The 121896-nt window shown below is 43.7% G+C and overlaps 1 protein-coding gene across 1 annotated transcript; it reads left to right on the top strand.

Moving 5' to 3' along the window:
* The first annotated feature begins 373 nt into the window (after positions 1–373).
* NDFIP1 (Nedd4 family interacting protein 1) lies at positions 374–37380 on the top strand. Its single transcript, XM_075856548.1, has 8 exons — positions 374–536; positions 15404–15491; positions 16883–17013; positions 22345–22432; positions 24467–24591; positions 26693–26759; positions 27095–27200; positions 34713–37380. The coding sequence occupies exons 1-7, from the start codon at positions 504–506 to the stop codon at positions 27196–27198; spliced, it is 636 nt and encodes a 211-aa protein (XP_075712663.1). The 5' UTR covers positions 374–503; the 3' UTR covers positions 27199–27200; positions 34713–37380.
* The last annotated feature ends 84516 nt before the right edge of the window (positions 37381–121896 follow it).

Genomic DNA, 121896 nt, shown 5'->3' with positions numbered 1-121896 from the left:
AGTGGTGTATATAGTGCAGTGTGTATACAGTGCAATGAGCTGTCTAGTGGTGTATACAGTGCCGTGTGTAGTGGTGTATACAGTGCAGTGTGTAGTGGTGTATATAGTGCAGTGTGTATACAGTGCAATGAGCTGTCTAGTGGTGTATACAGTGCCGTATGTAGTGGTGTATACAGTGCAGTGTGTAGTGGTGTATATAGTGCAGTGTGTATACAGTGCAATGAGCTGTCTAGTGGTGTATACAGTGCCGTGTGTAGTGGTGTATACAGTGCCGTGTGTAGTGGTGTATACAGTGCAGTGTGTAGTGCTGTATACAGGCCAGTCAGCTATACCGTTTCCTCTGAGTCTGTCTCCTCCTTGCTTTGCTCCCTCCTCCCCCCTCCATAGGGCAGTATTATCATCTCTGTATCATTCCCACCATCTGCTCCACTCAGCCACCGCCGCCTTGCTCTCTCCGTTCTTGGGTCTCCATCTGGCCTCTGTCCGGGTCTTCTCCAGCAGACATGTCCGAGCAGAGCAGCAGTAGATACCAGCAGGTATGGATGCGGAGGGGCGGGAGGTCGCAGGGCGAGCCCCGGGGATAAGCCGCCACGTACTAGGCCCCAGCGCTTATACTGCAGCCTGTCACCCGGAAACCAGTGAGACGTGTTATACAAGTGCTAGCCGTGTTCTGCCGGCCCGGGTGTGCTGACAGGACCGGCCGTACACGGTATATGTGTGTGATATACGGAGGCCTCACTGCGGGCACATGTACGTGCTGCGCACTCCGCGGGTCGCCTATAGTGACATGTTCTATATATAAACCCCTGCTGCTGATCATACATGTTTCCATGACCTGCACGGGGATGTCCATATACCACAAGGTGTATCATTGTGATCTGCGTGGTGGGTGAAATGTAACCCTTCTGATCCCTGTATATAATAAAGCACATAGCAATGTAACTATCATGTACTGCCTGCATCAACAGGAAAAGGTGCTGGTCTGTAGGGAAATCATTCTAGTCCTGACATCAAGGTCGTCATTCACATATAACATAGTACATGACCTGTGTGGATGTATGTGCCAGGCAGGGCTGCATACATGACGTATATCTGTAATTGATCCAATGCCTATAATTATATGGACAATGTTATTGTCTGGTCTCACATGACTGTATATAGTGTCACGTGACCGTGTGCAGCAGGCCTCAGCCGGGTTTTGGCCGGTGACCGACCTGTCCCTGTCAGATGTGGATTTTCTAGAAAACATACTGCAGTGTTAATATATAATATAAATCTAATAGTGCGTGTACATAGATCTACTTTCATGCCTTTATCCCCTGGGGTAATTCTAATTTACACCCTGGGGTGGGGGATGGGGTTTGTTTACATATGCTTGTCCATATGTGTAGGACAAATTTATTTGGGTATATGCCAAGCCTGTGATGTCTGTGGACCCGGGGGGGGGGGGGGGGGGGGGAATCCTTCAAAAATGTTGTAGAAGGGGGTTTCTTGAATTACAATTTTTTTTTTTAAATGGCAGATGATAAATATCTCTAAATCTACATACAACCCAATATTATACTATAATGTTCCCATAGGTATCTATGTAGCGAATATATGCGAAGAGGCCATCGATAATAGATTTACCACTAGAGGGACTGAATGGTGTTGCTTGCTACGCTATTCGGCACTGCAAAAAACGCATATGCCACAGAAGTCAATGGGCATACAGATGCAAACCTATGGCGTATCTTTCTTTGTACGGTATAATGGGCATACAGATGCAAACCTATGGCGTATCTTTCTTTGTACGGTATAATGGGCATACAGATGCAAACCTATGGCATATCTTTCTTTGTACGGTATACGTTTCGATTTGTCTGCAAACATTTTTTAAAGAAACAAATTACTTTTGAAGCGCAAAGCGATCAGCAGATATCAGGAACTCCAGGATAGGACATGTTAAAATAAACTGTCCTACTAAATACGGGGCATTATGGCGCATTGTGTGAATAGCCCCGCACAACAAAATACTGCAGAGGACAAGGAATTAGGGAAAGGAGGTGCTGGACCTGCAGCGGAGGATGTGATTCTCTAACTAGTAGGCCTCAGTATGGCCCCATTCAGACAGGCGTATTGTACCCGTGTTTAACTGTCCATATTCCATAGGAATCAATGCAGCAATAATGATATATATGCATTTATTTTTTTTACAGTGAAAGTCAATGGCAGACTTGTACTTGTGTGACCTAATTGTATGCGTAAAAAGGGTTGTCCTATGAAGGACATTTATCACCTATCCACAGGTTCCATCCTCACTGCGGTCATTGACCCCCTTTCTAGTGATCGTGGGACCCCCAGCCATCTGACATTTCTCACTTATCCTGTGGTAGTCCTTCGTGGGACAACAATTTGAATAGAGCCTTAGGCTGGTTCCATACAAGCGAATTCCTGTGCCCGTATAACGGCCGCATATCCCGCAGGTCTGATGACCCAAACTAACAACATCGTAGGGACCAATGATGCTATTCGAATGATCAGATCCTCAGTCCGGCTGGGATTTGTTGCTCTAATACGGGCACAGTATTGCGCCTATATTACGCTGGCCTTACTGATATAGTAGTGAGGTATTTCTAATGTTGAGACTGCAGTGTACTGGCTGCCAGTAGAGTTGTGTTCTGTGTACGGGTTATACGATACACTACAGGCACATATAGACCGGATCCACACGGACAGGAAGTTCAAATACTTTGGCGAGGTTCATAGTCACACCAAACTGCAGCGAAAAACTGATTAAGTTTTGTTGCGGTCGTCCTGTGAACGCGGTTGCAGGTTTGTTAAAGCAACCGTTCTAGGAAATTTTCCAAAAACCGCAGGTACGCATTAAACCAATATGTAACGAGTGAAAGTTTTTCTCGTCACTATCATTACAGCTTCACAATCATTGGCTGCACCCAGTCACGTGATACATATAAATGGGAGTGGCTTATCTCACTGGATTTTATCCGCTATGAATTGCAATGCGGGTTTTGCCGTTTTGGAAAATGTGTGGCAGACCATGCCCTCATATCGTATTTTTTCCTTTTAACCTTATTTATATGCATTACATTGTCCTTCAGTTTCGGACCTCCTTCTTAAGGCCCTTTTACATGGGCCAATGATCATACGAACGCTCGTTCCCAATCTGATCGCATCTTTTATGTGGCCAAACAAATGGTCGCTAGTCGGCAGCGCATCTCCCCATGTAAACATATATGGTCGTAGTAACAGTGGATCATTGAGCGCCGATCCTCAAGCTGTATTGTCGATCGGCGCTCGCTTAAATGTGGTAGACACTGTTTTAGAATAAGAGCTTAGGAATGATATCTGAGGTCGGCAGATAATCTATGGGTGCTTGCTGAAGATGAATTCTAGAACCTGCATGATTTTCTCCATCATGGAGCTTCTTTTCTAGCTCGTTCTCAGTAGACACCACTAGAAACCACTTCTGTTCTTCTCATGACTCCTGTTTTTTATGGCGATCACTCAGGATTTTTTTCCGGTAATCAATTACTAGCATTTTGCTTCTACTCATGGCCATTATTATGTCAGCAGTTCAGAAATGATCAGCCAAGTACCCTGAGTTTTAGCCGACATATCTCTTGCAAGACCATTATTTTCTCCGAACTGACGGACAGCAATTAGTACATTTTGTCTCTAAGAGCATTCTTATTACTGCCGACCATGATAACACAACGCTTTCAGGATAATCACATCATTTGTCCAATTGTTATAATGCTTGATTGCCGATGCCTTGACAAAATCTTTATTAACACTATCTGTTAGTTTCCAATATGCGTTGTGTTGTGTACAGTAGAGTATTGAAGGTGGAGAATGACATTATCCACATTCGCTGAATATTAACTGAAATTCTCTGCAATGGTGTCTATAGACTCTACTGTTCATAAAAATCGAGTCATTGGTCTTACGTGGTGTCTACGGTCTGTCAGTCATGGCCCTATGTTACTTACTTTCCTCCGCTACAGCGTGTGATTACGCTTGTAATCCAGCCGCGGTTTGCATTAAGTCTTCTTTGTGACCCGCCTACAATGATGACGTCACAAGTGTCTTCTTTTAAAAGAAAAATTCAACTGCTGGACCATTCCTATTGAGCTAATTTACGTGCGTTTTACCCTGACTTTGACCTTGATCTTGACCCTAGCCTTGTGCTTGTTGTTCAACCTCCTGATTCTGAATAAAACCCCAATAGATATGAATGAAAGCAGGATAATCTGCTCGCTAGATGGAGTTGTGCGATCAGGCATGAGACTGAGAAGCGTATAATTCAAGTATGCGTGACCGCTGCTCCCACCTGCCAACCTCTTTAAACGAGACCTCACATAAACAACCAACAGAAAAATGCAGGATCCAATGGGTGTTATCGCTGAACAGTTAGGGTATGTTCCGTCTGGAATTTTGAGGCAGATTTCGATCTGCCTGCACGCCGTTTGCGGCAAAAAACGCTTTCTCTGCCTCCCATTGATGTCAATGGGAGGTCAGAGACGTAAACGCCCGAAGATAGGGCATGAGGCTTCTTCCCGCGAGCTGGAAGTCTGAAATCAATCGGAGGCATTTTCGGTTGTTTTTTGGCGCGTTTTCCGACATGGTTTCCGCATCAAAAAAACTCAGTGTGGATAGGGCCTTATAGTTTAGTATTTGAGGTATGATTACATTATTTATTGACTGGTAAATAAAAATGTACAACACATTTCGAGGTCGATCCGACCTCTTCCTTAGGTACAAACACAATAAGAACAGGATCTAAATTTAAAGCACAGCTTCACCGTAAATTATAACATACCCAGGTAATACAACATGATGCGAACAAGTAAACCGAACATTATACACATAATATGATATCATGTAATAGTCAGTATAACATTATGCATATAAGAAAATGCATAGATACAACTATACCCTGTGTTCCTTAAAAGTGACACAAAGTCACCATCAACATGTGTCAAATGCAATATCTGTCTATATGGACATGATATATATTTAGAATTAACCTATAAATGAATAGGTAATCCAAACACCAGAAAATATCCCCAAAAATAATAATAAAAATCAAAACTCTGATTAACCTGTTGGCGACAAGTATTGTAACCGTACTTCACAGTCGCCAAGGGGGAGTATGGGCTTACAATCCCGGCTGTTTAACCACTTAGATGCAACGGTCAAAAGCCCCCGCGGCATCAGCCATTAGAAAGAGGGAACGATGTTTGTCATGGAAGCGTGGATTCCTAATAAAGGTACCCAAGTCTGCCATCTTTTTTCTTCTATTAAAGAGGCTCTGTCACCACATTATAAGTGCCCTGTCTCCTACATAAGGAGATCGGCGCTATAATGTAGAGGACAGCAGTACTTTTTATGAAAAAAAAACCGATCTATTTTCACCATGTTATTAGTGATTTTAGCTTTATGCTAATGAGTTTCTCAATGGACAACTGGGCGTGTTTTACTATTGACCAAGTGGGTGTTGTACAGAGAAGTGTATGAGGCTGACCAATCAGCGACCAATCAGCGTCATACACTTCCCATTGTTACAGCGTGATTGTGCAGTGAAAGAAGCTGGGCTGGAAGAATGAGAAGTGTAGGACACTGACCAATCAGTGACCAATCAGCGTCATACATTTCTCTTCATTCATTTAGTCAGCGCATAGGGATCCTTTTAGATCTCTATGTTCTGTCTTATACGAACACATAAACGATACTGAAGTGTTTAGACAGTGAATAGACATTTCACGGGATGTCTATTCACAATCTCTGCACTTCGTTAATGTTTCTGTGGTAGTTACAGCAGATCAAGCATCCCGTGAGATTACGCTGTAGATGACGGGTTTTAGCGAGATTACGCTTGCTCTGCTGTAACTACCACAGAAACATTAACAAAGTGACGGGATTGTGAATAGACATCCCGTGGAATGTCTATTCACTGTCTAAATACTTCAGTATCGTTAAGACCGCACATAATGATCCCTATGTGCTGAGGTAATGAATGGAGAGGAGTGCATGATGCTGATTGGTCAGCGTCATGCTCTCCTCTGTACAACGCCCACTTGGTCAATAGTAAAACACGCCCAGTTGTCCAATGAGAAACTCATTAGCATAAAGCTAAAATCACTAATAACATGGTGAAAATAGAACCTTTTTTTTCAATAAAAAGCACCGCTGTCACCTACATTATAGCGCCCATGTAGGAGATAGGGCACTTATAATGTGGTGACAGCCTGCCAGAGGCAGGGCTAATTAGGAGCCGGTTAAAAGTATTTTGCAGTGCAGGGCGGTATTGCAGTGTATAGCTCAAGCATCTGCTTGCTCATGTCCCCTAAGGGGACTAAAAAAAACATAGAGTTAAATAAAGTTTTTTGAACTTTTCTAATATAACCTTATTTAACCTGCATGCTGAAAAAAAATGCTGGCATTGCTGTTTTTTGGTCTCATTAGGTCCAATTTTTTTTTATAAAAAGTGATCAAAAACTCGCATGTATCCCAAAATGGTACCAATAAAAACTACAGCCCCCGCAAAAAAAAACAAGCCCTCACACAGCTCAATCAATGAAAAAGTAAAGTTATGGCTTTTTACAATATGGCGACACAATTTTTTTTAATTTAACAAATATTTTTTGTAAATGCGGTTAAAACTTTTTTTGTATTTACAATACCACCCCACAAAGATAGATATCTGTATGTATATATCATTTTTCAAATATTTTTTTTTTTTCATTTGCCCAGTACATAGGCAGCTATGTTGACCGAAAAATAAAAAAGTTATGTATTTTGGAATGCGGGGAGAAAAAAACTAAAATGAAGAAACAAAAAATTACTGCGACCCCAAGGGGTTAAGTGATCGAGTCTTTTTATTTGTCTCATTAAGACCCTCCGGGAATGAAGTGCAGAGTTTAAAAATGTAACATGATTCCATATTATATTATGTGCGGTATGTGTTCGATACATCATACATACATACATATTTGATTCATACCTCCGTTAGTAAGTTCTATCTGTCCAGTAATAGCGCCCATTGGATCATGTATTTTTCTGATTCCTGTTGGTTGATGCTTCGATCCCTGGGTATCTTTTTTTTTTGGAGAAAGGTAAATTGTACCCATTTTTTGAAAAAAAATTTAAGCAGTGCAGGAGCCTCTAGGACCATTGAAGCAAAACTTTTATAAAATGTATATTTGTGCCATCTTTGGTTCAGTGCGCCTCTGCTTCCCATTTTTCAGGCAGGGATAGACAACGATTCAGACAGAAGCGCTACCATTGAGGCAGTTATTTACCTCTATGGGGACCAGATGTCTGGCACTCAGCAAATACACGTGGTGGACATCCGGTGTCCATGTCAAGAAGTGATACGACACCGATTTCCACCCCATGTCTGGCACACAGTGAACACACGTTTGCTTTGCATAGAGATTAATAGGAAACACAATGAGGGTGTTACAAGACCCGACTGGAAACATGGTAGGAAGCAGAGATGACAACTCATACCATACATAGAAGTGCGTGCCTAGCTATATGGTGAAAGACATTTAGGGCATTATTGATGTGATATGCCATATATGACTGATCGGTGGGGAACAGTGTTTCTTGGTCCCGTTTGTGGCTCAGAAGTAGTTGCGCATACATGTCGCTCTTTATCATACTCTATGGGAGCTATGTTTTCATAGCTCTCATAGACTTTATTGTAGTGTGACTGTGAATGTACCTCTCTGCAGGGGGATCGGCACCCACGTTTTTGGGATCCATGAGGGTTCATTTGGCCCAAAAATTTTTGGAGAACCTGCTTATTCGTTCATCTCAAACACTATGGAATCTATTTTTATTAGATTTTTTTTATTGGTTATTTATTTTATAATGGGGACATTTATTTGCCTTTACTGGAAGACTAGGCACCTGATAAAATGAGTTTTGCTCACCCTGGGTTAAAATAATACTACTTTGAATAATCTTAATAATAATAATGCTTGGGGGAACGCTTTAGCATGACAGATCAGAATGAAACTGCTGGCATTGTGTTGGTGATCTTCCCACAAAAGCCACATTACACCATGACAAAGGGTAACTCGATAATATATGGAGCTAGGTAGAGATATGCTGAATCACAAGCCGTGCGTTTCTAAAGAAATCACGTGCGCCATCATTGCAAATCAAACCGCTGAATGTCTCACCACATGAAAATTCACTGTATTCATACTTCAAAATCTGTCTCTTTCGGTTGTTCGTATGAAATGTTACTAGTGCTTTGCTGTATTACTAAATGGAGCAGTGCACAAAAACACTGGGAAATATTAAAGCCTGGCTATAAATAGTTGGCCGTGCTAATCTCCGAGCAGTAAGATATCCCCTTTAAAGAACCCAGCAGGGTTTGGCAGCAATCCACTTAGAGCTGCAGAGTTACTTTGTCCTTTGGCAGGAGTCTATCTTGTTGTGCCACTCTGAAGCTACAAATCTGTTAAAGTGACCCTCATTAAATCCTCCTGAACAGGCCCTCTGTTCATAAACCTCCAGCATGTGGACGTGCTATACGTGGAGACTGCAGAAACGAAAGGATATAGCAGAAATTCTTCCAATGGTGGCTAATCTGTCACCACATTATAAGTGGCCTATATTGTACATGATGTGATTGGTGCTGTAATGTGATTCCGTCTAGAATTTTGAGGCAGATTTTGATCTGCCTTCACGCTGTTTGCCGTGTTTTTCGCCCGCGGTCATTGATCGCCGCGGGCAAAAGTGCTGTGAAAAATGTTTTCTCTGCCTCCCATTGATGTCAATGGGAGGTCAGAGACGTAAATGCCCGAAGATAGGGCATGGCGCTTCTTTAGGAGGTGTTTTTGGATGTTTTTTGGCGCAGTTTCCACGTCAAAAAACGTGTCAAAAACTCTGTGTGAACAGGGCCTAAAAGCTACGTGTGGCCAGAGCCTTACACATATACAGTGGGCAAGTATGTCATTGTTTGGGCCTCAAGGACAATCATGCAAAAAGACATTTAGGGTTTACAGTGCTCACCTGTGCCATGCTTATAGACACGTACGTTTGGCAGGGATGGACTTTTTGCAGGTATCAGGTAACCACAGCTCCTAGAAATTTGCTACTGGTGGTTATATTTTTAGATTGTTTCCGATTTGATATTTGTAAAAATTCTTATTTACTAGCCACAAGTAAAAAGTCAGATAGGCCAACAGACATTTGCTTCTAAAGTGCTTGGGGTAAGGGCTGTTCACACTTGCATCATGCTTCCATGAATGCTGTCAAAGATATGGTTTACTGACAAAACCCATTGACTTTAATAGGGGGTCTGTTGGGGTCCTGGTATTTTGGCCTGCAAGACTAGCACTGCAGACTGTGCTAGGGAAACTCCATAGAGCAAATGTGAACACAGCTTTATGTCCACAACATCTCATTGTCTGTATACATGAACCCACGGGTATATGCTCAAATGTGTATATACCCATACTCCTAAAAGGGTTTTTCCAATATAGTCAGTGATGGCATATCTAATGATCCCTACAATCCTCAATGTAAAGGGGCTGCAGGAAAAGTTAAAGGGGTTCTCCAATAATATTTATCACCTATCCACAGGATAGGTGATAAATATCTGATCGCTGGGGGTTCGAGCCCCATGAGTGGAGCGGTACTGTGCATGCTCGACCAACGCTCCATTAATTTCTATGTGGCGGCCGAGCGCTATCTTCAGCAGCCCCTTAGAAATGAATGGAGTGGTGGCTGAGCATTCGCAGTACCGCTCCGTTCCTATGGGCTCCCAGGGAGAGCAAGGTAAGCCAGTTCTCGTGATCGGTGTGGGTCTCAGCAATCGGACCCCCACCGATCAGATATTCATCACATATCCTGAGGATAGATGATAAATAATGATTACGGGAAAACCTCCTTTAAGTGCTTCGCTGATTCCTCCTGCACAGCAACACTGACCAGCCGCTGCGCATGGAACTACAACGCAGTCCTATTCACTTGAATAGTTCCCTGCCTAGAGTGGCTGGACCCCCACCGATTATAATGTTATAGCATGGCCTAGCGATGTGCCATAACATTCTGAGATTGGAATACCCCAGCCCCCTTCCCCCCAATCTCCAGAATTTCTCTTTTTTTATCCGGGATTAGAAAAAAAAGGGGCTGCCTTTTTCCCAGAGACAGACCCACTCTTGTTCATGGACTGCGTCTGGTTGCGGCTTTTCCCATTGAAGTAAATAAGACCAGAGCCACAATACCAGACATGGACAATGGTGGGACTGTTTCCTGGGGGGGAAAAAATCTGACCTTTTTTCTAATCTTGGACAACCCCTTTAAAGGACTTTCTATTTCCTCAGAAGCAGTTCACTGTATGTAAACACTCTGTTCTCCCCTGTATGAGTCCAACAGTTATGTATGTGCATCTTAGGAAATGTAGTACTTGCGGCTGCATGGTGGAAGCAGCCAAAATCGTATAAATGTACGTCACTTCCTCTTATTGTACTGAGCTGTCTATATTCAGCACTTCTGCAGGAGTCTCCCCACCACACTTTTTATTTTACTCTCCCGCATGGTACTGTTCTTTTTCTGGCGGATGGCCATTTAGTAGCTGCCACTGCACTCATAACAGACTCCGTTCGGTTGTCCGATTTCAGCAAATGTAAGCTTATTTTTTTAGGTAATTAAAAGTCATGCAATTTTCCAATATACTTTCTGTATTAATTCCTTATGGTTTTCAAGATCTCTGCTTGTTGTTAATCAGTAAGAACATTCATATTTTACTTCCAGTGGATAATAATCTGTCCATGGTCATGTGATGGACACACAGGTGAACAACTCATTAGAAGACACATGAGCCGTGCACCTGTGTGTTCATCACATGACCATGGACAGATTATTATCCACTGGAAGTAAACAATGAATGTTCATACTGATTAACAACAAGCAGAGATCTTGAAAATCATTTGGAATTATTACAGTAAAGTTGTATTAGAAAATTGTATAACTTTTAATTATGCAAAAAATAACATTTAAATTGCTGATATCCGACAACCCCCTTTTAAATATAAGGTGTTTGTTCTGGTGACCGGTAGGGTGTGTAGAACTTTGGTGGCACATGTTACATGTCTTGTGTCACTGTAGGAAGGAATAATACATCTAGTTATGGACTTGTATACAAGGAGAACACAGTTGCTTATATAAAGTATATACATGTGCAGTTGACACCTATTTCACTCTTCTACAAATATCCTATATAACACCTTTCCTGTGAGAGGATTAGCACCTTGGTTCTCAGGCCTGGCAGGCATGGGGACAGGGTTCTGTATAGTTTACAGTAAGTATGAGGATGGAGCTTCGTACAATTAATAAAGGGCTTCTAAGATATACATTTATATATATATATATATATATATATATATATATATACACACACATGTGTGTGTGTTGTGCAATGTTGCTATTGATGCAAAGGGGCATTGTCTTCGGATGAGTCTCAAAAGCCGTATCCCACCAATCAGACATTAGCTATATCCTATAAATATCTTACGAAGATTCCATAAATGTATGGGGTGAGAAAAGCCCTTTAAATTTACCATTTCAACTTTTTCTATTGTAAACAATGGATGTTTTATATCTAGTTGAGTTATGCCCCATGCCCACGAAAGTATTTGTGCGGCCGTAATTCACCCGCAAATCTGCGGCTGAATTGCGGCCCCATTCATTTCAATGGGCCCACGCACACAACGCACGTGCAGTTCCCGGGAGCCTGGACCGCAAAAAGATAGGACATGTCTTATTACAGGCCGTATTTTGCGGTCCAGGCTCGTTGAAATGAATTCTCACGGCCCGTGCGCACCACTACGGTTGTGTGCATGAGGCCTTGGTTATATCATGGGACATGTATACATCTTGATCGTGACTCTGGATGTTGCAATTCAAGAAGCTGCTGGCACGAGACGTGTTGGTCTAAAATAAATATGGCAAAATATATTCACATATACCATTTTTGCAATAGAATTTTTATATTTCTGAGATCTAGTTTCCAACATTGCTTCATGGTTTTCTAAGGCTTATATAACTCCATATTATGCTGCCTCATTTGTCTAACATTAAAGTATTCGGTGGAAATGGATCAGATAAGATGATGGAAGGGATGATGAAAACATGTCGTGATGTACAACATTTGTTCTGTTAACAGATAAGTGCTCTCAGATGAAATCCAAAGATACTGAATAATATATAAGATACCGCAGCTCTGCTGAGAAAGAAAAGGGTTAAAGTGCAATTTCTTTTAAAGGGAACCCGTCTGGTAAAAGCATCATGTTCCTAGCAAACAGAATAGAAGTAGAAGAAACTGATGCGATCTAAACTCAATTTAGGTATAAAATCCTTCTGACTTTACTTTTCTATTATATAGTCCCTTAGAATTTGGATTCTGAGATCGGATCTTGGGATCTGTGGCGTGAATAGAGGCTTTCTTTACTTTGCATACTCTTGCAGTCAGTCTGTATGGACTCAACACATCATAAGTACATCCAAATCTGCCTGCATCATATCATTGCTGGCAAATAACTAATCCAATGTCGGGAAAAGTCAAATATGTTCCTACAGAAAGCTGTGGGAGGATCTGGAGCAGTATCTCCAACATGATCGGTTTGTGTTAAATGTGAAATCAGAGCACTAACTTATAAATGAGACAACTTGGGGTGGTGTCCTCTAATTTGTCCCATAGAAAGGATATTTTATATTGCGCGAACAATGCATGCTTTCCGCTTTATAAGGCCTCCTGCACACGGCCGTAGGTGTGTGTACGGTCCTTGATTACGGCACGGACGGGCCACGGAGTGTCATCCGTGGGCCGTCCGCAATCACGAACCGTGCACACAGAAGGTGTGCATTCATTTCAATGAGCCCAGACCGCAAAAGCGGACCGTATAATGACATGTCCTATTTTTTTTGCGGTCCGGGCTTTGGGCAATGCACGGATCGGGGAAACCACGGTCGTGTGCATTGGCTCATAGGAAAGCATGTGTTTTATACTATCCACCATTGCGGATAGTGTACGGCTGCAAAACTACGGTCATAGGCATCGGCCTGCGCATGAGTGGGTTCATTAGAATCCGGATAAGATTAATTTATTTAAAATAACAGTTAAAGGGGATGTCCCAGAATTAATGTAAAAAAAAAGAAAATCAGCCATAATATAGTGCATTACAATCTCTTTCTAACAAAGCTAGAACCAGCCCTGTATATTACATAAATTTACCCATTCATTGCTCTGCTATATTTTCTTCTAACTGGTATCTTAGGGGGCTTGTCCTTTCTGCTGCAGCGCCTCCCAAACCCTGTCATAGCTTTCTAGGAGAAGCTTTTCAAATGCCCCCCATTACGTATCTTTTTAGAGGGAGAGCCCAGCCCTAGATAACTAAAGAAGAGGGAGAGCTTGCAGCTTACAGCATTGAGCTCTCCCCTCTCTGTATGTAAGCAGTGCTGCATGCAGGCTCTCTATATTTAAGCAAACGGCTGGCTCTCCTGTGTGTTTCTTACTGTGCGAGTCTCTATTCACACTACAAGCTATGATTCTGAATAAAAGCTCCTTCTCTACTGACAAATAGAGAAGGCATTTTCTATTGGCTGGTGTTAGTTGGAGAGTGGAATTGAGCATGTGCGTCCCTCCTCATTTAGCTCAGTAGGAGGACGTGCACATTACTATACAGATTGAACCCCAGGGGGGTCATTATAATAAAGTAAAGGGAATATCTCGCAACTTGAACATTTTTGTAACATAAGGTAAATCACAAAACATATATATTTTTAAAAGCTTAAAGGGAATGTTTCGCTAGAATTTTTTTTTTTCAGTTAAACAATTAGTATTTAAGTGATTACACATTGTTTCAATTTTTTCACAAGTCAGGAAATGTTATAAATTAGAATCTAATTTATAATATTTCTATGTGCTGTCCACTAGAGGGAGCAGTTCCCAAAATTGCAGCATGGTCACTGTGGTAAAGCAACCTCATTGATTTATGCTGCAAATTTGGGGTGGATACACTCTCCTCTAGTGTCCTCACACAATCCCCCCTCCCTTATTCTGGCTAGTGCCAGGAGAAGGAAGGGTTTGAATGTCTTCAAACCTCCTACACTGTGTGCTGCCATTTTCTGAGCGACTGCACAGTGTAGGAGGATTAGATACAGGGCTCAGCAGACAGTATCACACGAACATACGCGAACATAAATTACCTTCTCCTGCCGCCGCCACCTACACTCCTCTTCCCTGCGCCTTCGCTTCGTTGAACACATGGCCGGAAGCCGTCATCTTACTGTCCGGCAGCGGCTTCCGGTCCACATGAAAATGGCGCCGGATTTCGCTCTACGAATGAGCTTAGTTTTGGTCTGTGTGGGAGTGGCACATGCGCCGTTCCCACACAGACGGCGCACGCAACTGAGAATGGAACGGCTCCGGTTCGCATTCTCTATGGGGATGTATGTGCCGTATTCCATCTCTGTATGTGTCGTTAATCGACACATACGGAGATGAAAAAAAAAAATCGCAGCCCCCATAGAGAAGTAAAAGTCAGAAAACATTAAAAAGTAACACATGAGAACACAATTAAATAAAATTTTTGAAAATATTATATTAAAAGCAATATGATAAAAAAAAAAATTCATGACACCTTCCCTTTAAAACTGGAACCGCCCCTTTAAGAAAATGTAAACACTACCACGTGTTTACGTTTTTTAAGGTTCACAAGATATCTACTTGCTGTCAATCAATGGAAACATTAATGGATTACATCCAGAGGCTGATAAGGTCCTGACCTAGCTCTGCTCACAAAACTGGGAGTTAGGCCCCCTTCGTTAACTACGTTTATTGTCTGTGTCAGGAAAGCTCCTGTGTATGTTTTCAGCACTCCTATGAGCCAAACGGCAGAAAAAATGTCTAGGCCATTTTGGCTACTAGGAGTAGGGACCTGTAGCTGTAATACACTGCCCTTACGTATTCAACTGACAGATCGCTTTAAAGGTGTTGTCCAGGTTGACCAAAAAATGGGCTAAGGGGTTGAAATGCCATCAAATAATAAAAGAAGCTTAGCTTCAGCTCTTTTCAGTACTCGCCGCCAGACTTGGTTTATTGAGCTGCAGCGATGATGTCACAACATCCCAGATGACCACTGTAGCAAATTGCTTGCCTCAGTGCTGACTGCAGGGGTCACGTGTCGTCATGACGTCATCGCTGCAGCTCAGAAAACCGAGACCAGTGGGAAGAATCAGAGGGACAGCGCTGGAGTGCCGGGGGATTTAACAGCTAAGTTATGCTTCTTTTATTATTTTATAGCATTCCCGGACACCCTCCTTAATGTACAGTGGTATTTGTTATTTTTAATCCTAATATTGATGTTTTTAACCACAGTTGGAGAATGAAGAAGAACCTGTAGAGAATGCCCAGGCTTCGTCAGATGCTCCTCCTCCATACAGCAGCATTGCTGGAGAGAACGCAGGTAAATTCATTTTTTATTTAACTTCAATTGTACATTAAAATGTATTAAAAGCCTGGAAAAAAAAGAATATTACCAAAGGAACGCCAGTAAAACTTTTATTTTTTCTATTATGCAGCATTCAAACCAGTAGTATCAGTACAAGCACAGTTGTTCTTAATCTAGTCATATGTTAAGCTACACGTGCATTTACAATAGGCTCAGCCGAGCGTGCATGTGTTTTCAATTGGCAGAGGCGAACAAACTGCTGACAGCCACCTTTGGCAGTGGCTTGTCTCCCTCGGGTATTCAGGTTTGAGCATGTTGAAATCCAGCACCCTCAGGGGGAGACACCTCTATATGACATTGAATGGAATGGCAAGCGCATGCCCGATGGCCGCTCCATTCAAGCTCCTCCTTACTGCAATGGGTGCAGTGAGAATGAACTGGGGCTCGACACCCTATTCTAGTGATCATTGGGGCCCCCAGCGGTGGGGCCTCAGCATTCAGACATTTATCACCTATCCTATTCATAGGTGGTAAATGTCATCCAGCAAACCACATAGTAGGACAGCAACAGACCCAAGCAATAGAATGATGCAGGTGTGCAAAAAATGGGAAGGCCAATACTCCCAATACGATATCCAAAACAATAGTAGAAGCAACAGCATCCAATTCAGTATTCAAAAACGTATTGTGCCCAAGTAGTCATACAGAAGAAAAAACAGCCATATTTCGACCTGTAGTAGCAAGTAGCTTGAGAGAGACCCAATCGCTACTACGAGTCGAAATGTTGCTGTTTTTTTTCTTCTGTATGTGACAACTTGGGCTCAATACGTTTTGAAATGCCGAATTAGATGCTGTTGCTTCTAATATTGTTTTCGGTGATAAATGTCAGTCTTGAGAGAACCCCTTTAAATCAGACCAGATATAGATAGATATATATAGATATATCTATCTATCTCCCAGCTCCGCTATTCACTACATAAAGACAGCTGAGTGCGGTTTGGCGCAGACCAGCACATGATATCATCAACCCTGTCTACCCCGAGCCACACACAGAGCACAGCCGGAGGGGCAGAAGGATCTCCTCCAATAGTCGTGGGAACTGGGCTAGGTGAGTATTTTTTTTTATTAGGCACTCTAAAAAACTGGGTATGGGGGGCAGCTATGGGGCAGTATACTGTGTGGGGCAGCTAATGGGGCGGTATACTGTGTGGAGGCCACTATATTGGCATTATACTGTGTATTTTTCATATCACTTTCTATAGTAGGAAAAACCCTTTTTAGTTGATTATTTAAAGTTTCTTCAAGATTGAGCATCATATTAATTACACCCCTTATTTGACTAAATGATTTGAGTTGTTTAGAAATTATTCTCCTTACCAGAATTTGTTCTACTTCCTTTATGACAGCATTTTTTGACTACAAAGATGAGGCAGGATTTCCAAAACCACCATCATACAATGTGGCAACAACACTCCCTAGTTATGATGAAGCAGAAAGGACTAAGGCAGAAGCCACAATACCACTGGTTCCTGGAAGAGTAAGTCTTCTGTTCTAATCGGTTTGTTTTTTTTATTGACGTAAATTTCTGGAATTTTGAATACAACGTATGATTATTATGTAGATAACACTCATCAGAACACCAATATATGTGTGTGTGTATATATATATATATATATATATATATATATATTCTTATTGAATGTTCCACTCTGCCCAGTATGTAAGCCATGTAGAAGGTAGCGATCAGCCTGTGATCTCTTCCAATCTCCCTTTTGCCAGCATCAGGAGGAGCTCAATCCAAGAGGACTAAAGAGAGAGGGATTTTGCATCAGTGTATAGCAAAATGCTTTTACTTTTATGTGCTCCACATTTTGGGCAGAAGTTACCCAAAAAAACTGAAAATTCACTTAAGACATATCTGGGAAAACACCATGGGCCTCAAGATAAGCATAAATATTGCTAAAGAAGCAGCAGGGAGTTGAAGGAGGATGTACATGGCAGATCAGAATGTGGAGAGGCGGGAAAGCCTCTAAGTGTTCAGGCTGGCACTCTGGTACTGACAGTCTGTAAATAGTAGGAAGGAAAGCAAACAGCAGTCTGCAAAGTAGAGGGATCAGACAGGCTGTGTAGCACACATGGGAGACGCGGCAGGGGGAGGGAGGGGAAAATCACACAATTTTCAGTATCCAGTGTCTGTCAGCACAATGGAGAAGAAATCCCTCATGGTCTGTAGAAGGGAAATAGCAGTACAGGAATGAAGCTGTGCTGATACGTGAGAGCTAGTGAAGGCAGCAGCATCCTGGATCCACAGAGCTCACATCCAGCATGTATTACTGGGAGGGACATATACACATGAGAAGTCTGAAACTAGCATCAGTTTGCATATCAGTGGGTCTGAAAATTAATGAGGGCATGAAGATTGCAGCCTGATACTTAGTGCAACTTTCTCAACCCCAGGTAACCACTAACTTGTAATAATCATTTTTTCCATGTCAAAGGTGTCCATGTTTTTTTAATGGCTGGAAATGTCCTAATAAAAAAAAAAATGCAGTACTCGCTAATCCTTTCCCCTGACATTTCAGTGCTGGCCAGGTGAAAGCATATGTGAGTACTGTTTTTGTATTTTTTTTATTTCAGACATTTGCAGCCGTTACTAAAACATTTTAAGAACCCAGCCCCTTAAAGAGGCTCTGTCACCAGATTTTGCAACCCCTATCTGCTATTGCAGCAGATGGGCGCTGCAATGTAGATTACAGTAACGTTTTTATTTTTAAAAAACGAGCATTTTTGGCCAAGTTATGACCATTTTCGTATTTATGCAAATGAGGCTTGCAAAAGTACAACTGGGCGTGTTGAAAAGTAAAAGTACAACTGGGCGTGTATTATGTGCGTACATCGGGACGTGTTTACTACTTTTACTAGCTGGGCGTTGTGTATAGAAGTATCATCCACTTCTCTTCACAACGCCCAGCTTCTGGCAGTGCAGATCTGTGACGTCACTCACAGGTCCTGCATCGTGTCGGCACCAGAGGCTACAGTTGATTCTGCAGCAGCATCAGCATTTGCAGGTAAGTAGCTACATGGACTTACCTGCAAACGCCGATGCTGCTGCAGAATCATCTGTAGCCTCTGGTGCCGACACGATGCAGGACCTGTGAGTGACGTCACAGATCTGCACTGCCAGAAGCTGGGCGTTCTGAAGAGAAGTGGATGATACTTCTATACACAACGCCCAGCTAGTAAAAGTAGTAAACACGCCCCGATGTACGCACATAATACACGCCCAGTTGTACTTTTACTTTTCAACACGCCCAGTTGTACTTTTGCAAGCCTCATTTGCATAAATACGAAAATGGTCATAACTTGGCCAAAAATGCTCGTTTTTTAAAAATAAAAACGTTACTGTAATCTACATTGCAGCGCCGATCTGCTGCAATAGCAGATAGGGGTTGCAAAATCTGGTGACAGAGCCTCTTTAAACATCCCTGTTGCATCAGATTATGATGGAATATTTGTCCTCCGGTACTAGCGGAGTACATAAGTGAGTAGACCCCTACTGTGATATTCAAAATATTACCTTCTTCTGGTATATGTTCACACCATTCCACACCACCGTTTTGTTTTTTTAACTTGAGTTACCCCTTGAACTTTTTATAACGGAGCCCCATAGCATTGGTCCAGTAAATATAGGCTATTGCTCGAGGGATTATTAAAAGAAAAAATCTAACTGAGTCAGCTTCTGGCTGGTAAATAAAACTTGAAGGTGATGAAGGCTTTGGACAATCCTTGTTGTATGAAAACCCCCCAAAAATAAGTTAATCATAGGGTGTCCTGCTGCTAGGACCCCCAGTGGTCCTCCGTATTGATTTGAATGGCAGGTTGCTTAGGATTTTGCGTCAGATTTTCACAAATGGTGTGATCTGAGATCACAGATTGTCTCTATGGATTTCCCTATAAAAAGGAACCTACACAATAGTGCGCAGAAAGTCCGGCAGTAATAAACCTTTTGAAGCCTCCACTGCATGTTGAATATTTTTTTGCACTCTTTCTTTCTTGATCTCTTCTGCAATCACTCAGCTCAGAGAACGATTGGATACTCTTGATGATTTCTTCCCGGTATCACTGGAGGTATGGCAAGTTCTTATGTCTGTACCTAGAACCGGCCTTATTTATGGCTATATGCCTGCTAACTTCTGTAGTGCTTTAGTTGTAGAGTTTTCAGTGGCCTTTAGACTGCAGCAATGTTGGTTTAATAACTCTTTATATGAGCACAATATGGTTTCCATTGGTAATAGTTGTAAAAAATATCTGCTTACTTTTCTCACGGGAGTTAAATGACGCACATATGCGATCTCCAGAAAATAGCAAAACGAAACCCTCTATAATGTCATCATCAATATTATATACGGCCAGGCTAAACTGGTAGAACGAAGTTCTGCGCCAAGTATAGTGAACCGGCTGCGCTAATGAAGTTTAGCTGCCATGACCAGTCCAGGGCTTTTTCTGAAAATTTTAAAGTGGTTGCTTGTGATCCGGACATTATTAACTAGCTGTGAACCTATAAAAAAAAATTAGAAAATTCTAAACAAATTTGTAATACACTTACCCAGCCAATTGCTGTAGCCTGGTGTGATGTTTGTCCATAATGATCAGCAATTTTATTATAATGTTCTTATTGGAATTGACTCACCCCTGCTGCTAGGTGCTGTTTATGCCGGTATTTTATGATTGTAGTGAGCCGAGTGACTGTGTCGCAATGCACTGTTAGAATTCAATGCTCATAAATGTAATGATTTCTGCCTATGTTGTGGTAATTACATTGTCCGCAATATTTTACACTGCATACATAGAGAAAAACAGAGCTTAACTAAGACTTAAAGGGAACCTGTCCCCTACTCTCTCTGAGAGCAGCATGCATTAGGGACAGACATGCGGATTTTAATAACGCGTCTGTTACGTATGAAAATGCTGTAGTGTACACAAACTTACATTTTATTCATTAAGGAGTGAGGAATCGTGCACACGACCGTAATTTTTATCCGCACTAACAGATCCGTCATTTCAGATAAAAGACTGACCCATTCATTTCTGTCGGCCACGGACACCTACCCGTATATTTACGGGTATGTGTCCGGGCCAAAGAAATTACTAGCAAAAAATAGGACTTGTCCTATTTTTTGCATTTTCTGCTCCTATACTTTTTAATGTCAGCACGGCCCGCAAATGCAGGGGACACTCCACAGCCCGTCCGTGCAGTATTTACTGACCGTAAGTACTGCACGGTCGTGTGCATGAGGCCTGAGCCAGGAGTCTGTTGTATTCTTGACAGATTTCTCAATGCTTAGTAATAGGGAGAAAAATGTCTATCGGGTGGGTGGGCAATTTTTTTGTGGTTGTATAATTACAATGCCATTACCTATTATCTCATGTCAAGTGTACTTTTATGGTCCCTGTAGGATAAATTGCAACTATTTTGTATAGAGGCAGTTTTTTTCAGTCCTTTAATTTTTATATATGTGTGTGTGTGTGTGTGTGTGTGTATATGTATATGTGTATATATATATAATGTGTATATATCGCAGTTGTTAGCTGCTATGCAGGCCTTAATACGTGCAGTATGAGACACTTTGCATGTAAGGCATGGGCGTAGCCATCATTATCTTGACTCTGATAACTTGCTGCAGCAAATGCCATTGAAAAGTCAAGATAAAGGATCTTGCCACTGCCTATAAGTCAAGATAAAGATGGCTACATCTGTATGATCCCATTTCCCCCTAGCTATGAATACCAAACCATAGCAAGTTTGAAGAAGCAGAGGAAGCATCCGGGCAGACATCTTGTTTCTAAGCGTGCAGCTGGGCTCCTTGTGGTCTTTCTCCTTCTGTGGATCTGCCTATTGCTGGAGGTATCCAGGGACTCTACTATTCCTCTAGCTGAGGCGGCTTCTCTGAGTGAGCCCCTGGACAAGAGGTTGGATTTTCAGTCTAAATCTGGTTTTGAGGCTGCAGGTTTCACGCTTTGTCTGGCTTTTGCATCTGCTTGGGTGAGCAAGGCCTGCACAGTGTGGGCGAAGCAGCTGCATCGTGGCATCCTATTGGGAGCAACACATCAGGAGTTAACTGAACTCGCTCCTGAGGTTATCCGTGCTTTTGTTAATATTATTGCCATCCAGCACTCGGTTTGGCTGAGATCTTGGGCAGCGGATCAAGCATCCAAGAAGGTCCTGATTGGCCTTCCCTCCATGGGTGGAAGACTTTTTGGTAAACAGAGTGTCTCCGGACTGGCCTCTCCAGTACTGGTACGCAAATCTAACCTACGTGCTCACGGTTGCGCCATTGCGTCTTCTGCTTTTTCCCGACCTCCTTTCCCAGGGTCCACCCCACGTTACCTCAGATGCATTTAACGGGGTGGCTGTTAAAGTTGAGGTTCTGAGGGCTCCCGTTCCCTCTTAAGTCAATCATTTTAGATGATGTTGAGGACTAGAAAACCTCTACATACATGCATGGAAGGCTTATTTCCGCTGTTGTGAACGCAATAATTTACATCCTATAAAAAAGTACCTCACGTAGAGTCCTGTTCTTCCGGCAATCAGGCCTTGAACAGGGACTTGTCTTATCTTCTATGAGGAGTTCTTATCTTCCCTTAGGAAACTATATTACTGCTTCCATTTTCAAAATTAAAGCTGGTGTTTAATGAACAAAAATGTATGTATCCATTTTCTATTGTGTGTAAAAACGCTAGTAATGCCCATGATCGTTACTGGCAGTTTTCTAGATTCTGATAATAAAAATACCAATTTTTTTCTGACCGTCCAAAAAACTTTTGGATTACAGTTTTGTTCTAATAAGTGACTTTTTATATGTGGTAGGATGACGATTTTGTGGCGAGGGATGATTTTGACGATGCAGACCAGCTCAGGATAGGAAACGATGGAATTTTCATGCTCACATTTTTTAGTAAGTATATTAGTTTATTGATCACAAACAACTTTCTTGCATCTGTCTTTGCTATTAAAAAAAATTCCTCTATGGGCTGTGTTCACATTATGTTACAGCCCTATATTAGGGGTATACCTCTGAAGGATCTCCTGATGTATACATCCGACAAAAGGCTGCGTTGTACCCAACTATACAGTAGGCGACTCCTCTAATAGGCTCCTATTGTAAAAACAAAAAGTATATTGCGCAGTATAATTGCTGTATAGCATAGCATAGTCTACTAGGCTATTCTATACAGCAAAACAAAAAGGTATACTGGCCCAGCATATGCCAACTCTTTTGGCATACGACGGGTGAATCGGGGCCATAGAGATAAGTTTTGCGTATACACTGGTAGCTTTCGCGGTGCATACACCAAACGTAGGCTGTGATGTGAACAGGCCTTTAGATTGTGTTCAAATCAGGCTTCAAGGACCTACCACAGAGTAGAGCGCAGAGGCTAGGCATTTTTATGGAGTCTAAGTGATTCTGTGACAAAAATGATGGCTTCATACCAACTAGAAAGAGCAGCTGGTACTCCGCTACTTTCTAGACTCCGCTATGGGATGGTCTGGGGCATGAATGGTCGACATTTAGAAATAAAAACCCAACACACATTTGTGTTAATAATATGTGTGCTTTAAAGGGTACAAGACGACAACCCTCTTTCATACTTTTTAGAAGAAGATGACCGCAGAAGGGAAAATACATGCCAACATAGTTTTCTAAAGTTTTCCAATTTAGTAAGCAGACATAGAAAAGGACTTAGGAATTTTATTTGACCGTAAACTTAAAGGGGTTTTCCCATCACGGACATTTATGACATATCCACAGGATATGTCATAAATGTCAGATAGATGCGGGTCCCACCTCTGGGAACAACACCTATCTCTAGAACGCGGCCCTTAAACCCTGTTCTACTGCTCTGTGTTGCGGCTGAAGCGTGTGATTTCCGACCATGAAGAAGGAAACAGCATAGTTCGCTGAGCTATGCTATTTCCGTAAGTCCCATAGAACTGAATCGTAGGTACGGAAACCGCGTAGCTCGCATGCTACACTTTTTCCGTAATTGCCATTTACTACAATGGGAGTTACGGAAACAGTGTATTTCAGTGAGCTACGCTGTTTCCTTCTTAATGGTTGGAAATCACATGCTGCATCCGCAACACGGTACGGGGTTTAGGGGGCCCCATTCTTGAGATCGGTGCGGGTCCCAGAGGTGGGACCCGCGTCTATCTGACATTTATGACATATCCTGTGGATATGTTATAAATGTCCCTTCTAGGAAAACCCCTTTAAGTTTACTGTCAAATAAAATTCCTAAGTCCTTTTCTATGTCTGCTTACTAAATTGGAAACCTTTAGAAAACTATGTTGGCATGTATTTTCCCTTCTAAAGTGCATAACTTTGCATTTATCAGTGTTAGGCCCTGTTCACATCACGTTTGTTATGTCCGTTTAACGTGTACGTCGGGAGAGCCAACTACGTACACGCTAATCGTGTCCATAAGGCTGCATTAGCCAGACGGAAGCAGAAAGAGTTCTTTTGGCCTCCGTCGGGCTGGTATAAGTCAGTATGTCTTTTTTTTTAAGGATGAAATAGCGTAGTAGACTAAGCTATTCTATCCCGCTGGATCCCTCTAAAAAAAAGTATACCCCTTCTTTTTTTTCTTTTTTTTTTTTTTTTCTTTTTTTTTTTAACATGGGAGCCTATGGGTGATGTATTGCCTATACATTACAGCCATTCATTTAACGAATCCATCATGGGCCTTCAAATAGCCTTTTAACTCGTATCCATTAAACGGAAACCATTATAGTCTATGGGTGATGGATACGTTAAACTGATGCCTAATAGCGCCACCCGTCACCCATTGCCTTATACCGAGTCCTGCTAGCAAGGTTGTCATTTTGTTCTCTCTCACTCATTCCTGATATTTAGTATAAAAGATGAAGCTGGTAATAACATTGCTTATTCTAAAATGGAATGTAACAAGTGTATATTTTCTTTTGACAGTGGCATTCCTGTTTAACTGGATTGGATTCTTCCTGTCATTCTGTCTGACAACTTCAGCAGCCGGAAGATACGGGGCCATTTCTGGATTTGGCCTCTCCTTGATTAAATGGATCTTAATTGTCAGAGTAAGTTTTATTGAACGTTTTTTCTGATCTTACCACATGACCAAAACCGATAGTCTGTTAAGGGTCTATTTGTAGTGCATTTGTAGTGTACATCAGAGGTATACGCCTGAAGTATTTCCCGACGTATACCTCTAATGGACGCGTCCGATGTATAGGCATACAGTGGCATCCGTTGTTCATGCCAATAAAAAAGTAGACCGCACTGTATACGTTTTTGTGTGGCATGCCTTTGCATAAGGCTGTGCTTTTCCATACAATTGAAGTTAGTGTGAATTCAGCCTAACAAGTGCAGCAAGGCATTAGTATCACCGATTCTACCCAAAGAATATTCATCCATGCTCTTCAGTCACATAGATTTTAATGATGAGAGTTCTAGTGACACATCTAAAGGATAATGAATACATTGACATTAAACAAAACTTTCAGCCAATCACAGCTCATGGGTGTAGTTCCAGGTATTTAGAGAATGATAGATATAATTGTGTTCTATGCAAATTAGGTCAAAAAATAATTCCTTGAGTCACATCATTAATTGTATAAATAATTTAATGAAAAAAACGCTTCTTATAAGATCTCAGGCAGCATTTACTAGTTACCTGGACAGTTTCTACCCTTTTCCCGATAGATTTCTATGTTAAAGAGGCTCTGTCACCACATTATAAGTGTCCTGTCTCCTACATAAGGAGATGGGCGCTGTAATGTAGGTCACAGTAATGCTTTTTATTTTAAAAAAACGATCTTTTTTCACAAAGTTAGGAGCGATTTAAGTTTATGCTAATGAGCTTTCTTAATGCCCAAGTGGGCGTACTTTTACTTTCGACCAAGTGGGCGTTGTACAGAGGAGTGCATGACGCTGACCAATCAGCATCATGCACTCCTCTCCATTCATTTACACTGCACTAGCGATATAGATATATCACTATGTGCAGCCTCATACACAAGCCCTAACATTACTACAGTGTCCTGATAATGAATACACATGACCATCCAGCCTGGACGTCATGTGTACTCAGAATCCTGACACTTCTGACTCTTTTTTTTGTGAGATTCCGGCAAGTGAAACCAAATCTCGTTTAGCTCCGTGATCTCGCGAGATTTGGTTTCACTTGCTGGAATCTCACAAAAAAGAGTCAGAAGTGTCAGGATTCTGAGTACACATGACGTCCAGGCTGGATGGTCATGTGTATTCATTATCAGGACACTGTAGTAATGTTAGGGCTTGTGTATGAGGCTGCACATAGTGATATAACTATATCGCTAGTGCAGTGTAAATGAATGGAGAGGAGTGCATGATGCCGATTGGTCAGCGTCATGCACTCCTCTGTACAACGCCCACTTGGTCGAAAGTAAAAGTACGCCCACTTGGGCATTAAGAAAGCTCATTAGCATAAACCAAAATCGCTCCTAACGTTGTGAAAATAGATCGTTTTTTTAAATAAAAAGCATTACTGTCACCTACATTACAGCGCCCATCTCCTTATATAGGAGACAGGGCACTTATAATGTGGTGACAGAGTCTCTTTAAGAGAACAAAGATGGGTCATCACTTCCATTGTAAGAGTTACTGTAATACTGCGTGACATTCACCAAGGAAAGTAAATCTGTCGTCATTATTATTACTAGAACTGCACAGTTTTTCAGCTGTAAATACATATATGTAGAAATAAAATAATGTACAATAAATGTATTATTGCACGTATGTATAAATGCAGATATGCAGTAGAAAGAGCCATGTCCAAATAGGATGGGCTGCCCATGATCAAAACAAAATTCCAGCAGATTACCTGTTAAATGGTTGTTTCAGCAGAAGAACTTGAACGATTAGTTCCAGAAAGTCTAAGTTTTAGATTACTTTTATCTAATGTGTATATTGATTTTTACAGCACTTTGCTTTCCTTTTGTAATGATGACCTGGTATAATGATCAGGTCTGCCCTCTATTGGGGAAGATGTGCATAGCAAGTCTAGAAGTGTAGGCTGTCCCATAGAGTGCGCCATAGTATGTTTTAATAGATATATAGAGTTTTCCTTATGTACTAAAAAGGAATATTCCCTTGCTTTACACAATCGCAACGTGCTCCTATTATATTTTTTTTTTACAGTTTTCTACCTACTTTCCTGGATATTTTGATGGACAGTACTGGCTTTGGTGGGTGTTCCTGGTATTGGGTAAGTAGACTTCCTGTAGTATTTTTCCTTTTATGTAAGGTAGAATTTTAGCCAGGAAAAGGGAACACAATGGAGGGAATTTATCAACCTTTCTACGCGTAGAAAAGTCGCAAATTGCGAATTCCACTTTTCTGGAAAGGCTTCTACAAAATGGGACGAGGCCACAGCAGCCCAACAGTCCTAGTATAATTTACACCAGAAAACTGGCATAAGTTATAGCTGAAATCTACGCCAGCTCAAATCTAGTGAAATACCTCTGGAGTGTGCTAACAGTGATGGGCATATCCGTTATGTTGCATAGAATATAATCTCATACATTCATTGTTTTTTCCCAGGATTCCTCTTGTTTCTTAGAGGCTTCATTAATTATGCAAAGGTTCGGAAGATGCCAGAAAACTTTTCCACTCTTCCCAGAACCAGGGTTCTCTTTATTTATTAAAGGTAAGATGTCTAAATGGTCTTGTGCTATAACTTATAAATGTTCGAGAATTCTCCCTATTTAAAGTGTAGCTAAACGTTTAACAAACTTCTGACATGTTATAGTGACATGTCAGAAGTTTGTATTGGTGGGGGTCCGAGCACTGAGACCCCCACCAATCGTTAGAACATAGTAGCTGAAGCGTTCGTGTGAGCGCTCAGCCGCTTAGTTTCTGTTCGACTTTTTCCGGAAATCCAAAGTGTCTGAGTACGGGCTCATAGACTCTATTGATTTTTGGAAAAAGCCGAACAGAAACTAAGTGGCTTATTGCTCACACGAACGCTTCAGCTGCTTCGTTTTAGCGATTGGTGGTGGTCTCCGTGCTCGGACCCCCACCAATACAAACTTCTGACATGTCACTATGACATGTCAGAAGTTTGATAAACGTTTAGCTACACTTTAAGGCACATTGGGGCAAATTTACTAATACTGGCGTTTCATACGCCAGTCTTAGTCTGAAGCCTGCAAGATGCGACTAACTTATTAAGAGGCTCACACCTCTGTCCATGTGCCAGAAAAGAAAATCTACACCAGTTACGAACTGGCATAGATGTACGCTATAATTTACGTCAGTTTCTAGCATAAATTATAGTGAATTTGTCGGTCTGGCACTGGCCCCGCCCCCTTATGCTAAGCAACATTATTTTTAAAAAAAACATATAGGGGTTGCGTAAAATGACAAAAAGTCACAAATTATTGCGCAAATATGGCGTGTTCCATAAATTGCTATTTTTTTTACATCCTAATACTGATATACAGACGTTCTTATATTTTACCCTAAGTGTCAGTTGAAATAATTTTCATATTGCTTTGCATGCAAGATATGCACTGTATGGACCAAAGTATTGGGACACTAATACATTACACCTACAGGAGATTTTATGACATCACATTCTAAATCCATAGGCATTAACCCCTTAGTGACCAGCCCATTTTAGGCCTTAATGACCAAGCTATTTTATTCGTTTTTTTATAGTCGCATTCAAAGAGCTATAACGTTCTTATTTTTTCGTCTACATAGCTGTATGAGGACTTGTTTTTTGCGGGATTAGTTGTGCTTTTTAATGGCACCATTTTTGGGTACATATAATTTTTATATTAACTTTTATTAACCTTTTTGGGGGGGATTATAAAAAAAACCTGAAATTCCGCCATTGTTCTATGCGTTTTTAAATTGACGCCGTTCACTATGCGACGTAAATAACATGTTACCTTTATTCTATGGGTCGGTACGATTACGGAGATACCACATATGTAGAGTTTTTTTTATGTTTTACGACTTTTGCACAATAAAAACACTTTTGAACTAAAATTATTTGCTTTTGCATCGTCGCTTTCCAAGAGCCGTAATTTTTTTATTTTTCCATCAATGTAGTGATTTTTTGGGCTTGTTTTCTGCGGGACAAGACGTAGTTTTGATTGGTACTGTTTTGGGGTGCATGGGACTTATTGATTCATTTTTATTATGACTTTTTGGGGGGGCAATGGAAAAAAATTGCAATTTCGCCATGGTTTTTTGCGTTTTTTTTTTTACGGTGTTCACTTTGCGGTTTAAATTACATATTAACTTTATTAATGGAGTCATTACGGTCGCGGCGATACCACATATGTGTACTTTTTTTATTTTTTTACACTTTTACTAAATAAAACCACTTTTTATGGAAAAAAATGGTTTTATTTATTTTTTTACTGTACTTTTTATTAATAATATTTATTTCACTTTGATGACTTATTTTATTAGTCCCACTAGGGGACTTTACTGTGCGATATTCCGATCGCTGCTATAATGCTCTGGTATACTTCGTATACCAGAGCATTATTGCCTGTCAGTGTAAATCTGACAGGCAATCTGTTAGGACGTGCCTCCGGCGCGTCCTAACAGGAATATGTTCAGGGCAGACCTGGGGGCTTTTATCAAGCCCCCGGCTGCCATGACACCCCATCGGAGACCCGCGATTTCATTCGCGGGCCGCCGATGGGTGACAGAGGGAGCGCACTCCCTCTGTAAACAAAGTTAAATGCCGCGGTCGCTATTGACGGCAGCATTTAACGGGTTAAACGGCCGCGATCGAAGTAAACTTCGATCGCGGGCGTTGGAGCAGGAGCTCAGCTGTCATCAGACAGCAGAGCCCCGGCTCCAGCCTGCACGGGAGAACCGTGCAGGACTTAGACTAGGCTGACGTGAAAAGGCGTCAGCCTAGCCTAAAGCCCCTTAGTGACCGACGTAAAAAGGCGTATTAGTGGTCACTAAGGGGTTAATATAGAGCTGGTTTCCCCTCTGCCTTTGCAGCTAAAGCAGAGTCCACTCTTCTGGGTAGACTTTCTACAAGTTTTTGAAGTGTGTCTGTGGGAATTTTTGCCCATTTATCCAGAAGAACATTTGTGAGGTCAGACACTGATGTTGGATGAGAAGGCCTGGCTCGCAATGTCCATTCTAGTTCATCCCAAATGTGTTTGATGGGGTTAATGTCAGGGCACTGTGCGGACCAGTCAAGTTCTTCCACTCACCTAACCATGCCTTTATTAGAACTTGCTTTGTGCACTGGGGCACAGTCATGCTGGGACAGAAAAGGGCCGAACCCCAAACTGTTCCCACAAAATTGGAAGAATACAATTGTCCAAAATGTCTTGGGATGTTGAAGCATTAAGATGACCCTTCACTAGAACTAACCCCTGGAAAACAACCCCATAGCATTATCCCTCCAAACTTTACAGTCAGCACAATGCAGTCAGGCAGGTAATGTTCTCCTGGCATTTGCCAAACCCGGACTCTTCCATGAGGCTGCCAGATAGAGAAGGGTGATTCGTCACTCCATAGAACACGTTTCCACTGCTCCAGAGTCCAGTGGCGCCGTGCTTTACACCACTACATCCGACACTTGGCATTGTTCTTGGTGAAGTAAGGCTTCTATGCAGCTCATCGTCCATGGAAACCCATGCTATAAAGCTCCTGGCACACAGTTTTTGTGAGGATGTTAATGCCAGAGGAGTTAGAATTCTGCAGTTATTGAGTCAGTAGAGCGTTGGCGACTTTTATGCACTATGCACCTCCGCTCGGTGACCCTGCTGTGACCTGTGCATAGTGACATGTGAGAAGTTTGGATTGGTGGGGGTCCGAGCACGGAGACCCCCCACCAATCGCTAGAACGAAGCAGCTGAAGCACTCGTGTGAGCGCTCAGCCGCTTCGTGTCTGTTCGGCTTTTTCCTGAAATAAATGTATCGGTGTACGGACTCAATAGAAAGTCTATGAGCCCGTACTCCGATGCATCGGCTTTCCGGAAAAAGCCGAACAGACACGAAGCGGCTGAGCGCTCACACGATGACTTCATCTGCTTCGTTCTAGCGATTCGTGGGGGTCTCCGTGCTCGGACCCCCACTAATCCAAACTTCTGACATGTCACTATGACATGTCAGAAGTTTGTCAAACGTTTAGCTACCCTTTAAGAGGTGTGTCCCAACTTTTTTTTACCTTTGCTATAGCATGTCTGTTGCTGTATTACTAGCTGTAAACCTCTCCTAATCACTGGGATATAATTCTATCCAATTAATAGGAAGTAACATGTCAATTTTGGGTTGTGTTTTACTATGTATGTATTATGAAATACACTCAGTGGCCTCTTTATTTTGCATCTGACCACTGGCTTGTTAATGCAAATATCTAATCAGCCACTTCAGACCCGGTCAGGAGGTTCCGTCATTGTTGGGCCCAACACCAGAATGGAGAAGGAATGTGATCTGAGTGAGTGGCTCTGACTGTGGAATAATTGCTGGTGCCAGACAGAGTGGTTTGGGTATCTCAGAAACTGCTGATCACCCGGGATATTCATGTTCCGCAGTCTCTAGGGTTTACAGAGAAGTGAGAACAAAACAAAGGCCTCCTGTGTGCACCAAGTCTGAGAAATCACCTTGTGAACGAGACAAGTCAGAGGAGAATGGTCAGACTGGTTAAAGCTGGCAGGAACAGAACTCGCATAACCCGGTGTTACACAGCGATATACAGAAGTGCCTCTCTGAATAGACAGCGCTGTAAAATTAGGCTACACCAAAAAGTGGACTATTGGAAAACTGTTCTCTTGTCTGATAAAGTCTCAAACGGGTCAGAATTTGGTCTAAACCTTGTGAATTCAATGCATCCATACAGCTTGGAGTCAATGGAACGGCAGGTGCTGGTGGAATGGTGTGGGGAATTTTGTCTTGCTACAGATTAAACCCCTTAATGCCAGTTGAGCGGCATTGAAATGCCAAAATCTCTGTATTTTTTGCTGACCACGTTCATCCATTTATGGTCAGTCTAACCATCTTATAAGAACTACTTCCAGCAGCACACATACAAACATTGTCCTTGGTTGGATTTGAACCCAGGACCCCAGAGCCTAAAGCTAGAGGTGCTAGGCTGAAGATATGCCAAATTGTCAATGACGTGCCCCATGTTTGATACATTTGGTGCATGTTAGACTCCTTTCCCTTCCTTACACCACCTATTGGATGGTATACTTTAGACCAGTATTCTGCACTACAAAATTGGCGCACGCAAGTGGGAAATATGGCGCATTTCATGACTCTACAAAATCACTACCATATTCTAGGTATGCGACCCAACAAGGCGAGTAAGTTGCAAATCAAGATTCTTTCTGGTGCACGCTTTAATAAATTTATTAAAAATATTAGCGCCAAGAAAATAAGTGCGCGAAACGGCAGAACCGAGGCGCAAAGACAATAATAAACCTGCGCCGATATGTTCAGTGTGCTCCAATGGCCTCAACCCAATATATCACCTTTAGTGTGTGATAGAAAAAGAGATTCACAGCTCAATGTGTAGACAACATTCTGCAGAAACTGCGATGCTAACATCTCACAGAATTTGGACTTCGATAGCGATACTTTGTGTAGTATTGCGATTCTTGATACCAAAACGATACTTTGCCAACAATAAAAAAAAAATACAAAAAGAATAAGTCCTTCCATTTTCTGCGGGACAAGTTTCTAATTGTTTTTTGCGGGACACGTTCTACTTTATGAAGGTGCCTTTTTTTTGGTCAATTTAAATTATTTAATTTATATAAATTTTGATTTTGGCAGAAATGCAGAAAAAGTAATTCCACTGTAGTTTTTAATCTCTTTTTTTTACAGCATACACTGATTATTATAAATGATGTTATAAATTCGTTGTGCAGGTTGTTACAGTCGCAACGATACCAAAAGTGTAATATTTTTTGTACTGGAACTTATATTTTAATAATGTTTGTTTATTGTAAAAAAAATGCACCTTGTATTTTTTTTTTTTACAGATTTAACATTCCTTTTTTTGAAACTAATTTAATTTAACTTTTTTATTTTTGAACTTTAATGTACTAACACATACCTATATTCCAGTAAATTAGCCTGTGTACTGATAGTACACAGGCAGTTGTTAGTGCGTACCTAACTATGCCTTAGCAACAGGAAATATGGTCAGACAGCCCTGGGGTCCTTCAGTGGACCCTGGGCTGTCTGTCTATATAAGGTATGTCTCTCGATCGCATCACAGGGATTCCCCATCATTTTTCCTTTGAATGCTGACATCACATTTGGTGGTTTCTCAGTTCTCCGCCGTTAGAACGGGGCTGGGGCTGTGTATTACCCCGCTCCTGAGTGCACGCGCACACTTGCTGTGCCCACGCGGTCAGCATGATGTGATATGGCTGGCGCTGCACTAAAGAGAAGCAGGCACTGAAGACAGAACATGAGGGTGCTTTGCAGTGTTTTTAATTCTTTTTTTTTTATAGCATTCATCTAATATGTCCAGTGCTTTTAGTGCAAAGATTCTTATTGGTGGGTCTGCCCAATAGAAGGAATCAGGAATCACTCGAACTATTGGATATATTAGGTGGACACACTGAGAAAAATAAGATCTAAAAAAAAGTACTAGTGGGAGCCGGTACAAGAATCTAACTGCAATAAAGGATCATTTTGTTTCCGAATATTAGAAATTGAAAAATTGTTATGTTTTGTCTGAACTAACAAGAGAAATGTAATATTTAATTGCGGGGCAGTCCCGGACCCCTTCACTGAATCCGATCTACTTACTATTTTTATACTGATTTGCAATAGTTTGACAACTTTTTTTTTACTTTCGTAAGTTGTGTTCATACAAATGAGCTAAACCGGTTATTGTGTGTCAATGCTACCCCGAGTAGAGATGGGCAGATGTTTGGAGGCGCATCATGATACATCATGTACACTGCAGTCTAAGTAAACACAGTGCCGCCATACAGCTGTGGTTCATTTAGAACAGTATGATGTACACAACTTCCAAAAAGTACAGAATCCCTATGAAAGAGAGAGAGAGATATTAACCATTGCTAATTGTAACAGCAGTATATTATCTTATTAAATTCCATATTAAAGAATGTTACCAACTACCTAGAGCGTATACTCTCTAATACCACTAGCCACCTGTTTGTGGTTCCAGTGACTGGTAAATGGCTCACTGACATCCGTTACTCTGAAACAATATGGATTTGATTGCCGCTTTTTTTTTTTTTTTTTTTTAGAAAAGTGGAGGAGATATATCAAAACGGGTGTAATGGAAAAGTGGAGTCGTTTTTACCCATCACAACGAATCCGTTTCCTCCTCTCATTTTTCAGAGGCCTTTTAGAAAATGAAAGCCGCAACCTGATTGGATACCAGGGGCAACTACTTTTCCTTTTACACCAGTTTTGATATCTTCCCCCAGTGTTTCCCAATCCAGTCCTCTAGGAACTCCAACAAGTCATTTATTAACATGACATTAGTCTCGTGGCATATGACCGCTATGTATTAGAAAGTGGACAACCGCTTTAATACTCACAGATGATTGCATTTTTATTTTTTTTACTAAATCAATGATTGGCAAATGTGCTTTCTCTATGGGAAACACCCAAGACATGACCGGTTGGGATTCCTTGAGGACTGCATTGGGAAACACTACTAGTTTTGGAAGTCAGCAGAGGTTCGAGGTCCTAGACCCCAATGCTATGCTCTTCTAACCGGTATCTATGACATCTAAGACGATTACTTTAAGTGGATTACCTTATTCAGCATCATTTGTAAGTAAGCTGGCCATATATTCTAGATTCTACCTTTTAGACCATAAGTTGGCAACTTCGGCACTCCAGCTGTTGTGAAACTACAACTCCCAGTATGCCACGACAGCCAAAGGCTTTATTATTCCATCCAAAGGGCATACTGAGAATTGTAGTTTTACAACAGCTGGAATGCCTAAGGTTGCGGACCCCTGTTTTATACTGATCTCCGCACGATTTAACACAATATTAAAGGTATTTTTTTAAACTTTTTAACGTAGATGTGCAGTCATGTGGACATTGTGTCCTATCACGTTGTACGACTTCACGAAATACATGAAGTCACGAATACAGTTTATCCGGGTGTATTTGCACAGCATAAACAATGTAGGTATTAGTTGTGACTTTCCATATCCGTTTTTCATTGCAGTGGTTTCGTCCCTGCCTGCCTGCCTCTACAGAAATCCTATACATACTAACGAATGGCAATGGTACCTGCAGAAAGAGACTCGTAGCTCCAAACATCGAAGAGGGAAAAAATACCTACTTCATAAAGAAATAAAAAAAGTCCTTTAAAATAACTAAACAACATCCATAGGCAAAGTTACTGTCAAAGAAGAAGAAAATAAGCATTTCTTTTTGTTTTTAGGTGTAAACTTTGAATAGTTCTTGCAGATTTTTGTTGTTATTCTTCTGGAATCATTAGTGGCTACTGTATAAATCAAAGCTATTGCAATCAAGTTTGTGAAGTACTAATAAAGCCTTATATATTGTTTGTAAAACACAAAGAGAACATTGATCTGCACTCCTTCTGCCAGCAGAGGGCAGTCTCGCTATATCTTGTTTTTCCATACTCTTCATTCGACTGCCGTACAGATGTTTTTCGTGTATTGTATTGTGTTCTGCTTTGGGGAAAAGTATAAAGGCTTTTAGACATTGACATATACTTCTTCATTTTACAGTGCAATTTCTAGATTATACTAGACCTTGCTTTAGCAAGTGAAGGATGTTTGGAATGAAGACATGCTATTACTAGTTTATGTAGATCTCCATGTAGGTATTCACATTATATTGTTACCTGTCATTTAAGCACAGTGGACTAAACCATTATTCATGGGGGTGCAGACTTTCAGCATGCTGGCTATTGGTCATGTCAGCTATTATGTTGGGAGATTTAAATTCAATGACTATTTAAAGTGGCGGCCTCTACTGTGTAAATGTTAGGTACATTTTAAATGTGGACACTGCGAAACCCAAGATAAGTTTAGAAATGCTCTACTAGTCCTGCATGAATCATTTTTCAATTCAAGATTTTGCTTTAGTGATAAGTTCCTGTTTCTTTAATTCATGAAGACCAAATGAGAGATCTAACATAATAGTGCGGTTATATACATTATGATTTTTTTTTTCCGTAAAGGGGCTTTATCTAATAGGGCCTATATGGACAGTAGTAGTGAATATCCACTTGCATTCAGTGGAGAACCTGTATTGGCAGTTTACAACCGTGTCCAGCATAGCTCCTAAGAATGAAAAGTACACAGCGGACAGCAGCAGTGACCATCATTACTTACCTAAATCTAGCCCCTATATATTATTCTTCTGTTTATGACATGCAGCATGTAAATTGATTTGATAGGTCAGTGAAAGCTGAGGACTTGTGGAACATTCATTGAAATTTAACTGGATGAGCTGAAAGCGGCCACTAGGCTGCAAAATGGTTGCCCAAAAGCTCAATTATTGCAACTGGAATCAAATTCTTACAAATAGAAACCGTCATGAAACTGGGTATTTAAAAGGGAAAATCTAGCTACAAATGATCCCATGACATGTCATAGACATATGTTAATGTGGATGCCTACAGCACTCACTTTCAACATTTCAAAATTCAACAATGTCAAGAAAATTCCAATTTTAGACCTTCATAAATAAATTTGCGAGCTTATCGATGTGGCAAAAAAAAAATCAAGTGTTGATAGACAAAGACTGCGTGAGTCAAAACATTGCATGCAATTTTGGGTGGTCTTAAAAAAAAAAAAAAAATGATTTTTTTTTTTTTTTTTTTTTTTGCTACATGGATGATGTCACAAATTTATTTATGATGTCATAGACCTATGTCAGTGGATCACACTGGAGGAGTCCTATGAGCTTGGACCTTGACCAGTTTCCAGAACAAAGGTGCTGCAGCTACATTTCTTTTGCATTGCAACGGTTTCAGATACTGGAAATTTCTGACAATGCTGTTTGTATGGAATGTCGTGATGACAGATTTCCAGTAATGCAATAAGGGATTTGGCTGTTCTGTCGTTTAAGGAATTGATGAAAGTCTAAGCTCTAGGAGGCTACTGATGTGATCTTCAGATGGCTCTCCATGTCAGAAGATCACATCATTTATAGTTAAAAGGGAGACCAACCCAAAATTGTTCTGTGGTTAAGGAGATGTTGCAAATGTCACTGTCCTTAAATCTATCTGATATATGGTGCAGGCGGACATGTTGGTCTGTACCTATATTCCTCAGTTTACAGTTCCAGAATGATAACTAATCTGATGGATGCCCTTTCTTATATGCTGATTCTGTCTGTATAATAGCATCATCTTCTGTATTTTCAACAACCTACACATTAAGATTTGATTTTTCACAAATTCACTAACCTATTGTGCAGAATAGCCATCACTCAGCAATTCTAGTCAGGACATTTTTTCCATTCAACAAATGGACGTAGACTATTGAATAAATTTGAATACCAAAAATTCTTGGGATTCTATGGCAACCAGTGGCAGAATAAGATGACATCTCTAAATTTTGCTGTCTTTGGCTTTAACCTACACATTGGGAATTGACGTAGCCCAGTCACCTGAAAAATAAGTAGCTGGATGTATCTTTTCTTTTTTAACACAGGTTGGGCTGTCTGTTATGGATTGGGTGGGGGTAATAAATAACCTACGTGTACTTTCATGTGCTTTTAAAATGTGTAAGCAAAACGTTGCATTTTGTGTAGACTGATATGCACCTTTTATTTGTCATGAGGCAATTCACTTTAAAACTTTACTATGTTAAAAGTGTAAATATAGCAGAACATTAATAAATGTCACTTATGTAGCAATTCTCAGAGTACAGTTATTAATATGTGGTTAAAAGTGAACACGGCTTTACTGGTCTGTCATCCGAGGCAAGACATGCTCCATCTCTTGCATTTCCTGGACTCCACCCCCGAATTAGGACTTCAGGATTTGAAAAAAAGGGGTATGCCCCCCCCCCCCAGAAAGAGTGAATGGGTCTAAGCTTACCAACCCATGGGCGATGTTTCTGCCCAAAAAAAACAGCTGGCATTCTCTTTTTTTTCTAATCCATTAAGCGTTTTACCGGTCTGCCAGTATGCTACTATGTATCCCCCTTGCATTGACATAGCTCAGCATAGAAAAAGTCTGTTTTCACAAAGTACAGGTTTTTTTAATGTATTTTTTATTTATTTTTTACACAATAGGTCTCATGCATTAAAATCATGCCCATAGACCTCAATGAGATCAGTTCTTTCATTTTGAAATCTACTCTGGAAAAATGAGCTGGAATTTGGGAATGATTTTTACTCCTGGAGCACATTTGCCTCTAGCTGTACACCGCTTTAGGTCTAATGCTCGCACCCATGATGGGAAACCTATGGGCTCATACTGTACCTCTGTGTTCTTCCGATTTTAAACAGGTTATGGAAGTATGTTCCCCTAGATGCATTGTTTTGTGAGTCCTTAGTGTGCGGACACGTCATAAAATCATGACAGTACAGCTTTTTTCAGTCTGAAACCTATTGACCACAATGATAAAAAAAAAAATGACGGGTTACGTTGAGGGTTCTGTCAGTCGGACCCCAGCGATCCGAGGAAAGGTAAACCGTAAGCATTGTTACCATCTCAGGGTGAGGTGTTAATGGGACAGCAGTTGAAAGGGACACCTTTGGGCAGGCTATAACCTTGTCTGAATAGGTGAGTTTTTTTATTTAGCAAGTGGGCATGAGTTTGGAACACAGGAAGGTGCAATTGGGGTTAAGGAGACCACTGGAGGAAGAGGTGTACCTGGGTTTGCGTCAGCTAATGATCCATGTGCAGTTCCTTTGTTTGTTGCAAAGGTGTCCGTGCTGGTGCAGACCGTTACTCAATGCGTAAGATTCTGATCGGGGGATGGGGTGATAGCAGAGCAGGTTCACAGTCCTGAGCAACAGAAGTGGAATCTGATCCTGCTCAGGGATTGATGTTAGAAAAGTCTGTATCTGTGCCGCTCAGACGATAAAGTGGTAATGGGCTCTTGTGTTAAGAGTCAAAATAGAAGCCCTCTATGGTGTTTACTGGATATCAGCCCAAGATGTTGTCGCTCCATCTTGGTATGCCTCAACGTCTAGGATTTCTTGGGACTCTTGTTTCTATGTACAGTGTAGATGCCACTGGATGTCAGCTAAGGTAAGGTAGATTTTTTTTTTTTGTGTGTACATCCTTTCCTTTGTGAGCAGGGTTCTCAATCCTCCTGTCTGAATTGTAAATTAGCTTTGTCACTATGTAATATCTGATATTGTCTGTTCGTTCCCTCTAAATTGTAAAGTGCTGCGTAATATGTTGGCGCTATATAAATAAAGATTATTATTATTATTATTTGTCTGCCTATAGTGCCAGAAAGTATTTTTCTAGGAATAAGCTGTTGGGTAGAACTGGCTGCTTAGAGGCACATCTATTCTTGAGTCATAGTGGAAGGGTTTCCTGCTCAGTACCCCCTTTCCATTACTTTTCGAAAGCTCAGTTGTACTAGATGCTTGTGGCAGGCAGGAGGAAGAGAATTCCGGAGACGAAGAGACAAATCAATAGCCCTGGTTATGAGATGAGGTGATTACAGTGCTTGTGAGAAGAAGATCATGAGCAGAGGTTGCTATCTAGACACTAGTGAAATACTGGGATAAGTCAAGTAAGACAAAACTTGTAGGTTAGGGTTAGGCTCATGAACAGTATTCTTTATGTGATGACTTCTCCTTCAGACATTACCCTCCAGAAGAACCTCTGCAGTTAGGTTATTCCAAATTAAACCTTGAGGAACATGCAAACTGGATCAAGAACCAACTCCTCTACTGTGGTTTTTCAGGACATCTAGCAGCATCCTGTCCAATCAAGCCGGGAAACTCGAGAAACTGGATAGTAAAGAAAAGGCTATCCTAAGTTATTTGTGCTACATTAGAAAAATCTCTTGGCTTCTCTACTCATGTGTCTCTCTTCACCCCTTCAGGGTGACATGACTGGGGTTATGTGAACCCACTAGGCTGCTCCGCCGTAGCGCAGTAGCAGTTGGCCAACTACAGTGAATTAAAGTCTCCAGCACAAGAGTACCTGTATGAAAATCCTGACAGACACGAGACGTAGCAGACGCTTTAGCACAGATGATACGTGACAGATGACGCTTGGCATGGCAGTGAGGATGAACTTAACGCCGACACTAGACTTTGCTCAGAAACACACACAGTTACTGGATGCAGGAAACAGGATACAACTAAGATCATTTTCTATTCGAACATGGGTAGGCACAACAACGCTCAGGCACAGGAAGGCGGGCAGGACACATTTAAATAGGACAGGGTGCGCAAGGATAGGCTAGGGAGGATTCTAGTGGTGCGTGTGCTGGCCCTTTAAGAGGAAAGCAGAGCGTGCGTGCACCCTACGGGAGCGAGCAGCGGACAGAAGCAGCAGGTAATCCCAGCTGGCGGCCACTGAGGGAAGCTGGATAGTGGCGAACGTTGGCCACCAGCGTTACAGTACCACCCCCTTCTTAGGACCAGAGCGTAGAAGGAACCTCTTTATAAGCGCAGGGGCATCAATGTTCTATTCAGGTTCCCATGAGCTCTCCTCAGGACCAAACCCCTTCCAGTCAACCAGGTAGAAGATTTTGCCTCCTACCCTCTTGTAGTCCAGAATCTCTAACCTTAAAGATGTCAGAAGCACCACTGGGAGAAATTGCAGGTCCAGGGGATTTTCTGTAGCGATTCAGGACCACGGCTTTTGGAGGGACATATGGAAAGAGTTGGGAATCTTGAGAGTCAGAGGCAGCCGTAGCTTATATGACACAGGATTGATCTGTTGGAGAACCTCAAAAAGACAAAGAAACCTGGGGGAAAATTTGAAGGGAATTTTCAAACGAATATTCTTTGATGATAACCAGACATCGGTTCCGGGAAGAAACTGAGTGGGGCTTTTTCTTTTTCTATCCGCATTTCTCTTCCTGCGGTCTACCACTTGCAGATAAGAGGTCTTGGTTTACTGCCAGATATGAAAAATGTCTCTGAATGAAGAGTTCGCTGCAGGTACTTGAGATGTAGCTGGCACAGAAAGAGGAACACGTGGATGTTGGCTATATACAATGAAGAATGGGGAAGAGGCAGTAGATTCACTCGTGTGGTTGTTGTAGGAGAACTCGGACCAAGGAAGAAGCTGCACCCAATTGTGTTGAACAGAAACAAAATGACAAAGATACTTCTCCAGTATTTGATAAATTCTTTCTTTCTGGCTGTTAGATTGAGGGTAATACGCAGAAGAAAAGTGCAGTTTTACATTGAGAAGTTTACAGAGAGCTCTCCAGAACTTTGAAGTAAATTGTACACGCCGAGCAGACATGATATGAAGGGGCAGACAGAGCAGAAGAAAGATATGCTGTATGAATAGATTTGCCAGACGAGGAGCAGAAGGAAGGCCAGTTAGTGGGATGAAATGTGCAATCTTAGAAAAGCGATCCACCACGACCCAAAGAGTAGTCCAACCTGCAGAGGGAGGAAGGTCGGTGAGAAAACCCACGGCAATGTGTTGCCAAGGTCCATCAGGAACAGGCAGAGGCTGAAGCAGACCAGCGGGCTTGGAATGAGAGGACTTGTCTTTGGCACAATTGGTACAAGAAGCAACATAGTCCACAACATCCCTAGGCAGCGTGGGCCACCGGTAATGACTAGACATAAAGTCCCGTGTCCTACTGACACCAGAGTGCCCAGCCAGTTTGGAATTGTTTCCCCAGAGGAGAATCCTCTTCCCGTGTGCAGGATGAACAAAAGTATTTTCTGGGGGAATGTCTCTAATTTGCAGAGGATTCATGGCAATGATCCTGGAAGGATCTATGATATATTGGGGAGCCTCGTCAGAGTCATCCGTCTCAAACGACTGAGATAGAGCATCGTCCCTCACATTTTTATCTGCATGGCGGAAGTGGAGAAGGAACTGTAATCGAAAAACAGCGACCATCTGGCTTGACGAGGATTTAATCGCTGCGCAGACTGAAGGTACGTGAGATTCTTGTGGTTCGTATAGATGATGATGGAGTGAATAGCGCCCCCCAGCAGATGTCTCCATTCCTACAAGGCCAACTTGACGGCCAATAACTCCCGATCCCCAATAGAGTAGTTGCGCTCTACAGGAGAGAACAGTTTTGAAAAGAAGCCACAAATCACTGTCTAACCCTTGGAGTTTTTTGAAACAGCAGTGCTCCAGCACCAACGGAAGAAGCATCTACCTCTAATAAGAACTGTCGAGACACGACCGGATGGTGAAGAACTGAGGCTGAAGTGAAGGAGCTCTTGAGACTGGTAAATGCTGACTCTGCCTCCAGGGTCCAAATCTTGGTGTTCACCCCCTTCTTAGTAAGAGCAGAGATTAGAGCAGTCAGAGACAAGAAGTTTGGGATAAACAGTCGGTAAATTTTGCGAATCCCAGGAATCGCTGAATGGCCCGGTGGCCCTGTGGACATGGCCACTCTAAGACGGACTTCACCTTCTCTGAATCCATCTTCAGTCCACGATCGGAGACTATGTATCCCAGGAAGGGCAGAGAGTTTCTGTCGAACATGCACTTTTCGAGTTTTGCATAACCGCGACAGGACTTTGCGAACATGCTTCCGATACGTCACCAGATCTGGTGAATATATCAGGATGTTGTCCAAATATACCACCACACAGACATACAGAAGATCCCAGAAGATGTAATTCACAAATTCCTGAAATACAGCTGGAGCGCTACACAGACCAAAAGGCACCACAAGATACTCAGTGTGACCGTCTCGGGTGTTGAATGCGGTCTTCCATTCGTCTTCTGGACGGATCCGTATCAGGTTATAAGACTCGCTTAGATGCAGGTTTATAAAAATTTTGGCTCCACGAATTCGATCGAAGAGCTCTGAGATTAGCGGCAAGGGGTACTTGTTTTCTACCGCGATTTGGTTTAAAACATGGTAATCGATACATGGTCGAATTGAGCCATCTTTTTTCTCAACGAAGAAGAATACGGCTCCGACCGGAGAAGATTTCTGGATGAACCCCCTCTCAAGGTTCTCCTTGACATAAGCTAGCATGGCCTGGGTCTATGGCATGGAGAGAGGATAGACCCGTCAACGAGGGGATTTGACGTCAGGGAGCAGTTCAATAGGACAATCGTAGGAATGAGTGGGAGGAAGAACCTCTGCCTCCTTTTTGCTAAGGACGTCTGCAAAGCTGGCATAATGTGTGGATAGTCCAGAGAGTGACTGAGGCAGTGGAGGCAGAACAGGACGAACCTGTGGCAGGCAGCGGTGAAGACACTTGGATCCCCATTGGAGGACCTCTCCGGAACTCCAGTGGCGAACTGGAGCATGTAGACAATGCCAATCCAGGCCCAGCAGAATAGGGTTTATGGCTTTTGGCAAGACGAAGACGGCAAACTGTTCTGAGCGGAGGATTCCAACTTGTAGTCTCAATGGTTCCGTGATGGACAGAATAGGATTGTGCAGTGGTTGCTCATTTACAGAGGTGACTGCCAGGGGTCTCTACAGAGGAACCGTGGCCAGATGGAACCGCTCCACTAGGTCTTGCTAAATAAAATTTGCAGCTGCTCTGGATTCCAGATAGGCAGAGACAGTGTGTGATTTCTCACCAGAGACAATGGTTACTGGAATGTATAATTTAGGAGAGGATTTGGCGTCGTTCCACCTAGGGTTGTCTCTCCAACCAACCCTAAGTACTTGAGTTTCCCGGCTTCTATAGACATTGATGCACAAAATGGTCTTTGTGGCCACAATACAGACACAGATCTGACGACCATCAGCGCTGTTTCTCCTGATCGGACAATTTGAGTCTGTTCACCTGCATTGGTTCTTCAGGTGGAATAACTGAAGAAGGCAGTAGTGGGTCTCTGTAGCTTGGGCGCCAGTCTATAGGGCCGCCTCTCCCGGCAGACCTGAGAACGTTCCTGGATCCTCACGTTGATCCGGGTTGCCAACAGGAGCGGGCATCCAGGGTGAAAGGAAGGTCACGAGCTGCAATGTGTGGAGACAATCCTTGCCAGAAAGTAGCTACCAAGGCCTCATTATTCCAACCCAGCTCCGCCGCCAGCATACAGAAGGAGATGGCTTACTCCCCTACAGTTGATTCCCCTTGTTTGAGGGTCAACAGTGAGGCAGCGGCAGAAGATGCTCGACCCGGTTCCTCGAATAACGTACGGAAAGTGTGTAGAAATAAAAGCAGATCAGAGAATTCCAGGCCCTCTTGTTCCAAGATGGGGTTCGCCCATGCCAGGGCTTTGCCTGAGAGGAGAGAAATAATAAAAGCAACTTTGGCCTCATCAGAGGGGAAGAGGTGAGCACGTAACATGAAATGGATAGTACACCGATTGATGACCCCCCTACAAGCCTGGGGTAGGGGTAACGAAATTACAGGACCAAAGCAGGCAGAAGGGATAACAGGTGGTGGAGTAGCGGAAGCAGACAGAAAGAGGTGCAGTAGGATGATCCAAACGATTAATGTTGGAGTTTACCGCCTGTAGTAGTTTATCCTGACGTGCCCGGAGGTCACACATGTCCGTTTGCATCATTTAAACTGCGGTCTTGGGTTGACCAGCGGGTTCCATTCCACCATTGCCTGAGCGTACTGTCATGACTCTGGGGGTATGTGAACCCACTAGGCCGCTCTACTGTAGCGGAGTAACAGCTGGCCAAATACAGTCAATGAAAGTCTGTAGCACAAGAGTACCTGTACGAAAGTCCTGACAAATACGAGATGTAGCAGATGCTTTAGCACAGATGATACGTGGCAGATGACCTGTAGCATGGCAGATGATGCTTGGCATGGCAGAAAACACTTGGCGTGAAAGGTTACGCTTGGTGTGGCAGTGAGGATGAAATCAACTCCAACACTAGACTTCGCTCAGGAACAAACACAGTTACTGGATATGGGAAAAGGATACAACTAAGGGACCATTTGCTTTACAAACATGGATAGACACAACAACGCTCAGGCAGAGAAAGGAGGGCAGGACTGATTTTAAGCAGGACAGGGTGCACAAAGATAGGCTAGGAAGGATTTGAATGGTGAGCGTGCCTTGGTGTTCTCTTAAAGGGCCAGCGCGCACCTTACGGGAGCAAGCAGTGGATGGGAGCAGTAGATGCCGGCGTCCTCGAAGTAGAGGAGGATGCCGGCACATAGGTAAACTATGCTGCGGAAGCTGGATAGCGGCGAACGACGGTCGCCAGCGTTACACAGGGGTTAAAGTTATGTCCGCCTTTCTTGATTCAGGAGCAGTTGGAATTTTTCTCTTCTTCTTGTTTTGTATCAATGGGAATTATATGTTAGGTGGATCAATTCAATTGAACCAAACCCTTCACCATGTGTATAGGCATCCTGCATCAAGAAACTAGATCACTCATTGTGGTCCCCAAGGCCATTAATCCCATTATCCTGGGACTAGCCTGGTTTCAGAAGCATGCTCCATGTCAAAATTGGCATACAGGTGAGATTTAAACCAGGGGTTCCGGTTGGCATATCTAGTGTCTGGGGAAAGTGACTTCTCCTTCAGACATTACTGTCTGCATCACTGATGTCAAGGTGTCCAACCCTTCCCTGTGCGCCACCTTCACAGACGTCTTCAGCAAATCCCAAGCCCAGAATAGACAATGGGGCTGACTGTGCCATTGAGTTGTTCCTGGGTAAATCTCCTCCCCAAGGATGTACTTATCCCCTTTCCTTGCGTGCAACACAGGCCATGACTAAGTATATCAAAGATAACCTCGAGTGCGACTTCATTCAAAATTTCTTATAATCAGCCGGGGCGGAGGTTTTCTTTGTCGAAATAAAAATGGCGACCTTGGACAAGGCATTGATTATCGACACCTCAACAGAATCGCTATCAGGAACAAACACCTGCTTCTGGTAATATCAGAATTACTTGACCGAATTAAAGAGCTTGTTTACCAAGCTCAACCTGAGGGGTGCGTACAATCTAGTGCACGTCAACCCTGGAGATGAATGGAAAACAGCTTTTAATACCCCTGATGGCCTGTACGATTATTTAGTAATCCATTTGCTCTAAGCAATGCACCTGCAGTGTTCCAAAGTTGTATTAATGAAATATTCCGGTATATGCTGTATAAATTTGTCAATACCTATAAATGTATGTGAGGACATATCAATATCCAGGAAAATATAATAATACAAAGTACAAAATATGTACCATGCAAAATACAAATACTTTATTGAATTTATAATAAAATCAGATTGGCCATCAAGACCTCAAAATAAACATACAATTAAAATACAATAGTGTGGTGATGAGTAAGGACTACAAAAATGACATACTGTTGTCATGCAAACAAGATATGACGTAATGCAGCTTTAGTAGGATACACAGAAAAGCAAGTTACATGTATAAGGGTAAATTATTAAACAAAAATACAATTTCATAAGCACCAGGAAATAACCAAATATGAGGGCCCTAGACCAAGTACCAACCCGTGTGCTGCATAATGAGCCCAAACAAACAGTCACCACACTAAGAGCCCGGATGCGCGTTTCGCCATCAGCGAAGTGCGCATGCGCACCCACATAATCAGAACGCACCAGAGGGAGAGCGCGAGGCAGCGCGTGCGCCAAACAGGGACACCAAATGGCCATTTTTAAAAAGGGCACAATTGCCAGGACAGTAAGTATGTGCATAATGCACCGGACAGTAATGATCAATATTCTCGGAGGAAACAACACAGTAAATGTAGGTATGCAAGAACGACTGAGACAGAAGTGCCGCCCCAGGACCCCCAAAACAGAGGGGAAACGGAACAGCAGATGTGCCTCAGCAGATAAACACACCAATAGCACACTTGTATATTCTCAATCCAATGTGCATATTTGTTAATGAAGTAAGTAACATTGAATACAATGGGTTGGAAGATCGTTTACATATGTTGTAAACGCATGTATATATACCAATATCCAAAAGTAATAAATAATAATGAATAAAAAAAATAAAAAAACCAAAGTGAAGTGAAAAAAAGTGAGTGAACACACGTGCACAGTGAAGGTGAAAAAAGGGGGGGCTGCACCTGAAAAACATAAAAATTATAATAGATAATGTACATAAAGCGATATTATTGACGTGTAATGCTACTGTAATATGCAAACATTAATGTAAAAATTGTGTTTTAAATGTGTATAGATATACAATAATAAAGTTGGGCATGTATGCCCAAGAAGAAAAAGTTATTATAATAATAACAAGTGAATGTAAATACAAAAATTGTGTATTATGAAAAATAAAAAAAATAATAAAGTGTATATAAGTACCCCTTGAAAAAGCTGAAAATCTGATATTGGCAGCACCACAAATGAATATATATTATAGGCACAATAATGTTAGAAGGCTAAGACCCTAACAAGAAATACTATCAGTGCATATTGTACAGTACTAAATGCCAATAGAAAACCCCTATGTAGTCCATCAATAGTCCGGTCATCACATTCCAATTCGACCAATCAATAGGACACATAAATGGATGTAATACCTATAAACCATAGGAAACATAAAAAATGTCAGGAATCTCTACCAAAAGTTCAAATATAAGCTAACCAAAAGACCACTCAGGTCTACGGCGTATGCCACAAAAGCCACCCCAGCAGTCACATATGGACATACCAAAATTAAAACTAATGATGCCATAGGACCCAAAAGTTAAAGAAAGGAAGCGAAAGACATTTTTTCATTAAGCCCTAATGGAGAGCTAGTCTTCAATTTTGTTATCCACTTACATTCAATACGTTCCAATTTTCGAAAAGTGTTGCCACCTCGAGATCCAATGATGATTTTGTCGATGCCACGTACTTGCAAATCTTGCCATCTGTTGTAATGATGTTCACGGAAATGTCTAGGGATGGATTTGAGTTTATTGATTTTGTCCCAATCATTGCTGTCAATGGAGGGTTGAGGCTGACGTGAAGGCACTCTTTAGGCTATTTAATGCTGATTCTACCTCTGGGGTCCACCCCTTGGCGTTCATACCTTTCTTGGTGAGAGTAGCGATGGGAGCCGTCAGTGAAGAGAAGTTTGGAATAAACTGCTGGTAGAAGTTGGCGAATCAAAAAAAACGCTGTATGGACATCAGGCCTTGAGGACGTGGCCATTCCATCTTCAGGACGCCATCCGAGATGATGAAGCCCAGGAAGGGTAGAGCGTTCTTCTCAAACACGCATTTCCAGCTTGGCATACAATCGATTCTCCCTTAATCGCAGTTAAACATGATGGACATGCCTCCGATGCGTCATCGGATCTGGAGAGAAAATCAAAATATCAACAAGATAGACCACAACACAGACATAGAGGAGATCTCGGAAGATATCATTGACGAATTCTTGGAAGACCGTGGGAGCGTTACACAGACCGAATGGCATTACCATGTATTCATAGTGCCCGTGTTGAATGCCGTCTTCCATTCGTCACTCCAGCGAATCCGGATCAAGTTGTAAGCCACACGCAGGTCTAGTTTAGAAAAAATCTTGGCTCCTCGTATGCGGTCATTAGTTCGGAAATTAGTGGCAACAGATATTTGTTCTTGACCGTGATTTGATTGAGAGTACGGTAGTCAATGCAAGGCTGAAGATATTCTGTCTTTTTCCTTGACAAAGAAAAACCCAGGCCTGGCCGGGGAGGAGGATTTTTGTATGGAACCCCTCTCCAGATTCTCCTTGATATAGGCCGACATGGATTGAGTCTCTGGCAAGGAGAGAGCGTATTTCCGTCCATGGGGAAGAGATGCGTTTGGAACCAGTTCAATGGGGCAGTCATAAGCCCAGTGTGAGGGCAGCCTCCCTCTTGCTGAAGACATCCGCAGTGAAATGAGGGGGTAATCCTGCCAATGACTGAGGCAGAGGAGGCTGGACATGATGGATCTGCAACAGACAGCGATTGAGACATTTGGAGTCCCATTAGAGAACCTCTCCAGAAGTCCAGGACAGGGGCATGTAGACAAAGCCAAGGCAGACCCAGCAGAACAGAATTGACGGCTTTGAGCAAAACAAGAAACTAAATTAGTTCCGAATGAAGGGCTCCAACTTGGAGCTTCAGCGGCTTGGTTTCAGAGACAATAGGAACGAGCAGAGGCAGTTCATTCACCGAGGCAACAGCCAAAAGACGTCTCCAGAGGAACTGTGGGCAACTGGAGATGATCCACTAGGTCTTTTTGGATGAAGTTTGCAGTGGACCCGGAGCCCAGATAGGCAGAGACCCGGTGCGTTTTCTCGCCAGACACTATGGTCACGGGGATGGACAGTTTTGAAGAGAATCTTTTGTTCATCGCCGTTTTGCCTAGGGTTGTCTCTCCAACCAATCCTAGACACTGGAGGTTTTGGGCTTCTGAGGGCACAAATGCACAACATGGCCTCCGAGGCTACAATACAGACAAAAACCCAAAGTGCGTCTGCGTTGTTTCTCCTGGGCTGACAATATGAGCCGATCCACTTGCATAGGCTCCTCTGGTGGAACAACTGGTGAGGACGACAGGGATTGCTGGAAAGTAGGCGCCAGTCTGGGAAATCTTCTCTCCCGACGAACCTCTTGGGATCGCTCCCGGATCCTCATGTCAATCTGGGTAACAAACAGAATGAGGTCATCCAGGGTAGGTGGCAGATCACGAGCGGCAAGATCGTCTTTAACCCCTTCACAACTGCCGTGCAGTTAGCACGTGTATAAACGTTGACAGCCTGGAATGGGTTTAATGAGTGCAGTGCTGCTTCAGTGTGAGCAGCACTGCACTCTCATATCAGCCAGGGCTTTGAGAGCCACGGAATACACCCCTCATTGTAGATAGTGCCACCCACAATCCCCTGTAGGCAGCGCAAAACCCTCTGTAGAAATCGGAATCCCCGGCCGGCGCTCTGGTCGAGAATTCCCCTTCCTAGAGGGAGCCGCGCCATCTTTCCATTCCCGCTGTAGATAGTGTCATCCCCCCTGCAGATAGCAATTCCCCCACTGTAGATAGCATCGCACTCCTCACTGTACATAGCGCCACCTGAACTGAGTCTAGGAGCGGAATCCCCGGTGTCAGATTGCACTGGCCGGGGATTCCGCTTCTAGAGAGAGCCCCTAACATCACTGTCCATTTGGACAGTGACGTTAGTGGCTCTCTCTAGGAGCGGAATCCCCGGTCGACACTCTGGCCGGGGATTCCGCTACTGGAGAATCCCCAGGTGTCACTATCCATATATGGACAATGACGTCAGCGGCTCTCTCTAGGAGAGCAATTCCCGGTTTCAGATCGATCTGTTATTGGAGAAGCCCCTGGTGTCACTATCCATATATGGACAGTGACACCAGGGGCTACTGCTGGAGCGGAATCCAAGCTCTGGCAGGGGATTCCGCTTTTAGAGTTAACCCCTGACGTCACTGTCCATATATGGACAGAGACATTAGGGGCTTCCATTCGGCCAGAGGGATTCTGCTCCTACAGGAAGCTACGGCGGTGCTATTTACAGGAAGGGGGTGCCATTAACGGGGGGGGGGTTTGCCGCTATCTGCACCGGGGATATTGCTAAATACAGGGGGATGTTGCGATCTACAGGGGTGGTGCTATTTACAGGGGGTGTGGTGCTATCTACAGGAGGTGCTATATACAGGGGGTGTGGCCCGATCTACATGGGTACTGTGGCGTTATATTGGCACTATCTACAGGGGACACTGGCGCTATCTACACGGGCACTATGTGTGGCACTACATGGGCATTATCTACAGGGAGAACTGTGGCACAATGTGGCACTATTTACAGTGGGCACTATCTATGTGGGCACTGGCTCTATGTGGAAAATGTGGCACTATCTACAGTGGTATTGCGTCACTATCTACATGGGCACTGTGGTGTTTTCAGGGGGTTGGGACAAAAAGTAAAACAAAAAAGAAAAAGAATTCCAGAAACAAAACAGGTACTCTTTGGGATTGTAAGAATTATATAAAAATATTTTATTGGGTTCTAAATAAATTTTAGAATCTAAGTATATAGAAAAGGAAAGGGGAAGGGGATACAAACATTAAAAAATCTCCTGGCCAGGAAACACACACACATAAGTAATTATTACATTCCTCCCATGCATTAACTCTATATCATGCAAGATGGATTGCATAAACTTCCCTTCATATAAGGTAAGTTGAATATATTTTAACAGGATTTATTTATTTTATGTCAAAAACCGCTGGACTCTGTTCACACTTGCGGTTTCTATATATTTTTAGATTTTGATCCCAAGCTGGCACAAACATTTATTCAAGAAAATTGACAATAAGAATAAGGAGCAGATAATCTATTATATGTTCATGGCCGCCATCAGGGCAGTACTGGCGGTACTGCCGTCGGGGGCCCGGTCATACATTTGAAAAAATGTATACCTTCTGACGCCTGGAGCTGATGTGTCTTCTCTTTTCCGACGCCAAGGTTGAAGGACCTGTGGGTGACCTCATCGTTCCCATCCAGCTTTTTTCACTGCAGACACACAGCGTGATGTCACCCACAGGTCCTTCAACCTTGGCGTCGGAAGAGAGAAGACACATCAGCTCCAGGCGTCAGAGGGTATAGTTGAATCAGCTGCAGCATCTCCATGTGCAGGTAAGCATAGCAAACTCCCTAGAGACGAGCATATTAACCTTTTGGACGCCTGGATCCGATGTATCTTATTTGTCCGACGCCAAAGTTGAATGACCTGTGGGTGACGTCACGCTGTGTGTCTGCAGTGAAAGAAGCTGGGTGGGAGCGATGAGAAGTGCATGATGCTGAAGTGAAGTGGCAAGTGGGCTTATACAGTTTGATCAAAATGTTTACAAAGAACCTCATGTTCATGTTTCTAAATTATGCCTAGCGGCTCAGATCAACGTATATACTGTGGATTGTGCGGTCCATGTCTAGTTTCTCACAATGCTGATATTGTATAGTCTATCCTCCTCATTTCCTTTGTTTTACTTGGTACCAGCACTCCACGCATTTGAAAAAATACCCAGCTGATTTTAATTCAGGAATGACCTCATAAGTGTTCCTGCTCTTGCTTGTGCTCTCAGTTTGGCCACTGGGGGCGCATGGCAAGGTGAGCTAATTCCATCTGTTCACTTGTTGTGGTGCCGTATGGTGGTGTCTGTTGCTGTAGTGCTGCACTTGTGGGGGGACGTGGCCCAGAGCCAAGGAGGCTTGGCACGGTCTGAAGGCATGGGTGCTTTTGGGCCCCTGGGTTGCTCCCTCTGCAGGAGCGGTGCTGCAACCGCTAGAGTAGGGACCCACTTTAAAGAGGTCGCCGTGAAGTGGCAAGTGGGCTTATACAGTTTGATCAAAATGTTTACAAAGAACCTCATGTTCATGTTTCTAAATTATGCCTAGCGGCTCAGATCAACGTATATACTGTGGATTGTGCGGTCCATGTCTAGTTTCTCACAATGCTGTAATTGTTACAGAGCTCTACAGTGGATAGATAGATACAAAAATATAATCCAGCAGCAGCGGCTTAAATTAAAGGGGTGCAAGCCTTAGGGAACTGACCACTGTCCCTCTAGACAAAAAGCAGTAAATAGGCAGCACTCACAAAGGCTTATAGTGAAAAAAGAGGGTGCTTTATTGACCCCAAAAGTGCGATGTTTCGGCTCTCGCAACCTGAGCCTTTCTCAAGCAGTTTGTTAGTGGGCACAATCAAGCAAAATATCAAATTATAGTTCATATAGTGGATGCCTGCAAGCATCCCAGTGAGAAGGGTGATACACATTACAATTCTGCATATATGGCATATAAATAGATCTGAAATAACATTCATAGTATAGTGTAGCGTCTGTTTTATGATAATAAGTAATAAAGTGCATCTGTGCTTATTATGTGAATATACAAATGAGGACTCACTTATGATCCAGCATGGTAGGAAGTGTTTACTATGGGAGCTCGCCCAACATCGTTACAGTGCTAATGCACCTGTGCAGGGGAGAAATCAATGGGACATTGCTGTGTTGATGCTCACATGTGCGCACATGTGCAGAAGAGTGGAAGAATCCACGGCGGCCATATTACTAGAGGGCAAGTGCTCATACATGAGTGAGGGAGTGTTTATGAGCTTCGTATCAACACTCACTGGCCTTATCAAAAGCACAAGTCCAATGGCCAGGTTGTGAATTTAACCCTGTGTGTGCCTGCACACAGTGCTGAAACATGTCTAAAAGTATAGAAGAGGCCGTACTGAAAGAAGAAAAAAGGAATAAGGGAAGGCCTCCATGACTAAAATAGATGGGAGGGACACAGAGTTGGCTGGCCTATGAGAGGAAAGGGGGGGGGGGGACAGCAGGAGGGCTTGAGTGAGAAGGGGTGGGGATTGAAGGGGATGTACCTGTTTCCTGTTTGTGCTCTCCCTCTCTTCGCCAGGACACAGAAGCAGGAACATGTTTGTTACCCCTGCTGCGTCTGATGAGGAGGCTATGGAGCTGTTGCGGGCCGCGGCAGCCTCTCAGGGTCCTGGATGGCTCGGAGCACGAGTAGCGACGCTGCTGCAGGGACAATCGGGCGCTCCGGTCCAGGAGCGAGCAGAGTCGGCTGGAGCAAGCGGGGAGCGCTCTGTCATGCCGGTGGTCGCGGGGCTGCTGGAGCAGGCCGAGGTACAGGACCGGCGTACCAGGGGGTCGGGCAGGAGAAGAGGAGAGCCCGTTTCCCCCATGACTCAGGCCAGGGCTGGCACTCCCGGCGTGACGCGCAGCACGAGGCGCTCGCGCCCGCCCGCAAGGCTGAGTCCTGAAGACATCCCGCGGGCGCGGCGGCGCAAGAGGAGCCCATCAGTGGACCCTGCAGGCCAGACCCCAGGGCGGCCTGCCGCTGCTCTTTCGTCTGGTCCTGGGAGGAATCCCAAAACGCGGCAGCGCCCGGCGGCAGCGGCGAGGAGGACGCGGCCTTCACTTCCGGTCACATCCTCTCCTTCTTCAGCACGTGGCGGAAGGGCAACGGCGACCCTGCATGGTGATGTGCCAGCCAGAGGGTCGGCTCATGGTGTCGTCGAGGTGGAAACGACCAGAGGTCGCAGGATGAGGTCGGTGGTTGGAGTGCCAGGGACGGAACAGCTTGGAGCTGGTTCAGCGGGACGGATGAGGCATGAACTGGACCTCGGCCAATTGGATGATGCGATGTCACCCCCCCTTTACTCAGACGAAAATCGGAATTCCCCGTGCACACATTGCCAATGCGGACAGCGCCAGAGGGAGTCCGGAGCATTGGAGGACGGTGAGCGGCGGGCCTCTCCACGTGGACATGGGGGTCCGGCTGACGGGTTCACAGCCCCTGGGCAGCCTGGTGAGTTGACACCTACGTTACCATTTCCAGCTTTATTGATGTCGGGTATCGGTGTAGAGGGTGTCGAGGCGGTGGGCGTCGCGGCGGAGTCGGGGGTCCCGTCGCTACAGGCGGGTGCGGGGGATAGTTTGGCGGAGTTAGTGGGATGTTTAAAAGTGTTAGTGGGGCGGCTAGGTGGTTCCCCTTCCCAAGAATCGTCAGGTGTGGCGCCGGCCGCTGTGTGGGGGGGCAGTGTTGGAAGCGCTCCGGTTCGTCAAAACGGTGGGGGGTTGAATGCCGGGGCAGCGGTGGCAGTGGCGGCGGCGGTTCAAACAGACTCGCCAAAGGAGGTTGATAGGGTGCGTCTTGATGATCGTGCGCGCGGGGAGGTTTATGTTTGTTATGAGGGCCCGTTAGGGGCGCATTTAAAGCAGGAGGTAAAGGAAAGGATTTGGAAGGACGAGTATGTGGAGATTTTTTCCTTGCTTCCGCTGGAGAAGTTTAATTTAGATAAGGTGAAGCGGGATGAAACAAAAAAGGATGAGGAAGAAAAGAGACGGTACAGGTTGATTCCAAAAACGTTCGTCAATTGGATGCAGGCTTTTGCAATTTTGGCGAGCGTTATTGGGGAAAAGGCGCCAGATAATTGTTCCGGCTTGTTTTGTTATTTGGATGCGGTGGGGGAGGCGCATCGGGTTTATGGGGGCCAGGCCTGGCTTCGTTACGATGAGCAGTTTCGGCAGAGGAAAGCGGTGCGGCCGAATATACGGTGGGACCATAAGGACATAGCCTTATGGTTGAAAGTGACGGCACTTTATAAGCAGGGGCAGTCCTTTCCCGGGAGCGGGAATGCAGCAGGAACTTCCGGCGGGGGTAGTCAGGCCTCAGGTTCAAAATTTGGGACGTGTTGGCAGTTCAATGAGGGGCAGTGCAAATTTGGAGCGACGTGTAAATTCAAGCATGCGTGTTCACATTGCAGCGGGCAGTCACATGGAGCGTCTAAATGTTTTAAGAAGGGTAAACGACAAGGGGGAGCCAGCGGTGCGTCTGGTTATGGGGGAGACTCCGGTGAAACTCATAAAGATGGCCCCCTTTCTAAGTAGGTACCCCAATAAGGAGGGGGCGCGGTTGATTAGTTTAGGTTTTGGTTACGGTTTCGTTATTCCGCCCCCTTTGCATGAGGTCCCTTTCACGCAGCGCAACCTTAAGTCGGCATATCAGCATGCGGGGGTAGTCTCGGAAAAAATCCGGAAGGAGATTGATCTGGGCAGAATGGCGGGCCCCTTTAGCACGATCCCAGTTCCAGGTTTGGTGGTGTCACCGTTAGGGGTGGTTCCAAAACGAGAAGGTAACAAATTCCGGCTTATTCAGCATTTGTCCTTCCCGAAGGGGGCGTCGGTTAACGATGGCATTGACCAGGATCTCTGTTCTGTGGTCTACACGTCGTTTGATGCGGCGGTAGCGTTGGTACGTGGTTACGGAAGAGGGGCTCTGATGGCAAAAACTGATATTCAAGCGGCGTTTCGTTTGTTGCCGGTTCATCCGGACAGCCAGAGGTTGTTGGGATGTTATTGGGAAGGGGATTATTACATTGATCGATGCCTTCCCATGGGTTGTTCGTTGTCGTGCGCGTACTTTGAGGTGTTTAGTTCCTTTTTGGAATGGGTAGTCAGGGAGGTCGCGGGGGTGGAATCAGTTATTCACTATCTCGACGATTTCTTGTGCGTTGGCCCGTCGTGTTCGGGGGTTTGCGCAAATTTGTTGGAGACGGTCAATTGGGTGTCAAGGGAGTTCGGTGTACCCTTGGCTGTGGAAAAAACTGAGGGTCCGGTGACGACCATTTGTTTTTTGGGGATTACTATCGGCTCCGTAGCAATGGAGTGCAGATTGCCGGAGGATAAGTTGGGGGATTTGCGGTTGGTAGTGGAGCGAGCGTGTTGGATTAGGAAAATTACGCTACGTGAATTGCAGTCCTTATTGGGGAAGTTGAATTTTGCTTGCCGCATCATGCCGATGGGCAGGGTTTTTTGTCGGCGGTTGGCAGCGGCGACGGCGGGGGTTCGGGAACCCCATCATTTCATTCGTCTGGCTGCAGAGCACAGGGAAGATTTACAGGTCTGGCTCCATTTTCTGGCACAGTATAATGGGCGCTCTCTTTGGATGTCCCGGGCGTTAGATAGCTTCGATTTGGAATTGTTCACTGACGCGTCTGGGGCGGTGGGGTTCGGGGCGTTCTTTAAAGGTCAATGGTGCGCGGGAAAATGGCCGGTTGCATGGGTGGAGGCGGGACTGACGCGTAACTTGGCCCTACTCGAACTGTTTCCCATCGTGGTGGCGGTCACCATTTGGGGAGACAGGTTCCGGGACAAAAAAGTGCGTTTTCATTGCGACAATTTGGGGGTGGTGATGGCTATAAATAATACTTCGGCGTCGTCCCCTCCAGTGGTTCGCTTGTTGCGTCAGTTGGTGCTTTCCTGTTTGAGTTTAAATGCATGGGTGGTGGCGGTGCATGTTCCCGGGGTAGAGAATTGTATTGCTGACGCGCTTTCTCGCTCGCAGTGGGATCGTTTCCGGCAGCTGGTCCCGGACGCGGAGTTAACAGGGGTGGACTGTCCCAGTCATCTGTGGGAGCTGGTATCCAGGCGGCAGGTGCATTGATTAAACGTTCACTGGCCAGTGCGACGTGGTCGTCGTATGCGGCTGGATGGAGGCAATGGGAGGAGTGGGTGAGATCTTTGGGGGATGTGTGCTCGGATGATGATAGGATGGTGGCCTTGCTGTTTTGGTTGGGGGATGCATTCGCCCGGGGTTGCACGGTCGCTAAGGTTAATCGCTTCGTGGCGGCCATTGCTTTCGGTTGTAAGTTACGGGGGTTGGCAGATATCACGAAGCGGTTTTTGGTGGGCCAGGCATTGAAAGGGCTGAGACGGGGTGTAGTGGTGAGGGATAAGAGGCGTCCCGTGTCATTTCAATTGTTGTGTTCCCTGGAGGTGGTGGTGCGGCAGGTGTGTCGTTCAGAGTATGAGAGCAAGCTTTTCCGGTTGGCTTTTGCGTTAGCCTTTTTTGGAGCTTTTCGGGTAGGGGAATTGGTTTCCCCCAGTTCGGTGAGAGCGGGGGGCTTGTTGCTGGATAATGTCGATTTGTATGAAGACAGGGTGGAGATAGTGTTGCGAAGGTCCAAAACGGACCAAGGAGGGGCAGGACGTCGAGTGGTTTTGCTGGCGGTCCCAAAGAATCCGGTTTGTCCAGTGTTGTGTGTCAAGGAGTACTTGGCGGGTTTAGATCTCTCAGACGGGCCGTTGCTGCGGCACGAGGATGGCTCGTTTCTGTCGCGGTATCAGTTTATTTCGGTTTTCAGAAAGTGTCTGGTGGCTAGCGGGGTGCAGGCAGAGCAATACTCGTCTCATTCTTTCCGTATAGGGGCAGCGACGGAGGCGGTGAGATGGGGTTTAGATGATGCAGGCGTGCAGCGGATAGGGCGTTGGGAGTCGGCGCGTTTCCGTTCCTATGTGCGCTTGAACATGTTGTGATATATTGATGTATAGCATGTTCCGGGTGCGTGCGTTTCCGCCTGAGTATTAATGGTACGCGGCAGCAAGAGGTGGTGCGTGTATGTTCTTCATTTGTTTTGCAGGCCGTGACTCATGCATGGTGTGGATTATGGGACATTCTTTTGTGTACTGGGGTGCCCTTCGCGCGGATGTACGGCCGGACGGTCGACAGCTCAGGATTCCGCGGGACGCGGCGGTTGTGAGGTGGATGGGTATACGGGGAATGACATGGAACAGGGTATTGCCCGAGTTTCACAATTTTGTACTGCTTGACAGGGCGCCGGAGGTACTGGTGTTGCATGTGGGAGGCAACGATTTGGGTATACGCCCTTTCCGGGAGTTGGTACGGGACGTCAAGCATGATTTGCTCTGCTTATGGGCAACTTATCCTAAATTGGTGACGGTGTGGTCTGAGATGGTCCCTAGGAAAAACTGGCGGATGGCCCGTTCTGTGGGAAAAATTAACAAGGCTCGCATTAAGGCTAATAGGGCCATATCGAGCTTCGTGACGCGTAATGGTGGGGTTGCGGTGCGCCACTGGGATCTGGAGGCTGGGACAGGCAGCTACTGGAGAGAGGACGGTGTGCACCTCAATGAGGTGGGGATGGATATGTGGAGTCTGGCTTTGACCGATGGAATTGAGCGAGCGGTGGGAGTGTGGAGGAGCTCACAGGCGTGAGGTGGTCAAGGCCTGTTTCGCTTTGGCGGGGGGGAGTCCTTGAAGTAGGTCGTAAAAAGTGGTGGGGGGGAATGCATCACGGGATGCACCCCCAATTTGTCGGCTTCTTAGGGTGTTACCCCTTTTGAAAGCTGGGTTATATATATTTATATATATATGGTGGTCATCTGCAAAAAGGTAATTTGGTGCTCCTGGGCCGGGTTACGGCTGGGGGTAAGGTATTTGTGGGCAGATGGCCAAAATTAAGTATCGGTGGCTTCAAGGACTTGCCCCTGTCATTCTGGTTGGTTTATAATGTTATGACCCTGATAGGGTCGCAGTGGGTTATTTGTTGTTATGATGTATCCCCTTTTTTGGGGATTCAAAAATTATGGTATTTAAAGTTATTGTTATTTAAATAATAAACGGCTGCTGTGGCCATTAAAATCCAACTCTGTTTCAGTGTCTGCTTTGGGAGGGTAGATTTACATAAGGGGAGAAGCGACTCGACTTATTTGAGTCATGTACTCAGAGCCTGTGACAGCATAAAATAATACGGGGAGCTATTGGAGTGAGAGAAAAATGAAATTAAGGCAGTATGGCCATAGAATATAACAACTATTAGGCAATAATAAGGTTTATTAAAGGCTATATAACCCCAAAAAAGTTGCTGATAAGGTACAAATGCAACTTCGAAAACACGGAAAGGGGAAATGAGCTAGAGACCACCAGATGGGTGGGTGAAGCCCAAGCCCAGAGGTGTGTACCAGCACTCAGTCCGTGTATATGACACAGATAGGTACAGCGGCGCACACCAACGTGGATGTACAGCAAATAACCTGTTAAGTGTGCAACATAGGTACAGCCAGGGTACAAGAGGACATCGCTTGCAACATAGTAGAATATAGTCATACCAATGAGTACACCAAAATATCGGTACTTAAAGTGGAGCATACAAAAAAAATGGAATAGAGTCTGTGTCCCGGGTAACGAGGGAATAATACTGTAGTAAATAAGTAAAACTAAAATCACATCAACACATCAAGTGCCGGATAATCTGTGTTATTATATAAAAGGCAAGGAAAATACAGGCTGGATCACATCTTGTGAGCAGAACCATCATCCGTTCAATAAGTGACTTTCATCAAGTGACAGACATGATATCTGTAAAGATAAAAAAATGTGTGTAAGTCAATTGCTATAACAATAACATAAAAAGAGATTTCTATTTTCAATCTAACAAAGTATACGGATTATTAGTAGAGGGAACCACGTATAACAGGGCAGGCGGGTCCTAATGTACATCATCTAGAATGTATTCTGCGTTTAAGCCATTCGGTTTTAAAGTATTGAGTTTCCTGATCCATTGTAATTCCCTGGTCCTCAGAGACCTGGCCCTGTCACCACCGAGACGTGGTCTAGGGACATGGTCAATAAGCCAAAATTTTAAGTGGCACTCAGTGTGATTGGCTTCTGTGTAGTGTTTAGGGACTGGAAGATCAAGGCGTTTTTTTGCGGATTGTGTAACGATGTTGATTGAGGCAGGTCTTATCGTCTAATGTGGTTTCACCCACATATAACAGATCGCAAGGGCATTGTAAAATATAGACCACATGGTCTGAGTTGCAGGTAAGGAAGTGTTTGATGGGGTATGTCACCCTCGTTATGGGATGTGTAAACTAACCCCCTTTCACTATTAGATTACAGTTAATGTAGCTTAAGCAGGGGAAACAACCCATTTTGGGTCTGGAGAGGAAGGTCTGTGTGGATAATCTTTTTGAACCCAGGTCTAATCTGACCAATCTATCCCTAATATTGGTAGCTCGACGGTATGCCATAAGAGGGGGGTTGGCTAGTTCTGGAATAGTTTTAGGGCAATTGGAAAGCATGTTTCCTCAGCACCCGTGATATTTCCACACTATAGTCCGTGTAGGTGGAGATAAACGATATACGATCAGCTGTCTCATTACTTGTTTTGGGGGTCAAAAGATCCTCCCTATCGAGATTGTTCACTGTCATTTTTTGTTTTCTGAGGAGATAACCTGAGTAACCCCTATACTTAAATTTGTCTATAATGACATCCAGTGTGTGTTCCATTTTGTCCTCCTCACTGACTATTCTCTTGGCCCTCAAGAGCTGACTGGATGGTATAGAATTAACCATTTTGCGTGGGTGACAACTGTTATAACGCAATAGGTTATTTTTGTTGGTAGGTTTGATGTGTAGTTCAGTTGTGAGTCGTGAATCTACAATTCGTACAAGTACATCAAGAAACTGTAAGTTGTCCCTGGAGTGAACCATGGTGAATTTTACAGTTGGGTCAACTGTATTAAGGTACTGGTGGAAGATCAGCAGTTCCTCCACGTTGCCAGTCCAGATGAGGAACATGTCGTCTATGTATCTCCACCACCTCAGAACTTGTCTGAAGTGGTGGGACACATAGACAGCGGTCTCCTCCAACGTATGCATATGTGTATTAGCGTACGAGGGTGCCACATGCGAGCCCATAGCGGTGCCTTGAGTCTGAATGTAAAACTGGTCACGGTAGAGAAAGTAATTACATGTAAACACTATGTGTAGCAGCGAAAGTAGAAAAGTCTTACATTCGGTAGACATGTCAGTGGTATCAAGCATACTTATCATGGCTGCCAGACCTCTGGTTTGGTCAATAGATGTGTAGAGAGATACAACGTCAAAAGAAACAAGATAAAAGTCACCATTGGGGGGGCAGTGGTGTCTCTCTCAGTTTAATTAGGAAGTCCATGGTATCCCGTATGTACGAGGAGGCTTCCGTTGCAAACATCTTAAATACCCTATCCAGAAAAATAGCAATGTTGCTAAAGATGGAATCAGTGCCCGATATAATCGGGCGTCCTAGTGGATTGGTCAGGGACTTATGTATCTTGGGAAGTACATACAGAACAGGTGTCCTCAGGTGTTTAATAGTAAAGAATTTGCATATATCCTCATCAATAAGGTCCTGCTCCCTCGCTTGTTTGACAACTGTGTCTATCTGTCTAGTTATCTCAAACCTAGGGTCCCTGGGGATATTTTTGTATACATCTGTATCTCCTAAATGCCGTTCAATCTTATCTATATACATATTGGTGTCCATGACGACAAAAGCTCCACCCTTATCTGCGGGTTTAACTGTAAGACTGAAATTTTGGTGTACTCATTGGTATGACTATATTCTACTATGTTGCAAGTGATGTCCTCTTGTACCCTGGCAATCCCTATGTTGCACACTTAACAGGTTATTTGCTGTACATCCGCGGTGGTGTGCGCCGCTGTACCTATCTGTGTAATATATACACGGACTGAGTGCTGGTACACACCTCTAGGCTTGGGCTTCACCCACCCATCTGGTGGTCTCTAGCTCTTGTCCCCTTTCCGTGTTCTTGAAGTTGCATTTGTACCTAATCAGCAACTTTTTGGGGGTTATATAGCCTTTAATAAACCTTATTATTGCCTAATAGTTGTTATATTCTATGGCCATACTGTAAAGGATTTGCCAGACACAGGTTCTGTGTCGACGCCCGTGGGCAATCAGTCTGCACCTGCTCCTATGTCTGTGAGACTGACTAAATCTTCCACCACTCAGGATGGCAGGCTTAGGAGTGGGAGAGCCTATCACAGCCTGGCCAGATGGAGCTAGTTCCCGCCCACTGTCTATTTATAACTGCATTTCCTGTTCCTCCTTTGCCTGTGATTCTTGTGCTATGCTTGTTTCATGGCTTGCTGCTGCTGCTTGTACTACTGATCCTCTGCTTGTTATTGACCTTGGCTTTCTGACCACTCTCCTGCTCAGCGTTTTGTACCTCGCTCTCTCCTGGTTTGATTCGGCTCGTTCACTACTCTTGTTGCTCACGGTGTCTCCATGGGCAGCTGCCCCGTTTCCCTGCTTCTGTGTACCCCTGTCTGTTTTGTCTGTCTTGCACTTACTGAGCGTAGGGACCGTCGCCCAGTTGTACCCCGTCGCTTAGGATGGGTCGTTGCAAGTAGGCAGGGACTGAGTGGCGGGTAGATTAGGGCTCACCTGTCTGTCTCCCTACCCTGTCATTACATAATCACAGGCCCATATACTTAGTCTACCCTGGTCCCTGACACATCTATGGACCCCCTTGAGACCCTGGCTCAGCAGATGCAGGGCCGCTCCCTACAGGTCCAGGCCCTGGCTCAGAGGGACAATCTGCGTGATGCTTCCCTGGTAGTGCCCCCCACCTCACCTCTTGAACCCCACCTCAAGTTGCCTGACCTGTTCCCAGGGGACCGGAAGACTTTTTTCTCCTTTCGGGAGAGTTGTAGATTCTATTTTCGCTTAAAGCCCCACTCCTCAGGTTCTGAGAGCCAGCGGGTGGGTATAATTATGTCCCGGCTCCAGGACGGGCCCCAAGAATGGGCCTTCTCCTTGGCTCCTGACGCCCCTGAACTTTCCTCCGTTGATCTTTTCTTTTCTGCTCTCGGGCTCATATATGACGAGACTGACAGGACTGCCTTTGCCGAGAGTCAGCTGGTGACCTTACGTCAGGGTAAGAGACCTGTAGAGGAGTATTGTTCTGACTTTAGGAAGTGGTGTGTAGCTTCTCGGTGGAATGACCCTGCCTTGAGGTGCCAGTTTAGATTGGGTCTGTCGAAGGCCCTGAAAGACCTGCTTGTTAGCTATCCCTCTGCTGACTCCCTAGATCAGGTTATGGCTTTAGCGGTACAACTTGACTGACGTCTCAGGGAACGACCACTTGAACGTTTTTGTGCCTTCTCCTCTGACTCCCCCATGATGGCTCTCGAGGTTCCGTTGCTTCATCCTTCCACGGAAAACTCGGATGAACCTATGCAACTCGGGGCCTCCGTGTCCCCCCAACAACGTAGAGAGTTCCGCAGGAAGAATGGTCTCTGCTTCTACTGTGGGGATGACAAGCATCAAGTGAACAACTGTCCTGGGCATAAGAATAAGCAGCTAGAAGAACTTCCGCGCCTAAGTGATCATCGGGGAGGTCACTTGGGCGCACAGGTATTTCCCGTAAAGATGAAACCTAATAAAATCTTGCTTCCCTTTCAGGTCTCTTTTGGTGGTAGGTCTGCTACCGGAAGTGCCTTCGTGGATTAAGGGTCTTCTGCTAATATTATGTCTGTGGAATTTGCTATGTCTCTAGCTATGCCATTGATTGATTTGCCTAAACCTGTCCCGGTAGTGGGTATCGACTCCACTCCTCTTGCTAATGGTTATTTTACACAGCATACCCCTGTTTTTGAACTCCTTGTTGGCTCCATGCATTTGGAGCAGTGCTCTGTACTGGTGAAGCCGGGATTATCATCCGATTTGGTCTTAGGCCTTCCCTGGTTGCAGTTGCATAGTCCCACGTTTAACTGGAATACTGGGGATCTTACCAAATGGGGTAATGAATGCATGACGTCATGTTTTTCTGTTAATTCTATTTCTCTCCCTGAGGAGGTGAACACTCTACCTGAGTTTGTTTAGGACTTCGCTGATGTTTTTTCTAAAAAGGCCTCCGAAGTGTTACCTCCTCATAGAGAATACGATTGCGCAATCGATTTGGTACCAGGAGCTAAGCTCCCTAAGGGTAGGATATTCAATCCCTCTTGTCCCGAACGTGAAGCCATGAGAGAGTATATCCAGGAATGCCTGGCCAAGGGTTACAGTCGCCCCTCTACTTCTCCGGTAGGTGCTGGCTTCTTCTTCGTAGGGAAGAAGGATGGTGGTCTTAGGCCATGCATTGACTACCGAAACTTGAATAAGGTCACTGTAAGGAACCAGTATCCCCTTCTTTGATTACTGATCTCTTCAATCAGGTTCAGGGGGCCCAATGGTTCTCTAAGTTTGATCTACGGGGGCCTTATAACCTTATCCGCATCAAAGAGGGGGATGAGTGGAAGACTGCGCTTAACACGCCCGAAGGTCATTTCGAATACCTCGTCATGCCCTTTGGGTTGTGTAATGCTCCCGCGGTCTTCCAGAATTTCATAAATGAGGTTTTAAGAGACTACCTGGGGATATTTCTTGTAGTGTACCTTGATGACATACTTGTGTTTTCCAAGGACTGGTCCTCCCACATTGATCATGTCAGGTAGGTGCTCCAGGCCCTTCGGGAAAACAAACTGTTTGCTAAGACCGAAAAATGTGTGTTTGGGGTGCAGGAGGTACAGTTTTTGGGTCAAATCCTCACTCCTCATGAATTCTGCATGGACCCCGCCAAGGTACAGGCTGTGGCGGAATGGGTCCAACCTGCCTCCCTGAAGGCGTTACAGTGCTTCCTGGGGTTCGCTAATTATTACAGGAGATTTATTGATAACTTCTCGGTCATCGCTAAGCCTCTTACGGATCTCACTCGCAAAGGTGCTGATCTCCTCCACTGGCCTCCTGAGGCTGTCCAGGCTTTTGAGGTCCTTAAGAAGTGCTTTATCTCGGCCCCAGTGCTGGTTCAGCCCAACCAAATGGAGCTATTCATCGTGCAGGTTGACGCCTCCGAGGTGGGAGTGGGTGCTGTCTTGTCCCAGGGTACCAGGTCCCTCACCCATCTCCGACCCTGTGCCTACTTCTCCAGGAAGTTTTCGCCCACTGAGAGTAACTATGATATTGGCAACCACAAACTCTTAGCCATTAAATGGGCATTTGAAGAGTGGCGCCACTTCCTGGAGGGGGCTAGGCACCAGGTAACGGTCCTTACCGACCACAAGAATCTGGTTTTATTAGAATCTGCCCGGAGGCTAAACCCGAGACAAGCTCGATGGGCGTTATTTTTTACCAGATTCAACTTTTTGGTCACCTATAGGGCTGGGTCTAAAAATATTAAGGCTGACGCACTGTCGCGTAGCTTCATGGCCAGCCCTCCTTCGGAGGAGGATCCTGCTTGTGTTTTGCCTCCAGGTATAATCATTTCCTCTATTGATTCTGATTTAGTCTCCGAAATTGCGGCTGATCAAGGTTCAGCTCCCGGGAACCTTCCTGAGAATAAGCTGTTTGTTCCCCTGCAACTCCGGCTAAGGGTACTTAGGGAAAATCATGACTCTGCACTATCTGGCCATCCAGGCATCCTGGGTACCAAGCACCTCATTGCCAGAAACTACTGGTGGCCTGGGTTGCTTAAAGATGTTAAGGCCTACGTCGCCGCTTGTGAGGCTTGTGCTAGGTCCAAGACTCCCAGGTCCCGACCAGCGGGCTTACTATGTTCTTTGCCCATTCCCAGAGACCTTGGACCCATATCTCCATGGATTTTATCACCGATTTGCCTCCATCTCAAGGCAAGTCAGTGGTGTGGGTTGTAGTAGACCGCTTCAGTAAGTTTATAGGGCCGTACAAGGTCATTGAAGTCCTTAACCCTGTCTCCTTCCGACTGGAGTTGCCCCCGTCTTTTCGAGTGCACGACGTCTTTCATGCCTCCCTCCTTAAACGCTGCTCCCCATCCTTGGCTCCCTCAAGGAAACCTCCGGTCCCTGTTCTCACCCCTGAGGGGGTAGAATTCGAGGTGGCCAAGATTGTGGACAGCAGGATGGTCCAAGGCTCCCTCCAGTATCTGGTCCATTGGAGAGGATACGAGCCTGAGGAGAGGACTTGGGTACCCGCCCGGGATGTTCACGCTGGGGTATTGCTCAGGAGGTTCCACCTTCGTTTCCCCAATAAACCAGGTCCACCTAGAAAGGGTCCAGTGGCCCGTGGGCAATCAGTCTGCACCTGCTCCTATGTCTGTGAGACTGACTAAATCTTCCACCACTCAGGATGGCAGGCTTAGGAGTGGGAGAGCCTATCACAGCATTGCCAGACTGAGCTAGTTCCCGCCCACTGTCTATTTATACCTTTCTTTCCTGTTCCTCCTTTGCCTGTGATTCTTCTATGCTTGTTTCCTGGCTTGCTGCTGCTGCTTGTACTACTGATCCTCTGCTTGTTATTGACCTTGGCTTTCTGACCACTCTCCTGCTCAGCGTTTTGTACCTCGCTCTCTCCTGGTTTGACTCGGCTCGTTCACTACTCTTGTTGCTCACGGTGTCTCCATGGGCAGCTGCCCCGTTTCCCTGCTTCTGTGTACCCCTGTCTGTTTTGTCTGTCTTGCACTTACTGAGCGTAGGGACCATCGCCCAGTTGTACCCCGTCGCTTAGGACGGGTCGTTGCAAGTAGGCAGGGACTGAGTGGCGGGTAGATTAGGGCTCACCTGTCTGTCTCCCTACCCTGTCATTACACATACTTCCTTAATTTCATTTTTCTCTCACTCCAATAGCTCCCCGTATTATTTTATGCTGTCAGAGGCTCTGAGTACAATACTTTTAGACATGTTTCAGCACTGTGTGCAGGCACACACAGGGTTAAATTCACAACCTGGCCATTGGACTTGTGCTTTTGATAAGGCCAGTGAGTGTTGATACGAAGCTCATAAACACTCCCTCACTCATGTATGAGCACTTGCCCTCTAGTAATATGGCCGCCGTGGATTCTTCCACTCTTCTGCACATGTGTGCACATGTGAGCATCAACACAGCAATGTCCCATTGATTTCTCCCCTGCACAGGTGCATTAGAACTGTAACGATGTTGGGCGATAGTAAACACTTCCTACCATTCTGGATCATATGTGAGTCCTCATTTGTATATTCACATAATAAGCACAGATGCACTTTATTACTTATTATCATAAAACAGACGCTACACTATACTATGAATGTTATTTCAGATCTATTTATATGCCATATATGCAGAATTGTTATGTGTATCACCGTTCTCACTGGGATGCTTGCAGGCATCCACTATATGAACTATAATTTGATATTTTGCTTGATTGTACACTGATGGTTGTAAATTGCTTATTCACTTGCTCATCCATTATATACGTGTGTATACCCACTAACAAACTGCTTGAGAATGGCTCAGGTTGTGAGAGCCGAAACGTCGCACTTTTTGGGTCAATAAAGCACCCACTTTTTTCACCATAAGCCTTTGTGAGTGCTGCCTATTTACTGTTTTTAAATAGATAGATAGATAGATAGATAGAAAAAATTTCAAAAATGTTTTTTTTTTGTGATTTGTCTGCTCATAATAAAAATTAAAAACACTGAATTAGTTAAACTAATCTAGAAAATGAAAGTGTAAAAAACAAAGTAAAAATACTTTTGATATTCAAAGCGGTTCCAAAGATATTATCGTTTAAAGTGCATATCAAAAATGGAAATTTTGACCTGGACACAGGGGCATCAATGACCCTTGGTCATGAAAGGGTTAATCTCGAATGACAGTCCCTGCCAGAATGTAGCTATGAAGGACTCGTTGTTCCAGGACAGCTGTGCTGCTAGTGTGCGGAACTGAATGGCGTACTCGCCCACAGGGATGTCTCACTGGCGAAGAGTCAGCTGCTGATAATACTCGTCCAGGTTCCTCAAATACCGTGCGAAAAGTCCTTAGGAAACACTGGAAGTCACGGGTCTCTGGTCCCTGGCGTTCACAGATAGGATTCGCCCACGCTAGGACCTTGCCAGTAAGGGGGGAGATGATGAAATCGATCCTTGTGCCATCGGTGGAGAATGCTCTGTCATGTAGACTAAAGTGGATCTGGCACAGGTTCAGAAATCCCCTGCAGGTACTCGCGTCTCATTCGTAGCGAGGAGGTAGTGGCAGCGAGAATTGGGAGTTGGTACCGATACTGACAGGAGGTGTAGTAGTAGGAACAAGAACAGGTGCTTTGATGGCTGAAACTTGCGCATCTAGTCGCTGTGCAATGGGGTTCACTGCCAGGTGGAGTTGGTCTTGTCGTGACCGAAGGTTGGGCAGGTCTGCCTGCATGGCTTGTGACGTAGTCATGGTCCTGGGTTGACCAGCGGGGTCCATGGCCTGAGCGTACTTTCATGATCTGTGGGTATGTGGACCCACTAGGCCGCACTGCCATAGCGAAGTAGCAGCTGGCCAAACAGCATTCCTAGTGCAAAAGTACCTTAAATATCCCAGACAGTAATGGAGGCTCGGCACAGATGAACTTGTAGACACCAGACATGGTGTATATCAGCAGGCGTGACCGGTGTCACAACATGACTTCAACAGGTTAAGGCACAGGAACAGATATAGGATGGGATACAGGATACAGGTAGCAAGATACGGGAACAGGATAACACTAGGGGACCATTTGCTAAGTCTAACATGGGTAAACACAACAATACTCAGGCAATGAATGAAAGGGCAGAGTCCTTTTTATAGTTCAAGGTGATCATGGGCTAATTACAGATTTTCCTCATGTGTGTGAACTGGCCCCTTAAGGCCGGGCGTGAGCGTGCACCCTACGGGAACTAGTGCAGTGATGTGGAAGTGAGTGTCGGCGTCTCTCAGGAGGGAGATGCCGCCCGGTACTCATTTGTCCCTGGCCGTAGCCGTCGGGGGGCAGGTAAGCACGACGGTCCGCGGCTGTGGACGTTACACTAACCCGACTGAGAGAAACCACCCCTTCTGCCCGCTTAAAAAATGCCTTTTTGAGCAACCCTCTGTTCCACTCTTAGGTTACTTCCTGTCTTGTACTGGGCTCCAGATGGACCCTGCGTAGATCCAGGCTGTCCAAGTTTGGCTGCAACCAACCATGTTTAAAGCCAGCCATCGATTTCTTGGATTTGCCTATCATTATCGGCAGTTCATCAAAGGATTCTGCTCTCTGGTAAGGCCTATTAGGGCACTCACACGGAGAACCGCTTATCCTAAGCAATTGACACCAGAGGCCATTTAAGCTTTTATATAGTTAAAGAAGGCCTCATCTGCCCCAATTTGCAACCATCCTAATAACTCATTGCCCTTCTTCCTAGAGGTGGACATATCCTCATTTGCGGTAGCGGCAATTATGTCTTAGCAGAAAGCCACTGGCAAGATGCATCCATGTGGTTCCCAGGCTGCATCCTACACTCCTTACTTGAGCTCACACCTCTCGATTTTCCGGTTATGCAGAGGCAAAAACAACCATACATCTACTTCCCAGAAGTTACTGATGGTCTACTGTACCCAGAGACATAAAAGACTTTGTTGCTGCGTGCAAAATCTGTGCGCATCATAAAACTTTTCCTCATGGCTTACTGTATCCTCTCCCAATTCCAGAGAAATCTGGGACCCATATTTTGACATATTTTATTACTAGCCTTCCATCTTCTATAACACCACCTGGGTAGTGGTTGACCGCATTTCTAAGATGGCACATCTTACACCATTCAAGGGCTTAGCCTCAATCCATGTCCTAGCAACCAGCTTTATTAGAGACATCATCTGTCATCATGGATGTCCCCAGGAGATCGTATCTGACCGGGGTACCCAATTTAAAACTAAATTTTGGTGTGCTCTCTGCAAAGCTATGGGGATGAAACTCAACTTCTCCACATCCACAATCCAATGGACAGATGGATAGGGTGAACCAGGATCTGTAGAAATTTTTGAGGATGTACATCTCTTCTGGCCAGGACTCTGCCCACAGCTACCCACAGCTAGCCCACAGCTACCACTAACCCGAACCTTCTTCCATACTGCACGCACTTCTTTATTGTCTTTGGAAAACAACCTCTGCTTACGACTTTCTCAGCTACGCCCTCTCCTAAGGTCCCATCTGTAAAACCACTTCTTTAAAGTTTTCCCTATATGTGCTCTCAAGTGAAGAGAAATCTTCAGATTTGTGACTGCAGTCCCACACAGTCACGTGCTTGCCTCTAACTAGCCAAATTAAGGGGGCAGTTAGAGGGCTGTGTAGTCTATACCGCCTGCATGCCTCGATGCTGCCATCGCTAACCCTAAACTGGCAAAAAGGAATCCCATACATCCAGCCCGGTTTGTGACATGCAGTCATTACATAATGTAATATTGATGTAACATTCTATGATCTCTCTGTGCAACTTTCTGCCAAAACTTGCGTAATGGGAATCTGGGAGGTTCCTGTGGAAACATGGCAGGTTACCATGATCATCAGCTCCTTGTTATATATTGCAAAATATTGTATTGTTAGAAAATGGATGATTGAAGATTCACCAAATATTTTAGTTTGGAAAAAACTAGTAGATGAAATTATATATATTGAAACAAATGGTTATAAGAAGAAACCCAACAAAGAGTTAATATACCTTTTCAAGCATTGGAGAATATAAAATAAATTAGGTATTCTTTTTTTTTTCTTCTCTTTTCTACGTCTTTTTGGGTATATTCTGGGATAGGTGGTGGTGGGGTGTTTGAGGAAAGGGGTCATAATAATAGGACGTATATGTATGTATGTATAAGAAATGGAATCATTTTTTATGATCTGAAAATGTATGTTATGTTTGTAATATTACGTATGATAAAAGGAAAAAAAAAAGAAATAAAAAACAAACAAAAACATTGATGACACTACTATAGAATACCAATGTTGATAGGGCTTGTAAATGTTTAGTGGAATTAACCCCTACCCGCACGAGTAAGTAACTGTACGTCGTTGTGGGAGGTTACTTCCCGCACGAGGACGTACAGTTACTGAGTTTTTTTCGGTGCATACTGTCGGCGACAGTGTGCACCGGGAACCAGGAGGTCAACTGTCGCCGACAGCTGACACTCCACTCTTGCCGGCCAGCGGTCCTTTGCCGCTGATTTAAGCGAATTAACCCCTTAAATTCGGCGATCAGTTGCAATCGCCGAATTTTAGGGGTTTAGGCGATATCGGCAGACCCCGGTCCGAAATCGCGGGGTTTGCCGATAGTTAGTATGGCAAATGGAAGCCAAACAACGTACCAATCTACCATGGACTGAAGCCCTTCGGCTGGTCCTGATAGGCTTCCTGTCAGAGTGACAGGAAGTCACTGTGTCGTTCCCGATGCACACTGTCGGCGACAAGGTGTGCATCGGGAACTGGGAGATCAGCTGTCCAGTGTTGCCGATCAGCGGCTCATCGCCGCTGATTTAGTCAATTAACCCGATAAATGTGGTGCTCGATTGCGATCACCACATTTAGGAGGTTTGTAGCACATCAGCAGCCCCCATGCAGGGCTGCTGATGCTTGTGATGGCATCCGGTGGTCAGGCAACTGCCTCCGGGTCTGCCATGTATGAAAGCCTATGGGGACCAGCCTCTTGCTGGCCCTCGTAGATTTACTGTCAGAGTGACTGTGACGTCACACTGACAGTTGGAATACGTTACCTAGGTAGTGTAATGTATTCTAGCAGCGATCAAAGCTGCAGGTAAAATAAAAAAAGTGTAAAAAGTAAAAAAAAAGTTAATAAACAAAACAATAGAATGTAAAAAGTAAAAAAAAGTTAATAAAACAGTTTTAGAAAAGTGTAAAAATAAAAGTTTTTGTTTTCCTATAATAAGTAATTTATTATAGGGAAAAAATGAAAACGTTAAAAAAAAGTACACATATTTGGTATCACCGTGTTTGTAACGAACCAAACTATGAAACTATAATGTTATTTTTTCCGCACGGTGAACGCCGCAAACAAAATCAACGGAAGACTATGTCAGCATCGCTATTTTTTGGTCACCACCCCTCCCAAGATATAGAATAAAAAGTGATCAAAAAGTCGCATTTACCCCAAAATAATACCAATAAAAACTACAACCCGTCCCGCAAAAAACAAGAACTCCCACAGCTTTTTTGATGAAAAAATAAAAAAGTTACGGCTCAGAATAGGGTGTCTCAGAAAATAAATTATTTTATAGAAACGTAATTTTATTGTGCAAACGCTGCAAAACGTAAAAAAAACTATACACATATGGTATCGCCGTAATCGTACTGACCGGCAAAATAAAGTAAAATGTAATTTAGAAATAAAGGATTTAAAGCGCCAAAATCTTTGTTTTTTGGTAACCTTCGCTCTAAAAATGATCCTGTGGAGTCAAAATGCTCACTATACCCCTAGAAAAATTCCTTGAAGGGTGTAGTTTCCAAAATGGGGTCACTTTTGGGGGGTTTCCACTATTTTGGTCCCTTCGGGGCGTTGCAAACCCGACATGACACTGAAAACCAATCCAGCAAAATCTGCGCTCCAAAATCCAAAAGGCCCTCGTTCACTCCTGAGCCCTGCTGTGGGTCCAAACATCAGTCTATGACCACATATGGGGTATCGCGAGAAATTGCTTTACAAATGTTGGGGTGCTTTTTCTCCTTTATTCCTTGTAAAATTGAAAAAATTCTATGTTTCCAAAGAAAAAAAGGTGATTTTCATCTTCACAGACTAATTCCACTAAATTTTGAAAAAAAACAGTGGGGTCAAAATGCTAACTATACCCCTAGTAAAATGCCTTGAGGGGTGTAGTTTCCAAAATTGGGTCACTTTTGGGGGTTTTGACTGTTTAGGTACCACAAGACCTCTTCAAACCGGACATGGTGCCTAAAATATATTCCTAAAAAAGGAGGCCCCAAAAACCACTAGGCGCTGCTTTGCTTCTGAGGCCGGTGTTTCAATCCATTAGGACTCTAGGGCCACATGTGGGATATTTTTAAAATCTGCAGAATCTGGGCAATAAATATTGAGTTGTGTTTCTCTGGTAAAACCTTCTGTGTTATAGATTTTTTTTTATTACAAATGAATTTCGGCAAGAAAAATGAAATTTGTAAATTTCACCTCTACTTTGCCTTAATTCCTGTGAAACGCCTAAAGTGTTAAAATACTTTCTGAATGTGGTTTTGAATACCTTGAGGGGTGCAGTTTTCAAAATGGGGTGATTTATGGGGACTTTTTAATATAGAAGGCCCTCAAAGCCACTTCAGAACTGAACTGGTCCCTGAAAAAATGGCCTATTGAAATTTTCTTGAAAATATGAGAAATTGCTTCTAAAGTTCTAAGCCTTGTAACGTCCTATAAAAATAAAAGCACGTGATAAAAAAATGATGCAAACATAAAGTAGACATATGGGGGATGTTAACTAGTAACTATTTTGTGTGGTATTACTATCTGTTTTACAAGCAAATACATTTAAATTTAGAAAAATGCTAATTTTTGCTAAACTTTGACGTTTTTCACAAATAAATATTGAATTTATCGACCACATTTTTTCACTAACATAAAGTACAATATGTCACAAGAAAACTCTCAGAATCGCTTCGATAGGCAAAAGCATTCCAGAGTTATTACCACAGGCTGTGTCCTAAAGGGGTTAAAGAATATAATTAGAAAATCTTGTTTTATTTTTATTAGATCACATGGCGCATCATTTAAAACTGCCATTTTATAAATCTTTCATTTAGTTGTGTTTGATCTGTATGTATGAATCCCTACATGAATGCAATGCCGCACCTTCCTCTTTGCTGTTTCACCTACTATGCCATGCAGAAAATTGGGATGTGTGTATTTGTATAAGACTAACAATGGCTACCGAGCCAAGGTTTGTTGTTGTAGGATATGAACCCTGGCACACACCTCTTCTTTTTAATGTTTCCCTACCAGCACAGAATGGAAAAACAATTTGATCCCTTTACAACTCCCCGGATGGATCTCATGTACCCCGCCTCGTGACAATGTGTTATTTTGGTTTGCACAGCCAAGGTGTCTTTTACACCTGGAGGCTGTGTTTGCTCACAGAAGGTCACACAGGTTGTCGAACCAACAAGATTCCTATGGGAAGCAATTGAAAGATTTGAATGCTATGTTTTCTTAACTGTGTTTGTCTTCCTGCTTTGTTTGTGTCTTGTGTATTTTCGGTATCTCAATAGAGCAAGTTCAGGAAACCGCACCTTCTTATGTTTTCTATGGCTTTGACCAAGCAGATTATGTCATTTAGGACACCTACTCTAGAAAAGCTAATGTAATACTGTGTAAGTACCTGTGCTCATAGAAAATGGAACAAAACGACATTAAGCCGCAGTGTCAATGTTAAACGCCACGAGTCAAGCTAGTAAACTTGATGTTCGGTATTGTACTTTTATATTATGGAAATAAATAACTACTTATTTGATCAATAATAAACCTGGGCTAATTAACCTTTTAGTGACCAGCCTATTTTGTACCTTAATGACCAAGTTGTTTTTTTCTCTCTGTTTTTCATTGTCGCATTCCCGAAGTCATACGTTTTTAATTTTTTTAGACACAGCCGTTTGGGGGGCTTGTTTTTTTGCGGGACAAGTTTGTCTTTTTAATGGTATCATTTTGGGGTACATACAACTTATTGATTAACTTTTATTAACCTTTTTTGGGGGTGAAGAAAAAAAATCAACAATATGCTCCAAACTTTTTTGCATCTTAAATTTACGCTGTTTACCGTGCGGTATAAATAACATAATCACTTTATTATGTGGGTCGTTACGATTACGGCGTTAACAAGTTTATACAGTTTTGTTTGCTTTACTACTTTTGCACAATAAAAACACTTCAGCCGATGTAGCTTATTTTTTGCAGGATCACTTGTAGGTTTTATATGTGCCATTTTGAGAAAAATATGACATTTTTATCGCTTTTAATTGCTTTTTCTTTTTTTGGAGGCGAAATTAACAGAAAACAGCAATTTTGGCATTGTTTCTGTTCTACTTTATTTTTAGTCCCACTATGGATCTTCACTATGCAATCGCTTTTACAATGTTGGCAAACCTGGGGGGCATTGTTAGGGGCCTGGCTGCCATGAAAACTATCGACACCCCACGATTGCGTCATGGGGGCACCAATGTGGTGATAGAGGGAGCCTCCTTCCTCATAAAACACTAAGGTTAATATTGACTGCGGCATCTAAGGGGATAAACGGCTGGGATTGGAGGAACACTGTGCTAGACTTATGACACAGCGCCGTGAAAAGACGGATTTGTGGCATAAGTCATCGCAGTAAACAGGCATATTGGCAATAATTAAGAGGTTAATATCCAAAGGGGATTTTCTCTTCCAAAAAAAGAGTTTGAAACCCATTGGAGCCCTGAATATAGACCTTGACCATTCATTATTTAACAGGTTCAGGGGCAGCACTATAATCATCGGTTACCTGGATCCACTATTAGACAATAATAGACATGGGCATATGCACATTACCTGTTAGACCTGTGCATTACTTGATTTGAGGAAATATTGTAAATCTAAGGGCTATTTAAGCTATTCTTTTTTTTTTTTTTTTTTAGAATATAAGGAATGTATTTTGTAACTTTTACATTTCAATTTTTTTTACTTTTTAAATGCAGCTGCTATGTACCCTGTATACATAGAAACTATCGTTCTGTCTCAGCCAAATCCGTCATTTAAGCTTAACTGACGGCTCGGCTGAGTGCGGGTCCTGCGTGTCTCTGACACACAGGATCCAGCTAATATCAATCACATCTAAGTTCTGAATTGACGGAATCGACTGAAACAGAACGATATAGCTTCTTTGTATACAGAATACATACAAGCTGTATCTTAAAAAGTTAATTCTTTTTTTTGAATGAAAATCAATTTGAAAGTTGGTTAAAAACACAAAATACATTAATTTAATAACAAAATTTGCTTACAAAGGTGTACATAGTATTTAATGTTAGCCTTCCCTTTTTTCTGTAAAACCAGCAGGCCACCAGGGAGATTGGTGAGATAAGAAAGAAGTAAAAGCTTTGTCTTGGTACGAAGAGGTTAATTTACCTAAATATACCAATATTTGCTGTATCACATGTATAAAGCACTTACAACGTTTGCATATCCCATTCATTTTTATTTCATCTGCCCAGTATCACATGTGCTTACTCCATGCTACACTGCACACATCAAAGGAAAGACGGCGGAATTGTAGCACCAATTTCTTTCAATCTGTATGAAAAAATTGCTTTACCAAAGAGATTTAGCTTATAAAGGTTTGTGTTTGCAGTTTCTAAAATATAAAGCAACAAGTGGCCAGTTGTGTATGTAGTGTCTCATCTCTGGTTTCATTGTGCCAATTTAGGGCCCAACGACACTGACAATTCTAGAGTAACATATTTTACATTTAATCCTTTATGTCCAGCAAGGTATATACAGTGCCAACTTCCTAATGGCTTATTACCGATTAAATTAATAGTTTATACTGCAAAGTATTCACTGCCTTGTGATCACAGCAGTGTCGCAGCTATAGGGGTCGCAGCGGTCGCAACTGTGACTGGGACCCGTAAACTACACGGGCCCCTGTTACTACAGTAATAGTAAAGCTACCCTCCTAGATCCTGAGTCGGGTCCGGGACGCCTTTCAGTGGAGAGGACACGATTCGGAGTTCTCCTACCGGGCTCGGGGTGCTACCGCTCGGGGCGCCAACTTGTTGAGAACGGGGGGCAGCGATATGCGGTGCTCATTGCAGGCCGTGCTCTGAGCAGCTGAATTCTTAAACTTCTAGAAGCAGAGCCAGGCTGCTGAGCTGCAATCCTTACACCACTTCCTTTTATTCAGAGACTCTTTTTTTAAAATTATTATTATTATTATTATCATCCCTGCACTTGCCCATCAGTACCGCTGGTGATCTAAATAGGAGGGACAGGTGCCAGTGCAGGGTCGCTGAGGTGCATAGTGCATAAAAGTCGCCAACGCTCTTCTGAATCAATAACTGCAGAGTTCTAAACCTCCTCTGGCATTAACTAAAACTGTTGTAAAGTTTGATGGAGGAGCGATAATGCTATGGGGTCGTTTTTCAGGGCTTGGCCTAGGCCTCTTAGTTCCAGTGAAGGGAAGTCTTAATGCTTTAGTAAAACAAGACATTTTGGGCATTTGTATGCTTCCAACTTTGTGGAAACAGTTTGGGGAAGGCCCTTTTTTGTCCCAGCATGACTGTCCCAGTGCACAAAGCATGATCTATAAAGGCATGGTTGGGCAAATTTGGTGTGGAAGACCTTGACTGGCCGGCACAGAGCCCTGAACTCAACCCCATTGAACATCTTTGTAATAGAGGCTAATGTACTGGCATATAGAAATGTACGAGTACACAGGGGCAGATTGACCATGTAGTTTGCTGGGAATTTTCCCAGTGGGCCGGCTGCTCCACTGAGCAGGGGCCACTCTCCTGTACAGTATGTAGGTACTGAACAAGGAGAGGGCTGGGTCAGGGGGGGAGGGGCAGTGAGGTCTGTAAAATTTATTTAAAAGCTGGGGCAGCGCAGGTGACAGGAGCGGGAGCTGTGTGTGTAATGTACGATGTTCTTCTGTACAGGCAGAGCGTGTGTGTGCTCCGGGCGACTGCATTATACATCACATGTGACATCATATAATGCAGCCAGCCACACTCTGCCTGTGAGGAGAACGAGGAGAACATCGTGTTCGGCCCCAGCTTTTTGCATAGCAGGCAGAAGAGAGGGCTGGGGAGGAGCAGTCATACACACAGCTATCCTCCTGCCTGCAACATGTGACCCCTAAGAACATGAAGATTCCCTCCACGGAGCTGAGAAATGGTAAGTACATCTGTAAAGTTCTGAGCAAGTAGGGGAACTGTAAGTGTTATGTGTGTGTGGGGGATATTCTTTATAAATCGTTTTTGTTTGGAGGGGGAGACTTGTCTGTAAATACTGTGTGTGTTTATAAATCGTTTTTGTGGGGAGGGGGACTTGACTGTAAATATTATGTGTTGGGGAGGGGATTTTTTTAATAAATCGTCTTTGTGCGGGAGGGAGGACTTGACTAAATATTATGTGTGGGGTGAGGGGATTCTGTATTTTTGTGGGGGAGGGAGGATTTTACTGTAAATGCTATGTGTTGGGGAGGGGGACTTCTTAATACATTGTTTTTTTATGGGGATGGGGGTGAACACTATGTGTGGGGACTTATTTAGCATCTAATTCCAGGTTACGGTCATATCGTCTTTTTTTGCATCGATTTTAACAAAACAGTTTTTTTCAAACCACACCTCAACCGCTACGTGTGAATTTACCCTAAGGCTTTATGTGATCGATTACAAGTGGATCCTGCGTGTCACAGTCATGCAGAACCCGATGTTGCTGAACCCATCAGGTCCGCGAGACTCACGGATTCAGTGAAGAGAGATTAGAGAATACAGAGCAGCTGTATCTAAAAAAGTAAAAATTATTTTTGATAAAAAGTATTTAGAAAGTTACACCAAACACACCATTTTTTTTTTAATTAAAAAAATTTATAAATAAAAATTTTCCTTGCAAAGATGTACCTAGCCTTTAATGTAACATTTGGCTGTGCCATCAAAACGCCTTTCAAAACACATCAAAACGCTGTGTGTGTGAAATAAGCGTAGGAAAATGCTATGTATCAGGGGAAAATTCTGTGACGGTAGTCGGGGGCTATAAATCCTTTGTGTATCATAGAATTTGCAAATGCCCATGTATTCACATGAAAAAGGTTATAATGTAGTGAGCGTAGCCCTGCCCCGCAAGACTCAATTTGTGTGTACGTGTGTATGTATATGTGTAGATATATGATTGTGTGTGTATGTATATATATGATTGTGAGTGTGTATATATATATATATATATATATATATATATATATATATATATACAAAAATGGAAATCTTGCAGCACTCAAAATAGTGAAAATAAAGTGGTTTATTTCAGCCAACAAACAGCGACGTTTCTGTCCTACAATAGGACCTTTATCAAACATGGTAACATAATGAGTGATCACGGTATATAAAGAGTGAAAAAGCATTTGCATAATTAATCTCATTAAAATACATATAACATGCAAAGTGCAAGAAAAACAAACATAATGTGTATGAATAGTGTCAAACATGATCAAGGCATTGATACATAAAAAACACAAGTGCAAATACATACATAAAATACAACAATATCGCATGAAAAAACATGTAAATATAAAATTACGACATAAGTATATATGCAACAGTTGTGTTGAAACAAATCACGTTGGATCTCCTCACCAATCAGAGCTTCAGGACCTTCGTAATCCAAACACGTACAGGTTATCCATATGACGATAATCAATACACAAAGCGTGGTCTTGCAAAGTATGTGGGTGTGTGTATATATATTACCAACTTCCGGTTAAAAAGACCGGAAGTTTACCGTCGCCTAGCAACAGGACGCTTCAGGAGCACAATGGCGAACACGCACTATCACCGAGGGCACCTCTCTCGCAAAGCGTCCATCGTTGCCAGGTAACCACCAATCACACGGCTCCATGTGATTAGAAAGATAAATATAATGACACAATCGCTACTGTTATCATGTACAGTCCAAACCAGAAGAAGGATCAAAACTTGATCTCAAATACGCTCGTCAGGGTAGTCAGTAATAATGCAGCAGTGTTTCTAGTAGTACACATATATCAATGGATAAGATACACCAAAGATCCACACGCGGGTATACCCGATCCCTGGCCACACTTCCGTGGTCAAAAGGGAACTAGTCCCCAGGAACTCCAGGATCACTCCAACCACAACTTAATGTATATGGGGAATCCAAAGAGATCTCAAACGTGTATCGGACCTATTTTATCGATGCAATATCAAATCCGCAAAGAAGATGTCTATAATAAAGAAATATGAATCTGGGTAATCAGCCCAGTATTATTTACTGACAATCCACATACGAGACAAGAAATGAAACATATGTATTAAGAACTATCTTTATATGAATAGGTTGGGACTAAGCAAAACAACAGAAATAAATTTTTAGCGAATGCATATAAATCGATAGGGATGAGCACAAAGGAGGATGGTCCCGAAGTTCTGTTGGGATCTAGAGTGATACAAAACAAAATATATTAGTAACAAGAAAATATATCTATACAGCGTAATATAATAAAATCATGTCACCAAATTTAATGACCGATGAGGAACATAAACGAAAACATAAAAAGGGAGAGGGAGGCACGGCGCTACACAGTGATCCTATCCACGTTAAATTCTACATTGAGTCCATTAGGTCTCAATGTATTAAGTGAAAAAATCCATTTCAATTCTCTCTTGTGCAGAACCATGTGTCTATCACCACCATTATGTAATGGGGGAACGTGGTCCAAGATCATAAATTTTAGATCTCTCTCAGTGTGTCCCTTCTCAACTAAATGTTTTGCAACGGGTAGATCTAATTTCTTCTTCCTAATTGAAAATTTGTGGTTATTAAAACGGGTTTTGAACGTACAGGTAGTTTCACCTACGTATATTAATTGGCAAGGACACCATAGCGCATAAACAACCCAGTCAGAGTCACAGGTAAGTGTGTGTCTGATATTGTAGTTTCTACCAGTTTGAGGGTGTATAAAGACATTACCTCTGCACATATATGTACAATTTACACAGTGATGGCAAGGAAAATTGCCCACTTTCAGTGGTTGTAATAAAGACTGTGTAGCATTTTTGCATTCTTTGATTTTTGTCTTGACGAGTCTATCTCTAAAATTTTGTGTACGTCTATATGACATCAGTGGTCTGTGGTTTAATTCATCAATATGTACAAAACTATCTCTCAAAATGGGCCAATGTTTATTCATTATCTTAGAGATGTCTCCACTTGCTTCACTGTATGTGGAGATAAAAGGAATTCTTTTGGGTCTATGTGTTTTTGAAGTCTTGAATAGTTTCTCTCTTGGTATGTCACAAATTTTATCTCTATGCATTGAAATGAATGATCTAGGATATCCTCTATCCAAAAAATTGGAGGTCAAGATATCCAAAGATTTAGTCAGATCATCATGGTCATCTGTAATCCTCTTAACCCTAACCATTTGGCTGTAAGGTAGTGATTTAACCATATTTTTAGGGTGACAACTTTCGTATCTTAGGAGTGTGTTACGATCAGTGTCTTTCACATGTAATTTAGTTTTCAAAGCATTATCAATAGCCATCACTGTAACATCCAAAAATTGGATGGATTCTGTAGAGTATACAATGGTAAATTGAATATCGGCATCTAAGGAGTTAAGGAATTGATTAAACTCTTTTAGTGAGGCTTCTGTATCTGTCCAGATGAGGAAGATGTCATCTATGTATCGCCACCACTTCAGGACCCATTGGAAGTGGTGGTACACATAGATAGACATCTCCTCCATCATATCCATAAAAATATTGGCGTATGTCGGAGCCATATTAGACCCCATGGCTGTTCCTTTAAGTTGAATATAATATCTCTCATTAAACAAAAAATAGTTAGATGTCAAAATAAGCTCGACAAGTGTCACAATAAATTCACAAGATGTAGCATCATAGTCAGAGCCAGCTAACTTGCGTCTCACCGCTTCTAGCCCTCTATTATGATCAATTGACGTGTATAGTGCTGTTACGTCAAACGAAACCAGTATCGAGCCTGCCGGTAAAGTAATCGACCTCAGTTTTTGCAAAAAATCTGAGGTGTCCCTCACATATGATTTAGCACTAATCGCAAAATCTCTCAGAACTTTATCCACAAAAATAGAGATATTATTCAACAATGACCCTCTGCCAGACACTATGGGACGGCCGGGTGGATTTGACAAATTTTTATGTATCTTAGGTAACAAATATAAACAAGGAGTAGTTGGATGTTCAATAATTAATTTTTTTTTTAGGTGTTGATCTATAATACCCTCATCTACTGCATGAGTAATTAGTGATCCAATTTTTTTCTCAATGTCAAATCTAGGGTCTCCCTTTAATAACCTGTAAACATTGGTATCGAGTAACTGTCTGTTACATTTATTGATGTACATAGTTGTATCCATAACCCTTGTCAGTGGGTTTGATCGTGAGATCGTGGTTATGGATAAGTTCTTCAAGAGCTATGATCTCCGAAGAGGTCATATTGGGGTGTTTAAACAATTCATTATTCGTCTGTATTTTTAATATGTTCAAATCTTTTTGAACCAACTCTCGAAATGTCTCGATAGCATGTGACATAATCGGGGGCTGGAACGAACCTTTATTAAACAGTCCTACTCTCTTCAAAGATAATTTAGGCGGTGTGTCATGCTCCACCACTACATTAGACTGCATGTTAAACCAGACTTTTAATTTAATAGTTCTAATAAACCTATACAAATCTAACTCCAATTGGAACCAATCAATATGTTGATTGGGACAAAAAGAGAGACCTTTCGACAGGGTCTGTAACTGTATGTCAGACAAGTTATGAGTAGAGATATTTACCACTGTTTGGATAGTGTTGTCTTGTTGCTGTGGTTCGGTAGTCTTTGTCCTCTGTGTTGTGCTTGTTTCTGGAGGCGGGTTCTTCCTCCCTCTATTTCTCCTGCGTCCTGCTCGTCTAGTGATTTTCCTTTTGTAATGTCCAGTATATTCGACTCTAAAAAATCTTCCCGTCCACTTCGTTGTTCATTTTTCCGGACCGATACCTGTGTGCGAGTGTCTCTATTGAATATTTGAACTCGAGGTTGTTTATCACGTCTGGATGATGTATTATTGTAATCGTAGGTATTATCCCACGTATACACTCGACCCGTTTGGTAGTCCGATTGATCACGGTGCCATTTTCTCTTTTTAGTTTCTTCAATCTCCGTTCTTACTTTACCCAGGGTTGTATGTAGTTTCTCCATGTGTATATTATAGTCATCCGTAGAGATGAGGGTCTTTAATGTATCTTCTAGATTATTGATCTTGACCTTAAGTGTAGCAAGATCTCTTTGTAGAAAATCCATATTGAGTAATATAGTATCAAGTGCATATTTACTTGCCAGTTGCTCATATTTATTACGAAACTCCTCATGCTGCATGTGCATCGTTGGTTTGAGTTTTTCTTTTTGCTATATATATATATATATATATATATATATATATAAAAAGGTAAAAAAGCAGCACCGTTTCTCAAATCCGTGAAATCACGGTGAAATATTCCCATTTGGACACGTGACCAGTGTCCCTAGATACTAAGTCAAATCCTCCAAAATATGAGACAGCACTCCTCAGTTAGGCCTCGTTTCCATCTGCATTGGCGTCCCGTTCTGACGTTCCATCTGAGCTTTCTGTCTGAATGGGACCCTGAACAGACACAAACTGACACAAACGGAAACCAGAGGTTTCCGTTTCCATCACCATTGATTTCAATGGTGATGATCCGATGCCCATGGTTTCCGTTTGTCTCTGTTGTGCACCGGACCCGTCATTTTGCAGGAAGCAATAGCGTAGTCGACTGCGCTATTGCTTCCAGCAAAACGACGGGTCCGGTGCACAACAGAGACAAACGGAAACCATGGGCACCGGATCCATCACCATTGAAATCAAACCTCTGGTTTCCGTTTGTATCAGTTTGTGTCTGTTCAGGGTCCTGTTCTGACAGAAAGCTCAGACGGAACGTAAGAACGGGACCCCAACGCAGATGTGAACGAGGCCTTAGTGAAAAAAGTGCATTTATTCACCACATGCGACTTAATTTCAGCTGGATGCAAATTCGAAGTCCAGCGATCCCTTCTGGACAATCAATTGCTGCAAAACCCTGGTAATGCTAGCCTGCTGCTGCTATTTTGTATCTGGCTGTTTATGAAAAATGGGGGGGATCCCACGTAATTTTTAAAGAAAGAAAAAAGTATAATCAGAAAATAATGAAGTGGGGTCCCGCCAATTTTTCATAACCAGCCAGATACAACATTGCAGCAGCAGGCTAGCATTACCAGGGTGGGAAGGGCCATGATTTTTTTGCTTTCACAGGCTAATAATACCAGCCTGCGGCCGACTCAGTACCCGACCATCGCTACAGATGGTCGGACACTGGATCGTACCCGGCTTTCCCGGTACCCCTGGTGGCGGTGGATAACAGGGCAATAATGGGGGTTAGTGCTAGCCTTTTTACTGGCTAACACTGAGCCCCCACCTTAGTAATGGATGCGATAGATCAGACAGCGGCCACTACTAAGGCAGTAGTGATAACGTTAAAAAAAAACAGACCTTAAAAAAATATTTTATTGAAATAAAAAACAGACACAACCCTTGTTAACCATTTTATTGAGAATGAAAAAAAAACACCGTAATTGAAGTAGTCCTCGAATCCGAAGTAGTTTAATAACCCAACCTGTAAAAAAACACCAAAAAATAAATAATTAGTAACACATAAAAAAGCAAAGTGATTATTATGCTTACATTTCCAGGGTCCAGCGCTGGAGCCACAATGTCAGCGAGCTGCGCTGTTTCCGTAACTTCAGGAGTTATAGAGGGCGTCGTTAACACTAAAAGTGCCTAGGGCAGCATCAACTAAATATGGCCCAGCTTTCACCAACACTTTCCCCTATGGCCCCCCCCCCACTTAACCTCTGCCTCCTATGCCCCTCTCCCCTCCTCCCACGGAGCCTGTGCCCCCCACAAATAACGGTTCAAACTCCTCTTCGGTGTCCCCTGCGTCCCATGGGACCCCGCTGCCACGTTTTGTTCCCCATAGTACCCCTACAACTTGCTGCCTGGCATTTTACCGGACAATATAGAGCAGCATGCTGCACTATTTTGGTCACAATTTTTTTTAACTGCAGTAGAAGATTCTAAGGCTTCTTTCACACCGTGGTATTTCTATCAGTTTACTGTGGCGGGAAAGCGTCTGACGCTTATGATAAATGGATCCATAGACCCCTATACACCCGACGCTTTTTTCTTGCTGTGTGGAATAGCTTTAAAGGCTGTGCTATTCCATGCATATGTGTGTGTTTTATTTTTAACATGGGTGCCTATGGGGAATGGGTAGCATAGACATCTTGGTTTTAAACCGTTTAATGCATCTCCTGGGAGCTTTATCAGCACATACATTATATTCAAAGAAATACTGTGGTCTGAAAGCCGCCTAACAGCGTCCAATGCAGATGTGTACACAGCCTAATGCTGACAAGGATAATAAGGCTGCATCAGTAGTGCAGCTGGCGGGGGGATGGGGGGGGCGGTGGCCCTGGGCCCACTGAGATGGTGGAGCCCTCCACTCCCGCCGCTCCCTTCACTACCCTGCTCTCATTATGACCGCGGGTTAGGCGAGAGAGCAGACATGCAGCACACTAGGCAGGAGCATGCTGGTGCCGCTGCCCACCAGGAGTAGAAGTGCGAAGGAAGCCTGCGTGTGGGGAGAGGGTGAGTAAGCACCCCTCCCCGATGGATCCAGTTATGATAGGGTTTATATACAAGGATAATGGTTGATAAATACAGGGATGATAGGGGTTAATACAGGGATGATGGCTGGACTACCCCTCATCCCTGTATATATCAACCATCAGCCCTGTATATACCAGCCATCATTCCTGTATGTAACCCCCATCATCCCTGTATATACCAGCCAGGCTGGTGTATACAGGGATGATGGTGTCACGATCCGTGGGTATGTGGACCCACTAGGCCGCACCGCCACAGCGGAGGAGCAGCTGGCCAAACAACAGTCCCAGTACAAAAGTACCTTTAATAGTCCAGTCAGTAATGGAGGCTCTGCACAGATGAACTTGTAGACACCAGACGTGGTGTACATCAGCAAGCGTGACCAGTGGCACAACACGACTCCAACAGATTAAGGCACAGGAACAGATATAGCATGGGATAGATGTAGCGGGGAACGGGAACAATGGGAACAGGATAACACTAAGGGACCATTTGCTAAGACTAACAGGTAAAAACAACAATGCTCAGGCAATGAATTAAGGGACAGAGCCCTTTTTATAGTCCAGGCTGATCATGGTCAGATTTTCCTCATGTGTGTGCACTGGCCCCTTTAAGGCTGGGTGCGAGCGTGCGCGTGCGTACCCTACAGGAACTAGTGCAGCAATCTCAGAAGGGAGATGCCGTCCGGCACTCACTTGTCCATGGCCGCGACCGTCAGGGGACCGGTAAGCACGACGGTCTGCGGCTGTGGACGTTACAGATGGGAGTTATATACATTGATGATAGCTAGTATATACAGGGATGATGGGGATTATATACATGGATGATGGGCGTTACATACAGTGATGATGGCTGGTATATACAGGAATGATGGCTGGTAAATACGGGGATTATGGGGGTTATATACGGTGATGATGGGGGTTATATACGGGGATGATGGGGTTTATATACAGTGATGATGGCTGGACCAGGCATCATCCATGTATATAATTCCCATCATCCCTGTATACAACCCCCATCATCCCTATATATAACCTCAATCATCCCTGTATATAACCTCCATCATCCCTGTATATAACCTCCATCATCCCTGTATCCAACCTCCATCATTCCTGTATCTAACCTCCATCATCCCTGTATATGACCTCCATCATCCCTGTATATAACCCCTATCATCCATGTATATAACCTCAATCATCCCTGTATATAACCTCCATCATCCCTGTATCTAACCTCCATCATCCAGGTATCTAACCTCCATCATCCCAGTATATAACCTCCATCATCCCTGTATATAACCTCCATCGTCTCTGTATATACCAACCATCATCCCTGTATATGGCTAGTATATACAGTAACAGGGATGGCGGTTGGTATATACAGGGATGATGGTGGTTATATACTCTGTCATTCACTTTCAGAGAGGTCTGCAACTCTTTCTGATGCAAACTCCTCCGTCAGATGTCAGAGTCTTAGTACATATAAATTTATATATATATGTATATATATATATATATATATATATATATATATATATATATACAATATGTGTATCAGTGTGTTCGGTGCAAATTTCTAATTCATTTTTATTAAAACTTATTTTAACTTTTTGAGATACACCTGATTTGTGTCAGGTATACAGAGCAGCTGTATCTAGCGCAGAGACCTGAATACGTCAAGGCTGGCGGGACTGACGGTTTCAGTGACAGCGGGTCCTGCGTGTCTCTGACACCTATGATCCTCCTTTTATCGATCACATCTAAGTTATGAATTTAGGCTTCGTTCACATCTGCGTCAGGACTCCGTTCATGGGTTCCGCCATACATTTCCGTCAGGGGAACCCATGAACGGAAACCGAACGGAAACCATAGATTTCCGTTTCCATTACCATTGATTTCAATCGACTGCGCTATTGAGTCCGCCGAAAAAGGGAAACCTTATGGAATGGAGACAAACGAAAACCATTAGCGACGGAAGCGTTACCATTGAAATCAATGGTAATGCAAATGGAAAGCTATGGTTTCCGTCTGGTTTCCGTTCATGGGCTCCCCTGATGGAAATATCTGACGTAACACATGATTGGAACCCCGACGCATATGTAAACGAAGCCTTAGATGTGATCGGTAACAGCTTGATCCTGCATGTTACATACGTTGGGGGGGGGCCCACTGGGTTGGGGCCCACTCAAATATATTTCCCCCCCTCGTGCTAAACCACTAGCTACGCCTCTGCGCTGCTTTATTAGATCTATCCCCAATGTGGCTACAGCTAATGGTTTGTTGTCTCCGCCTACTTTCGCTGGCCCCACCCACAACATGGGGCCACTTTTAGATTTTTTCCAGGGCCACTTTAAGCTCCCAATCCGCCCCTGCCAGTACATTACAGTTAAAAAAAATCGAAATAATAAAGTAAAATTACTTTAAAAAAAGTAATGTTAAATAAAATAAATAAATGTTAATGTTAACAAAATAAAAGAAATGTTAAATAAAATAAATCTGTAAAAAAACACAAATTACATTTTTTTTTTACAATAAATAAACATTATTAACCCTTTAATGACTGGGCCTGAAAAGGTGTTAATGACCAGCTAGATTTTTCAGTTTTTACCTGTTTGCATTTCAGCAGCCATAACTTTTTATTTTTTCATTGACGTGGCCATATGAGGCCTTGTTTTATGCGGGAGAAATTGTATTATTTTTTTCATAGTTTGAAAGTAGAAAAAAATTATTTTTACGGAGTGAATATAAGAAAAAGCGATTCTCTGCATCGTTTTTCTTGTTTATTTTTAATCCTGTTCACGTATTACGCTAAATAACTCGTTAGATTAATTCTTCAGGTTATTATGGTCGGTTACATACCTAATATGTGTAGGTTTTTTGTTTTTATTTAGTGTAGGGGCAATAAAATATATTTTATGCAAAATAATGACTTTTTTGGAGTTTTTTTTAAATAAATTAATTTTTTGTTACTTTTTTTTTAAATCCCATTAAGGGATAACTTTATTTATAATTTTATTTTTTACTTGTAATGTATTAGCATACTCCTGTATGCTAATACATTATACTGTGTCACTATGACACAGGCTGCTGTTGGGGCAGCACATAGTGTGCCCGAACAGCAGGCTTACTGAACAGACAGCCCTGGGGTCCTTTGTAGGTCCCCAGGGCTGACTGCAGAGAGATTCCCTGGGTTTCTGATGATGAGATCAAAGCGGGGAGTCACCTTTGATCTTGCCCCGGTCATGGACCGCGGCAATCAAAGGATTAAAAAGCTGGAGTCTGAATGTTTTCCGACCCCAGCTGCATTCAGCAGGCTGCTCTGAGATCAGGAGCTGTAAGTTACAGCTCCTGCTTATAGGATGAGCGCTTACAGGAACACTCATCAGCCTCTTCTAGAGCGACGCCAAAAGACGTCGCTGTAGACTAAGCACCTGCACCACCTGCCGTCAAAATACAGTGGGCGGTCATTAAGGAGTTAAAATATAAGTCCCAATATATAAAATATATACCAACAGAATATTTTGGTTATGAGCCTCCACAGTGTAATGCTCTGTATTTGGCTATAAGCCCAAGAGCATTACTAGATGCTTAGGCTAGTGTGGTCAGAACTCAAATTATGTCTCAAAGATGGTGAAGCAGAGTGGCACAGCGAGACATCTCTGGAATAGTGAAGCAAAGTAGCACAGCATGGGAGAAATTCATCAGCGTATAAGAACTATAAATGAATGGGACCGATATTGAGTTTGTGCAGAGTCTACAGAATCCACTGTTCTTTACTCTTAACCCATCAAAGAAGTATGAACTAAGTATGAAGTAAGATTCCCAGTCTGCAGTCCACAGAATAGTCACCAATAGATGCTCGGGCTGCAGATTGCAGGTGTGAACTGTTTAGTGGTCAAACCAATCTGGGTCGGTAACAGATGGGCAATGTCAGGTCCAGTAATCAATATCAGGAGGTAATGTCCAGGTTCCCTCAGAACAACAAAAAATGCCAGAAAACTCACTACGGGCCCATTGCAACTGGTAGATACCCCTTAGGGTATGTGCACACACACTAATTACGTCCGTAATTGACGGACGTATTTCGGCCGCAAGTCCCGGACCGAACACTCTGCAGGGAGCCGGGCTCCTAGCATCATACTTATGTACGATGCTAGAAGTCCCTGCCTCGCTGCAGGACCACTGTCACGTACTGAAAACATGATTACAGTACGGGACAGTTGTCCTGCAGCGAGGCAGAGACTCCTAGCATCGTACATAAGTATGATGCTAGGAGCCCGGCTCCCTGCAGAGTGTTCGGTCCGGGACTTGCGGCCGAAATACGTCCGTCAATTACGGACGTAATTAGTGTGTGTGCACATACCCTTAAATGTGCAAGAGGGAACGCCACGGCTCAGAATAGCCCAATGCCACCTGCCAAAGGGAGAATGCTGCAGTGCCTCGTATCGGCCTCCGGATGCATAGACCATGATGAGAAGAATAAAGTTCTCAAATTGCTCCTGGAGTGTGGATATTGCGAAGAGGCTATCACTAATTCTCTCAGGCCCAAAACCCTTCCAAACAATTGAATATTGCAAGCTCCCACCGTACCTTCTGCAGTCTAGAATTTTCTTCACCTCATAATCCTCCGAATTATTGTGGACAACAGGTCTGGGACCGGAAGACTTCCTGGCAGAATCAGGACTTGGAATGAGATGTTTTAACAGTGACATAAACTGGATGTTTTGACAAGGAGTTAGGCAGTTGAAGCTTGAAGGAAATTATATTGATTTATTTGATAATACTGTAAGGTCCAATATATCTTGGTGCTAGTTTGCTGCACATAGAGGTTGAATATAAGAGAATCTTGGCTCTTTTGATCTGCATAGAACTTGTGACGTTCCCTGGCCTGTTTGAGGAATTCCTAGAGACCAGTGATGTTATCCTAGAAAAATGTTAACTTATCTTGGAGAGATCTCTTATGGAAGGCCAGTAATGAGTCTAATGAACTACAATAGTTAAAAAAAAATTAATTAATTTAAAAAAACATTTAAATCACACATCGGTTCTCAATGAATAAAAGATTCAGTCAAAAATCTTTACCGATTTAAAATGTTTTATTTCTTGAGAACAAAATTACATATTAATGGTCAATGGAAACCAAAAACATCAACCAATTGAGGGCTGAGCTCTATATCACCCTAAAAATCAAATTAAATAATTTAAATCACAGGCAGTGCCCAATTTGTGTACATTTTATCATAGAAACTCATAATGTGACTCAGTAGTGTGTTTGGCCCCACCATGTGTATGACTCCTGAAAATGTCTGGGCAAGCTCTAGATGAGGAGGCTGTATCAGGGCATCAGTGAGCTCCCGGACAGTCTGTGGCGCTACTTGACTGTGTCGGAGGCACTGATTCATAATGTCCCAGAGGTTCTCAATTGAATTTAGGTCCAGGCAATGTGGGGCCAGCAATGGCATCAATGCTTTCATCATCCATGATGCCTACACACTCAGGCCACTGCTCACTGCACCAGAGTAAGGTCCGACAATGGTCGACAACAGTTCCCTAACAGGAGCCAGGGAACCGTTAGCTATCACGTGGAGGTTTGTGTGACCCTCCAAAGATATATGGCCTACCTACCATCACTGACCCACATGACCTGTCATGCTAGCTGATGTTGCGGGCAGCATGCCGTTTACCACAGCATCTTCAGACTCTTTCACGTCTGTCACATGTGCTTAGTGTAAGCCTGATCTTATGTCTGATTACTGCCAGTTCTCTGGCAAATGCCAATCTAGCTGCATGGTGCTAGGCTGTGTGAAAAGGTTCCACTATAGGACATCTTGGCCCTCATGCCACCATCTGACAGTTTGGCCAGAAACATGCACACCGGAAGTCCACTGGAGGTCATTTTGTAGGGCTTTAGCAGTGCTCCTTCTGTTCCTCCTTGCACAAAGGAGGATATATATCCTGCTGATAAGTTGATACCTTTCTTTGGCCCTGTCCGGCTCTCCTCGTGTAACGAAGTAGTGTATTATAAGAAAATTACGCCAAGAGCAAAACTGACAGCTACTTATCAGTAGAAGAGGAAGATATTTTCCAGTTTTTGTCCTTTCTGTCTGTCCATTGGTTTGTGGATTATACGCGGTGGACAGGGAAAGTTTGATTTTCAGAGCTTGGCAGAAAGCTTTCCAGAATTGGGCTGTGAACTGAACTCTATCAACTCACACATTTATGACATATACGATCACTATACCGTAAATAGCTCTTTAAGCTTTATTGAGGCCCTTGGGAGTGATATATTCTCACAATGTGGCCCTCGAACCAGAAAAGGTTGAGCACCCCTGCTTTAGGGGAATGAAATGAGCCATCCTAGTGGGTTGGTCAACGACGACAAAAGTATTAAGAGTATTTTTGAAAAAGTGGCAGATCTGTGATAAAATCCATATAAATTGAGATTATACAGTCTAGATTATAAACGGGTGACCTGCTCCTTTTAACAAATTCCGGCATTCTTCCAAAGTCAATTTAAGAGCTAATAATTTCCAATTAGTGACATCACGATTTTCCTTGGCTGGGGGAAGTTTCTTCCAGAAGAAGGCAATGGGATGGGTAAGGCGTTCTGGCCTCAGTCTCTGGAAAAGGATGGCTCCCAAAGCTAGTTTAGAGGCATCAACCCTGATAATGGACAGTAGAGAAGGATCAGGGTGGATGAGCATTGGAGCAGAAATAAACCTCTATTTGTGATCACCAAAAGTTCCTTGAGAAGTTTAGGAACAAGAAAAGGATATTTTAGAGCTGGTTGAAGCAGTCCCTGGCTAAACATTAGTGAAGACATTTGCAAATAAACCTCCAATAGAATTTACCGAAACCCAAAAATCTTTCTTTCGACTAGATGGAGTCGACCGATGCCACACGGCTGTCACCTTCCCTGAAAAAAAAATCTGCATTTCCTGGGTGGAAAGAATAATCCTTGAACTCCACTTTGCCTGAAATTTCTTTTTATATCCGGTGTTCGTCTAACAATGCAGAAAGTGCTTAGTAAAGACAAAAAAATGGGACATATACGGCGCTCTCCTAGGGTAGTAACGTTTCAAACGTGGGTGCAATTCGTGAGTGGTGAAACATAAAGGCTCACCTGATGCGGTTGTGATGGATGGTTGGCACAACTCAACTTTTTGACATATCGGGTCGTAATGGACCTCTGTTTACCGTGGTTTGCTGGCCTCCGGAGCTGACTCTGGGTGTCTGTTCCCTGGGATTAGGGTTCCTCCCAGCGTCCAATGAATGCAGATTAAGGTAAAAAAAAAGAAAGCTCCTATGTGGGGTGCTCCTGTTGGTGATATATGCACAATCACGATAATAGAGGATGAGTTTCTTTTTCTTGTTTATTCTGAACGAACATATAGTATGACAAACACTGATATAAAATTGAGTGCTACGCATTTCAACCTAGGATCTAGCTCTTCATCAGGCTTATTCAAGAGTATTATTATTGAATAATAATATTATTATAAGACTGTTATTGAGTTGGCGCAAATTCTTCACCCATGACCTTTTTTGCCAGTAAGATTCCCAGGTTGTGGTCCCCAAAAGACTGTCAGACTGAAAATAACTGGTCTGAAACATTTTGTTTTCAAACAGATCTTTGATAGTAACAGGCAGGTAACGTCAGGTAATCAGTATCAGAGGCAAGGTCAAGATTAAGCCAGAGGTCAGTACACGGATAAGTCAGATCAAATTAATTCAAGACGAAAGTCGGGTCAAACACAGGAAACAACTGAACAAATGCCAGAAAACTCACCACTGATAACCATTTTAGGACCAGAAAAAGTGTAGGTCTGCGCCGGGTCTCGATTCTGCAGCTGGAGCCGTGCAACACAAGCAGGGGAGAGCCATGGCGTCCAATTGTTATGGGGACCCCAATGCTCCGGGTGGACCGACAAACCCCCTGCTGAGCAGGGAGAATGGCTGACATACAGACTTTAAGCTAGCCCTGTACACAGAACCTCTGTACAACTATGACCTCTAAGATATTGGCTTGAGGACCACATTTATATGTTTTGCAAAATTGAAGGTTTAATAATATTTCATGCTCATTTGTGTGAAGATACAAAAAATTAGGAATCTCTATCCTGATTTATTAAAGTAAGTGACTGATCTAACAACAGTTTATCTATCTTTTTAGAGAAAGGGCAGACTCTGGGTAAGATATATTAAGACTGATGTTTCATAAGCAGGTCTTAATAAAAAAAATTGTTGGAGTAAGATGCAACACATTTATTAAGAGGTGAAAAGCTCTTAATAAATGTTTCGTATCTTCTACAACCAAACATAAAGACACAAACCAATAAGGGCATCGATGTGTTCTACACAAATATTAGCATGTGTTCTAAATCGTTTGAATTTCAGTTGACATTAGCAATCGGCAGAAACATGCAAAGAATTATCCCTTCTTTATAAACACTATATCAAGGGTATAGTCACATAAAGCAGAGGATTTACCACAGTCAAATGAACAGATGAAATCAAGTATGTCAATAAATAAACAAACACATTAATTTTCCTTAGCAACCAATTGCTGTAAAAAAACCTATAGGATGGTGGAGCGGAAGGGTGTGTACCCTATTCAGAGATAGCTCTGAAGTATTTAATCTTCAGGACAAGCGGTTAGTACCCCAAAAAGGGCGCACCCATGCAGAAAAACATATCGGGCATAGGCCACGAGGAGCCCTACCATCAGGATCTATTAATAGGTTATACTAGAATATTACCCTGCACTTGCCGGAACCGTTTTTCGTAATTTGTGGGTTTCAGTGGCATGTACCAAATCAAAGTATAAACTGTGTCATGAATGTAACCACCAAGCAAAGCAGAGGAAGCAAATACTCATAAAGAAGTCGATACTTAGCTTTCTGTATAGTTCATTGTGATACCAATAGACAGGAGCGTCCCCTGTTACAGCTACCGATAGTAGCCTAATGGTGCTGAGGTCGGCATTTCAGATGTGGAGGAAAGGGCCGTGTTTTCGAAAAAGTGAAGTAGGCGGATCCCAGGTACATAATAATGACATGTGTCAGTATGCACCCTATTGTAACATAAAAAATGAAGACCTCCTGATACAAGTAGGGTATTCAATCCAGTCTACCATGCTGATATTTACCAGGACAGAAGCTGTATGGTATCTGTGTTCTGGCATTAGTTATGCCACAGCACACCCTAAAGAAATTGACCCAGATCTCATTTGATAGGTATGGACAATGATGGAAAAAGTGAAATTAAGCAACCACAATCTTACGCATACCAAAAATAAAGGTAAAAATACAGGTAGCAATAAATACACCATCAAAAGCAGTCAGTGGCATACATAGAAAAAAGGGGGCCCAAAAGCAAAATGGTCCTCCCACTAAGGTGCTTGGTTTTGCCACAAAGAACAGAAGGGCCTGGTATTTGTTTTCCCCTCCAAGTCATCATTTCATGACCCTTAAGCCAATTCCGTACCCCTTGTTTACTAATAATAAAGGGCAGGGCCCCCACTCTTCAAAGGGCCCATACCAGCCACAAACCTTACCTCTATGTAATATATACCCTTAGATTATTATTACTCATGATTATTAGTCTTTTACAGATTGGATAGACCTATTATTCATGGATGTTGCATATTTTATTGACTTCTGTCCATGCCATAGGTACAGGGGAAACGTGTTTGAATATCTAAGATAAAGACCTACAATTCTGTTCTAGGTTAAAGAGTATCTGTCATCACATTATAAGTGCCCTATCTTGTACATAATGTGATCGGCGCTGTAATGTAGATTACAGCAGTGTTTTTTATTTAGAAAAAAACATTTTTGACGGAGTTATGACCTATTTTAGCTTTATGCTGGACAACTGGGCGTGTTTTACTTTTTGACCAAGTGGGCGTTGTGGAGAGAAGTGTATGACGCTGACCAATCAGCGTCATAAACTGCTCTCCATTCATTTACACAGCACAGAGTGATCTAGCTAGAACACTATGTGCAGTCACTTACTCACATATTAACATTACTGAAGTGTCCTGACAGTGAATACAGATCACTATGACACTTCGGTAACGTTTGTGTGAGATTACAGCACAGCAAGCGTAATCTCACGAGATTACGCTGTAAACTGTCATTTAAAACAGGATTACGATTGCTGTGCTGTAATCTCACACAAATGATACCGAAGTGTCAGGATTCTGAATAGACATCACGTCATGGTTGGTAGTGATGTCTATTCACTGTCAGGGCACTTCAGTAACGTTAATGTGTGTGTATGTGGCTGCACATAGTGATCTATTAAGATTACTATGTGCTGTGTAAATGAATGGAGAGAAGTGTAGGACGCTGATTGGTCAGCGTCATACACTTCTCTCCACAACGCCCACTTGGTCAAAAAGTAACACACGCCCAGTTGTCCATTAAGAAAGTCATTAGCATAAAGCTAAAATAGGTCATAACTCCGTCAAAAATGATAATTTTTCTAAATAAAAAACACTGCTGTAATCCACATTACAGCGCCAATCATATTATGTAGAAGATAGGGCACTTATAATGTGGTGACAAAGCCTCTTTAAGTCAGATACTTAAAAGTCTTTGTAATATGCTATACCAGATACCCAAGGAAATTTACATGGCCTTAGGCTATTTCTTTTTAGGCTAAGCCCCCCAACCCAACAAGCAGTATTACTAGTGGCAAAAGTGAATCTTTGATGTCTACTCCTAGATGGTTTGGAACCTCCCTAGTTACATTTTCCCATTGCAATGCAAATAAGATTTGGATTTTCAGTAGTATATAAATTGGTAGCACACCAAGGATCTTGACTCATTGTAAGGAATGTCAAAGCACTGCTCATGTAGGTGAAAGATAAAATTGCTTTTAACAACTTCACTCCTTAATCCCTGTGTTGAAACAGCGCTGTGTCTTTGAAATGGGTAAGTCAAGCATGCCATCCTTGGAGTAATGGGTTTAAGAGGGACTTCACAGGGGTCTTGTTGCTACAGTCCCCATGAGGTATCTTGGTTTCCTTGCCAGAAAGAGGATGTATAGTGTGGCCTCGTAGTCTTCACTAGAGAACCCTGATTGAATATTTGTCACTTCACTGCGCTACATCTGTGACTTCGACACCCGTTTCCAGGCAAAGTCACTACAAATTAGACAGGTGATTTAATCCTATCACAGTTTGTGGGGCCTCAAATACATAGCTAGGGAATATGCTACTGTAGTCGGTACTTGCTGCAATTGATCTCTATGCCATACAGATATTCTATTTTAAAATACACATACAGTATTTAAAATGACAAACGCATTTTTTTACAAAAACAGTAGAAATATATTCCTGCAGATTTAATTGGAAAAAACGATGTATGTAGTGCTTTTATTGTAGGTATTAAAAGTCTTAATTTCGACACTACCCTAATTATCTTCTGTACATTGTTACTAGTATACATGTATGTCATTTTGTCTGTATGGCTCTAAACATTAACAATTTAACACAAAACAAAAGGGAAATTTGCCTGCTTAGCACCTTCCCCATGTTTGATTTTCTGAACTGCCCCGATTGCAAGATCAAGTGGGTGTTTTTTCTGGTTTGTATTTTCAATGTTAGAGAGCGGGGCTGCTTTCACTGTATGTACTGTAACACTAAATGCTATGTAATAATAAAATGTACTATCATTCTACTCTTAAACAATAAGTTCCCACTTATAGTAAGTCTAATTAGTCATAAAATTATGGAGTCTTTATATCCAACACCAATATTTAGACCAAGTACATGTTGGATATTTGGATCCTAATATATTAATACTTACTGAATAATAGTTTCCCTAAATTGATAGCATTCTTAGCTAAAGAAGATGTCTAATGAAGATAATCCCTGTCCATATGACCTGTTAGGACATATAGACGTCCTAGAGGGGCTCCACATACCCTCACTATGAGTCAGTGCAGACAGCAGCTCTGGCAGACTTGAGTCATCTATATATTACACGGACGGCTATTCATCTGATGGCCACCCAAATCTTAAATATCGATATACTCCTTCTTTGCAATGGTGAGTTCCCGGCAGCATGGGCGACTCGATTGTGGCCTCTACTGCACCTGCGCGTTCGGCTTTTGATGCGGTCGATGTTGGTTCCTGGCTGTCAGCTGATAGCCGGGAGTCACATGGACAGGTGTCACGAATTCGATTGGTGAGTGTGTTTGGCTGTTTCGATTGGCGGTGCCGAGGACAGGGGGAGGAGTCAGATGCTTTAAATAACTCAGAGTCCCAGAATGAAGCATGCCGCTGACATCTATGCGAGCATGCTTCCGTGGAGTACAGCAGAATACCTGCTGCTGAACTAAATATCGCTGGCATCCCTGGCCAGAGTGACCAAGCTACAGACCCCTGATGATGAGTATTGAAACGCGTTGGGTCGGTTGAGAATAGGAATTTTTTAGCATTGGGAACACTAGCATTGTTTGTATACCTCAACACTAGGAGCTTCCGGTGCGGTTATCACGGACTCTAGTGTGAATTAGGGTCAGGACTATTGTTATGCCCATTTTTCAAATGCTGATTCCGTATTGATATTCTTGTTGAACACTGAGCTATAGTAGGTTCACAATTGAATTAGAACTCAGAGTTTATTATTAATACGTTTTTATACACACGGTGGGGCTTTTTCACAGTGGTGATTGTACCCCTGTTTTTAGAGAGTTATAAATAAATGTTATATTTTACTCATATATCACACCAGTGAATCCTTTAAAATTGTTAGGTTGTGGGAGCACAATTGAATGTATCTTTGAAATACAGTGAATTCATACAAATTATACAGTTCTTTATATAGTACATTTCATCTGGGTATGGCAGCCTTTGCACTCTCTGATTTGAGTACAGAGGGATGGATGAGTGAAGCAAAAAGGGTCTTCTCTGAGTGTGAACTGGTGCATACAACGCAGGGTGTGTCCCTGAAATCCTCCTTTAAAAACCTGACTAGACTACACAAGGATTATACAAGGAGTTGGTGGGAGATCCAGAGTCTGGAGAACTATCTCAATAATAAAATAGTACCTAGAGACCTAAGAATACCTATTGCCCCTGCTTCCAGATTAAAAACATCTAATATAAAAGAGAGGTGGGAACAGGAGATCAAAGGGAGTTCACTGAGACTAATGCAAATTTTGGTTGAGGAAGAGAAAATCCAGTTTGATCACATTAGTGCTGACCTTAAAAAAGAAATTGAGACGGCTAAGACTCTGGTCGATACCCCTGGCTTTGAGAAAAAAGATAAAATCCTACAACAAACTCTAGAGAGGTTTACCAATCATTTAAAAGAGCGTAAGCACTTTCAGTTTCAGAGAGATTTGCAGGAATTTAGGGAGAAAAAAGCTTACGATTTTGTCAACGAACAGCAACAACAACACCAACAACCTAATGGGGGACAAAGAGACTCTGACCCATCTACATCTGAGAGTGAGACAACAGACTCTGAAAGAGTGGGTCCTTTCTTTGGGACGGGTGGTGGTAGACAGAGATTTAGGGGTGGTGCTAGAGGCAGGAGTAGAGGTAGGGCCAGATACTCTTCCAATAGTGGCAATAATTTTTTAGCCAACAATCCCCCCATTTCCCGCTACATGCTAAGGGGACAAAAGGATTAGTGAAGGGAATAGATACAGATACAGATAAGTTACAAATCATCAATTTATCTGAGTATAATCTTAGCGCATCCGAGACTATGTTATTAGAGAAGGGGCTTTCATTTGTCCCCACAGTGAGGTTTGATTCATTCACCTGGATAAAGGACTTAAATTTGTTTGCTCGTAAACTCAAATGGATTAAATTTTTTAAACATCATAATAGAAAAAAATGTATGGAGATGGGTTTAGAGATATCCGACCTGGAAGGCCTTGAGGCCTTGGAGGGGCTATTGGAGGAGTCAAGTAGAGCCCCTGGACAAGGCCCGTTTACTAATTTATAGACTAAGAGTAGGAAGCTGCCACCAATAGGAGATTTCACTAATGTAGACTTATTTGTTGACATGGTGGGAGAGGAGATTAAACTATTGAGTCAGGATATGAGGGGTATTGACAACAATTTGTCTAGGTCTGAACGGCTAGCCCTAACCACATTGGAGAAAAAACAAAATATTGTTCTGAAAGCATCCGATAAGGGTGGGAACATCGTGGTTATGAGCAGGGAAGACTACAAAAAAATGTGTGAGGACATTTTGCTCAATCCTGACTGTTATACCATCTTAAAGGATAATCCCACAGCACTGTTCAAAAAGGAGCTTTTGGGCATTCTGGGTGATGCAAAAAGCAGGTCCTTGATCAGTGCTAGTGAATTTAATTTCCTATTTCCACAATTTCCCATCATGGCATGTTTTTATAGTCTGCCCAAAATCCACAAAGGGTACCCCCCCTTACGTGGCAGACCCATTGTTTCAGGTATAAACAATCTAACTCAAAATGTAAGCACGTATATTGATCAGGTGCTGCGTCCATTTGTACTGGGTTTAACATCATATGTACGTGATACCATGGATGTTTTGAAACAAATTGAAGGTATCACTTTTGAACGCAGTACTTTTCTGGCTAGCCTGGATGTAGAGGCATTGTATTCCTCCATTCCACACAAACTTGGCTGTGAAGCGGTAGAGTACTTCTTGAGATCAAGAGGTACTCAATTTGTTGCTCATAACCAGCTAGTTCTGCAGTTATTACATTTTGTGCTGGAGAAAAATGTATTTATCTTTGAAGACAGGATTTTTCACCAGCAATGTGGTACTGCAATGGGAAGTCCAACTGCTCCCACCTATGCAAATTTATTTCTTGGCTGGTGGGAGGAGACAATTGTTTTTGGGGAGAGTTTTTCCAAGTGGACTTCGTCAATAGGGATCTGGATCAGATATATTGATGACGTGCTGCTGTTCTGGAATTCAACAGTGGAAGAATTCAATAGTTTTGTGGCTGCCCTTAACCAGAACGATCTAGGGCTAAGGTTCACATGTGAAATCAACAATCAGGAACTGACTTTCTTAGACCTTAAAATTATAAAAACATCAGAGGGTACAATCCGTACTCAAGTACATCGTAAGGAAACAGCAACCAATAGTTTCCTGCAATGGAACAGTTGTCATCCTTATCCCCTTAAACGCGGTATTCCCAAGGGTCAGTTCATGAGAGTACGCCAGAATTGCAGCTCCATGGACGACTTCGAGAGACAGGCAAAGGAACTTACAACCAGATTGAAGGATAGAGGTTTCCCTAAGGGAGTAATCAGAAAGGCCTATGTGGGAGCGAGAGATGCGGACAGGCAGAGTCTTCTTGTTCCTAGACAACGAAGGGAAGAGAGCGTTACAAGACTTATAGGCACTTATGATTCTAAACAATGTGAAATTATGCAGATCCTGAAGAGATATTGGCGTATTCTTAGTACTGATGCAGATTTGATAGATCAGACTACGCAATGGCCTTCAGTCACATTCCGGAGAGGGAAAAACATCAGGGACAGGGTTATGCATAGTTGTTTTGACCCCATTGCAAGTAAAGGAACATGGCTGGACAGACAAATACCAGGCACACACAGATGTGGCAGGTGCAAGGCTTGTGATTTTATTCAAAAAGGTGACAAGTTTAGGAGTGTCGTTACGCAATTGGAATATGACATTCGTGATTTTGTCAATTGTAAAACAGCAGGGGTGGTATATCTGATAACATGTCCATGTCCACTGAATTATGTGGGAAAAACGGTGCGGCAGTTTCGGCGCCGGATCAGAGAACATGTTGGCGATATTGCGAATTCTAGAGATACTCCTATATCCAAACATGTACACGCTACACATCAGGGTCGTGCAGAATGTCTTAAATTTCAAGCAATTGAACTCATTAGGCCTCCCAAACGGGGAGGTGACTGGGATAACCTCATACTACGAAAGGAAGCCCAGTGGATCTATAGATTGGCGTGCACACAACCAGGGGGTTTAAATGAGCAGACAAATTATGCATGTTTTATTTGAACATTCATTTAAACATGCATTTCCATGGCCAGTTTTCCCTTCAGGATAGCAAGAGACCCACATGGTCGTCATGACAGGTGGTCTCTTAATTATCAATGATCATCATGTGGGCAGTCTGGCTATGGTTCCTTATTCAGTAGATGTTCCAATGACACCTTGTAGTGGGGTAGACATTCATTTATCTACACAATATGTATTATCAGTGTAGTTGTTTTATCAATGGCAGCCCAGCTGCGGGTTTTGAGCTGATCCGCAACACTTACCCAAACTCTTAAATATCGATATACTCCTTCTTTGCAGTGGTGAGTTCCGGGCAGCATGGGCGACTCGATTGTGGCCTCTACTGCACCTGCGCGTTCGGCTTTTGATGCGGTCGATGTTGGTTCCTGGCTGTCAGCTGATGGCCGGGAGTCACATGGACAGGTGTCACGAATTCGATTGGTGAGTGTGTTTGGCTGTTTCGATTGGCGGTGCCGAGGACAGGGGGAGGAGTCAGATGCTTTAAATAACTCAGAGTCCCAGAATGAAGCATGCCGCTGACATCTATGCGAGCATGCTTCCGTGGAGTACAGCAGAATACCTGCTGCTGAACTAAATATCGCTGGCATCCCTGGCCAGAGTGACCAAGCTACAGACCCCTGATGATGAGTATTGAAACGCGTTGGGTCGGTTGTGAATAGGAATTTTTTAGCATTGGGAACACTAGCATTGTTTGTATACCTCAACACTAGGAGCTTCCGGTGCGGTTATCACGGACTCTAGTGTGAATTAGGGTCAAGACTATTGTTATGCCCATTTTTCAAATGCTGATTCCGTATTGATATTCTTGTTGAACACTGAGCTATAGTAGGTTCACAATTGAATTAGAACTCAGAGTTTATTATTTAATACGTTTTTATACACACGGTGGGGCTTTTTCACAGTGGTGATTGTACCCCTGTTTTTAGAGAGTTATAAATAAATGTTATATTTTACTCATATATCACACCAGTGAATCCACCCAAAGCAGGGGAAATGTCCGGCTCCTCCAGCTACTTCAGTGGCTTCAGTGTGAAAGTCAGGGGCATAGCTTTAGGGGGTGCAGAGGTAGCAGTCGCACATAAGCTTGAGGGGGCCCAAAAGCCCTGGAGCTTGAGGGGGCCCAAAAGCCCCTCAGCTGCATTAGAAGACACCAGTATTATAAATTATAGATGGTAGGAGGGGGCCAGGGGTGTAACTAGGAAAGACTGGGTCCCATAGCAAATTTTTGACTGGGCCCCCCCCTCCGCTGGGTATCACACAACCCCCCCTTGTAGATAGTGCCTCCCTATAGGTTCCACCACACAGCGCCCCCCTATAGATAGCACCATACACATCCCCTGTAGATAGTGCCATACACGGCCCCCTGTAGATAATGCCTTACAGCCCCCCTGTAGATAACGCCTTACAGGCCCCCTGTAGATAATGTCTTACAGCCCCAAATCCCCCTGTAGATAACGCCATACAGCCCCCTGTAGATAACACCATACAGCCCCTGTAGATAGTGCCATACAGCCCCCCTGTAGATAACGTCTTACAGCCCCAAATCCCCCCTGTAGATAACGCCATACAGCCTCCCTGTAGATAACACCATACAGAACCCCCCCCTGTAGATAACGCCATACAGAGCCCCCCCTGTAGATAACGCCATATAGCCCCCCCAACAAAAAAAAACAGCCTATAGTTTGTCCTAAAAAAGAGATGTATCCCCTATCCACAGGATAGGGGATACATGTGTGATCGCTGGCAGCGATAAGTAAAACGGGGGACCGAAAGTCCCCCGAAGTTCTCCATTACAAACCTCGGACTTCCGGCGTCTGCGCAGTTCAATAAAAATGAAAGGAGCGCTGGTCACACATGCGCACAAGCGCGACCGGTGCGCAAGTCATTTCTATGGAGCTGCAGACAGCCCCCGGAAGTCCGAGGTTTGTCATGGAGAACTTCGGGGGACTTTCTGTCCCCCGTTCTCCTTATCGCTGGGTGTCCCAGTGATCACACATGTATCCCCTATCCTGCGGATAGGGGATGCATGTCTTTTGTAGGAACAACCCCTTCAGTGGTGTCGCACTGTAGCAGCCATAGCGGCTGCTAGCGGAGCCTCCGGCCACGGGGGGGAGCCCGTGCCGGCGGGTGGCACAGGCCCCCTCATGCTGCAGACCCCGTAGCAGCCGCTACGGCTGCTATATCGGTAGTTACGCCACTGGTGGGGGCCCTGTTGTAGATTTTGCATTTGGGCACCGGAGCTTCACGTTATGCCTCTGGTGAAAGGGGTTGTCTGTGATCCACTGTCTTGACTGAATATCATATAACATGCGGGCTTAATGGAGGGATTCATCAAAACTGTTGGAAAAGAAAAGTGGCAAAGTTGCTTATAGCATCCATTCAGCTCTCTTTTTAGAGGCCCCTTTGAAAATTAAAGAAGCAATCTGATTGGTTGCTATGGTCAACTTCCCCACTTTTTACTTTCATCAGTTTTGAAAAATCTCCCCAAATGTCCTTTTATTAACTACAGTACAATACTGACCACTGTATTTTCCCCTCATTCTGATAATAATTGGGTATTTTTTTATAATTCTTAAAAACAATTATTTAATTCTCCTAAAAAAAAAATCTCCAGCTAAAGTTCAATTCACAACATAGAATATTTGCGTTTGGTCATCATCGCACGCAACAGGGAAAAGTCATAAGAACCAACAACATGGTATAATTTCAGGAACCGGTAAAAGTGGTTAATCACTATAATTGATGGCGCTAATGTGAAATGATGAATGGCATACAAAGCGTTGTAGGTCAGGGTGGCTCTCAGTGTTCAAACAGCTGGTGGGAAGTATGATCCTCCATATCAGTGTTATCTACACCTTGTTTATTCACACACATTCATCAGTCACATTAATTTGTCCAGCCACAGCCATACCAGCTTCACAAGAGAAAATGTTTCACAACAGTAAAGCCACCATTGTGTTCTTACCTAGTGACAACATCCAATTTGCAATTATGAGACCTCACCATTACTGTAATGATAGGGTGTGGTGTTCTCATGTGCTTGTGTATACATAAAGAACACATGGGAAATGCGAGGAGATGACATCATCTTTAAACTATGAGAAATTTATACCTCTGTCTAGATATTAGAGTCATTTTGCCTGGAGCGACAAAACAATAACTTTGGATTATGTCACAGTATGCTCCTTATTCCAAAATTAATGAAAGGGAACATAACCCCCCCCCCCCCTTTTTTTAATACCTACTATCAGCTTTTAATATAAATCTGCTTGTTTGTGAATGGATGGAGGCAGCTGTCAGTAGAAAGAATGCAAGTCTTTACCAGTTGGGGTTTCAGGCTCAGGCGACCGGGCTTCAATGATCACATATGCAATAAAACCTTTTTGAAAGTATAATGGCACAAAAAAAATGTGAAAAGTACAATTGTAAAAGACAGCACCACTATGTAAACCAGGATCACCCTGTCTAGTTTAACGCCGCATCGGATACAATCCACTTCAGTCATCAAAAAAGCAAAATAATATGTGGCAGCACACAGAACTACATTTCAGAGGAGATGCTTGAGAAAGTGGGTTTGTGTCCTCTGAAACCTATTGCATACATATGCTTTGTATTCCCCAAAAAATGACACGCTGACACGTTTTTGTCACTGAACAATTATGGAAAACTGGCACTTAAAGAAGCATTCCAGGGTTTTCTTTTCCTCTATCATTAGGTACCTATTCCCCCATTATATTAACTCAGCGAGTATTACCTTATTTAGTTATTCCCTTCTATCTGAATTCTTCTCTTCAGTTGGGTCATGTGACTTTACTCTGACTTGACAAAATCTACAGCAGTTAATGTAATTGAGAGTCAGCCTCTTCACTTCCTGATTTATGGACTGTACCAAACAGGTTATCCACAGAGGAGATACAGAAACAACTCTCACTAACTACTGATGAGCAGACACATAACTATCATACCGTTAAAATGAAGGAGGTCCCAGCTCAGCCTCCTGACTTATAACTGTGTGACAGGTATGTGTCTGCTCATCAGTAGTTAGGAACATAATTTTCTGTATCCCATCTGTGGAGAACCTGTTTGGTACAGTCCATAAATCATGAAGGGAAGAGTCTGACACCTATCTACATTAACTGCTGTAGATTTTATCAGGTCAGAGTAAAGTCACATGACCCAACTGAAGAGAAGAATTCAGATAGAAAGGAATAACTAAAAAAGGTAATACTCGCTGAGTATATGTTGGGGGGCGGGAGTATCTAACGATAGAAAAAAAAAATAGTGCTTCTTTAAGATCTCAAAAGGAGAGGAAAACATTTGATTCCAGAAGACGAAACAGTAAAACTGTAAGCTTGAAGAACTTCTAGCCCCACCAAGTAACAAGAAAATGCAAAAAAGAAACAGCATTTTATTAGAACCACCTGCATTATGAAAGAGGTTCTCTTGGAACAGATTGTTATAGAATTACCAGTTGAGCAATTCCCAGGGTGGAAGTTAATTGGTAGGTGAGCGATTCCCCAAAGGCTGCTGGAGACTGTCTGGAATGAGCGTGCAAATAAATTCGCAACCCCAAATTGGTCACAACTCTGATCAACAGAATCTAAGGCTACTCTATGGTTTTCGCCAGAGCCTACTGCAAGGCAGGTTGGATTTTGCAGCATAGAACCCAGGTTGTTTTAACAGAGTTCAATGTTGGATAAGAGGTGCAATGCAGGCAATACCTGACCAGATAACAAGACAGCTTGAGAGTAAACAGAAAGTTCAAATCACAAAGCTAGTGGATATCAGGGATTACAGAGGTCAAAACCAGCCGGGAGGAGAAAGTCTAAATTAGTAAGCAAAGGGTAATCCAGAGACAAGCCGAGGTCCAGTTCCAAAAAGTGCAAATAGTCAAAGGTACAGGGTATAGTCAGTAGCTTGATCAAACACATGGAAGCAAGGAAGATCACAAGCAAAGAAAACAGAACCAACCCATATTTAAATACTCCACCCTTCAATCTGATAGGAAGAAAGACAGAGAAGTGGAATAGGCTCATCAAGTAAAACCAGAACCGCCCAGTAGCTAGACTAGTAGTCATTGTAATCTTAAAGGGACAGACATTTCCTAAAAGTACCCTCCTTTCTATGAGAGGCCATCGGACCCTTAAACCTTGGTCTCGGATTTGTTGCAGATTTTCCATCCAAATATGAAGGTGGAAAATCCGTAGCCGAAGACTGTTGCAGACAAGTGGATGAAATGTAACAAATCTCATCCACATTCTGCTGAACATTTTTAAATACACAGCATGCTCATTCTGTTAAGGATGTTCACCGCGGGTAGAACCCTTTTCAATGTAGAACGGGTACGGTGTGGATCCACATCAACATTTTGCTGCAAATTCATAGCGATAAAACTTCATCAAATCCGCTACGTGTGTGGGTACCCTTAGACCTTCACTAAACTAGAGACTGAACAGGACCTGGTCCCAATATAGTCCTCTATTTCAGTGCAGGGGTGGCTATATATTCTTGGTCACACTCTAATGAAATGAATGGGAGTTATGGAAACCTATGAGTGCTTTAACCCCCTCCCCCAATGAGTCCACCACAGGTTACCTCCAAACATTTGTTTGACTGCCATAACAATCTGTGTTGGTATCAGTAATAGGGGATATTGGTAACTTGTTAACAACACCAGTCTCAACATGACTTTGTGCAGAAGCCTGCGTCATATTGCCCAATAGAAGTGTGCCATGTTAGTGGATATGGCACAATCTACCCTTAAAACTCTGACTGACAAGCCTTGGAGTGGTATTCCAGTCTCAATAAATCTCCATCAGCCCAAGCATAGTCTTCTAGAATGCCTCCAATTGCTATGACTATTGCTTCGGTTCTGATCATATTCCTAATTATTGTTTAACAACATAAAGAATGGAAACCAAATGGATTGTAACTCTGGTCATTACATCTAATGGTGGTACTTAGGTCCAAATGATGTGTACTTAGTAGAATCACTTCCTGCAGTCTGGAGGAGGTATACATCAGAAACTTTTAACTAGAAGACTAGGAGGGCTTACTTCCTGAAAAAGCTAAGCTGCTTCTCGCGGACTTAGTGCCACATGGACTTTCTAGAGAGGAAGAATTAACAATTTATGTCAGAGCTAGGGTTTCCAGGGGCAAACAGATAATCTTATTTAATACATAGAAGGTCAAACTCTGGTGGTGACCTACGTCTAACACAATTACCCTACTAGTAGGAATGCAGCATGGAAGCTTGCAAATAGTGGAACTAGCTTTTAAACTCTCTCTGTCCAATTCATATATTACACGTACCTTATTATCACTATGAGACTACCTGGGATGTATACAGGAAATTGTGGTGAGTGAAACACAGGGAAGAAAATACTGAGAAAATGTACAGTATTTAGTCGTGTTAATAAATAGCTTGTGACTAGTGATAGAAGACCAGGTAACTAATATAACTTTGTATACAGAAGAAAGTTCTAAGCATTATAATAAAGCAAAGACATAGACCGATGAAAAGAGCACTAAATATAGTACGACACAAAGGTGATTGTGTGTACCACTGCCTAGAAAAAAGTTGAAATCCACATATGAATAACTATTAAACCACATGACTAATACAAATAAAGATCCCAATGACAGCTATAGCTATCTGCACATGATGACTTGGGGTTTAATGGATTAGTAAAGTTTTCCTCCTTAGGGTCTTTATGGTCAGTTTGTATAATCTGTCACCCCAATTTTCTGGTTATTGTTCCTTTTGTCACATGGTCCTTGTAATGCTAGAAAGTTTGGACCAAAAAGAGACATTTAAAGGGACAGTAAACCAGGAAATGAGTGAGAAAGTACACATAGGAAGAAAACATTTCTCTACATGTCTGTCTGCAAGCTTCTAAAATCTTGTAGAAATATTACTTACCTGATCCTCTCCATGTTCAGCTGGATTGTGATAAAGGGGTAACTTGAACTAATCAAAAGCCTCACAGTACAGCCAGAGTCAATGCAGTAAAAACACTATTCTTTTTGCCATACCAATTGTTTCCATGCTCTATGCACTGTAGGTAAAAATTAGTGTACAATCCTTACAAGTGGGGTTTCCATATGTAGAACCGTCCCTGATTTCCATGTGCTATTATATGGGGCTCCATGAAGCTCCGTATTATGGGATTATTATTGTCCAACCTCAGCAATAAAGTGTGGCCTGCTCCATTGGATACTTGCATATGCCGTATGAAATCACAGGCATACGGAGGTACAGTAGGCCCTTAGAAGCCTGCGGGTTCCATATATTGGCTTGTAGAGCTTGGAGGTTATATTGCTTCGTAAAACCTTCATGTGCAAGAGACCTTAAAGGGGGTTTCCCATAAACGTAAATGTCCTTAATAAGATTCCATATTAAAATTGCAACAACGTTCTAATATACAGTACTTCATTTAAAAATATTTTGCCATTGCTAACTTATCCAAATTCTTGTATCCCATTTCTCAAAATCCAGGAATTGTCCCATCAATCAAATATTCATCCTGCTGTTGCTGCTGCTGTACCTTTCATGACCGCGTCTGCGCAGTTCGCTTATCTAGTTTGCCTGAGTAGCGATTTGCCCTGTTTGGCGCATGCTCAGAGCGCAGTCTTACTTCCTAACGCTGAGATACACTCTTCTTTTTACAGGGCATGGTCAGTCATGTCTATGACTTCTATGGTGTCCTTTGACATAAATAAAGTCCATAGAAAACAATATGAAGCCAAGGATGTCCAGTAATAGTTATTAACCACTTCACAGGACCTCAGCGATGACTGATGATGGAGCCGCACTGCTCAATTGTGGAAACGGGATTACATCAGGGCATAAACACAGCCTGCCGCATTTTCAATACTGGTACCAGAAAGTAGAGGGAATGCATGGGAATACTGAAGGTGCGCAAAAGTAAGGATTTGTACAAAAATATGCGCCAATTTGTATAAGAAATGTATAGTAAATGTGGTGCCAGCACTAACTGAGCGATTTATGTTAGTTATAAAACTGCTTTAATAAAACACATTAAGAGGGGTTTTCCCATAATCAATATTTATCACCTATCCACAGGATCGGCTTGCCAATTTGGTTCGATCCCACAGAAGAGCTACTGTATTACAAATTGCTGAACAACTGCTGACTGATAGCAAGGTGTTAGAACACACAGTGCATCACAGCTTACTGCGTTTGGGGCTGTGTAGCCGCAGACCGGTCAGATTATCTATGCTCACACCTGTCCACCACCTAAAGTGTCTACAAAGGGCTCGTAGGCATCAAACTGGACCTTGGAGCAATGGAAGAGGGTGACATGGTCTGATGAATCACATTTTCTTTCTCATTATGTGGATGGCCGGGTACGTGTGCACCGCTTACCTAGGGAAGAGATGGCATCAGGATTCACTGTGGGAAGAAAACAAGCTGACAAAGGCAGTGTGATGCCCTGGGCAGTGTTCTGCAGGGCAACCTTAGGTCCTGGCATTTATGGGGATGTTACTTTGACACGTACCACCTACCTAAACATTGCTGCAGACCAAGTACACTCCTTCATGGCAAAGGTATTCCCTAATGGCAGTGGCCTCTTTCAGCAGGATATTGCACCCTGTAAAAATTGCTCAGGAATGGTTTGAGGAAGATGACTAAGAGTTCAAGGTGTTGACATGTCCTTTCAATTCCCCACATCTCTATCCAATCGAGCATCTGTGGGATGTCCTGGAAAAACACGTCTGATCCATGGAGGACCCACCTCGCAACTTACAGGACATAAAGGATCTGCTGCTAAGATCTTGGTGCTAGATACCACAGGACGCCTTAAAAGGTCTTGTGGAGCCCAAGCCTCTACAGGTCAGAGGTTTTTTGACAGCATAAGGATTGACCAACAGAATATTAGGCAGATTGGTTTTATGTTATGGCTGAACATGTATGTATATATATATATATATATATATATATATACACACACACTACCGTTCAAAAGTTTGGGGTCACCCAGACAATTTTGTGTTTTCCATGAAAACACACACTTATATTTATCAAATGAGTTGCAAAATGACTAGAAAATATAGTCAAGACATTGACAAGGTTAGAAATAATGATTTTTATTTCAAATAATAATTTTCTCCTTCAAACTTTGCTTTCGTCAAAGAATGCTCCATTTGCAGCAATTACAGCATTGCAGACCTTTGGCATTCTAGCTGTTAATTTGCTGAGCTAATCGGGAGAAATTTCACCCCATGCTTCCAGAAGGCCCTCCCACAAGTTGGATTGGCTTGATGGGCACTTCTTGCGTACCATACGGTCAAGCTGCTCCCACAACAGCTCTATGGGGTTGAAATCTGGTGACTGCGCTGGCCACTCCATTACAGATAGAATACCAGCTGCCTGCTTCTTCCCTAAATAGTTCTTGCATAATTTGGACGTGTGATTTGGGTCATTGTCCTGTTGTAGGATGAAATTGGCTCCAATCAAGCGCTATCCACTGGGTATGACATGGCATTGCAAAATGGAGTGATAGCTTTCCTTATTCAAAATCCCTTTTACCTTGTACAAATGTCCCACTTTACAAGCACCAAAGCAACCCCAGACCATCACATTACCTCCACCATGCTTGACAGATGGCTTCAGGCACTCTTCCAGCATCTTTTCAGTTGTTCTGCGTCTCACAAATGTTCTTCTGTGTGATCCAAACACCTCAAACTTCGATTCGTCTGTCCATAACACTTTTTTCCAATCTTCCTCTGTCCAATGTCTGTGTGCTTTTGCCCATATTAATCTTTTCTTTTTATTAGCCAGTCTCAGATATGGCTTTTTCTTTGCCACTCTGCCCTGAAGACCAGCATCCCGGAGTCGCCTCTTCACTGTAGACGTTGACACTGACGTTTTGCGGGTACTATTTAATGAAGCTGCCAGTTGAGGACCGGTGAGGCGTCTATTTCTCAAACTAGAGACTCTAATGTACTTGTCTTGTTGCTCAGTTGTGCAGCGGGGCCTCCCACTTCACTTTCTACTCTGGTTTGAGCCTGTTTGTGCTGTCCTCTGAAGGGAGTAGTACACACCGTTGTAGGAAATCTTCAGTTTCTTGGCAATTTCTCGCATGGAATAGCCTTCATTTCTAAGAACAAGAATAGACTGTTGAGTTTCACATGAAAGCTCTCTTTTTCTAACCATTTTGAGAGTTTAATCGAACCCACAAATGTAATGCTCCAGATTCTCAACTAGCTCAAAGGAAGGTCAGTTTTATAGCTCCTCTAAACAGCAAAACAGTTTACAGCGGTGCTAACATAATTGCACAAGGGTTTTCAAGTGTTTTCTAATTATCCATTAGCCTTCTAACACAGTTAGCAAACACAATGTACCATTAGAACACTGGAGTGATGGTTGCTGGAAATGGGCCTCTATACACCTATGTAGATATTGCATTAAAAACCAAACGTTTGCAGCTAGAATAGTCATTTAGCACATTAACAATGTATAGAGTGTATTTCTGATTAATTTAATGTTATCTTCATTGAAAAAAACTGTGCTTTTCTTTCAAAAATAAGGACATTTCGAAGTGACCCTAAACTTTTGAACGGTCGTGTATATGTATATATACACACAGTATATATCTAAATATACAGTATATATATCGTATGTATATATTCTTTCATAACTTTCTTTATATAAGGGAACTCCCTTCTCAGAACATTTGCTCTTTAAACTGGGATATCGTATAATGGTTTCTCACACTTACTTTGTGTTCAGGTGCTAATAAAAAGTTTACAGTGCTGTGGCATTTTATTAGTGGTTGCTTATTTCTTATAGAGAGGAACAAAGGTTTAAAATGCTTATATAAAGAAATGTCACCCTCCTTGTGATCTTTCGGTGAGAGTGCAAAATATATAAATAAATATATATTACATATTGAAAGTTTACATATGAAAGTTTACATATGAAAGTTTACATATGAAAAGTTTCATCAGTTACTGAGTATTGGCACAAGAATGGCTGTTGCCGCAACTGTGTTCCATGGATTGTATGCTCGAAGAACAAGCCCTTGTTAACAAAGGCAATGAAGGACCGTCTGCAGTGGGCTCGGAAACTATGACTATGGAAGATTAAAGATAAGTATTGTTTTCTGATAAAAGCTGATTTTGTCTTGGCAGCAATGGACCACAGCTTGTTTTCTGTAACACCGATGAAAGGATGCGACTGGAGTGTTTGCACCAAACAGTAAGACATGCCTACGGAGTCATCCCGGGGGGGGGGGGGGGGGGGGGTACTCTCATACAATGAATTTGGCCGCATTCGTTTTATCTCAGGAATTATGAACGCCACACAAGGAAACACAACTAAGGGAGACCATCGTTCGCGTGTGGTACCATGAAATCTCCCCTCAAGTAATTCAAAATCTTGTTGATTCCATGTCAAACCAGATAAAGGAAGTGATAAAGCAAACAGGAGTTTGCACTAAATATAAACGGTGCAATGTTTTGTTGTTTTTTGTGTGAGCCGACATCTGTAAGTTATTTTCAGGCAATTTACCGTTTAAACAAAAAATGTAAGCCGAATGCTCTTTTTTTGGACAATAATTTTACTTATGTACCAAGATAGTGCAACTTCACAAATATTCCTAACATACATTGGTGGATTTTGGGCGTCATAACAAGTAAACTGGTGTATTTGCATAAATATGCCTCACTGTGCTACACTTTTTCACACCAGTGTATATACACAAACAGTGGCGTAACTACCGCTGTAGCAGCCATAGCAGCTGCTACGGGGCCCGCGGCTCGAGGGGGCCCGTGCTGCCCGCCGACACCCCCCCCCCCATATGCCCGATGGTGCTGCTAGCAGCCGTTATGGCTACTACAGTGGTAGCGATGCTACTATGGGGCCTGCGCCACCGAGCCTCTATCATTCATGGGCTAGGCGGCATGGGCCATCTCATGCCCGGGGGCATCGCTAGCACCGGAGGGGGCCCCGGTGTTAGCGACGGCCATCCCCTCTTGCAGTAATTGTACCTGCGTCTATAGCACGCAGGTACAAATACATGCATTAGCGCTGAATGGCCAGGTACATTCCGTGCCCGACCACTCAGCACCTTACAATGACGCTGATTGGCAGGGCAAAATGACTTTCCCCGGCAATCAGTGCCTTTCAACGATGCTAGCGGCGCGATGACGTAATCGCACCGCTTCCGTGCTGGAAAGGTGCTGATTGACGGGGCAAATCATTTTGCCCTGCCAATCAGCACCTTTCAGCGATGCGCCGCTTGCGTAGTTCAGCTCCAGCAGATCTGCTCAGAAGAGAGCAGATCTGCATTGCTACCGGATGGCATGGGAACGGGATTAGGATGAGTATGTAAAGTTTTTTTTTTCTACTAAAACTGCTAGTGGCGTTATCTACAGTGGGGTCTCTATCTACAGGGGGGGTCTATATGTGGGGATGTGGGACACTATATACAGGGGGAGCTATATGTATGGCACTATTTACAGGGGTGGGCTATATTTGAGACACTACATACAGGGGTGGGCTATATGTGGAACACTATCAATAGGGGAAGCTATTTGGTGGGCAATATCTATAGGGGTGGGCTATATGTGGGACACTATATACAGGGGTGGGTTACCTGTGGGGCACCATCTACAGGGGGCTATATGTAGTGCACTGTATACAGGGGTGGGCTATATGTGGGAAACTATATAAAGAGGGAGCTATATGTGAGGTACTATCTACAGAGGTGGGCTATATATGGAGCACTATCTATGGGGGGAGCTATTTGTAGGGCACTATCTACAGGGGTGGGCTATATGTGGGACACTCTAGACAGGGGTGGGTTAACTGTGGGGCACTATCTACAGGGGGCTATATGTAGGGGACTGTCTACAGGGGTGGGCTATATGTTAGGCACTATATACAGAGGTGGGCTATAAGTGGAGCACTATCTATAGGGGGAGCTATATGTAGGACAGCAAGGTGGCTCATTGGTTAGCACCACTACCTTGCAGCTCTAGAGTCCATATGTGGGCACTATCTACAGAGGGCTGTATGTGGGGCACTATCTACAGGGGCTTCTATGTAGGGCATTTTCTACAGAGGCTCTATGTGGGTCACTATCTACAGGGGGCTATGGGGGCACTATCTACAGGGGGCACGGTGTGTGTGGGACACAGTGTATGGTACTATTATAATCAGGGACACAGTGTATGGCGCTATAATAGTCAGTGGTGCAGTGTATGGCACTTTATTATATTTAGAGGTGTTGAGAGTTTTATCTTCATTTATAGGTGCAGAATTTTTTTCAAAGCGAGAAGCTGAAGACATCTGAGCAGAAAACTGCAGAAATGGGTCGTGGCCGGGAGAAATCATCATAGAGGTCTAGCCTGGAGTGAGAAGAAAATAGAAAAATAACTAGAATCTGAGACGCCACCGGAGAGTCACTTAATGTAAATGTTTACTCTGCCTCTAATCAGTACTGTAGTCACTGTATGATCTGCAGCGAGATGATGGGTGATATGATACCTTGCTTCTGTTATTGTATATATGTACTGAGCTTTGTTCTGGTACTGTATATATGTACTGAGCTTGGTTCTGGGGCTGTATTTATGTACTGATCTTGGTTCTGGTATTGTATATATGTACTGACCTTGCTTCTGGTATTGTATATATGTACTGAGCTTGGTTCTCGGGCTGATTATATGTACTGAGCTTTGTTCTGGTATTGTATATATGTACTGACCTTGCTTCTGATATTGTATATATGTACTGAGCAAGGGGGCTGTATGGCACTATTTACAAGAGGGAGGGCTGTGGCTCTATCTACAGAGGGGTGTGTGGCACAATCTACACGGGTGTGTGTGTGGCACTAGCTACTAAGGGGGGCTGTGTGGCACTATATACAAGGGAGGGGGGCTGTATGGCACTTTATACAGTGGGAGCTGTATAGCGCTATATACAGGGGGGGGCTTTATGGTGATACTTACAGGGGGCTGTATGGCACTATCTACAAGGGGGAGGTTGGGGGCGCTATCTACAAGTGGGGTGTGACACTGTCTAAAAAATTTCAATACAATGCAATGGACTCAAAGTTTTGACAGGGGATGTGAGCTGTATTCATTCATTTATTGCATATACTGGAGTGTTATGCAATGTTTTTAATCACATCAGCTCCACAATGGGCTCACATACGATGTTCGATGAATCTGTACCATGTGCTGCTTTTGACCATTTATGTATTCAGACATATTCCACCAGTGCTGTAAGACAACTTTATTTACCATTTCAGCAATACACCCCAACCCCAAGATTCCCCGTGGGGCACCCTGTGATCAGCTAATCTTTGGGAGACCCTTCTAATTAAAAGTTTTTCCAAAACCAACAAGCCCTTTGATAACATAATTATTTTGGGCAACTTCTATTTTTGCTTTAATTACAGTCAGAGGAGTAGAATAGACTCAGCAACTAAAACCAGAACCGCCCCCAGAAGCTAGACTAGTAGTCATGGTAATCTTAAAGGGACCAACGTTTCCTAACAGTGATGGGGCTCATCCCTTTCTCAGATTATTACAATTACTTGATGAAGGGATGCATCACTACCATAGATCGCTCGAACCAGAAGCTGAGCTAGTCTCTCTTAAAGGCACTGCTCACCACTTTGTGGGAGAAAGTTCACAATGTTTCTAGGGCAGTTTTCTAGCGTAGAAACATCAGAAACAGCCCAAAAGTAAAAAAAATAAAAAATAAATTACAATTTTGTGTCGTTTCCCACAACACTTACTTAAAAAGTGGGTGGAGCTGAGTAGAAGGGGCATGGTCACCCACAGCCCAATGCATTTACTATGCCTGGCTGGTGTAGATTCCATTTAGTGTTGCACAGTCAGCCAAAGATGCAACAAATTTATTAAGAGTCATCTAGATCAGGGGTCTCAAGCACGTGGCTCGCGGGCCGCATGCGACCCCGGGGGCTGTCATCTGCGGCCCGCGAGACACAGAGCCGCTAGTAAAGACTCTGCTCCGGAACTCTGGAATTCCCTGACATCGCTGTCTACATATGAACAGCGATGTCTGGGGCTTCCTCAGAGCCAGTGTCCTGTGCAGAGCGTTAGTATCGGCTCTGCTCCGGGACTCTGTGGAATTCCCTGACATCGCTGTCCATATATGGACAGTGTGTCAGGGTCTTCCTCAGAGCGGAGTCCCGGGCAGAGCGCTAGTATCGGCTCTGCTCCGGGACTCTGTGGAAATCCCTGACATCACTGTCCATATAAGGACAGTGTGTCAGGGTCTTCCCCAGAGCGGAGTCCCGGCAGAGCGCTAGTATCTGAATTCACTGACATTCGCTAGAATTCACTGACATTCACTAGAATTCACTGACATCGGTGTCCATGTTTGGACACACGATGTCTGGGGCTTCCCCAGAGCGGAGTCCCGGGCAGAGCGCTAGTGCAGGCTCTGCTCCGGGACTCTGTGGAATCTTCTGACATCGCTGTCCACATATGGACAGTGTTGTCAGGGTCTTCCCCAGAGTGGAGTCCCGGGCAGAACGCTAGTATAGGCTCTGCTCCGGGACTCTGTGGAATCTTCTGACATCGCTGTCTACATATGGACAGCGATGTCTGGGGCTTCCCCAGAGTGGAGTCCCGGGTAGAGTGCTAGTATAGTCTCCGCTCTGGGACTCTGGGGAAGCCTCTTACATCGCTGTCCATACAGCGACAGTGATGTCAGGGGCTTCCCCAGAGCAGGAGTTCCAGTGATGTCAGGAGCACAGCTGGAGTCCCAGGAATTGTCTATAAACGCTCTGCCTGGGACATGTGTGATCGCTGGCATTGATAGGGAGAACGGGGACTGAAAGTCCCGTGAAGTTCTCCATCACAAACCTCGGACTTCCGGGGTCTGTGTCGGCAGCTCCGTAGAAATGAATGGAGCACCGGTCGCGCTTGTGCGCATGCGTGACCAGCGCTCCTTTCATTTTTATTGAGCTGCGCAGACGCCGGAAGTCAGAGGTTAGTCATGGAGAACTTGGGGGACTTTCGGTCCCCCGTTCTCCCTATTGCTGTCTGTATAGCGGGGGCTGTATAGCGTTCCCTACAGGGGGGGGGGGCTGTATGGCGTTCCCTACAGGGGGGGGCTGTATGGCGTTCCCTACAGGGGGGGCTATATGGCGCTCCCTACAGACCCCCCCCTGTAGGGAACGCCATATAATCCCCTCTGTAGAAAACGCCATACAGACCCCTCTGTAGAGAACGCCATACAGACCCCCTGTGGATAGCGCCATACAGCCCCCTCTGTAGATAGCGCCATACAGCCCCCTCTGTAGATAGCGCCATAAAGCCCCCCCTGTAGATAACGCCATACAGCCCCCTTTGTAGATATCTACAGAGGGGGCTGTATGGCGTTATCTACAGGGGGGACTGTATGGCGCCATCTACAGAGGGGGCTGTATGGCGCTATCTACAGGGGGGACTGTATGGCGCCATCTACAGAGGGGGCTGTATGGCGCTATCTACAGAGGGGACTGTATGGCGCTATCTACAGAGGGGGCTGTATGGCGTTCTCTACAGGGGGGCTGTATGGCGTTATCTACAGAGGGGGCTGTATGGCGCTATCTACAGAGGGGGCTGTATGGCGTTATCTACAGGGGGGCTTCCCCAGAGCAGGAGTTCCAGTGATGTCAGGAGCACAGCTGGAGTCCCAGGAATTGTCTATAAACGCTCTGCCTGGGACTCCAGCTCTGGGGTTGCCCCTGACATCCATGTCCATACATGCTAGAAGCGGCTCTGCACCGGGACTCCAGCTCTGGGCAAGCCCCTGACATCACTGTCCATATATAGACACTGATGTTAATGGCTTCCCCAGAGTTCCGGCGCAGAGTCTATACTAGTGCTCTGCTCCGCGACTCCGGCTCTGGGGTTGCCCCTGATATCACATTCCGTTCCAGGAGGATCCCTTGACATCACTGTGTATGGACAGTGACGTCAGGGGCTCCAACAGTAGAGGAATCCCCAGCCAAAGCGTCGGCAACGCTCTGACTGGGGATTAAACTCCTAGAGGGAGCCCCAATGGAGCTATCTACTTGGGGTGTGTGTGGCATTATCTACGAAGGGCACTGTGGCAGCAACTGCGGAGGGCACTGTGGCAGGATCTGCGGAGGGCACTGTGGCAGCGTCTGTGGAGTGCACTGTGGCAGCACCTACGGAGGGCACTGTGGGAACATCTACAGAGGGCACTGTGGCAGCATCTACAGAGCGCACTGTGGCAGCATCTACAGAGGGCACTGTGGCAGCAGCTACAGAGGACACTGTGGCATTATCTAGGGGTGTGTTGCATTATCTACAGAGGGCACTGTGGCATTATCTACAGAGGGCACTGTGGCATTATCTACAGAGGGCACTGTGCCATTATCTGCAGAGGGCACTGTTACAGCATCTACAGAGGACTCTGTGGCAGCATCTACAGAGGGCACTGTGGCAGCATCTACAGAAGGCACTGTAGCAGCATCCACAGAGGGCACTGTGGCAGCATCCACAGAGGGCACTGTGGCACTATCTAAAAAGGGGCTGCCCAATCTTGACATGTGTGTCTGCCAAACACTGCTAACTGAGCCGCCGGACTGCATTTAGCGACACTTAAACTGGAAGACTGGATTGTTGAAATAAGCACGTGAAGAATTCTCTCAAATTTTAAACCTTGTGGTATTATTATAGTAATGTAGTATTATTAGTATAGTAATATAGTGTTATATTAGTTCAAATAACTAATTGATTAACAATAAGTTTGTATTGTATCAAATTTGAAAGTAATGCAGCCAGTCAACGTCCCATTTTTTCTATATGTGACCCACTTACCCGGCCGAGTTTGAGACCCCTGATCTAGATTGTTCTTTTATTAAGGACTAGTGCAGTCTTAAAACATCTGCCACACCTGTATATTTTGTAGCCAGGGCCGGCCTTGAGCGACATATTTAGACAAACAGGCAAATATATATACACAAATTCTGGAATATATACATACATAAAGGTAAATATATAGACATACAAACACACATACAGGCACATAAATACACTGACAGGAACATATACAAATACATAAGAGCAGTGGCGTAACTACCGCTATAGCAGCCGTAGCGTCTGCTACGGGGCCCGCGGCATGAGGGGCCCGTGTCGCCCGCCTGCACGGGCCCCCACCATGGCCGGAGGCTCCGCTAGCAGCCGCTATGGCTGCTACAGCGGGACGCCACTGAACACTACGGCAGAGCAGGGAGGTATCTCCCCGCTCTGCCATTAAACAAAAGACATGTATCCCCTATCCACAGGATATCCACAGGATAGGGGATACATGTGTGATCGCTGGCATTGATAGGGAGAACGGGGGACTGAAAGTCCCGTGAAGTTCTCCATCACAAACCTCGGACTTCCGGGGTCTGTGTCGGCAGCTCCGTAGAAATGAATGGAGCACCGGTCGCGCTTGTGCGCATGCGTGACCAGCGCTCCTTTCATTTTTATTGAGCTGCGCAGACGCCGGAAGTCAGAGGTTAGTCATGGAGAACTTGGGGGACTTTCGGTCCCCCGTTCTCCCTATTGCTGTCTGTATAGCGGGGGCTGTATAGCGTTCCCTACAGGGGGGGGCTGTATGGCGTTGCCTACAGGGGGGGGCTGTATGGCGTTCCCTACAGGGGGGGCTATATGGCGCTCCCTACAGACCCCCCCCTGTAGGGAACGCCATACAATCCCCTCTGTAGAAAACGCCATACAGACCCCTCTGTAGAGAACGCCATACAGACCCCCTGTGGATAGCGCCATACAGCCCCCTCTGTAGATAGCGCCATACAGCCCCCTCTGTAGATAGCGCCATAAAGCCCCCCCTGTAGATAACGCCATACAGCCCCCTTTGTAGATATCTACAGAGGGGGCTGTATGGCGATATCTACAGGGGGGACTGTATGGCGCCATCTACAGAGGGGGCTGTATGGCGCTATCTACAGGGGGGACTGTATGGCGCCATCTACAGAGGGGGCTGTATGGCGCTATCTACAGAGGGGACTGTATGGCGCTATCTACAGAGGGGGCTGTATGGCGTTCTCTACAGGGGGGCTGTATGGCGTTATCTACAGAGGGGGCTGTATGGCGCTATCTACAGAGGGGGCTGTATGGCGTTATCTACAGGGGGGCTGTATGGCGCTATCTACAGAAGGGGCTGTATGGCGCTATCTACAGAGGGGGCTGTATGGCGCTATCTACAGAGGGGACTGTATGGCGTTATCTACAGGGGGACTGTATGGCGTTATCTACAGAGGGGGCTGTATGGCGTTCTCTACAGGGGGGGCTGTATGGCGTTATCTACAGAGGGGGCTGTATGGCGCTATCTACAGAGGGGGCTGTATGGCGTTATCTACAGGGGGGCTGTATGGCGCTATCTACAGAAGGGGCTGTATGGCGCTATCTACAGAGGGGGCTGTATGGCGTTATCTACAGAGGGGGCTGTATGGCGTTAGCACCATACAGCCCCCCTGTAGATAACGCCATACAGCCCCCTCTGTAGATAACGCCATACAGCCCCCTCTGTAGATAGCGCCATACAGCCCCCTCTGTAGGAAGCGCCATACAGCCCCCCTGTAGATAGCGCCATACAGCCCCCCCTGTAGATATCTACAGAGGGGGCTGTATGGCGCTATCTACAGGGGGGACTGTATGTCGTTATCTACAGAGGGGGCTGTATGGCGTTATCTACAGAGGGGGCTGTATGGCGCTATCTACAGAGGGGGCTGTATGGCGTTATCTACAGGGGGGCTGTATGGCGCTATCTACAGAAGGGGCTGTATGGCGCTATCTACAGAGGGGGCTGTATGGCGCTATCTACAGAGGGGACTGTATGGCGTTATCTACAGGGGGACTGTATGGCGTTATCTACAGAGGGGGCTGTATGGCGTTATCTACAGGGGGGACTGTATGGCGTTATCTACAGAGGGGGCTGTATGGCGTTCTCTACAGGGGGGGCTGTATGGCGTTATCTACAGAGGGGGCTGTATGGCGCTATCTACAGAGGGGGCTGTATGGCGTTCTCTACAGGGGGGCTGTATGGCGCTATCTACAGAAGGGGCTGTATGGCGCTATCTACAGAGGGGGCTGTATGGCGTTATCTACAGAGGGGGCTGTATGGCGTTAGCACCATACAGCCCCCCTGTAGATAACGCCATACAGCCCCCTCTGTAGATAACGCCATACAGCCCCCTCTGTAGATAGCGCCATACAGCCCCCTCTGTAGGAAGCGCCATACAGCCCCCCTGTAGATAGCGCCATACAGCCCCCCCTGTAGATATCTACAGAGGGGCTGTATGGCGCTATCTACAGGGGGGACTGTATGTCGTTATCTACAGAGGGGGCTGTATGGCGTTATCTACAGGGGGGACTGTATGGCGTTATCTACAGAGGGGGCTGTATGGCGTTATCTACAGGGGGGCTGTATGGCGTTATCTACAGAGGGGGCTGTATGGCGCTATCTACAGAGGGGGCTGTATGGCGCTATCTACAGAGGGGGATGTATGGCGCTATCTACAGGGGGGACTGTATGGCGTTATCTACAGAGGGGGCTGTATGGCGTTATCTACAGGGGGGACTGTATGGCGTTATCTACAGAGGGGGCTGTATGGCGTTATCTACAGGGGGGCTGTATGGCGTTATCTACAGAGGGAGCTGTATGGCGCTATCTACAGGGGGGACTGTATGGCGTTATCTACAGAGGGGGCTGTATGGCGCTATCTACAGAGGGGGCTGTATGGCGCTATCTACAGAGGGGACTGTATGGCGCTATCTACAGAGGGGGCTGTATGGCGTTATCTACAGGGGGACTGTATGGCGTTATCTACAGAGGGGGCTGTATGGCGTTATCTACAGGGGGGACTGTATGGCGTTATCTACAGAGGGGGCTGTATGGCGTTCTCTACAGGGGGGGCTGTA

This window comes from Rhinoderma darwinii, chromosome 3 (assembly GCF_050947455.1).
Source record: "Rhinoderma darwinii isolate aRhiDar2 chromosome 3, aRhiDar2.hap1, whole genome shotgun sequence".
NCBI classification, from domain to species: domain Eukaryota; kingdom Metazoa; phylum Chordata; class Amphibia; order Anura; family Rhinodermatidae; genus Rhinoderma; species Rhinoderma darwinii.
This window is presented reverse-complemented; position numbering and strand designations above follow the sequence as displayed.

Excerpts from the sequence above, each read along its gene's own strand:
- NDFIP1 (XM_075856548.1), top strand. The coding sequence starts at position 504 with ATGTCCGAGCAGAGCAGCAGTAGATACCAGCAG. Across the intron at positions 537-15,403 it reads GCAGCAGTAGATACCAGCAG|TTGGAGAATGAAGAAGAACC; the intron begins GTATGGATGCGG and ends TTTTAACCACAG. Across the intron at positions 17,014-22,344 it reads TACCACTGGTTCCTGGAAGA|GATGACGATTTTGTGGCGAG; the intron begins GTAAGTCTTCTG and ends TATATGTGGTAG.